The sequence below is a fragment of the Callorhinus ursinus genome, unplaced genomic scaffold (genome assembly GCF_003265705.2).
Source record: "Callorhinus ursinus isolate GAN/ISIS: 27379988/994484 unplaced genomic scaffold, GSC_fseal_2.0 scaffold11, whole genome shotgun sequence".
Classification (NCBI taxonomy): domain Eukaryota; kingdom Metazoa; phylum Chordata; class Mammalia; order Carnivora; family Otariidae; genus Callorhinus; species Callorhinus ursinus.
This window is the reverse complement of record NW_027397073.1, coordinates 39,214,938-39,359,116: the sequence shown is the minus strand read 5'-3', so window position 1 is coordinate 39,359,116 and position 144,179 is coordinate 39,214,938. Positions and strand designations below refer to the sequence as shown.

General features: G+C 40.2%; 1 protein-coding gene and 1 long non-coding RNA gene across 2 annotated transcripts; one reads left to right on the top strand and one right to left on the bottom strand.

Annotated features, from left to right (window-relative positions):
• Positions 1–29,057: 29,057 nt before the first annotated feature.
• Positions 29,058–124,253, bottom strand: KLHL14 (kelch like family member 14). The gene is made up of 8 exons (XM_025886901.2): positions 123,010–124,253; positions 95,701–95,822; positions 50,855–50,944; positions 43,786–43,864; positions 36,604–36,794; positions 36,364–36,522; positions 33,516–33,673; positions 29,058–31,204 (listed from the first exon to the last, which is right to left on the bottom strand). Exons 1-8 carry the CDS (start codon positions 123,960–123,962, stop codon positions 31,064–31,066), a joined length of 1,893 nt encoding a protein of 630 aa, XP_025742686.1. The 5' UTR covers positions 123,963–124,253; the 3' UTR covers positions 29,058–31,063.
• A 941-nt stretch (positions 124,254–125,194) lies between these two features.
• On the top strand, positions 125,195–126,823 carry LOC141373743 (uncharacterized). Its single transcript, XR_012380049.1, has 2 exons — positions 125,195–125,636; positions 126,688–126,823. It is a non-coding gene; the product is annotated as an uncharacterized lncRNA (long non-coding RNA).
• Positions 126,824–144,179: the final 17,356 nt, after the last annotated feature.

The following is a 144,179-nucleotide window of genomic DNA, read 5'->3' as shown; positions in this document are numbered from 1 at the left end:
ATATAAATTCCCCCCATGCCCGCCCCCAAAAAGACACATCAAAACTCAAAACAAGCTTTATGTAAATTTGCTTTCTCAACTTCATGCACCTGAGTTAAATGAGGCTCATAAGAATGGTTGCAATTTGGTTAATGTTTTCCTCCTGACACAGAATTTTAATTTGGAATTGTATTTCTGAAAAGGTGGTACAATTTCGGAGGCTGACAATTTAGGAGGCCATTTAAAATGATGCCTTCTCTATTAAGGAGAGTAGGAGGGCTTCTTCTGGGGTATTAATGAGGGCAAAAGTTCACCAAGGTCAGGGAGCAACAAATGTCCTTGATACTGAAAAGGTCTGTTTGGAAATCTGAGAAGTATTTAGAGCCCTAGTTGTTGTTTTTAATGCTGTTAATGGGTGACAGAATGCTAATTAGTCAGATTAACTAAGTGGCTGAGTCATACTGTAACCCTTCTCAAAAAAGAAGAGCCCATTTTGAGATGCTAAATGAGGCCATAAAGGCAGCCAACCATATCATTCTTGAAAGATAAGAGAGTACCAATGATGCTGTTAACATAGCAAGTGAATTAAGTTTCGTGAGTGTTGTGTGTGCATGTGTATCTCTATCAATGTACCTGTATACATTAATACACGTATATATACGGAAGGGCCAGTTTTCATATGTAACAAGCACTTCAATAAATCCTGCAATAAGCTTAGGTTTCAAAGATATTTAATCAGATCAATTTATTCTTTAAGGAAAGCATATTCACAATTTTTATTTGAAATAGAAATTCTAAAACTTAAGAATTGAGCACTTTTTCTGAAAATTGTGGGTTTGGGATTTTCAGCATAGGGGCCAGAATGGTGGAAGCAGGTTCTGAGGCAGGGTTGGGTCTTGGATATGAGAATTTTAGGGTTTGGCCACACTTTCTTGGGAAGGTTACCGTAGCAAGGATTTCTAAAGCAGAATCCAAACTACATTTAATTCTATTTTTATAGCTCTCCCTCCACCTTTTCTCAGGTGCTTCAGTAGTTACCCAAACAAAAGGTCTCTAGCTAGAATTCCTTCTGGAGGTGTTTGGGGGGCAACCCCGAGGTGGTGTTCGCTCTCCACGGTTGGGACTATGTTTCAGTTTCTCCTACTCCCGGCAATGTAGGAGGGTTAACAGGACCACCAATGCAGAGTTACTGATGCTTCCTTCCTGGAAAAAAAGAGATACCCAGGAGAACTTGTGAAAGTGGAGCTTGGAAAGGAAAACCAAGCGAGTGAGTGTTCTCAACGCTCCCTGTGTACTGACAAGCAACACTGAGAAACAAATGTTTTTGCTTAGGATGACCTCCATATCTCTACACCCTCTTGGGAAAGGAAATGCTTTCATTTTGTCAAAAGCAAGTAAGAGAAGCAAAAATCATGGAGCAGGGACATGCTCATTTTGATGAGTGCAAGACAGCAGTATGAGCTGTGGGAGGGCATCTTACGGAAGGTGAGGCAGGAGACAGAGTGTGGTTGGTGAGTGTCACTTCACTGGCCTGATATGACCTGGTGTGGCCTGGAGCATCCCCAAGTTTCCTCTGACGGGAACAAAATGAAGGCCTGGAGAGAAGATGCGCACACGCCCTCACGAATCCAACTGGGGGCTGAAAACAAAACAAAATAAAACAAAAACAAAACAGAACAAATTTGGCTGGTGTCTTACGTACTTCCTTGCGCCACGTTAAGTCATTTGGATTCTGCCGTAGAGTTCACTGGGGTTTGAAGCCAACATTATTTTGAATAGGGGAGTGATATACTCTGATTTTAGGAAGATCGTTATAGCACCAGCAGAGTAAAAAACCTGCAGCAGGGAGAACCGGGGGAGAGAGACCAGTGCGGAGGGAGTTAATGTCACATAGGTCAGGGGTCTCTGCCCCCCTCCTGCCCGCACTCAAAGGGTGAAGCCTGCCCCAGCAGCACAGACATTCCTGGGCCCTGCCCTATCTGTGGTATCTGCATCTCTGGGGATGGGGTCCAGAAAACTTCTCACACGCCCCCCAGGAGGTTCTTAGGCACATTCAAGTTTGTAGACGCTCCAGGGGAACTGCTGCATTCTTCTCTGGTCACCTGCACAAGTGCCCGTATCCATCCCTGCATTCCGGCTCCGGAGACCACGTACTCTTCAGGGTTAACTTTCCATCCTAATGCGGTGAGGGAAGGCTTTTCAGCGATCAGGGTTCCACTTGGAAAACCACAACTTCCAGGGAATAAATCAGGCCACCTGGGAATAGTTTAGTCTCTTGACTTGAGAGGAGTGTTTCATCAGCTCTGATTCATCAGAGGATCTGGCCTGCATAGTAATAATCATCATTTCGATGACAACCAGCATTTGTTTAAGGGGGGATGGATGATGGCAGGCTATGGAGGTCTGAAGTGTTGAGCAGCAATAACTCCTCTCTCTTTGTCTTTGTGGGCTAGGATAATACTAATCATTCTCTTCCTTCCCCTCGGGGCTCTGACTAGGCTGTAAAAAAGCAGACAGCAGCCCAGTGGGGGTGATTTCAAGGGTACTACCAAGACCTCCAGGAAGGCCTAAAATGCCTCCTGTCTGCTAGTGTTCCTCAGGTACTGGTCACCGGGAAATTCTAGTACTTCTTTTATTATTTAAACCCTAGTTACTTAAAATGTGAATTTCCTCTGAGGGGGTTGTAATTTTAGAGTGCCTTTAAGTGAATTTGAAGAAGACCCCAAAATATGTATGTCTTTACCTTAAAATATACGTATACTATATAGTACCAATGTTATATATGTTATGCTAATGCACAAATAACAATGAAACCATAAATGTGTATAAATGATACACTTTTAAATAAAATAGTCCAGCTTCATAGATTCCTGCTCTAAAACTGGGAAAATCCATGGATGGGCTCCAAAAATGGTCAGTCAGTCCCGTGAAGTTGTATGCAAAATTGATAAGCACTTTCTGGAGAGAGGTTTTCAACTCAAAGGGTATTACATAATCACAGGTAAGGGAAAGAAGGATCTACAAAGAGGATTTTGCATGGGGTAGGGGAGAAAGACACTAGTGAAAGAAATGAAGTTGTTTAATGAGCAGATAATGTAAATTAGACACTGTCTTTGAGACTGACTTATCTTCTCTCACTTGACTCCTGCGAGGCTCGCTGAGGTAGGCATTACTATCTCTATTTTATAAATAGGCAAACTGTGACTCAGGAAGTTAGATGATTTCCTAAGGTTTACTCCGCAGGGATGGGATATATCTGGGATTCGAAGAGAAAGGACAATGGGCACCTGGAGCTAAAGGGCTTTGAACAGAGGGAATTGGGACATCCCAGAGACACTTCCTGCTGGGTCTCCAAGAAGGAGGAAGCACTGCACTTATACAACACTAACCCCTCTGGTTTTGCCACTGATTCTTCCTCCTGCCTCTTCTGGGACCATCTCTATCAAGTATTCCCTCCCTCTTTTATGCCTTCGGTCTCTCCTCCTGCATAGTGTCCTCCATGCGGCTTAGTCTCAACATGGAGGGTCAGCGAGGAGCATGGGACTGTGTCATTAAAGCAAAGCCAAAACTTCTCTAGGTGACTCTACTGTCCCTGTTGCATTCTCCCCTCCCCAATGACACACTATTCTCAACCCCCTGCATGTATTCTCTACCCTCTTGCCTGTGAGCAACGTTAGCATTCCCTATTATAAACAACAACAACAACAACAACAGTAACGAAACATCGTCTTGAAACTTGACACGTTTCTCTTTCTCTCAGTCTCCCTTCCTTGGATTGGATTCCTAATACTTCTAAAGCCCAACCCTATCCCTCTGACTCTGGTGCAGAAACACCATTCAAGTACAAAGCATGTAATAAGACAATGTGTTGTCTACCTCTTTCTCCTTCAACAGACCGTGAAGAACTGGAGTAGTGTGCTGTCTTGTCTCCCTGGGCCTGACAGAGGGCCGAGAAGGAAGCCTGGTAACACAGGGATGGTGAAGGAATGGCTGGGTTCTGTTGTCTGTAATTGCAACTCGAACTCCATACTTTATAAGATAAACAGTTATCCTGGTGTGCCCAGAGCAAAGGGGTTTCTCAGGCTTCAGAACTGTTAGTGCTAAAACTGGGCTGTGCTGGTCACCCTATGCCTTAACCTGCTATTCCAGACGCAGTGTGATCTGGTCCCCAGAAGCTTTTCCAAGCTCCATTTGCATTACTTCCTCTCAGACATCCTTATGTTTCAGAAAAGAAAAGAAAACAAAACATGTCCTTGTAGTTCCCTGAAGATGGATCAGTTGCTAGACCTGTGATAAGAATGCAGGGCCTCCACCGAGTAGCTTGGGAAGATGGGGTGCTATTTTGAATGTGTTTGGCTCCGTTTGCAGATGGAGGTCATTTAAGCAGAGCTGATCCAGGTTGTACAGAGACAGGTATATTTGGATGAGGTGGAGGAGAGTGTGGGATGGTTAAAAAGCAAGAAAGGAGTCTGGTGTAGTGCTGGGGCTCACGAAGTGTGGTTCTTGAACCAACAACATCAGCATCACCCGGAAAGTTGTTAGAAATGCAAATTCTCAGGCCTGATCCCAGCCCTACTGAATTGTAGGTGTACCCATTCTGGGGGTACACCTAGCAATCTATGGGGTTTGTTTGTTTTTAGAGAGGGAGGGGGGTGGGGGCAGAGGGAGAGAGAGATTCTCAAACAGGCTCCATGCCCAACGTGGAGCTTAACGTGGGGCTTGAACTCACAACCCTGAGATTATGACTTGAGCCGAAATCAAGAGTCAGCCGCTTAATGGACTGAGCCACCCAGGTGCCCCAGGATCTGTGTTTTAATAAGCCATCCAGGGGATTGTGATGCGTGCATAAGCTTGAGGGCCACCCTCTGGTGACACGGACAGCTGACCAAGACTCAAACAACCTGGAATGTAGTGCGGGCTGTCATGGATTATCAGTGAGACCATGGGGCCTCTGCTTCTCTCTTAACTGAGGGGGTTGAAAGGGGTCATCTCTGAAGTGTCATCCTCTTTATGCAAACTTTTTTGTTGTGAGTACCCACTGATATATTAATGAAACATTCTTTACGAAATGAAGGCCTTCATGAAGGTGTGAAGACCAGAATATAATTCCATTGTGCCACATCTTGGCAGGGCTGGGATCCATTCTCATTATGGTCCCAAGAACCTCTTGGAGAAGAAAGTGGCTGTTCTGTCTCATGTTTGAGGGAATGGAAGTACCTTCTTCCAAAAATCTCTAGCTTGCTCTTATTCGCCTATGCAACTATAATCTTTTGTCTTACCTTGTGTCAAAACCCTAATTTAATCAACGATTTGACAGTCTACCCATGGCATGCCTATTGTTGTGCTGGGCACTATGCTGGAGGGGTGTTGTGAGCTGACTTAGGCCAATAGAATCATCCATAGTAAGCCTTTTGGGGGAAGATATTATAGCCTCTGATAGTAGAAAGTTGGGAGGGTTAAGATCTCTCAGATTGGGACAACCATGACATCAGGTTTTAATAATTGCAGGGCTCAGATCGAATTCTGCTGCATATACAAACGTTTTTTAGCCAGGAGATGCAAAAAGAGTCATATAACCTGTACTATGAGCTTGATAAAGTCCCAGCTCTAGGTTGCTTTGAGTGCGGCAGCAGCTCCCTGCATGGATGGTTCACTAGAGGCAAAGAGGCAGTAATTTAGCAGCAGGATTCAGCTAACATTCCAGCCAGATTCAGACAAGGAGAATCCTCTGAGTCAGCAGCTGGACCCAGGACAATTTCTGAATCAAGCAAGCCTCAGGCACTGCTCCTAATTGCACAGGCTACTGGGCTCGCTGCATTCTCAGGCCCTGTTCACGCATGAGTGGGAATGCCTGTACAATATTTCGGTCGATACACACATCTTGATCACCACTCATTTCACCAATGAGAAATCATTTCTCATATCCATTACTCTAACAAAGAAAGTCTTTGGAACTGATCAGCCTAGAGCCTCATGTGGAAGGTGAAGTTTCCATTATAGTCTTTCAAATTCTGACCACCCCCAGAATGAGTATTCTCAATTAGGGCTCTGGCCTCCCTCCTTGCAGCTAGATAGAGACTACCTAATAAACCCTGTTTATGGGAAAGTATTTTAAAGTAAAAGTAAATCACAGGTGGCATGCCTGGGAAATACAAAGAAAGATGAGAGTACAGATTTCATAATGTATGAAAATGATGTATTGTTAGGTCAGAAATTTCTGGTTGAAGGTTGGTAATCTCATATGATTTGTCCTTGATACATTGTGCTATCTCCTTGCTTTGTTTTTTCCTCCATTTTTGCTGAGATCCTTGAATGCCCCACCTGCATCTCCCCATAGACACTGACCTTTGTTCTCCGCCTGAGATGGTTCTGTCTCAATCCTTTCCTGGCTAACTGCTAGTCATCCTGCTAACCCTACCTGCGATATCATCCTATACAGGGAGATCTGGACTCCCCAGATGGCCTAGGTTTCCTCCTAGGGCTTCTTCACATCTTTGGCTAACTGCCTTCTGAATGCTGTATTTGTTAATCTTCCGTTAACGCCTCTATCCGGGCCCCTAGCTCGTGAGCTCCCCCAGAGCTGGGGCTGGACCTTCTTAAATGACAGGACAGAGCAGAAAGCAGCAGACAGCGCCGTGGGCTTGGCATCGTGTGACCTTGAGAAGTTTCCCTGGGAGGGCGATAAGGTTAACCTACGAGAGAATAATGTCCCCAGTGGACAACACAAGGCACGTTACAGTTAGATGCTCTGTGCTGAGACAGTCTGTAAGTGCCATGAGCAGTTAGGGATAGAAAAATGATGGAGGTGAGGCTGAAAGAAAGCCAATGAAAGACATTTTAGAGATGGGGATCCGAGCCCCTGTCCTAAGTCTCCTGCTCCTAAGAGATTGTGATTCACCCACTGGGCTCCTGGGGACCAGTCTCTGCGGGATGGTGGGGCTCCGACTGACCTCAGAGCTCTGGGCCTCAGCAGATCTGCGAAAGGGCGACAAACGGAGGGATGAGGGAGGAATGACAATAGCAGTTACGGCAATTAAAATAGAAATGATATCAGCTGGGATCACTCAACCAATTAGCATACAATTTAGTGTAATAAGAAATCAGAGAGAGGGAGAAAGAGAGAGAATGAGAGCAAGAACACATGTGTCTACCAAGAATAAGAGAGGAAGCAAAAGACCGAAACTGCTGGATTTCAACGTTGGCGAGCTCTCCCTCATTTGCCAGCAAGAATTGCACCCAAGAAGGAAGATAACTGCTTCTCTGCCATTTTGGAGCCCAGCATATTATCTTTTGGCGATTTTGACATCTTACTTAGGCCTGTGCCAGTCTGATTTTAGGAAGAGTGTACATTATTTACATGAAAACAAATATGAGCATTAGGAGGCATTTTTCCCCTGCGTGCAATTCCTACTAAAGAATTTACATTCTTCTAATTTGCTGCTTTACTGCACCACTTAGTACCCGCCTGAGATGAGCACAATGTCCTCAGTTAGGAAGGTGCTGAGGAAATTTACCCTTTTTGCACTGAATCGCTGGCTCTCCTCCTTGAAGCCACCAAACTCTTTCTCACTTGAAATTCCCCTTTCTAAGCATCTCTTTCGTTTTGTAGGTATCAGCTGATCCCCAAGTCGAGATGCGGGCTCGGGTGACTTTGATGTGGCATTCTCCGTGTGATGTTGCAGTATTTCTCCCTGATTGAAAATGGCCTTTGCAATAACAAATGCAGAAGCATGTGCTTTATTTATGTTGCAATTGATGAATTCTTCTTTAAAATGGGAGTTCTGGATGTATTTTAGCAACACACAAACATGAATACCATATGGTGAGCTGCTTCCTGTGGAGTTCGGATAAACATCATGAATAGCATTAATGTAAACCACATGGAGTAGCGGTACCCTCCCTCCCTGCTCAGTACACTTCCAGACTGAAACTGAACCGGGAAAGTGGCTTAGGAAACCAAGCAGTGAACTCTGGTGTCAGGAGGCTGTGGTGTTTTCCTCTAGGAGAAGGAAGACAAATTTAGAGTCTTGCTTTAAGCACATAGGAATACTCACATCCGTGCTTTTTGCTTGCTGCATTTAGAGTTTTAGGACTCTGAATTCTCCAAGAGGCAAACTTTGGAGGAAGCTTTTGGTGCGATTGTGGACTTCAGTCACTCACAGGTTCTGTTAAAATTGAGAGAAATACAGAAAACTGTTGAAGGTCTTTGAGGCACCACCACAGGCCCATGCACAGGCAGCCATGCCCATCACACTTACCCTGAAAGAGTAACTCACTGGCTCGGGAAGAGTTTTTGTGCTCACTGAGGACGAACTGTAGAGGTGACACTGATCTTCATCAGGATGGAGCAGAGGGGGAAGGAAAGCCATCTGGGTCTCCCGTTAATGGAGACTGATCTTTGTAGCTGAGCTTTCTTTTCAAAAGGCAGCAGGGAGCGAAATTCTCTACCGTGTTGTTTTTGCTCAACATTTTATGGATCTAATGTGGCTTGGCCAGATTGCTATAATCTATGGGCGCTGTACCCATTACTGAAACCTAGATTTTTCTGAAGTTCAAACTCTTTTCCATTGGGTTTATTCTTTCCCCGTGTCCGTTTCCTGCTGGGTAAACCCCCCCAGATATAAGGAGATGGGAATAGGACATCCCTTGCCCCCCCACTTGTCTATTCCTCTCTGCCTTCTTATTTATCGAGTCTCTGCGATGCACCAGATGTTGTGTTGCCTGCTTCCCATTTTCCCTGCATGAGCACCATTCTTGCTTTGAATTTCACCTCTTCTGTTGAGTTGCCATAGTTGCCCATGGGGAGGAAGACTTCCATCCTTTTTCTGTTTTTGCCACCTGCTCCCACTTTCCTTTCTCTACACCATGATCTCCCAATGTCTTGATGACATTAAAATCCGTGTCAACCAGACTGGCCATGAGTTAACTAATTGTTGATGCTAGGTTGAGGGTATTTGGGGGCTCATGTTACCACGTTTCTACTTTTACATAAGCTTGAGATTTTTCATAAGAAAAGTTAAAATAATCCATGTTGATGACCCTTAGCAAATTGCGGTCTTACAGTTCCTGAATATGATCTTTATCTCCACTTTAGCTACCATGGGCAAGGCCACGTGTTGGACTGACCATTTCTCCCTCAAGATCCCAGATCATGAAATTGCCTTATCTGAATTCACTTTCCACCTTCCCTTCTCCCGCTCCATTCACTGACTGAATTCATTACTGACCGACATCCAGATCCTATATCCCTTTCACACACTCAGTTCTCAAAATCCATTTGTTTTCATTATGGCTTTAGTTAAGTTCCTGCCTGGCCTAGGTCCCTTAGATTGGCCAATGAAATGATTCTCGTATCAGCATACTTAATTCCCTACCTACCTGTCTTTATATGGTACCTGTTCTTCCAATCTTCATCCCATGGAAGCCCCACTACACATTTTTTCCCGTTTACTTGTATAGCAAATAGACCCTAAGGCACATTACCTGAGTACAGTCTACACGCCAGAAAATTACAAACATTCCTTCAGGGAATATCTTATGAGCTGTCATCATTCCTTTATTTTAACTCACATCCTAGCCATCTAGAGCAGGACCGTCCACTAGACTTTCTATGGAGATTGAAATGTTCTATGAATCTCTACTGTTCAAATTGGTAGCCACAAGCCACATGCGCTGTGGAGCCCTTGAAAGGTGACTAGTGAGCCTGAGAAACTGAACTTTAATCTTATTACATTTTCACTGTCTTGAATTTAAATAGCCACTGTGGCTAGTGGCTACCAAGCTGGACAGCGCAGCTTTAGAGCTTTGGGGTATTGCCCTAATTTCATCGTCATTATTACTACCTGTAGACCCTTCCTGCCAAAGTGGTATGTTTCCTTCTCTCCATGAGGCCAGCCCTTCTGTATCGTGAATATTTTCTCTCTTTGTCATCCCTTTGTTGTTGTCTTTGTGGTAGACTGACTTGACACTGGGCACAAAGATGGAAGAGTCTGGGTTGTTTGCCCTCGCTTAACCCTCTCCTTCTGCCAGGCCATCTTTGATGCTTTATTTCAGCACCACATGCCTGGAATTCCATCATTTATTTCCTGAACTCCTGCAGTGGCCTCTGGCCAGTTTCCTTGCTGCCATTTTTGCTCCCCTACAGCCCATTCTTCACCCAGCCGGTAGAATGAATGCATTAAAATGAAATTCAGAATTCCTCTTCTCCTCTCTTGCCATTTCAGGGATATTACAAGTGCTTAAGCCCAGGAGGTTCCTCTTCTGCTTTTTGCAGAGCTAGCTTCTTATCCTTCAACTCTCAGCTTAAATGACACCTCTCTTAGAGAGGTTGTCTCTCAGGCTAAAGAACATCCTCATTTCCTGTCTGTCTCTGCTTTTTTTTTTTTTTTTTTTTGGTCTGCCCTGTTTGTTTTTTTTCCCTTTGTAGCATTTGTTACTATTTTATGTGTTTCTCCTCTCCTATAGAATGTCCAAGATGTCAGGTTTTTGCTCCCTCTTCATTAGATTTCTAGTATTTAGCATATAATAGACACTCATAAAGAATTGTCGGATATATTATTGAATCATTGACATTTTCTCTCTCAGAGAGCATGATGGGCTAGTCTCTTCCTTCACAAAGTCTGGTCGGTGGACCAGCAGCATGGCACCACCTGGAATTTTGTTAGGAAGGAAAAATTTTGTTGCAAATGCAGACCTACTATATCCGAGCAGCCCTGCTTTAGCAGACTGGCTGAGAGAAAGAGTGGGCACCTCTGTGAGCATCCTCTGTGTTCTACCCAGTAAGGGCTGTCTCTCTAAGCAAGGGGAATAAGAATTTCTCTCCAACAACAGAAATGTACAGTCTACTGACCATTCCCTGGAAGTGGGGCTACAGTTTTCATGTCTAAGTGTGTTTGCCAGTTACATGGGCTCATCTGAGCCGGGACTGCAGGAGCGCTGATGAGAGAATCATGGGTTTAAGTCCTGACTTCTCATTTACTGGCTGAAATTATTATTGGGCACACTACTACCTTTCTGTGTCTGTTTGACAGGGGCATTAAAAATACAGCCAGTTGGCACATCCAAGCTATGGAATATTACTCAGCACTAAAAAGAAACAAGCTAGCAATCCATGAAAAAGCATGGAGGAAACTTAAACGCACATTACTAAGTGAAAGAAGCCAATCTGGAAAGACTACATATCATATGATTCCAACTAAATGACATTCTGGAAAAGGCCAAACTATGGAGATAGTAAAAAGATCCATGGTAATTAAGGTTGGGGTGGAGGCAAGGAATGAATTGGTGGAGCAGAGAGGATTTTTAGGGCAATTAAAATTCTCTGTATGATGCCATGATGGGTACATGTCATTTGTCCAAATGCACACACTATACAACACTAGGAGGGAACCATAATGTAAGCTGTGGACTTTGAGTGATGATGATGTGTCAATGTGGGTTCATCAGGTGTAACAAATGTACCACTCTGGTGAGGGGTGTTGATAATGGGAGAGGCTCTGTGTGTTTGTTGGCAGGGCGGGGGTGGGGGGCAGTGTGAGGGCAGGGGATGTAGGGGAAATTTATGTGCCTTCCCCTGAATTTGCCTGCGAATCTAAAACTGCTGTAAAAAATAAAGTTTGAATAAAAAACAAACAAGCAGGGGCTCCTTGGTGGCTCAGTAGTTAAACGTCTGCCTTTGGCTCAGGTCATGATCCCAGGGTCCTGGGATCGAGTCCCACATCGGGCTCCCTGCTCCATGGGAAGCCTGCTTCACCCTCTCCCACTCCCCCTGCTTGTGTTCCCTCTCTTGCTGTGTCTCTCTCTGTCAAAAAATAAGTAAAATCTTTAAACAAACAAACAAACAAACAAGCAAACATAACCAGCATTTATGGAGTGCTTACAATGAACCAGGCACTACACTAAATGCTTTACTTGAATTCGTACTTCATACTCACAGAGCCCTGTTAGATCCCTTTTTGTGATCCTTATGTTGTAGACAGAGATTTGGGGTTTTACCGATGCTGAGAATTTTGCACAGGGTCAAGGGGTCGGTGGACCGCTGAGCCGGAATTCTAACCTAGGACTACCTGTCTGGTCCCCTGGTGCTCTGTAGCTCTTGGATGATAGCGCTTGGGGTTCTTGTGATAGCCCAGTGAAATAAAACAGTGCTGATAAATGATTAAGCTCTGTGTAAATGCTAGTGAACATAATTTGGAGCGGGACAAATAGCAAGTCCCCCAGCATATGACCATCTTGCACATATGGTCCCAGACAGGGAGCGGATCCCTTGTCTGCTGGTGTCCACAGACCTCAGCCCCTCCCAGAGAGGTTCAGTTGCAATGACTGTGGGGATGGTAGCCCTCTCCCCGCGCTAGGGAGAAGATCTAGGTGAGAAGCAATGGGAGAACTGCTGTCCTCTGGGTCCTGCGCACAAGCTCGAGATTGGACCCATGCAGGATTCTGGCTGCTCTCAATCTGCCCCTTATAAATGGGAGGAGAGAAACCAGTACTCAGGCCCCTATAACCAAGGTCTCAAATGCTCACTGTGTGTGTATTCTATGCACTTCTGTCATCTCTGCAGGTAGCACAGGATCAAAAATGTATCCCCTTTTCATACCTCGGGAAACAGAAGTAGAAAGAGGTAAAATTGTTTGCCTAAGGTCATGGACTTCATCATTGCTAAGAGCAAGGACCAGGCATTCAAACCTTTCTTTACTCCAAATTCAGAATTTTATCTAGTAGATGATTCTGCAAAAGAAAAAAAAGCTGGTGTTTCAGTTCTTTTATGCTAAGCTCCATTTCGGCGTTTCTTCTGATGTATGGCCCAAATTCTGCTTCAGTGGGTCTTGTTCAAAACTCATTTCTTTGGTGAACCAGCCTCTAATCTCATATGACCACAGGCTCTCCTTAGACTGAAGCTCCCGGACATGGTCTTTGAAAAATGACATCATAATCCTAAAAAGAAATGAAGGAAATTGAAACCAATCTTTGCGACACACTATTTTTATTTGGTTGCTTGTGCTATTTAGATGAAGAGGGTACTGGATAGGGACTATATCTTTTCCATGTTTTATACCATGCTTAATAAGTTCTCAGAATATAATAAATGTTTCACAGGCCAATGAAAAATTCCAAAGCACATAACCTACTGGGAGGTTATAAAATTACTCATGGTGACACTGATGAGAAGATCAGAGTTTTTACCCTACAGGGAGAAGACACTGTGACACCCAGAGAAGCCAGGAGTTATTCTTGGGAAAACCAGATGTATAGAGTATTTCAGTGCAACCTGTTTTCAGAAGGAATGTTAATAAGCATATACAAATGTATGTAATAACAATGTACTAATTTATGCTATCCTATGATCAGACTATAGTGGGTGCTGGTTGTTTATCAATTGATGCACTGATTTTAATATGGATTTTAAAAGAGGATCTTTAAAATGCTATATTGCTGATTAAATGAGATTATATATGTAGAAGACAGCATATGTATATTAACTCTTCTATAAATCTAAATTATTATTCCTAATGATGGAATCATTTCAGTTGTCTGAATAAGTGAGTGAGTTTTTTTTTTTTAAAGATTTTATTTATTTATTCATGAGAGACAGAGAGAGAGAGAGAGAGGCAGAGGGAGAAGCAGGCTCCCAAGGAGCAGGGAGCCCGATGCGGGACTCCATCCCAGGACCCTGGGATCATGACCTGAGCCGAAGGCAGACGCTTAACCATCTGAGCCACCCAGGCGCCTGTGAGTGAGCCTTGTGAAATTATTGGGAAATAAATGTGCGAAGCTGTTGGACAAATACAATTTGAAATGGAACCATTCACGCTGTGTGAGAGTTACATGGGGTGTTGGAGATAAGGTTACCTGGAACAAGAGGTAGAAGAAAAGATGATCTGGAATAAGAAGGGGGAGAAAGCACTTTAGTAATGTACATGGATGTTGAGAGCCACCATTTTTGAACATTTTCTTCTTTAATTTATCTGTTGCAATGTCCTGGTATCAATATTCATTGCAAATGAAACTTTTTACGTGTGTGTGTGTGCGCGCGCGTGTGTGTGTGTGTGTGTGTGTTACTGGAAGGCTTGGTACTTATGTATACTGAAGCAGTTTAAGCACAACTATGGTAGAAAGTCAATATACAGAAAGTTTGAGGTCAGTGAAGGCGTGGGCCCCTGGAACCACTGGGAGGCAGGGGTGATGAGGCACTCAAGTCCAAGTCAGTGGTCAAGGCTGGTTGGAGCTGGGTGGCAGCAGAGTGACCTGCAGTAGGATGTGTCCTCAAACAAAAATGGGGCAGGAGGATGGGCTCTCAAAGTCTTGTGAAAGAGATTGCTAAATAAATGTAAAGTGCCAAGTGCTGTGATGATGATGATGATGTGTTTTGAGTATCTACCACGTGTCTATATATTTTACAATGCAAGTACATGTACCAAACATTTTATCTTTTTTTTTAAAGATTTATTTATTTATTTTAGAGAGAGAGAGAGAAAGCGAGCATGAGTGGGAGGGGCAGAGGGAGAGGGCAAGAGCATCTTCAGCAGGTTCCGTGTTGAGCAGGGAGGCCTACTCAGGGCTCAGTCTCACGACCTGAGATCATGACCCCAGCCAAAACCGAGTCAGATGCTTAACTGACTAAGCCACCCAGGCGACCTCTTATTTTTCTTTTTAAAGGGAATGTTTCCATTACGTGGCTAGACCTCACAGTCTGCATTATGTAAAATATGCGTTAATACAATTCACTGCAGGGGCGCCTGAGTAGCTCAGTCAGTTAAGCGGCTCCCTTTGGCTCAGGTCATGATTTCAGGGTCTTGGGATGGAGCCCTGTGTCGTGCTCTGTGCTCAGCGGCGAGCCTGCTTCTCCCTCTCCTTCTGTTCCTCCCCACTCATGTTCACTCTCTCTCAAATAAATAAATAAAATTTAAAAATAAATACGTGGGGCGCCTGGGTGGCTGAGTGGTTAAGTGTCTGCCTTCGGCTCAGGTCATGATCCCAGGGTCCTGGGATCGAGCCCCGCATTGGGCTCCCTGCTCCGCGGGAAACCGGCTTCTCCCTCTCCCTCTCCCCCTGCTTGTGTTCCTTCTCTCGCTGTCTCTCTCTCTCTCTCAAATAAATAAATAAAATTCACTACAGCTGGAAATTCAATGTTAGACCCTTTTGGATGGTAAAAGGTTGGACCAAAACTTGCAGATTTGCATCAGTTTATTGCTTAGAATCTACTGTCAGTTTACTTTCCCAAAGTAATTCACATGCTAAGGAAAAGCAGATTAATAAAAATTCAGGTTCAACTATATCATCAGTAGACTGGATGACTAAGATGAGAGGCTGACCCAAAACAAGAGCAAAAATTTCCAATGAGATTCTGTTTATTGTGTAATTTACAATGAGTTAGAGGAGCAGAGTCTTTCTGGGGTGTTTTTATTTGGAGATCCAGAGAAGGAGGATAAGAGAGTGTTACTATTTTTCCTGTAGAAGAGCTCCCGTCCCACCAAACACAGAAAAGATTGGTCATATAATAATAACTTCCTTTCTTTCTTTTTCTCTTTCTTTTTCTTTCTCTTTCTTTCTTTCTTTCTTTCTTTCTTTCTTTCTTCCTTTCTTTCTTTCTTTCTTTCTTTCTTTTCTTTCTTTCTTTCTTTCTTTCTTTCTTTCTTCTTTCTTTCTTTCTTCTTTCTTTTTCTTTCTTTCTTTCACATGTCTTATGAGTAAGCACAATGCTATGCTCTACGGGAAACAGTGGAAGTTAATGCTGAGATTACCAAAATGGTGAAGAAATTGGTTTTATCTTGTAGTCATGATGACTGAAAGAATGCTCTTTGCCTGATTCTGCTTACACTTTCTTCTTTCAGGTTCAGTCTCTTTTCTGCACTTAGTACTCCTTCTTGTTTCTCTCCTGCCCTTCCCCCCTTTCTTTTTCCCCTTGATGCAGCTCTGCCTGATGTCCACTTTCATGCTCTCTCAACCTCTTAGCTTCTTGGGGGAAGTAGGACGAGAGGTTTTAAACTCCTCTTGGCAGAAAGAAGCATGCTTTCTGAGCACCCTTTCCCACCCTTTGACTTAGCAGCTTACTGGGAGCTTGTTTTAATATTTTTCACAACCACTGTCATGCAGGTTACACCATCGCATTGCTTCACCAAGTTGGGCTCTGACCAAAGAGATATATTTTAAAAATGGGTGTGATAAGACCTACCCTGGCAAAACAATTTAGCAACAGACTAGTTTATGTAATGCATATTTTACTGCTATATACAACGGTCTAAATTACATGGTAAGATAATTAGAGATTAAAAATTGTGACTTCAAGATACTATGTGCAAAATAAAGTGAAGTAAAAGTGTGATTCACTTGAGAGCAGAATTACACCATTACCAGAAAAATTAAATTCTAAACCTTGAGATTCAGCTTTCCCTGGTGAGTTTCATCCTAAATGCACTTGTTTCTCTTTCAGTCGATCTCTCCTCTTTCCTGTTCGGTGTCCTCTGAGACATTACTATCTTCAGGTAGTTTGCTAGCAGGGCCATTGGCACTCTAAGCAGGAAGTCAAAGTCAAGCGTAGAAATTGGATTGTCAAAGATGGGGCTTGTGGGTGGTCTTCCAAATTGTCCTCCTATGTTCCTTCTAGTGCATCATGTGGTCTATAATGTATACTTTGTTTGGAATATAATCAAAAATTTTAGGTTTCTCCACAGGTGCAAGTATGTGCCACACATGGACAACAATCTTTTATATACAAACACACATAGTCCATTACTTCAGGGTACACACATGTTTACCTTTCTGATTTTTTCATACACACACACACACACACACACACACACACGTCTCTTACCAGGCTTCCCAGTATAGGAGCTTGATTGAATTAGGCAAGGAAGGACAGAAGGTCCCAGGTGATCATAAACACTACTTTCAAGACATGGGCAACCCACTTACTATTAAATAGGATTGACAGCAATTATTCAACTAGTGGGTTAACTCCCCACATGAAAATACCTTATATGTTTTCACCTTTGTAGATTAGTTATTTCATTAATGAATTCTTTCTATCAGCTTAATATGCACCAACATAACAGAGCCAACAATTCTCTCAGACTATAAAGGGGTACTAATTTTGTAACACCTGTAGTGCATATTTCCCGTTCTAGTTATACTTTATTTTTGCTGGTGTGAAAATTAGTTTATATTTCCTGAGCACAAATAATACTTAAAATTGGAGGAAGGTGGGACTCCTGGGGGGCTCAGTCATTAAGGGTCTGCCTTCGGCTCAGGTCACGATCCCAGGGTCCTGGGATTGAGCCCCGCATCGGGCTCCCTGCTCCACGGGAAGCCTGCTTCTCCCTCTCCCACTCCCCCTGTTTGTGTTCCCTCTCTTGCTTTCTCTCTCTCTCTGTCAAATAAATAGATAAAATCTTTAAAAAATAAAAAGAAAACTGGAGGAAGGTGGTCCAGAATTAATGGGAAAATTAAGTGGATACAAAATTTGCCTTGGACAGAAATTTCCGCTTTTTGTGATGGTGGGTGGGAAAGGTACTAAGGAGGACTATGGGGAACATTGATAACTTATTTTTTTTATTACAAAACATGAACCTATTTATCTGATATTTATCTAGGCAGTGTTATAGGAGCTTAACAAGTAGCTGACCCGATGTCTTGGTTTGCTTGCTATACTTGCAGTGGTAAAACTGTAAAGATCCCAGGGCAACTGGGACGGTTGGTCACCCTGTCACATCATGAACTCCAAACAGTCTGTAGAGTAATTTATAGCCATTAAATAATAAAACATTGGGACTTATGAAAATATTGTCCTCAAATAGTAAAAGTACTGAAAAAAGTTCATTAGCTGTCCTAAGTACCGCTGGGTCCCCAGGTCTTCAATAAATTCCTTTTAGGGCAGCAAGTTCTTTAAAGGTGCTATTTAAATGACAAAATCTGTGTTTTCTCAAACTGGACAATAGGCCAAGATTACAGAGCACTATATTTACTTCTTTACTTGGGAATAGTTGCTATTTGTTGAGGTTTCTCAGGCTATTACATACATTATCTCATTTAATTCTGACAACAAATTTTTGGAGTAGAAATTACTATTCTCACTTTTACTTCACTTCTAGGTGAAGAAATTGAGGCTCAAGAGAGTAAAATAATGTACTTCAAGTCACAAATAAGTGACAAGGCAATGAACTGTGCCCCTTTCTGAGGCTACATAAAGCTGTCTCTCAAATAGTAGAGAGATCTGGTGTGAGGAGAATGTGTCTAATACGTATACGCCAGGGACTCTCCAACCAGAGTCCTACCTTCAGGCTTCCCGGGTTAAGGGAAGGTGTTGATTACTCTGTGTTGTCCCTAACTCAGTGGTGGCATGCATTAGATTCTCCCCAGGATGCTCTTGCTTTCTGCTCTGGAAGCACTGTTTTATAGCAGGCATGGTAGCTTGGGGTAGGAGGTAGGGATCTCAGCTTCTACTCAATTAGATGGCTCCAATTTCCATGAATGTCTGAGGGGAGATGAAATGTCTCAGCACCCTCTTGCCTACAAATTCCCTTTGAAGATCTCCCTCTAATTAATTTACAGTCTTTGCTTTCAGAAGTGCTTGAAGGTTATAGTCACTGGATCAGGAAACCTTCTTCTGAGCAAGTCACATATAGATATGACAGTCACATATAGAAAACGTGGTGCAGTAGCCATGAAAATGAGCCACTCAGATCCTCTGCTGTAGGGAGGGTACTTGACGGACAGTCCCAGCTGCTGTGCTCTGAATCCGTCACTGCATTTAGGCCAGGGCCACACTTCCAATAGATCGCTTCCAGCCAATGACTGAGTGTGTCAGGGATGCTAAGACAGGCTTGTTCCTACCAAATGGAGAACTTTTCTGAAGAGTGATTTTTGCCTCCAGAACTTCCCATTGGTCTTCTTCAAACCTTAGACCATTGCTATAGGCTGAGAATCTCCCTGCCTAACCTTCCTTTCTTCCCTCTCTCCTTCACTGGGGTCAGACCCGAATTGCATTCTCAAGGTTCCTGTCTCCATTGGTGCCCTCCCCTTTTCCCTAATGGGCATTTTCCTCAATATGTCTCTCTCATGTCCACACCCGTCTTGATGTTTGCTTCTTAGAGAACCTAAACTAACACGTATTTGCACTTAATACCTACTGTCTTCAGTTTTGATGGCTTAGCCCAAATTTTCATTTGAAACAACAGGAAAAAAAAATATCCATGTAATATCATGCCACACATGCCATGGGCTCAAATTTTAGAATATTTGATTTACTGCCAGGTATCTGAAACTCAAACTTTTTTTGGAGGGGGGAGGGGTAGATTTGAATCAACAGAATATTTGAAGAAAATCATTTTAGTATAAATTCTTGGGATAATTTCTCAGGTTTCTAGCTCAGTTTACTTGTATAAATGGAAACCCAACCATAAAGGAAACAGAACAGAAAGAGAAGAGGTTTGATTTGGGACTCTGAGACCAGTTATGTGCCTCCTAAATTTCTCTCTCTTACTAATGATAGTCTTGAATACAACCCTTCATCTCTCTGTACTATGCTTCCTTCATCTGAAAATGTAAAATTAGTTCATTACACCCAAGAAAACGTATGATTATTCCCATTTTGCAGATGACAAAACTAAGGCTGAGAGAGATGAATTTAACTTGCCAAGTTAACCTAGCTAGGAAAAAACAGAATCAAGATTTGGATAGGAGGTTCAGTGGTTACAGCCTTTGTTCTTTTCATCTAGTTAAAACTGCGTCCAGTGATCTTTAAGGTGTTTCCAATTATTAACTTTTTTGGATTTATACACTTAAAATTAAAAGATAACACTTTGTCTAAATTCATATTTTAACTGTGCATGGGTTTTGTGTTAGCAAACAGCACTACCTTATTGGGCGATTTTGGTTTATTTTTCATTGGCTGCTTTACTGAGCCTCATCAAATGTATTTGCTTTGCAGAGCTGCAGTGGATTAATTCTGAATAAGTAATTTGGAAATGTTTTTATTCATTTCTGTGGAAACCATCTATTTGGATTTTCATATATCAAGATCATAGAGATTTGTCCCAGTCCAATTGCAATCTTAGTTACAGCAGTGCCGGCTTACATATTAAGGGCATAGTTTTGCTCTGATGGCCCTTCAGAAATCTGTAAGTGGTGTGGAACACTGACACTAACAGAATGTGTCTTATGAGGTCCTATGAGTTAGGCTTCTGCAGATTAATGGAATCTTTCTTGATAGAACAAGCCCTTTGGAATTTATTAATACTATCTGCCTCTCCCATTAACCATTCACTTCTCACACAATTCATTTGGTCTGCCCCTCCTGGTGTTTTGGAGTCAAACCTGAATTTGAGAATCTAACTGATATCCGAGGTAATATATACCAGACCTATTCCTTGACTTTTTACTCCCAAACAGAGCTTTTTTTCTTTTTTTGGTTTTGTTTCCATTTGGGGATGAATAATACTTCTTTATATATTTCCTTCCTACAGAACAAGATTCTTTTTATTTTCGGAATATGTCATCCCACCTTTATCATTATTTTATGCCCTCCGCCTCCACCCCCAGTTTTAGGATTTTTGGGGGGACGTCGTAACTTTTTTCTCCTAAACATTACTGAGATGGCTGTGTTTGTGTGTGGGCACATGTTGGGGGACACGCAGTGCAGACCTCCTGGAGCCTAGGAACCATGTTTAAAGAAACAATGCTGCGGGGATGGTCTAAAGATCTAAGAGTATGTTAGAAATTTAAGCCACAGATATAAATTCTGGGAGAGCTTATGATAAATATCCAATATCACCTTACTCGCTCTCTCTCCCTGTTTATCGATCATCTATCTTTTTTCTGTCTCTTTCCTTTTTTCTTTCATATTAAATATTTTTTTTGTACGAAACCATTTCTTAAAACACTGATTAGTTATGACTGATTTGTAATGTGTAAAACAGCATCTAATATGCCAAATACCACCAACCCAAAGGTGCTAAGCTTGCCCATTTTGGTGAACTGTAACAATTCTGCTTATGTTTATATTATACCTAGTGGTATTACAGCTACATCAGCTTTCTTTTGGCATATTCTTACATTTCAATTTTGTCTCCTGTAAGCATCATATAATGAGTTTTTAAAAACCAGTCTGACAATCTTATTCTTTTACTTAGAATATTTAGTCCATTTATCTTTAATGAAATTACTGATATATTTGGTTTTATATCTCCCATCTTATTTGCTTTTTATTTGGTCTGCTTTGTATCCTCTTTTCTCTCCTTTCTTGCTTTTTCTTGAATTATTTTCATTATAACATTTTTCTCCTATTCATTCACTAATTTTACATTTTTTATTATTCTTTTGATGGTTAACCCAGAGACCACAACACGTCTCCTTGACTTATTACAAATTATTATTTTACCTCCTCCCTAATATTGCTAGAAACTTAGAACATTTGAACTCTATTACCACTCCTTCTTGTCTTTTGAATTATTCTTGTTATAGAATTTAGTTATCTATATATTTTAAATTTCACAAGAATTTGCAATTATTTTGTATGGTCAATATTCATTTATAGTTTGCCACATATTTATCCATATATATATATAGATATATATACACTTTTCATATATATATATATATATATATATATATATATATATATATATATAGATCAACCTTCAACCTTGGCCTGGGCAGAGAATCTGTGCTGTGAGAAAGAAATATGTTACATATATATATATTTTTTTCCTATTCTTTTTTTCTCTCTGTGCTTCATTTGGATAATTTCTATTAATCTTTCTTTCAGTTTACCAATCTTGTGTTCTGCTGTATTTAATTTGCTGTTAACTTCATTCACTGAGTTAATTTACGATACTGTATTTTTTTTTCTTTTTAGTTTTAGAATATCTACTTGATTATTTTAAAATTCAGATTCTAATTCTTTGGAGAATTTTCCATCCTTTCATTTATTTTGTCTACTTTTCCTACATTTTACTTAATATATTGATCATAGGTATTTGTTAACTCAAAAGTCTAGTCAGTAGTGGGTTTATTTGTTTTCTCCTTTTCCTGTTGATTGTAGGTCATATGGTCTTGTATTTTTTCTCCTGTCTAGTAATTTTTGACTGTATGCATGGTTTTGTGTATAAAAGAACTATAGTGGATCAATATAATTTTATCTTCCATTAGGGAAAGTTTCCTCCTAACTCTGTTATTCAGATAGAGTGAGGAGCTGATTATCTCAATTCATTAAGGGATTGAGCTTGGCTGGGGCTCATTTCAGGATTTCTTAGTCTACCCTTGGTTTGTGCCTATTCCTAGGGCCATCTAACCCAAGCTCTTGGCTGAGAGTCTGGTCTTTGTATCTTGAGCCTGAAGTCTGAGGAAGATTCAGCTCTTCCCTCCAGTGGCTTTCAGTTTAATTTTTTATCTTCCTAACCTGTATAACTTTAAAATTCACAAATTTCTTAAGGGAATGAGGAGTCATATATTTGAAACAGTTCTCTTTACCTGGCAAATATTTAACTCCTAAGCACTGTGAGATTGTGGGAACTTTTTCCTGCCTTCTAGAAGTTTTCATCCTAGTTCCCCATTCTCCTGAACAACACCAGAATTCCAAATGTTTCTCTTCAGGGAAAACTGGTTGTGTGTTTAGGATTCCTCAAGTTTTCATTTTGTCACTCCAGTTCTGTATGACAGCTAAAAGTTTGCTGGTTTTTCTTTCCCACAGTACAGATTCTCTGCCTGGGCCAAGGCTGATCAACTTGTGGCCAAGACTTGAAAATGTCCCCAGAGAAAAAAATTACCGGCCATCATCAGCTCACTTCAGAACACTGTTCCCTTCTTTGGAACTTTAGTTCATTTAGTCACAATTGCTTTTAGTGTTCTCTGATGCCTTGCAAAATATTTTTTTAAAAATTAACTTATTCACTTTTTGTTAGTTGCCACAGTGAATGTCTTGGCTTGCTGTGGATTACTTCATTCTAACTAAACATGAAAAGTTCTTGTCTTCACACTTCTTCATTTTCTTCATCATTTATGCTACCATTCAGTACTCTACTCTGGAGATGATTATAGTATCTTTTATCTAGCAGCTTTCCATATGAAACTAACTTAGTTGTTATTTACTGTATTTTCAAGAATTACATTACAAACATTAATTGAAGAGAAAAAAATTCTATTTATTTTCTACCTGTTCTTTAAGACTGACTTTATATACTCCCTCTACCCTAGCCTTCCCCGATACCCCTGGTTGGACATAAACTCTTCCTTCCAGGAACTTCCACATCACCTTATTCATATGTCTTTATTGCATATATACTTTGCATTATAGTTACTTATATTTATATTCTTTATAGGGCACGTCATAGAGCTTTGTCCATAGTGAAAGGAATAAATGAGCAAAAAACCGACAGCATAATACTGGAGATACTCTCTGGGATACCAAAAGAGTTATTACCTATTCATCCTTATCATTTGTGAAGAGATCCCCTAAGAAGCAATATTTGTGAATGTTTTCAGAGCTAGAGGCCAGAATTATACCAGTACTATCTCATTTGTGTACTGGGGCAAAGACTTCCATGATAGTAAGGTTTTAATACAACTGAACAAGAGTTTTTGCATTAAAATTTGGCTTTCACAGTCATTAAATAGAGGAAACATGGTTAATATGACAAAGATAATTACCTTGCGCACACTTACAGACAGAGGCTATTGTAGAGTTTGTCATATTGATAGCAGTCAGAATTGTCTTTGAGAAAATCCATGTACAGCTTACAATTTCAAGATTTTGAGCATAAAATTTCTGAGTCAGAAATGACTTTGCTACTTCACAGATTCTAATACCTCAAAAATCAACCTCTTCCCATTTATTGAGCACAACTATGGGGAACGCACTATGGGAAAACACAACATTTCAGGCATTATCCATTCTACACCAAGAGGATTAGTTAAAACAAGGCATAAGTATGTCATATAATGCCATCAATGTAATAAAATATATGATTCATGCTATATGAACAGTATAGGTAGTAAATATTTTAAGGATTTAAAGGAGATGATGAGCACCCTAGGTATGGTCTAGTCAGAGATTTGAATTATATTTTCTCATCAGACATGTAGCCTCAAAGGCCTTTGGTTTTAAAGTTCTCTCTTTTCCTTTCTTTCTTTCTTTTTTCTTTCCTGTGAGTTTAATTAACATGGCCAATCATGCTGGAAAATAAATGAATACATTTAATATGGCATCCTATCCCAGCTGGTTTTAATAGTCTGAATTGCTTTTAAGAAAACTTGTAAGACAAGTAAAGAACTTCCTGCCAAACTATATGAATGCCATCTGGCCTGAAGTGGGATGTTGGTGGTCTAAGTCCATTCACAAGGAAAGTACAAGTTACCACAACTATTCTGGAAGAGCCTGGAGGTGGGGGGAGCTGCAGCATTTCTCATCAGAAATGTTAAGTGAGGAAAAGGACTGGAGATGAACCGAATAAGCAGTATCTCTGGAGAGCCAGAGCTTTAATGTATTTCAAAGTGTTTGTTATAGTGAAGCAATATTAGCAGTGGGTGGAACATGAACTGTAGAGCAAATTGGTGGGAGAGAATCAGAAAGGACACATAAGAACGCCATTTGAGGACTCGTGACACCAGTACATAAATCAAAATTTGCCAATGCTTGAATGTTCCTTCAGCACACTATGAAATTATTAAGAATTACTATAAAGACCACCTAGTCACATGGAAACATGCTTGTGAAACGCAAAAAATTTAAGACATCAAGATATAAATTCAATTGCATAGAATGCAAAATGTCAAATGAAAAAGACAAGTAAGATCAGACTCCAAAGATAAAAGTTATTGTGCTGGACAGTGGACTAAAGGTCATTTTCTTTTTTCCTCTCTATTTCCCCAAGTGTCCATAATTTGGTCATATTACATTGATAATTAAAAAAATAGTATCTTTAGTCAATAAATATTTTATGGCGGTTTTTTTTTTTTTTTTTTTTTTTTTGTCAAAGGCACACTGTGTATTCTCTCTACCCTCAAGGAACCCTGAATCTAGTAAAAGGGTAAGACATAAAATCTCACAAACTATGGAATAAAGAAAGCCATAGTAAGTCAGATGAAAAATATCACACAAGACTATTGTGATCATGAAGGCTTAATGAAAGCAGTGGAGTTTGAACGGGACCTTGAAGGACATGATTTTAATAGATAGTGTTGAGCATGAAATGGCATTCTCTGTTGAGAAAACGCACAAGCAAAAGGGCAAGGATGGAAAAGCATAGCCGTGTTTGTGGAAAAGCAAGGATTCACATTGTTCAGTGAACACGGTAGTAAAGAAAAATGTGACCTGGAAGTGAGGCTGAGGCCAGGTTTTAAGGTATCTTGCATGCCAAGGGAAAAGTTGGACTGTGTCATTGCATCCCAATAGCTGATCTGCATATTTCACTTTGGAACGTACCAGCTGCAAAGGGTTTTCACATTCGTTACATGTGATTTTCATGACAATGTTTTGAATAACAGATTATCACTCCATATACAGATGACAAAACTCAAGTTGGGGAAGCTCAATGACCTCCCAAGGTCACAGAGCAAGTTCCTCTTGCCCACTCTTGCACTTCCCTGTAGTTAATTTACACCAACAAGATATAGCATTTGCCACGATGCATCATCATTAATTGCTCACTCTCCCCTCTGGCACCTCCTCTTCATTTAGGGCAAATTCACTAAGAGTTCCTACGTGACTTCAAATGGTTGACTTAAGAAGTTTCTTTGTTGGAAGAAGATGCTGGTCAGAGGATGACTTCGTTTGAAAGCCTTGGTTTGACTCCTAGCTCCACTACTTATCAGCTGTCTAACCTTATCAAATAGTTTACCCTTTCTGAGCCTAAGTGTCCTGGCCTTTAATTTATAAATAATATCTACCTTATGGAACTGTTCAGAGGAGTAAATGAGAAAACATGTATAAAATGCTGGCATAATACCTCATTCATAACAAGCAGTAAATCAGTGGAAGTGTTATGTTGTTATAATATTGTTGACTTAATAACTGAATTAATAACTAAATCCTATTTCTCTTATTTCTTTTTTCCTAATTTAGTTTGGTTTTCAAATGTTCCTTTTTAAAGATTTTATTTATTTATTGGAGAGAGAGCATGCAAGGGACCATGAATGGGGGAGGAGAGGGGCAGAGGGAGAAAGAGAAGCAGCCTGCCCTACGTGGGGCTCCATCCCAGGGCCCATGAGATCATGACCTGAGTCGAAGGCAGACACTTAACCAACTGAGTCCCCAGGCGCCGCCCCTCAAATGTCCTGGATTTGAGTGACTTGATTGGAAGCAAGAAGCCTGCCATGTCTCTAAATGTAGGATGACTTCATCCCGCAGCCAAATGTTTACCTCCCCAGCCCACCTAACTCCATGTATCATTTTGTTGTACATAGGGGATTTCAAAGGCCACAGAGGAAGAGTCACCCTAATAAATAAAAAACAGAAGGGGAGGTTAGAATCAAGGACCACTTTACCTGAAGTTATATATTTCTTTTTAGCCTGAGGAGTAGATAGTTCTACATGTTAACTCACTCCAATCATCTTGTTTTTAGCATCATTAGTGAGCTAGAAGCACTAAGGTAATATTACTCCTGCTAATGTTAAGAAATGACATTTATTGAGTCCTTAATATATGTCAGACAATAACCTAGAATAGAATAAGCCACTCAAACTTCAATTTGTAGAAGACTCTTTTCTTATCCTTATACTGTTGTGTTGCATTCTTGAAGCGTATTTTTCATGCTCATTGTTGAAGTGAACTTTTTGTTATTGCACCAAGCCTGCAAACTCAACACATGTAGAATGTCTCCATTAAGAACCCCGTCCGATACTTGGCCTGTATTTATGATACTAACCAGAGCAGAGCTATACAAGTACAACCATGCAAAGAACATATACTACTTAGATATTTTCTTTTTATATTGACCTTTCTGCTGCTTCTCATTGCTGTTTTCTTTTTTTTTTTTTAAGATTTATTTATTTATTTAAAGATTTATTTATTTGACAGAGAGAGACACAGCGAGAGGGAACACAAGCAGCAGGAGTGGGAGAGGGAGAAGCAGGCTTCCCGCCGAGCAGGGAGCCCAATGTGGGGCTCAATCCCAGGACCCTGGGATCATGACCTGAGCCGAAGGCAGATGCTTAATGACTGAGCCACCCAGGCGCCCCTTTTTATTTATTTTAGAGAGAGAGCGTGCGAGTGCAAGTGGAGGGAAGGGCAGAGCAAGAGAATCTCAAGCAGATTCCACGCTGAGCATGGAGCCCTACACAGGGCTCAGTCTCACCACCCTGAGATCATGACCTGAGCCAAAATTAAGAGCCTGACGCTTAACTGACTGAGCCACCCAGGTGTCCTGCCATTTTATTTTCTATCACAGTTTCAACATCCTCTAGGTCAGGTGCTTCTAGGAAGTCAGGCTTGATGAGTCATCATCTTCCTACTACCTCATCTATAGGAACTCAGTCTATCAAGATGTCTGCCAGTGTGTTTTAATTGGCTTTGGGCTGCTTTACCAACCTTATTTTAGCTTATTTGCTATTTCATTTAAAAAATACTTTGACCTAGGGGCGCCTGGGTGGCTCAGTCATTAAGCGTCTGCCTTCGGCTCAGGTCATGGTCCCAGGGTCCTGGGATCGAGCCCCGCATCGGGCTTCCTGCTCTGCAGGAAGCCTGCTTCTCCCTCTCCCACTTCCCCTGCTTGTGTTCCCTCTCTCACTGCATCTCTTTCTGTCAAATAAATAAATAAAATCTTAAAAAAAAATACTTTGACCCAGAGAACCAAGCTTAATAAGAACTAAGGCATTTATAGTGATGCCTTTTGGGATATGTTGAATAAATACTTGATACTTATAATGTCGATAATGATGACAGTTTGTTAGGTGATATAAATGTCAAGCAGCTGGGAAAATATAAATTTGGCCCTAATAGGGGAGCACAAACACAGGTACTAAGCACAAACAGCTTAATTAACTAAAAAACTGGGTCCCTATGCTCACTCTCCCAGTTTTTGTCAGTCTAGTTACAGACTTAAAGTAGGCGGTTCCTTGGGACTAGGAAAAAGACAGTTTTTGCCTAACCTTCCATGGTATCTGGTCAGTACTAGAGCTTTTGGGGATTCGGGGCATTTGGAAAAAGCCCCACAACAGCTAGTCAAACGGCTCAGGGAAGATGGTAACAGAGGCTACTGCAGAGAGCAAGCATGAAAGGCTGGAGATCCAGTAGAAGAACACAGAAACCGCATTACTCTTGCTTTCATGGAATACTAGGAGGGATCAAATGATCCTTTAATTATGGGTTTAATCATCAACAAAGGTCCATTTAGCTGGGAAAAAACTAAAGTAAATTCTTTCCAGATTGCAGGCTTCAGGAAATAGCTTCCAACCCTTCATAGCTCTTTGCCTAGAAGGTTGCCCAACTTCTACCTTCAGCTACATGCCTCAGTTTCCCCTACTGTCTCCCACAGCCTCTTTCCTTCCGCTGCACTTCCTTTTCAGATTTTAAAAAAGAAAATACAATTAAATACTATGTTTTAAGATAATTGATCTAGTTAAGTGCATGATTCACTTATTCTTTAGAAAGTGTGCAAGTACTGTTTAATACATACGGTGCTTCTAATAATCTACATAAATGTTTAATTATTAGATCTTAGATAACTTATACCTCATCACAGCACTCTTGCGGTGGATAAATCAGATTCTACTCATGATTTTTTAAAAATTCATTTTCTTAAGTCAGCTCTACACCCACCGTGGGGCTTGAACTCACTACCTTAAAATCAATAGTCGCATGCTATACTGACTGAGCCAGCCAGGCACCCCTCTACTCATAATTTTTAACTCACACATTTCTTTCAGAAGCATTCCATAATTTTTTGCCTCATCCATACCATATACATTTATATATTGCCAGGAAGCTAAATAAACTTGCAAAGCGTAACAACAGAATAACAATATTTAGGCACTTACATATTGTAAACCTTTAAACAATTCACCATAGAGATTTATATGTATGCCTTATAGGTAGGAATATGAGACAGTTGAATTAATACATAAAGTTTTTATTTAAAGTTTTCCCCTTCCAAGCAAGCTTCATTTACACATTCTAATACTGTACAAAATTTACAATCTCTGTGACTTATGTACTCACTTTTCACTTCTAATAGTTTGTGCCTTTCTGAAATACAGAAAGCTTTATTTATAGTTCTCATAAGTGCTCTTATTTATTTTGGCTAGAAATAAAAAATAAATGAAGAACAAGTCTAAGGAAGGCGAATATCCTCGTATAAACTGTGACTTTCAGAAGAAATGGTAGCAGTTGACGATCAGAAGTTCTGAGGCCGACCTTGTTCTCTTCAGGATGCCAGCTAGGCTCTTCCTCACAAAGTACTGTAACTTTTCTTTCCTTCTCTATATCGTATGTTTTCAAGGAAAAAGAAGTGAAAGGCTTGAAAGTTGATTGCACTGGAGATATATATATATATGTATATATATATATTTATATATATATTTTTACAACGGATCCTTTGGATCTGAACATACAAATAAATACAAAAACAACAAAGATTGCACTTTACTGTAGAAACGGCATTAGATTCCAGTACACTCATCTATCTTGACATGCTCCACGGTGAAAGCTTATCACCAAGGCATCTTTTAATCTGTGGCTTCCCCACGTCATTGTTTCAAATGACACCTTTGTTGAGGGATTCAACGCACCTCTGGGTGATTGAAAAATATTTTAGGCTAGTATTTACTCCTAACTGTTGTTGTTCCAGCTCTGAAGGGCTTGAACATCAAATTCATGTTCCTTCCCATTTTGCTTTGTTGACTGGCCGCACCGAAAACTATCTCATGCTTTCCTGACCTTCTGCTCCTAAATTCCTCATGCTCCTAAAGACAACTAGCAATTGCTCACCTAACTGAGCTCAGGCATCTTTGGTGATAACAAACGAATATGATGAGTTGGAGAATAATCAGGGTGAGTCATGTGCTTTTCTAGAGCCAAATCTAGAGCCATTTCTAGAGCCAGAGGTGAGGAAGAGGGAGAAATATTTGTTAAGAGCTATTGATTCATTCCTGTGGCTCTTTTAAGTTGTGTGTCTTAGGTGCAGAGAGACAACTGGGATTGTACTTAAAAGAAATTATTCTTTCTTTTCATCCCTGAATTCCTAAAAGCAATCTCCCAGTTTCATTATGGGTTAAGTTTGGGTCAGATGTGTTATTCAACAGAATCTCTTCAATATTGTACGAGTGACTTTGTCAGTCCTACCTTTTGAAAGAAATGACAGGTGTGTTCACTACTTTTTTATATACTGTAGAAAATGAGAAAACATGAGCCTCTGTGGAATGAACAGTGACATAATATATTTTGTTTTAATCTTTCCTATGAAATTGAGGACACAGATTATGACTGGCTGGCCTAGAACCTACAGGGCAGAAAGCAATTGCTACAAGAACCAACATCTTTCTCTTCTCTGATCCCATGAGGTGCTGTGAGGGGCAGAATGTAAATGAAATGCAGATCTATAGAAACAAACATGTTCCTCTTTAATCTTATATGATTTTCTACAACTGTGTTGCCTATGGAGTCTGTGAAGTCGCCACAGGTTAGGAATATAGAGTCAAGTGGCAATTTCTGTGATGCAGTAAGTATTTTAGTGGGTCAAATTCTGAATCATTCATGAACACAATATCCCCAAAACTTCAACATAGATCACATGCAGGTAGACTACAATGCACAATACTGATCTTAGGTCTCTCTGGGGGCACTCTTCTGTATTTTATCTTTCTCCTTTTGAAAGTTAAAATCCACGTGAGGAGTTTTTGTAAAGCTGGGGCAAGTTAAAACCAGTCTGAAGTGGAAGAGTCTGTCACCACCGCGCGTTTGGTGTGATCCGAGTTACAGACACGGTATCTGTTCAAGAACAGGTCTTTTTCTTTTGTAGTTATTTGGAAATATCGTTAGAAACCAAGGGTGGGTTTCGGCAGTTGTACCATTAGAATGCACTGTTCCTAGCATAATAGTGATGTCACCTGTCACTGTCTCCAAGAATGTGATACTGTTCATTCCAGGGCTTGCTGGTGTTATTTGTTGTAAGGTACGCAGGCGGGCAGGATAACCGTTGCACAGGCTGGGCCTGCCAGAGGTTCTGCTACATCTCCTTCCAGTTCTGTCCAGGTGCCTTTTTCCGGACAATAGCATATTGTAGATGACTTGTAGGCCCCCTGTAATGGCAGAGCAGGGGGCATTTAGGGAAGAATGTTCAGAGAAGTGCAACGACCATCTTATTGATCACATTTACATTGGAAAGAAAACATCAATTCTCTGCTCTTGCTAAAAAGTTCCAAATGAAAGCAGTGGATTTTAAACTGGTTTATTCGAAAGGAAAATTTGAGATTCACAAGATTTCAAAATCTGTATGTGTGTAATTAATAACAAAAGTCAAGTGCCTACAACACCTAGATGATCAACAAATCCTTCAAAATAATTGACCAAAAATTGGAATTTGTCCAGTTGGTTTAAGTTAAAAAAAAAAAAACTCATCTTCAATTTTCAAATAATTTCAGTAAATTAGATTTGAGATTGTTGCCTCACTTTTCCATTCTTATTTTACTACCCTAGAGAATCAGAGCTGGCATCCAAAACTAGCTTAAAGTAAACTGGAAAAGTGGGCTTGCCAACTTCTTTGTACATTGATTGATTGATCGATCGACTGATTGATTTTCAAGTGGCCACATGAGAAATAAAAAAATGTCTTTAATCTTGTTTCCTTTGTTAACGTCTAGTGGTAGTGCTTCTGTAGCATTTCCCTTCTAGAACCAGAGCTGTTTGGTTTTTATATCAAAGGCAAAACCCAAAAATTCCAACCAACCTAGTCATCAGTTTTTGAAAGTGTACTGCTGGTGTCTGGTTCCAAATGCGTATGCTTTGCAGCTAGTCCTGTGTACCAGCGAACCAAGCACAGGTCTGAAGATCTAGTTATGTATATATCAATCTATATTTGCCTCCATATAACTAAGATCCATTGAAAACTCCCCCCAAACTATGTAACAACCTTGTCTGATGCAAAACAAATAACCCCCCAATTAGTCTTACAAAACCAACCCATAACTAAAAAAATATAAAGACAGTCATCATTTAAAAAATGAATACGTTGACCACACAGCATGTGTGGCTCTTAATGTGATGTAATTCCAACTACATGGCCACCTCCTCAGGTGTTCTTGACAAAAGAGAAAAAAAAGGGAACAAAAGAAATAATAAAGAGAAAAAAGCTGAGCTTAATTATTAAGTCCTTATGCCTAGCTTCCCGTTTTATAGGAAATACAGAGACAGAGACTGTTTTAAATGACATCGCAAGGTCGTCATTTGCCCGTTCCAAAATGCCAGCTATTCTCTATGATAACTGACCCTGGTTTTTGTTTGTTTGTTTGTTTGTTTGTTTCTACGAAGTTAATGGTATGGAGGAAGAAGTGGAGTGGGGATAATTTTCCAGACTTCAAGAGATGGATGAGATACAATAACCCAATACAAGTGAGACTGTTGGGTCCTGATTTGAACATATCAACTTGAAATATACATTTCAATAGGAAACATTTGAATATAGATTAGATATTAAGGAATTATTGTTAATTTTGTTGGGTGTGATGATGGTATGTTTACATACGCAAATAATTTTTTTAAAGATAAATACTGAAGCATTCAGGGTGAAATAATATGATGTCTAGAATTTGCTTCAGATTGCTTCAGCCAAAATTTTTAAAAGGAAGGACAGATAAAGTATGGCAAATCTTGATGGATGTTGAAGCTGCATGCTGGGTTAACGAGAGTCCACTGTACTCTCGCTTTTTGTGTGAGCTTGGAAATTTTCATGATAAAGATGGGGCAAAGTGAAAAGCAATGGCAAATTATATATCCGAAAGAGAATTTGTAGGTTATTTAACAATTTCTAGTTTTCATGCCTCCCTGGTCAGAAACTTTTCAGACAATTCACACAATTCAACAAACTATGCAAACAACTTCAACAGAACATTTTTAAAACCACTCAGTCTCATTTTTAGTTGGAAAGCCAGAATCACAAAGGCCTGGGAATAGAAGTGGAGACCAGCCACACTTTGGGATACAGTTGCTCAGAGAGCAAGCCAGCTTGACAGCAACCATGCTGATTCTTTTTTATTACTTAAAGTAACTTACTGCTTGCATACAAGCGTGATACTCTTAAACTTTTTTTTTAGATTTAATTAAATTAATTTTTTTGAGAGCGCGAGTGAGAGAGCACAAGCAGAGGGGGGAACAGCAGAGGGAGAGGGAGAAGCAGGCTCCCCGCCAAGCAGGAAGCCTGACGTGGGACTTGATCCCAGGACCCTGAGATCATGACCCAAGCTAAAGGCAGGCGCTTAACCGACTGAGCCACCCAGGCGCCCCCAAACATCACACTCTTAAAAGGTTTTTGTGTGGATGGTAACACACATGGAGGGAAACATAAAGTAAGAAGAAAGCAGAAACGAGGAGGGTGAGGTAAATGTGGACACATACCATGCTCCAGCTGTAGCCGCCCACAAGGTAGATGCTGTCATCGAGCACTGCACAGCCAGGACCACTTCGACCCTCCAAAATGGGAGTTTGGAGAATATTCCACTGGTCACCTTTTGGGTCATAGCATTCCACGAGCATCACATCAAGGTGGGAGAAACCTGAGTAGCAAAATGGAACCACGTAAGAATAAACTCTCAGGGTCCTGATTCAAGGCTAGGCCTTCTTTTTTTAAAAAAGCTTTAGATCCAAGAAATAGATAATTTTGTCTCTAAAGGGACAAAAGTATAAATTTACTGGTGAAATTGGGAAACATGTTACAGGGATAGTTATGCCATTATGTTCATTTTACAGATGAGAAAACCGAGGCGCAGAGAGAAGTAATGACTTGAATAAGGCACGCAGCCAGCAAGTAGACAGGCTGAGGTTTTTTTTTTATATTTTTTATTGTTATGTTAATCACCATACATTACATCATTAGTTTTTGATGTAGTGTTCCATGATTCATTGTTTGTGCATAACAAACACCCAGTGCTCCACAGACAGGCTGAGGTTTAAACTCAGGCAAACAGGCTTCAGAGCTCATATTCTTACAGACTAAACGGTATCATTTTCCTAAATGAATATTTAACTCTCTCAAAATGTTTTATTTAACTAAAAACATGGTGTTCAGCTCTTTTACCTTTTTAACAGTTTATGTTTATAAACAACTATGATGATGTGAGTGGTTTCCAATATCTACTAAGGATCAAGGTAGAGTAGGGGGCTAACTTCTGCTGAGGGCTTCTCCTCTCACCTCTGATGAAGTTTCTCAGTGGCTGGGGCAATAAGCAGGTTACAGAGAACAACTTAAGTTCTTGGACTCCACTGGGGCCCTGCTTTTAATTTAGGAAGTCAAAAAATCCGTAGGGGAGAGCTTCATGGTCACCGAGCAGACCAAATCCTTGGTAATATTTTTCTTCTATCTAAATGCATGCAATGGCTATTTGCTAGCTGACAATTCCAATGCATACACTAAATTAATCAACCTACTGGGCTCTCCAAAGTAATTGAGAAGATAGACCAAAAAGAATAATTTTCATTCTGGAAGAGGTGGACAAATTCTTTCAAGCCACTAACTTCATACGTAAAATAAATCACAGCTTTGGGAACAGGAGAACAAAGGACTTACTGGAATTCTGTGGCATATTCCTTTCCTTTACCATTAAGATTATTGATGATAATATATGTGGATGAGGGTTGGGGCAAATTCCCAGTTCTGGAATTCCAATGGCATCACAGGAGGGTATGTGTGCCTTCTCCGTGCCCAGTACATATATTACATATGTGGACTGTAAGCCTCACAAAAACTACCGAGGAAAGGACAATTATCCCACTTTTATAGATGTGAGGTTGAGTGTCTTGAGTGAGACCACACAACTAAAAGTGCATAACTGGGACCCAGATCCATACCTTTCCCTCTAAGCCATAATGCCTCCCTGAGCCAACCTAGTTTGATGTGTGTGTGTGTGTGTGTGTGTGTGTGTGTGTGTGTGTATGTGTTATTTATCATTTAGGTTGTCATTCCCCAAATCTTTCTGTTCTGGTACAACCTCAAGCATTAAGAGTTCCTAGAATGTTTAGTCATTATTATGCAAAAGAAATTAGCAGAAGTCACATTTTAATGTAGAAAGCTACAAAGTTAATACTGCATACAAATATTTTGATGTAAAGGAATGGTGTATGGATTGAAATGAAGGAGTACCAGTGAGAGAGAAAAAGAATAAAAAAGGAAGAATTACAGCCACAAAGATAATCTCCCACTGAGGAGAGCACAAAGACGAGCAGCGTGGACCAGGATATTGACGTTTAGGACTGAATGTGAACTTGGAAACATTTCCATAAACATTAAGCCTGTGTGGTCTTTATTACGAGAGGGGTACATATGTATTAGGAAATCCAGAAAGGAATGTCTACATTGAACCCAGTTTTTAGACGGGTGTACTATGGAAAAATAAATGCACAGATGAGCCTCAGCTACCACACTCGGATGGCCTGTTGCTCGTTTGGTTCAATTTCAAGGATCATGGCTGGCCAGAGCTGGAGGAGCTTTTAGAGATCAACTAGACCAGTTTCTTCATTTTCGGGTGACGAGAGACTGTGGCCTGAAGCAGTTCAGGACTCTTCTCAACACCAGAGTTCTCTCTGTTTCCCTGTTGCACCCAGGGTGCTGCGCATGAGCATAAAATCACACACGTGCACAAGCTACAGGAAGTTGTGGTCATAGACATATATGGAGAAGGAAAGGAGCCAAACAAAACTCTTAAAATACTCTGTTTTAAATATTTTTTATTATAAAGCAAACAGAAAGAATTTGAGAGTCATAGAAGGTTTGGTATTCAACTCTTCAAAGAAATAATTCTAAATTTAGACATGAAATTCTATGAAATGTTCTCGTTAAGAAAAATCATGTATTAGCTTCTTTGTGCCGCTATGACTGAAGTTCTTTATGATTACTACAAAAAACAATTTTCTGGAAAAAATTTATTACTATAATTTTGGGGATAAGGAATAATTTATTTTACTGAACTCATTGTAACAACAAATTGTTTGTGCTTTAATGCTCTCGTTTTTTTACTTTCTGTTAACATCATTATTCATTTCTTTAATCTGTGTGGTAACTTAAAAATAATCCTGTCTGCAGAAGAGCTAAAATAACTGCCTGCCCAAGGGTCCAGCTAATTTACACGGAGTCGATTTTATTTGGTCAACATGTTTTTTACTTGGTTAACTATGATTATCTAACGAGAAACCCCCTTAGCAAGAAACATGAGATGCAAATGATACTGTGATTTCAGAAAAAAAAAAAGACCTTTCAAATGATTTCCTCCAATTGCATACAAGCGATCATTCATGACTGCCAAAGTGTGGATGGCGCGTTTTGTGTTCATATCTTGTTTTCGAGCCCAGACATCCATCACAGGGTCATAGCAATATAGCCAGGGGACATATTCTCCATTGTGCACACCCCCTGTGAATGAAACATATACATACCAGTCAAGAAAGGGCCTTGGCACTGAACTTTGTAACAGAAAGTAGAGGAATGACTTGCCTGAAATGTATATTTTCCCATTGTGCACTGCTCCTGCGTGAGCCGCCAGAGGCTGAGGCAAAGAGGACACATAACGCCATTCGTTTGTTTCTAGGTTATAGCACTCCACACTGGACAAATAGCCGGTTTCGTTCCTTCCACCAATAACGTATAAATGTTTGTCCAACCGACATGCATAGAAACTGGCTCTTCTACAATGAAAACAGCAACCCACCGTAAATCACAAAAGGAGCTCAGTCAGGCCAAGGAGGTACATCCTGCTTTTAGAAAGGGTTGCAGGAACTTGGAAATCACACACACAGCTCCCTTCTAAATCTGAGACCTTTACAGTAATCATATGCATTGCCCACTCTGGTTAACATTTTTGGTATTAAAGTAACAATAGAGGAGAAATTCACCAACTCTGTTTCAGCTCCTTTTATCTTGCTTTTTTATACACCATTAAAATGTTCACTAATGTTTGGGATATTTGGTACCTTGTAAGGATATCACAGCTCAGTAAGACAAAGTGAAAAATGAGGTAGATAATGTAACAATAATAAATTATCTTGACATTCACTTTTTTCATGGTCCTTCAAGGGTCATTGTTCCCAATTTGTAAGAGAACTACATCATCAAAATTTTTCTTCAATTATCATTTTTTTTTCCTTCTCAGTACTACTGCAAATAGAGAAACTTTTGTGCACTGAATTTAGTGTTGAAATTTTGCTCTTACATAACCTATTGTAGGAATTTTAGTGATACGGTTTTTGGTGTTGCTGTTTACAAAGCTACAGGATATTTTTTAGTCTTTTCCAGAGACACAATTTATTAAATCTTCCCATTACGCCTTCAAGGGCCAAAGACACCAGCTGTATTGAAAGGACCAATTCTGAGGCAGACCATAAGATAGGAGTGAGATATTGAGGACCTGAATTAGAGTTTTATGGAAGACCCACAAGGGCTGATGCCAAAGGTATTTTAAAGGAAGATGTAAGACTTGGGAACTAGTAAGACATGAGAGCTGAGGGAGAACACATGTTCAAAGGGGACTCAGAAATTTGGAGGGTGACTAGGTTGATATGTTGAGCAAGTCCTTGACCCTTTGCTTCTTTTATCTTGTTGCTGCTACTGGAATAATATACTTTATGGGGATAACACATGGTCCAATACTGAGTAAGAACAGTGTTTAAGTGCCAAGCCCCTCAGAGAATATAATTTGTTTGATGACTGTATGGTCTTCATAAAAATTAGTGCCAAGACTCTTGGGCAATGTGAGTAGTAAGATCAAGAGTCCCTAGAGCTTTTTATCAGGAGATTTTCCAAGTTGTGTTTACAAAGTGCCAAAACCTCTGGGAAGCAGTATACAGCATCTTGATTAACAGTTTAGTCTCTGGAAGAGATTGCCTGGCTACATGATTTATTGGATGTGTGACCTTTGACATGTGCCTCAACCCCTCTCGGCCTTGGATTGCTCATCTGTAACAGGGGGAATGTTAATGGTACCTTCCTTACAGGGTTATCTGAAAATACATATGTAAAGTACTATCATAGTGTCCAGCATTTTGTTCATGCTTTGGAACCATCATTACCTAGATAAAAGAGTTTTTAGGGGCGCCTGGGTGGCTCAGTCGTTAAGTGTCTGCCTTCGGCTCAGGTCATGATCCCAGGGTTCTGGGATCGAGCCCCGCATCAGGCTCCCTGCTCAGCGGGAAGCCTGCTTCTCCCTCTCCCACTCCCCCTGCTTGTGTTCCCTCTCTCGCTGTGTCTCTCTCTGTCAAATAAATAAATAAAATCTTTAAAAAAAAAAGTTTTTAAAAACCAGCCATTACCCAGATAAAAAAGTTTTTAAAAATCCGCCATCAAGATGTCTGCAAGGAAACTTTTCCTAGTAATATTGTAAAAGACAGTTAAATTCTTTGTTTGTTTAGGTGATTTATTACTATTATCGGTAATGGTATATGTTATAGATGGTGATGTACTCAGTTTTGTTTTAATTTTTTCCAGCTTTATTGAGGGATAATTGACAAATAAGATTGTAACATATGTAAAGTTACACTGCAGTGATTTGATATATGCATACATTGTGGAAGGAGTCCCACAATCAAGTGAATTAACACATCCATCACCTCACATAGCTACTTTTTTTTTTTTTTTTTTTGGTGAGAACACTTAAGGTCTACTCTCTTAGCAAATTTCAAGTATACAGTACAATATGAACTACAATCATCATGTTATACATTAGATACTTGGGACTTTTTCATCTTATAACTGAAAGTATGTACCTTTTGACCAAGCTCTCATTTCCCTCATCCTCTAGCCCCTAGCAACCACCATTCATTCTGTTTCTGTAATTTTGACTTTTTTTTTTTTTTTTTTTTAGATTCCACATAGAAGTTTGGAGAAAGGTATTTGGAAGAAGCTTTTAGTTGGATTATCAGAGCAATCATTAATCTAAAAATTTTGAGATTTCCTGTTACAGAGAAGTAAAAACCCATTTAAATATAATACAGGTTAAATATAATGTTAGGTTATAACTGTTAGGTTAAAAACAGTTGCAAAATTAAGTGCCCACAGATGTCCATTGCTTCCTTCTGTTTCTCTAACCAGATTTCCATTGTTCTCTTATTGAATATGACAGGGTCACGGGTGTCTTACAAGTGCTTTGACCTTCTCAGTGAAAATGTTTCATTGGAAAGACTGACATGTCTACAAGAAGAGACCGAAGGAACACAGATATTTCTTTGCACTGTGGACACTAGAGTAAGTCAGTAACCCTCCTCCATATGAGGAGTCTATAACAAGTCTTAGAGCCTCTGAAATAATTTTACTAATGGGCCAGCTTTAAATAACTTGGATTATGTGGGCTGTAAGATGTTGCATTCTTGTACGTGCTATATACTGGTCTAGAAGAGAAAATGTCTGTTACTCATGACAAGTATGAAAACCCTCCATTAGATAAGTTTAGATAATGGAGAATAAGAGCCAGACCTCTTCATGGTAGTGTGAACTCCTTGCACCCTAGTCTAAATTTCAGGTCTCTCCCTTTGTCTGTCCTGGTTCCTTCCTTCCTCAGTGACACTGAGCGAGCCTGTCAGAACTTGCTCTCTTTTTAGCCAAGATTTTCTTAATTTGATGCTTCATGTGTACTCCTAGCTTTATCCACACAGTGTCACTGTTAGGATCTAAATGGAAAAAAAAAATCAGTAGGTTTCACTTCCTGACTAAAAGTGCATTTTTATGTAGAAATTCCAATAGGGAAGACTCTGAGCCTAGGACTTAGCCCCTTGCATGCCCAAAGTGAGAATTCATGAAATGCATTATAGGAGCACTGGATAGTTAATGGTCTGTCAGCAACTGTGAACCTTTGCTCCAGGCTAAAATTTTACCATACCAGGTCTCTCTTGGGAGTGCTCCCTGCCGCTCCACCCCCCCCCCGTCCCCCCTCCCCCCCATGAAGAACCACACAGGATTAGGCTCTCTGGGGCTTTTTTTGGAAAACTAAATTCCAGATTACTGAAGATTTTTAAATGGGATTACACTATTTGTATTTCCAATTGTTCATCTCTCTCTCTCCTCCAGCCCCTCCTTCCCCAACGCCAGAGGCAATATTCAAAGCATTGTGATAAGTTAAAAAAAGACTACCAGCAACTTCTACAAACATACTTTGAACCCTGCATATTGTACAGGTCTTTACTAGTTCTTTCTGACCCTTAGGGTGGTCAGTTTATATACTAAACCATGAGACTGAATTACTCAATTAGCTCAATTCTTGACTTTCACCATCAGGTTCAAATGGCAACAGATTTTTCAAATAGAATTTCACGTTGTTTCTTGTAAGCCTTCTAGAAACAAAATATTTAAATTTGGAAACAATTTTTTATGTATTTCCTTACTCTGTGAAATAAAAACTTACTCTGTGAAATATAAACTTTGTTGTTAGTGCTCTCCAAACTGCTTTTTCTTTCTCGTCTTTTTTTTTTTTTCCTACACTAGCTAGGAGGTAAGATCTCCATATAAATAATACCTAAAATGTCTATTTTTACTGGAAAATAATGTAAAGTCATCAAAGCATTTCTATTGATCCTGGTTTCAACTTTTAACCTCTTTTCACTGAAGAATCAAATCCTACATCTGAGACCAAAACAACTCAGTAGCATTACATTTAAATGTATATTTTCCTGCAATTATTTCATAGGTAGCGGGGATACAATTCGCGAGTTAGTTTTGAGTAAACCTAGAGGCAGTGTGCCCATTGCCCTGTTGGACTGGGTGGGAGGGGCATATTTGCACTTTTATTATAGCACTCCTTAGGAAGCTCTGATTGGGTAAGATATCCTAGGAGTCTGTCCAGCCAGCTCTAAGAGTGGGTTACCCTGGAGGTGGTTTTCAACATGTTTCTATTATTCTCAGTTTGGTAATTTCTCAGCATAACCATTCCTCCGCGGTTTGGTAGCAACTAATGGAAGGGGGGAGGTGGGGCAAATTCTGGTAAGCCTGATTCATGATCTATAAAATGCAGAATTAACTCATTGAAATGTTTCAAGAAACTTCTTTTTGGGTCTGAAGCGTGTCTCTCATATTTTCTTCTTCTTTTTCTTCTTTTCTTCTTCGTTTAATCACCAATTAAGCCACGCCGGTCACTGATCATACTTGCTACTTAGAATGGAAGCTTGGCAATGACAGAAAAATTTCATTTTAAGCTATGGATTGCTACCTGGATCAACCAACGCATAGGAGATCTGGAGCTAGAAGATTGACTGGGCATTTGTGAGATCTGCCTTTTCCCGCTCAGCTCTATAAGGAGCTCTTTATTTGGTCTACCGAGTTGATTGTTCTAAATCTAAAAAAAAACTTCTCTTACTAGGGACCTGACATGATATACCATAATGACTTAGAAAGAAACGTTAAACAGTCCATCCTGTCAACGGTGGCTGCCAGGCGCCAACAGACCATGGCAGGTCTTTTTATCAGGTCAATGAGCTGCTAAAAATTGTCTAAGTAGGACCCTGCCATGATAGGCCATAGTGCCTCAGAGGAAGTCATTATAGAATATCAAGTAAACAATACACATTTAAAAAAATTACTAATTAGGTTTTGCAGCAATACTTCTCATCCTTAGGGGCTCTACAGTGAGATAATTGACCGCGACGTGAGTTATGCCTCCCAAACCGAAGGCATGAAGGTTAATTATCATGGTGTGCAGCCCCCAGCAAAGGGGACTGTGGTGATGAGATGCTGCCATTTCAAACATATTACTGATATTTATTTTAAAAATATATATATATTTTTAAGTAAAACTTCTTGGGATGGTTTTGATAAAAGGGTAAAGTGATGCAGCCACAATAAGAGCAACCAAGAAATAACCCCAAAGGGAGAGAAACAAGGCTCACTGGAGAAAGTCATCAGGAGGCTACCATGCATATAGGTATGTGCAAGACGGGGGGTGGAGAAGTTTATCAGGGTATTAGCTGACTTAAGAATAATTTCTCGAGGGTGCCTGGGTGGCTCAGTTGGTTAAACGACTGCCTTCGGCTCAGGTCATGATCCTGGAGTCCCTGGATCGAGTCCCGCATCAGGCTCCCTGCTCGGCGGGGAGTCTGCTTCTCCTTCTGACCCTCCCTCCTCTCATGTGCTCTCTCTCTCTCAAATAAATAAATAAAATCTTTAAAAAAAAAAAAAAAGAAGAATTTCTTGAGGGCGCCTGGGTGGCTCAGTTGGTTAAGCGACTGCCTTCGGCTCAGGTCATGATCCTGGAGTCCCGGGATCGAGTCCCGCATAGGGCTCCCTGCTCGGTGGGGAGTCTGCTTCTCCCTCTGACCCTCTTCCCTCTCGTGCTCTCTATCTCCCATTCTCTCTCTCTCAAATAAATAAATAGAATCTTAAAAAAAAAAGAATAATTTCTCGAGGTACCTTTGAACTACACATTCCTAAAAGTGTCTGTGGTCCTTATATTGTGCCTCATCATTTCCAATTCATAGTTTTTAGTCTCCTGAAAGACGGTTTTAATATATTTATAGGGAAGAGAGTGTTAGATACAGAGTTTTCTCCTAGCATTGCTGCAGTAATGCACATTTTTGAATCAACGATATTATCTGAGAACTTCCTGTTCACTTGGAATTTATGATAAGGATCTAAGTTGATCTTAGCATAATCTAACTGAATGTTTATAAAAGAGATGTTAAGGTGAAGAGTCATGAGGGAAACAGGAAAGAAAATTATTTCTTCAATAATTCAGTTGAGAAGAAGAAATAAGTTGCAGCTTATTGTTATTATATCAGATACTTTGCTCAAGAGGATGCTGAAGTATTATTTGAAAAGAATCGAGGGCTCAAAATTTATTTTTTTAAAGATTTATTTATTTATTTGACAGACAGACAGAGCCAGAGAGCACAAGCAGGGGGGGAATGGCAGAGGGAGAAGCAGGCTTCCCGCGGAGCAGGGAGCCCGATGCGGGGCTCGATCCCAGGACCCTGGGATCATGACCTGAGCCGAAGGCAGACGCCCAATGACTGAGCCACCCAGGCGCCCTGAGTGCTCAAGATTTAGCATGGGAATTTGCATGTGCAGGTTAAGATGCGGCCTCCTGTAGGTAACAGCAGGAGAGGCAAAATCTGTATGAATGTAGTAGCCACTTACCCCTTGGCAGCCGGGAGACAGGCGTGAGATTTAAACCCAAGTACATAAAAAAAAAACCAAGATGACAGCTTGCAAAACTTTTTCTTTTTTTAAAGCTAACAAAGGACCTCTTTTTGAATGTATGATGGGAGGTTAATTGAGAGGGCAAACGTCAGGGATTTGAGTTAGTGAGACTGGAAAATTTAATACTTGCAATTTCTGCATCAAAATGGATACCACTGTAAGAATGGTGTTTTATATTTATATATAGGATTTAAGTATATTACCACTGAGAAAAGTGGGAGGGGCGGTGAGATTTTAGCTCCACTTGCCAAAAATCCAAAGCAATGTAGTAACGGAAGACAAGTCATACAATTTTTTTCTTCCTCTATTAGAACCAGTAATTGACTTTTTGATTATTTTTCTCCATTGCGTTAACAAAGTAGTAATTCTAAATTGGCCAGGCCAAATTTTGCATTCTCTCATTGGCTCCGTTTAGCATAATTTATCACAGAAAACCGTTCAGCATCCACGCTTCCTGTAAGGCAGCCACAAATGTTTCAGACATACGAAATAAACACTTACCTTTCTTGCATGGGTGGAAGTTGTATCCAGCTATTAAATCGAGGATCGTATCGGCTGACAAAATTTGTACTGTGTTTTCCTGTAAAAATATATTTGAGACATTTAAAACTTAGATTCCTTTGTTGTTTTGAACATTTAATAGTGTTTATAAGATGTCTCTGTTCTCAGGTCTAACACAGAGATGAATTAAATTGGAGGGACTATCTAACACAGTCTGAGAAGCAGGAAGTCAGTGGAAAAATAAATGTGCCACCTCAACTATTTTTCCTTTTTTCTTCTCTTCTCCTCCATGTTCCTTTATTTTCTCTTTCTTTCTTTCTTTCTTTCTTTCTTTTTCTTTCTTTCTTTCTTTCTTTCTTTCTTTCTTTCTTTCTTTCTTTCTTTCTTTCTTTCTTTTTCTTTCTTTCTCTCTCTCTCTCTCTCTCTCTCTCTCTCTTTCCTTTTTTTTTTTTGGAAGGAGTCAGAATAAAACTAAATCAACCATGAGAAGAAAAGCAAGTATGTTTATCAAACCAGTTTTACCACAAAGTTAGGGGACAAATTTCTGGGGTTTGGTAATTTTTGTGTTTTAAAAACATGAAGTTATTGTCTGTAAATAATCAGTTCCAGAGACCACCTTGTGTGATATCTCTGGTGAGAGCCCTTTTTTTAATGATCCAAAACCCTAGTCATGGTTGAGTCAGCTCTCTCCCCATGGAAATCCCAGCAATCACTAGAATAAGAGTTTGCCTTAGGAAATCAGGTTTAGCCTGTGCGTGTCACGTTAGTTGTGTGCATGTATTCGGGGGAAGCACAGTTACAGGCACATGTGCTAAGATGGGCAACAGGAGTCCTCAGAGCTGGTGAACCCGTATCCCCTCTGTTGAGCCTCGGAAGCACAGTGGTGCCTCCAAGGCATTGATATGAATCTTATTTTTCATACAAACTGACACCAAAGCAAGAAATGGAAGCAAAAGAGTGCCTTCCATTTTCTGTGTAGCGCCTGATGATGACAGTCATCTAAAGCACTTGAAGTTTTAACTCTGAAAGTCTGTTTTTGTTCATATACGTGTAACTAAACATTGAAATACAGGTACCAAACTCCACCACAGGAATAGACAGACAGGGGTGTGTGTGTGTGTGTGTGTGTGTGTGTGTCTGTGTGTGTGTGTACATGCTCACACAGGTACGTATATCCAACACAATTATTAATTGCATAAATATATTGAGTATTTATTGTATGTCTTATGTGTTCTAGGTTCTGAGAATATATTGGTAAGCAAGAAAGGAAAAGTTCCTGTTCTTGTGAATGAATAAAGAAATACATATTTTCAAGTAGAGAGGAATGCTATAAAGAAAAATGAAGCAGGGATTGATAGTGAGGAGGCTAATTTAAATAGAAGTGTTCCCTGCCTACAGATGTCTTCTGCCAGCCATGCAAATATCCGCCGAATGAACCTCTCACACAGTGGGTCAGGTGAGTAGAAAGTCCCTGGGGTTGGCCATGAGTTTAAAACCAGCAAAATTCTGGGGTGACTTGAACAGAAGTCAGAGGCATAATGAGGTCCAAATCTGGTGCGCCTTGTGTACTGGTATAGGATTGTGCCTTCTGTTATAAGAACAGTAGGAGGCCACTGGAAGGTTTTAAGCAAATGAGGAACATGGCCTAATTTCTCTCTTACAAAGGTCACTCTGGCTGTTGTGTGAAGAAGAGACGATAGAGGGGCCACTCTGGGAGCAGGGGAGCTGTCAGGAAGCCATTATAACAGTCAAGGCAAGAGCTGATGGTGGCTTGAATGAAGGTGGAGACATTCAGATACGGCCAAGTTTGGGATCTATTGTACGGGCATAGCCGATAACATTTTCAGATAGATTGAATGTTGGTATGAGAAAAAGCAAGTAATTAAGGATGGCTGCCAGATTTTTAGCCTGAGTAACTAGATGGAAGGTCATGAAATTTGCTGAAGTAGGGAAGACCAGGCAAGAGCAGTGTGGGGGTTGGTAAGAGAAACCACTAGTTCTGTTTTGGACTTAACCTTGAGAGGCCTACAGGATCTCAAAGTGGAAGTGTGTGGTAGGCCACTGGCTAACTGAGAGGCTGCAGAAGCAAACTTTAGAGTCACTGGTCTAGAGATATTATTTAAAATCATAGAACAAAATGAAACCCTTTAGGCAGAGGGTATGGACATGGAAGATAATGGGTCCTGGGATTGAGCCCTAGAATACAAAAAGAAAAACCAGCAAAGGAAAGGAATTGTCAGAGATAGGAGGAGAAGTACGATATTTTGGAAACAATGTCAAAGAGTGCTTCAGAAAGACAAGTGAACAACTGAAAACTGACCGTAGGATTTGCAACGTGGAGGCTGGTGGTGGCCTAGACCAAGATCTAAGAGAACAGATGCAAGGGGAAGGCAATGCTTCTTAGGACTTTTGTCACAAAAAGGAGAAGATGATAGCTGGAGGATGCAGCATTAAGAGAAGGTTTTGTTTGGTAGTTTGGTTGTGTTTTTAAGTCTAGAAGTACCAGAAAGTCCTTGAGCAGACAAGTGAGAATGAGAAATAGGCCTTAGATTGGAGCAGAAATAGAGAGGCTGGCTGGGAAAACAGTACTCTCATAAGATTGCCAGGTATTGACTAGAAGAGAATGGAGGTGACCATTCAGAAGAGAGTTTAAGGATTCTGGGGATTTTGTGGATGTGACATCATTGAGTCCCAAGGACCTTGTGAAAGGGTCTGGATGGTGTCATTGGGTGGTAAGTTAAATTTTATTTGGGAGTACACAGAAAGAGTTAAGAGTTCCAAGAGTGAGAATGACCCAAAAGACTTGGATTCCACAAAGGGAGGCTCCAACTCAAGGAAGGATTACATCTAGAGTTGGTTTATAAGGGAGTTTTTGAGAATTTGCAATCATTTCACTCTAGGAAAAAAAAAAAATCTTGATAGGTTCCAAGGTTAATTCCCCAAAGCACCTGAAGATGAATGTTGTTAATAGGAATGTAGAGATACTTGCCATATATAAGAACGTTTCCCTCTGAAGTTTGGTTTAGAATTTTCATTTGGAGGAAGACATCTGCCTCCTTTCAGGAATGGGGCAGAGTGCCTTCTGGTATAAATGAGCAATGTTTGCTTTGGTTGTATTGGTAGCGGCCTTCACTCAGAGAAAAGGCTAAGCAGGGACCGGTGTGATATGGATAGAAGATGAAGAAAGGCCTTCCAGGGCCAGGGTCAATGGTGTGAAAGAGGGGTGAGGACCGAGGACTGGGGAGAGAAAAAGAAGGAAGGCGTTCTGGAGTTGGCAAAGGATGTGTGGAGGGGATAATGAACCTCAGAAGAAATGAGTGTGGTGGCGAGAGGAATGTGAGCTAAAAAGGAGTTATTTGTTCCTTCCTTGTGGCTTCTTTTGGGACTCTACCAGCAGCTTGAGAGTGGTGGCCATATGCAATGGGATTTTGGATTACTCCACTCCTTTAGTTTCTTCTCATCTTTTCCATTTTTTCCTAAATCTGCCCCAATTTCTTCTCTTTGTGTGATGATGTCCTATCACCTGACACCATTGTTGACTATCCTTTAAATGATAGGTAAATGGAGCATGGGGTGGCAGTTTTCAGCCAGTGGTGAAAGGTTAGAATGGGAAGGGAAGGAAGTCTCCTCCAGGCAGTGTTTTTGGGAGTCAATCATCAGGAAGGGACAAATGTAAATCGGTTTTCTGTTAGCTGGGGCACTGACAGAATGTATGTATATGTATTAGAATATTATAATGCATTCCAATCACTAATGACATGAAGGGAGTTAATAGGATTTATTATCTATAGCTGACTAGAAAAGCAATGTATGTGTCCTGTTGAAATTTCCAGTAAGTAGTATGTTTTATGATTTCAAATTTTGGTCTTGTAATCAAGATAATAGATAAAAAAATTATATTTGTATTTTATGAGTACGTACATGTTTTATGAGCATGTATTAAAATTTACAATTTTGTATTTCATTCAAAGACATGCATCTCAGGCATCGTTTTCAGAACTGAAGTTTAACTTAAGATTTTGTCTTTGGAACTGACATATCCAAAACATCTGAATTCATGGATTTTTAATTTTTCCTCCCTGGTAGCAATGAAATTAAAGTTATATATTATCATAGGATTGCTATTCTTTATAAGTTTTGGTATTAACTGCTTACTTTTTAATTGCATAATTGTATTATAATATGAAAATCCCATATTTTTGAGATGATTGAGTCCCTGCATGGTTTTCTAAATGAGAAGTGATGAAGAGTTCCTTGGGAATGAGAGCCACTTTCCACTGTGATACAACACTGACTTAATTTCACAAGATCAAAGGCAAAAACATGACTTGTTATTTACTATCTAACAAAATACATATGTCTGCGTGAGGGGGAAATGTTATACAATGGTTCAACACCAAGGCAGACAGACCTAGGTTGGAATCAGCCCAGCTCTGTGCAAGTTGCGTGTCCTGGCAAGTTCTTTTACCTCTTCGGGCTTGGACTCCTCATAGCAAAATTAGAACAATCATGCAACAGGCCTCCCAGGATGGTTGTGAGGACTAAGTAAAATTATGCAGGTGAGTGCTTAGCGAATTCCTGGATAATAATTAGTACTCAATAAATACTACTGTTCATGGTTAAAAAAAAGGGGGGGGGTCAGGTATGGTTGACCAGATGGCTGGAATATGAAGCTACATGGAAAATGTCTAAAGGATTGTGTTAGAGGTGTGTTTGGTACCTAGCCCAGATACCTTTACCAGATTGGTGCTGTGCTCCCCAGGTTGCTCACTGTCATAGCTGCTCCCTCTCTGGGGAACTGCTCTCAGCTGTAGAGGCCATATCCCTGCCTACCCTCCCCCTGACCTGGGGGAAGACCTCAGCCAATGACTGAGTGATTGACCCAGGGGTACAGAAGACTGGCCTGCCCGCCTCCTGATGTGACCAATTCTCCTCTGTTTAGGAGAGCTGAGTCAGTGGCTCATCAGCATTTGCCGACATCTATACAAATGGCTTCACGTGCCAAACACATCAGGGACAGAATGACTCAGCTTTTCAGGTAGGACTCCCAGAGCTCTAAAAGGGGGTCTAACAGAAAAAGAGTTAGCTGCCACGGCCAAATTGAGAGTAAACGTAAAATTAAAGTTTTACTAAAATTCAATTCTGAGCCTCCTAGTGGCTCAAGCAAAAGAAGAGAGACACGTTAAATCACACAAATGTATTAGTAGCAATTATCCAAAGCACACAATGCCTCAGTGCTACAGTCTGGCAAGAATTTGTCACATAGCTCTTCACATGGGGCATGCTGAGTAGTGACAGTGACAGGTGTCTCTGCAGTAAATGCAACACTATTTTCTACAGTCTTTTGTTGCGGCATATTCATTGAGGGCTTTCAACTGAATTCCTGTTCCTCTGAGGGGTGGGGGAAAGCAAATCAGTGAGGTCCAATGGCACAGTTTTATGGGAGTCTGAATTAGTTCGTAGATAAAACCCTGACTCTCTAGACCAGACAAAGGAATACGCCCATTATGCTCTTCCCTAACCACCCTCCCCCACCCAATCTCTCAGCTATGCTTGATAAGACAATGGGAAACAGTAAGCAGATGTAGGTTATTTTGAGGAGGAGGGGCATAACCCTGGGAGCAGGTTTTCTGTGTTGCTGAAAAGGTCTGTCTCAGAGGAATGGGAAGTTCATGGTGTTTTGTGAACACCAAGTGGTCACACCAAGACTGGCATCTTAACAGAGGCCTGCTCCACCTGGGACGGGAGGCAGGCTAAGAGAGCATGGTCCCCAGAAACAGGACTTTGCAGCCTTCTCTTGTCACATGTGAGTTCTAATCTGGCCTTCAAAAAAGACTGCTCGGCAGATTTTTTGCTTAGATAAACCTGATGGCTGTGCACTGTTCACTTACAAAGGCTCTATTCAGTTCAGATCACTTTGGAGGGAGAACAGGTTAAGCAGTAAATGGGGAGCTTACAGTAGATTGTACATCTGCCAGCATTTTTTGGGGACACGTCAAGTCTGTCACTGCAAAGGTAAGTTAGAGGAGACATATTAACTATCCCTTTTGTTTCTGTTCTAAACCTGTTTCTCACAAAGCTCAGGAACTGTCCGCTTTGGAACGCTCAAGGATTGGAACCAACAAAGCTGCAGGTTTTGAGAAAGAATGTCCTGCTCTCCTCAAAGAAGTGTTCTTGGAGGGTGGCCTGGGTTGTTTTCCTGGAAGATTTTCTAGAGTGAACAGATGTAACAATTTTCTATAATTTGCCTTGGTGCAGATGCTGAAAGAGAGCATTCACAATAAAATACATGCAGTATATGTAATTTCGCTTGGATGTTCTGGGGTTTTAAAGTAAAAATGTGTACCTGCAAGCTGTTTTATGGTTTCTCGGTCATAATGATCTCTGTTACACAGAAGGCTACAACCGCAACTCCTCTTTCATGTGCAAGCGTTCCAAAAATATCTTGATAATTTTGCGTATTCTGCAAGGCACAGTGTTCTCCCTGTGTTGGCTTGGGAAGTGTGTTAAAATGTTCAATTTCTCTTTGTGATAAATTTCTGAAGTAATCACATCAACAGGGAAGGTGGTGGATAGTCTTCGAAAGGAGCCCTTGCAAAAGGTGCAGCCACCCGAGTGGGTCTCAAGTAACAAAAGCTGCAAAGGAACTTCAGCTGGGGTTATGCGTTGTGACCGCAGATAAAGCTTATTTATGGAAAACTGCTTTACTGTATTGATAAAATGGGAGAAAAGTGGTGGGGAAGGTGGTGAGGATTCTTAATAGCTGCAGCTTGCTACCTGCCTCTAGGGAGTCTGAGCTTATGCTCGTGGCATTCCTCAGGGGATGGATAAGGAGAGGGGCTGGGGCATCACTGCGAAGCCAAATCCCCAGACAGTCAATGAGCGAATGCTCTGCTGCGTGCGTCCTCTGCCGGCTCAATGGTTGACCCTCCCTCCAATTGTCAGCCCAATTTACCGACTGTTTCATTTGTCCCTGTGCACAGACATACATTTTCCACAGTAATTACGAAACGGGCTGCTACTGGCGGCGCCTTCCACAACACACATACTTGTTGAGTTCAATAGTTACCATTGGGGTTCCATTGGTCCTCTCCACCCAGCACAAACAAGAAGTTTTCTACCTCCACAACGCAGTGGTGGGCACTGTTGTACGGCATAACTGGAATTGAGGGGGGGAAGAAAAAGACGTATGAATTTCTTCATCTTAGGACTTGATACCTTGGCTCCCTGGTTATTTGCTTCCACCAAAGGGCATAAAATGTGAGAGTAAGTCGGAAGGAAGAAGAGAGCATAAGCAGCAGAGCGGGGCACCCACCCATCCACTGTGGCTCAGCCGTGTGTTCCCAGCAATCTCAAACCCAACCCCTTTTGACTAATTTTACATAATATTATTCCGCAAATTAGTCAAGGACAACCTGTCATGCTGCTTTCGATTCTTAAGTTCTCCTCACCTGCCTGATGATGGGGATCGAATTCTAAAGCAATGACGGATCCTCGCAGATGGACAGGGCTGGGGGTTACTGCTTGGAAGAAATAACCCTGCAAACACTTGGAGCCATGAAGATGCTCTGCCCAAACTTGGTTTGCTGGCAGTCTTTCCATAAACAGACTCGGGGTGCTTGGGAGCTTTCTATTCCACAGCAATGAGCAAGCTGAATTTCCATACAGTTTTAAGTTTTTAAATTAAGGTCCTGCTGATTTAATGCCTTCTCCAAATGTATACGCTTAATCTCCTGTACAATGTCATTAGCAGCACAATCACACATTTTCTATCTATCTGCTTAGGAGCTCTTCTGGAACAAAGATAAAAACTGTCAGGAACATCACAAACATCCATTCCCTTGGTCTCGCCCTTCTCCCCCCAACCCTCCCGGCCCCAGTGTGGTGGCTGCGAGGAGGGTGTGTTCTTCAGAAACCCACCAAAGCCAGGTGTCTCTGTATTTGTCTGTTCTCATTTACATTTTCTTTCGGGGACACGCACAGTGAGATTAGGACAGCCCTGTCACCTCATGTGCAGTGCAGTGCTGGTCTCTGCTATTATCATATCATATGGCAAATGTAAACTCACACAGAATTAGTTATCATATCACATGCGGTGGTTTGGACCCAGTGACACCAGTAGGAAAAATGATGTCCTTGTTCAGCTCATCATATGGGCACCTTAAATCTAGGTGAGGACAAATGGGGAGGTGATGTGCATGTTCAGGCAGGGAACGTATTGCTTGACACGGATCAACAGAGCACTTAAGAAACCAGTGCAGTGGGAAATCAATATGAGTCAGGGCCAGCTCTTTGTGCTCTTTTGCCAATGCCGAAAGAGAGAGAGCCTATCTTATGGCCAACTTATTTTGGATGATATATATCTCTCATTTCATTTTGTTTTTCCTATCTTTTATTTTTCTCAGAATGCACTTATGCTGGCTAAGATATGTAAATACAATGAATGAGGAACAGGCATAGCTTTGAAATCTGTAACACAGCTTCCGAAAGAGCAAATCAGATCATTTAAGCTTCTTACTAAACGATTTTAGGAGTTTGGGTTATTTTATTAGTTATTTATTTTTTGCTAGGAATATTCATTGTTTTTTGAACTTATATCTATAATGCCAGAAGGCCTCGGTACAGAAACCCCTGATTTCTGTGATAATGTGGAACTTGGATGTGGATTTGTGCGATCCGTGGATTTGTGTGTGGTCCATTAATTAGGTCACTGACTTAGGGAATCATCTTGGGGATGTCCTTTTGCCCCTTAACCCTCAGTTATCTCTTTGGAAAATGCTTTTAACCATACGGCTCCGCAAAGATACCATATAGCTTCTCAGAATCCAGTGGGGCAGAATATATGTTGAGTTCGCCGACCAACTAAGATGGAATAGTTTTGAACATTAAAAGAAAATTATCATTGTTTAGATTATGATGCTAGTTCCAAAATAGCAAACAGAAAACTATGCTACTCATACGTGATGTATATTGTGTATATTGTGAGCAGTCTGGTGCTACTCCAGTTCATCATCATGTCATCTGGGCAGTGTAAGCTCACCGTGTTGATTATCATCTGCATGCATCTATTCACATGGGACACGGGTATGGGAATAGGGGCTATAACCAACTTACGTTATGACTTCCACTCTTTCAATATTTAAATTTTTGGTCAGCTCAGTGCCCAAACCTTACAGGTAATGAAAACCTGTATTAGCATCTTTTTAACTAGAGATCCAGTTTGATCATAAAGCGCAATCTCTGAAAATATAACAACACTTGCGTTTTGTTCTTGCCATTTATTTGCTCCCATTCAGGCAAGCAGAAATTAAGTGAAGGAAATAATACATGATTTATTCTTAAGCCTCTTTTTCATTTGATTACTCCTATTGTTATGCTTTATGCAAACAAATGAAACTATTGCCCTAAACTATGGAAACCTTCAAAATAAGAGAGAAGCTCTTTGAAGTCCTAATATAAAGGCTACTTGAAGGCATTCCCATTTTTTACTCTTGTTTTTAAACCTTCTGTGCTATATTTCTTGGCTGAGTATTTTAGTATTCTCATTCCTGAATTATTGTCTTTTCTAAATTATTACTGTGAATCGAGAGGCTATAAATACACACAAATAACTCTTTGAAATTATTCTGAATGTGAAACGTTCCAAATTTATTAGAAAAAATCTATATTAAATCAATGTTCGAGTTTTGCAAAAGACCTAATTTGACTTCTGATTAAACCTGAAGCAAAGCAAAATAAATAGGGCAGTGAGCAAGAGCAAACATCTGTCTAAAATGGCACTGGGTACTGCACGTATTGATTACCTTTTAAATAACAAGGGATACATGCCTGACCCTTTCCAGATTTCTCGAGAAGTGGACACCAGCCTTGCCCTCACAGGCAGGTATTGGAGGAGACGTTTGTACTCATGTTCATATATAGCCCAGTGCGAGTTTTTAGCGTGTCAGTCAGTGAGTTAGAGGGAAAGGGTAAAGAGAAGCTAATCAGGATGAAATGAGATTAAAGGCTGTCTAATTTTACAGCAACTGTGATCCATCAGCCACTGTGAAAGTGACAGTGGAAATGAATGATGGAGACAGACAGGTGGGGCTGTACATTTCACTGATTTATCCTCAAATGCACTGGGCCTTATTTTATTGAGTGAACATGACCGCATTTATCATGACTGTCATCTAAACCCACTTCCCTCCATTTAAAAAGGTCACTTTACTCAGAGGGAGTAGGAAAGAGGCACTTTCAAATCAGATTTAAAATCTCATAACACGTGTTTATAAGGCCTTTTGTGAGAATTCTAAACTTTACTAAACAAACTAGAAGTGCCAGAAGGAAAGGCGGCGGGGGGGAAGCCAGAAAACTGAAAAAGAAGAAACCTTTGGTCACCTAAGGGAACACATTCATTTAGTCTCTGAATCAGAAGCAATTTGTACCATGTTTCCCTTTCCCGCCCCAAACACCTGATATTCTATTCTAGTCTAGGATGTTAAATAAAACATTTACATTTAGTATTTTTAATTAAGAAAGTGGGAAGCAAGTAACACTATAAAATAAACTTGGACAGGATATTAAGTCACAGTATTTGCTCTGCAGAATGACTAATCATCACACACAAAAGAGATGTTAACAATTGTTATAAGCAGCCACAATTTACTTATATACCTGTTAACTGTTTTCTCCTAAGTTTCAGGCCACACAAAAAAAATCTGAGTTACACAGTCTTTTACCCCCTCCCTGTACCAGCGCAGTAAAGCGTCCTAGAGTGTTACATACAAAATTGGTTTTCGTGGATATGACAAAGGAGAGTCAAACCCTCAGTGTTTTGTGTTCCTTTTCATACTACCAACCACCATTTACCAAACATTTACCATGTGCCAGACACTGTTCGAGTGCTATAGATATAGATAGAGAAATTAAATATGTAATTATATTCATGTATAGTTTTCTATATTGTATCTCCGAAAATATAACAACACTTGTGTTTTATTCTTGCCATTCATTTGCTTCCATTCAGGCAAGCAGAAATTAGTAAATGAAATCATATCTGATATTATAATACATGATAAAAGGCAATATGTGATAAAATGTACCAATGTTTTATTTACCCATATCTTTCATTTAATACAACAAACTTCAAGGGAGGCATTATACTCATTTGTTTTATCTCGGTAAGGAATACTGAGGCCTTGAGAGGTTAAGTCACTTGTTGAAGGTCATACTCAGCTAATGAATGGCAGAGAGAGAACCCGAACACAGGGAAAACTGGATCCCAACCCACGCTCTTGTCCATTTCACTCTACTGATTTTCAATAGGTATGCTCATCCAACCAGCAAGTAATTACTGAGTACCTGTGTGTTCAGTGATGGTGCTCCTGAAATTTCTGTGTATTTTTTTGTATTGAATCATATTTTAAAAGTTTATTATTTTCATATTGAAAGGAATCCTTAATTAGAGCAAGTGGACACTCCTATAATTTTTTTTTAATAAATCCAGGTATTCAAATAGTTGGTTTTCTTAAAGTAAGGTATGGTTGGTTGACGAAGCCAGTGTTCAGAAAAACACTGAATAATCAGCCAGTTAAGGATGGGTAGAGTCTATTGGCGGAGAGTTTTTATTTTTTTAAAAAAACACTGAGGTCTTATTTCCACCTTGTAAGCAGATTCAAAGCATCTTGGGTATAGAGGCGCTTTTCTGGCATACGAAACGTGTAGAGGGCTTGTTGTATTTATATAAGGTCTTATCCTGTCAGAAATCCACATTACCCTGTTTCCTCCCATATATGCCTAAGGAATATATATCTCTTCCAGCAGAAAGTATAGGTATCTTTCCTAACCACACATTTTCATCAACATCCAAAGAAGAGATTGAATAGGGCTATGCTAAGTTTATAGGATTGCTAAATAAATGGTTGTTGAATGCTTACATTTTGCCGTAATGCTTATGAGGGCCTTGATTTTCTATTGGCTTCAAACACATAAGCTTGCAAAACTGTCAAATATGAGATAATTCTTAATTTTTTTAAAAAATTAATGCCCATGGTAAAAATGAAATCTTATTAAAAGTAAGGATATGGAGGACCAGTAAGTTTTCCTTCTATCCCCGTGCCTCAGCTTTTTAGTTCCTATCGTAGAGGTTGTCACTGTTAGTATGTTCTTGGATTTCCCTTTCAGAGAGTTTATATATAGGAGTCATTTCCTTTAATACAAACGGCTGCAGCGTAACTATGGGCATACTGTTTAGTACCTTGCTTTTTTTTTGCGCTCAAGGATGCATTCATTTACTCTTTCTCCGCCAGTCAAATATTTGTTCAGCTGCTACTCTATGCCAGGCAGTGTTCTACCCGCTGGGGAGGTCATGGCAGAAAAGAGCATCAAGGAACGTTCCAGTCAGGGGAAGCACATAGTACACGTGTGCACAAGTAAGTAGGGACTTTTGTTTCAAATGACAGGTGCAATGAAGAAAAGTACAGGAGGGTCAGAAGAGAGAGAGTGATGGGGGTGGGGGGAATGTTGCTAGTGGTTAGGGAAGGCATTTGTGAGCAGACTTTTGAGTCCTCTCAAGCTGACTGAGGTGAGCCAGGGAACCATGCAGGGGAAAAAGTGCAGGAATGACAAGAACAAAGGCCTTGAGGCACAGGCGTGGAATGAATCGAGAATGGCAAGAAGACCAGAACAGAAAGATCTGAGATGAGGTCTAAGTGGTCCGACCAAGGGCAGGTCAGGTGCAAGGGTGCAGGCTTGGTCAGAAGACAACACTTGGATTGTCCACCACTGCATTTTTTTTTTTTTAAATGGCTGCACAGTGTTCTGTTTGATGGGTATCCTATAATGTATTCCATTCTTAATTCATTCAACAAGCATTTATTCAACACCCATTATGTGCAGACACTTTTCTGGTTGCTGATAATGTGGCAGGGAACTAAGCTCTCATAGAGCTTACATTACAGGGGAGAGAAGTGTGTAAACAACTACATAATGAACAGGAACACAGCCAAATGAAAATAGATGATGTAAGGAGAAAGAAAATGGGATGATGTGTTACAGAGTGAGCGCCTGGTTATTGCTCTAGCTGGGGTGGCCAGGGAATGGCATTTTAGAGAGAGCTTGAAGGGCTAGAGGGAGGCACTGTTATAAAACGAGGGCAAGGAGTCCACGCAAAGAGACTCTGAAGCACAAAAGAACCGGGTGTGCCGGAGAAGCCCAGAGAGAGAGGTCTCTGTGTCTGGAACTCTGAAGGTAAGTAAGGCCAAAGAGTCGTGGGATGAAGTCAGGAGGCAGGCTGAAACTGGGTAGATGGGTCTTCACAGGCCAAGGTTAGAGGAGTGGATTTCATGTTTGGCATGATGGAAAGGCATTGGAGGGGTTTTAAGCCGCCGAATGATGTAATCTGATCTCTGTTTTAAAAACATTACTCTGGCTCCTGTAGATGTGGAGAGGGAGGGAGGGGAAAAAGGGAGACTAGGTAGAGCACTCTTGTGGTCTGGATGGAGATCATGGACACCTGATCAGGAAGCAAAGCTAGGGATGGACAGAAGGGACATCTGTGGAAGGCTGTTGCTACCAACAGTGCTTTGTTGTGTCCTTGGAGGCACCCAGTGCACACACACGGGAGTTCATCTGTAGGACTGATTCCTCCAAGGGAAATTTCTGGGCCAAAGGATGGCTGCATTTTAGATTTTGTTGGATATTGTTACACTGCACCCCTTTTTACATTTCTGTCTTTGCCAATATGGTAGGTGAACAATTGGGATCAAGTTAAAATGTAAATGGGCATATATTGAATTATGCTAGAGGTTGAGCATCTTTTCATGAATTTCAAGTCTATCTATCTTTCTTTTTTTAAAAAGATTTTATTTTTAAGTAATCTCTACATCCAATGTGGGGCTTGAACTTACAACCCTGAGATCAAGAGTCTCATGCTGTAGTGACTGAGCCCCAAAATCTTTCATATATTTTTTCTGTTGGGTTTTCAGTTTCATGATATCAGAATTTATGTTACCTATAATTATGTGATTTCCATTTTTGAACTGTTCTTTTCTATGGAGTTATCTAGACTGGCAAAATAAAAATGATATTTTGGAAGCATGATGTTGCTAGAATGTATATTTGTGAAATATTTACTCATTGAAGCAAATTCAAATAGCATTTACATGTTGTTGAAAACAAACATAACCTGAAAGAAAGATGCCCCACTTTAATAATATTGGTGAGTATTTCTTGCCATAGGACCATAGAGGAATTTTTAAAAACAATTTCTTCAACTTTATAGTAAGTGTAATTGAGAAACATAAATAATTAAAAATTTACTATTTGGTTTAATACTATCCTCTAGTCTTTCTTCAAAGACTTAGCAACTTGGCCAATAATTCCCTGGAGGTAGAAACAGATGTATAATAAAACATTTTACATGAAGCAGGGGCTTGATAGATACTGAAAAGGCTCTATTACCTTTTTTTCCTGTCATATTTGGACGGTACTGTCTCTGCAAACTACCAATAGTAGTTTGTATATTTGGGGATGACTTGATCACTAAGGACAATTAGTCTGGAAAATTAAGCCCTGTGAGAAATTTACATGGTCTGAATCCAGTGATGAGTTGGCTGAAGTTCTGAATTAACCCAAAGGTTACCAACACTTTCTCCCTCATCCCCAACTTGTCCTGCACACATTGAGGCACGTTCCCATAGTCCCACTGAAGACAAAATTATTGAGGTGAATTCATGATACATAAATCTGAAAAAAGTGCATGTGTATTAGGTTTTGGACACTGTGCATGAACAAAGAGAGCTTGTTTCTCTCTTATGGTTCAAAATTGTATCTAAGGGAGAATTTTCCTGACAATGAGTGTTGCTTTGATACTTCCTCTTTTGTGCAACTATGGTACTAAATTCATGCCTTTATTGTACACTTGCCAAATCATGACAGTTTATTAAAATTGCCTGTCGTATGTTTGTTACCACTGAAAGATCTGTGAGCTCCTTTAGGCTGGACTGTGTCATCTTTATGGCTTTATGCCTAGCACGGTGCCCAATACGTAGCACTGGGACAGACTCTGGCATTAGCTTGAGCTTTTATTCCTAACACATTAATTAGAAATATTAGTGAATTGGGGCGCCTGGGTGGCTCAGTTGGTTAGGCATCTGCCTTCGGTTCAGGTCATGATCTCCAGGTCCTGGGATTGAGCCCCACGTTGGGCTCTCTGCTCTGCAGAGAGTCTGCTTCTCCCTCTCCCTCTGCCCCTCCCCCTGCTCACACACACTCTCTCTCAAATAAATAAATAAAATCTAAAAAAAAAGAAATATTAGTGAATCAATAAACATTAGTAGCATGAATGAGTGGATGATAGCTAAGAGAGACTGTGGAATTTACTTCTTTGGAAGGTGTGCAAAATAGGATGGGTCCCAGTAGATATGAGGGAGGGAGGGATTGAAGGAAGAAAGGGAAGAAGTTCAGGTTCTTTGACTTCTAGGAGAGATGTCACCCTGTAAGCAATACATATGTTTTAAACGAAGGAGGTTTGAAAGCTCCTGAAAAACTGTGACATATTTCTTCAGGAACTATTATGGACCTAAATGTGCCAAGGTCAAAGGCTTTCAATAAATCCTTGTTGATGTACAGTTTTAGCTCTGAGCACTTTACTTGGGGAAGCACTAACAATCAGCAAAGCCAAGGGGACTTCAAATAGGACTTCTGTTATCTATTTAAACAAAACTGACTTTCAAAGTCGTATTTTTATTTTAATTGGAATATTTTTACTAATATGTTCCTAAATTATGATTATGTTATTATAATATTAACTATTTAATTTTGGATACTTCCTGGCATGTTAGTTTGAAGTTAAATATAGTTTGATTTTCACTTTTGGAAAGTAAAACATCTTTGGGAATAAAAACTAAAGTCTCTTGCAATGATTAGTTCTGTTTTTTTGTTTGTTTGTTTTATGAAGTGTTGTGTTTTCAGGGACAGGTTGATGAAACATGCTGATGCTTTGATCTTTGCCCCTTCCTTCCTTGTTAGCTTCCTTATTTTATCTTTCTGGGGCAGTGAGAAATTGCACCTTTCATTCTACACCTAAAAAAAACCTCACTAAAAAAAAATAGTAAACTCTTTAAATGAATTAAAGTAGTAGAGCAGCACATATTATTTAAAGCTGTGCAAATAAGACCCTTGATAAAGGTCAAGGGAGCCAGGGCTATTTACACTGTGGATGGTCCAGCAACAAGGGAGCAGCAAATATGTTCGTTAAATAGTTTAAAGTCTCTTAGATGATGGCCCCCTACTTGTCCCAAATTATTGAGGGCAGGAAGAAGGAAATGGGTGTGGTCTATGTAATGAGGATTTACACAGAGTTTTTTGATATGGATCCCATAAACTCAATATTGGACAGTGAACACTAGTGGTTCACGTTAAAACCCATGAGATATCAAAAGGTACATTTAAGGATTACTTGTCTATTAACTCATTTGTTCATTTCATTCCAAAACATGTGTTGAGGAACTAGTAGTTATTGTGCTAAACTCTTGGGATGCCATTTTTTTTTAAGATTTTATTTATTTATTTGACAGAGAGAGACACACCGAGAGAGGGAACACAAGCAGAGGGAGCGGGAGAGGGAGAAGCAGCCTTCCCACTGAGCAGGGAGCCCGATGTGGGGCTCGATCCCAGGACCCTGGGATCATGACCTGAGCTGAAGACAGACACTTAATGACTGGCTACCCAGGCACCCCTCTGGGACACTATTTCTGTATTCCAGATCTCACAGTGAAAGAGAACATATAAACAATGAAATAGGATACATAGTGCTCGAGGAGAAGAGCAATAGAAGCACCAGGGAGGAAAGGACTAAAACTTCAGGGAGAAAGAGAGGCTTAAGCTAAATCATAAGGCTAAAAAAGCATTTTCCAGGTTGTCACAGCAGCAAAAGTCATTCATTATCAGCAAAAGGAACATGGATTCTACAAATATTTATTGAGCTCCTACTATGTGCTGGATCTTGGACTAAGCACTATTGATATTATTTTTGTTAGATTGCTTTATAAAAATTGTTAAAATTAATCTCCAAAATGTTCTTAATATTATGATAATAACACTACAATATCAATTGTTTTGTTGAGGCCAGAGGAAATGTGTTTGGGGAATGTGGAAACGAATAAAAGGGATGAACCATTATCTATACCATCTTTTTAGGCAGCTGTCCTATTGCCCAACTCAGGCTCCCTCTGGAGCACTCTCTCCTTAGACAATCCAGCAGTAATGGCCTCTGCTCTAATTAAATCTCTCCCAACATGTGGAGTCACCTGATATTTCTAGAAGCAGTTGGTAGGATTATCAGAACTGTGAGCAATACTTCTGTTCCTTTCAGGCCACCCCTCCCCGCATTTGCTCTTGTTGCTTCTGTGTGTTATTAGGCTATTGTACTTATTTGACTTCAAAGGATATTTCACTGCAAAGATTCAGAAAGATTTGCTGTACATTCCTCCCATGACCATTTCATGGTGTGTGCCTGGGCCCACTCACACAAACTCATGTGTGTGTCAAATCTGGGAAATACCAGGGCAGTTGAGCCTAGCAGTGACGATTATCCTAAGTCAATAGCTTATGACACACAAAAGAAATTAAAGTGCAGCCCACTATCTTTGGAGATGAGCCCATGTTGGGTGGTATTTGCCATGGGAAGGCACCTAGAGCCGTCTTGAGAAAGTTCTGAAATCCGTGTTGCTGGGAAAAAGTGGAGAATTGAGCTGTGCAGATCTAAAGAGAGAAACATGTAGGGAAATATGATGAATACTGAAGTTGCCTTTTCTTGTTTTTTGGCACCATTTTTTTACTGGCAAAACTAGATAGCCATGGAATGCTAAGTGATATTTACTTATAAATATATTTATGAATGTGCATGAATATTTGGCACTTCTCCTGTCTTAGAATTTAGGCTGAGACCCTAAAGCTGAAGCTAATTTAAAGATATATGCCAGGCCATCTATGCAGGACTAGCTAAAAGTGGCCCCTAAACTTGTTCTGTCTGGTAGTATGTGTATGCACACACACACATGCACACCCCTATTTAGCCTGTATATACAATGATGTGGAAGACTATTAGTGAGTGGGGAATTTTCCTTAAGAGAGTGTTGTGGGAATTTATTGGAGCCTTGGGCATTTTCCGTCTGCAGGAGAACAGAACACTCCTCCTACCTTCATCCCAAAGACAAAAACTGGTGGAGGATTCTTGGGCCAGATGTTTCTGTCTCTTGGGGTTTGGCAGGCACAAGGGGAAGTGTGAAGGCAAGAAGCTGGTTGGAGCCGGCTGTGATAGGAATGTGGAAGGAGAGAGCTGGGGCAGAAGTGGGCCACATTTCTGGATTTGGTGGGGCAAAGGTACCTGGTACCTTCCCGCATGCTGAGCTGATGCTTGGGAAGCTTGCTTGGCTAGAATGGCCACAAGAGGATCCTCCACCCAAGAATATGAATTGCCAGGTCAAGGTGACCCTAATAGAAGCTATGTGCTGGATAGCCCATGGTATGATGCAAAGTCTTTAAAAAGAGGTTCAGAATAGAACCTGTAAAGGCAGCTCATCAAAAACAAAGTCAGATTTATAGCATTTGTCTCTTGAAAGCCAAGTTCTAAAAACACTAGGTAAATAAGAGCTTTTCTCTCTGTGCCTTTCCCTCGGGATCTATCCTTGGTAGAGCCAGATGACCCAGGATGGCTGACTTTTCCTCCAGGGCGGGTCAGACTTTCTCACGCTCACAGAAACATCAGTGCAGCAAAGGGCTCACAGCAGGCCTGAGACTGTTATCCATTGAAAGGCCTGGGAATTTAGATTTCAGGATTGTTCCCACTACCTTAACTAAGAGTGGCTATTTGTGCCCAAATTGAAAAACAATGTGGTATGCTGAACACCTATCTTCTGGGAACATGGAATTTTGGATGTCTACCTGACCAGCCTCGAATAAAACCTTTGGGCACTGAGTCTCTAATGAGCTTCACTGGTTGACAACATTTCACAGGTGTTGCTGTAATTCGAGGCTGGAGGAAATAATTGTGTCCTGTGGGACTCCACTGGAGAGGACTCTTGGAAGCTTGCACCTGGTTTCCTCCAGACTTTGCCTCATGCACCTTTTCCCTTTGCTGATTTTGCTTTATATGTTTTCACTGTAATAAATCATAGCTGTGAGTACAACTATATGTTGATCCTGTTAGTTCTTCTAGTGAATCACTGAACCCAAGGGTGGTCTTGGAAATCTCTGATACAATAGGAGACAGAGAATCTGCTAGTGTATTGAGAGAATGAGGCTTTGGTTTAATATTCCAGTGTAACTGAGGCTGCTTTTAGAATGTGCTGAGGTACAGCCCCATGGAGAGATGCAACACCCAACAGAGAGGTTTTGAAAAATCAGTGGTTGGAAAAAAATCAAGTTGTTTTTAGTTGGCCCGATATGTGGGAAGCTGTTTCAAGAAACTGATTATAGATGTATGTGCTTATGACAAGATTGCTTCTGGACTCCTGAAGAACCCTTTTAGCTGGAGAGGCATGGGTTCCAGATTTCCTCTGGTTGGAATCAACGTGTAAATCTCTCCTGAGAATCCACTAGTGGTCAACTCTGTCCTGTCAGAGGTGCCAGAGGATTTGTCAAAGAAATTAATACTGTGGCTCTTTTTAATTTCCTCAGAAAATTTACAGTCTAGTTGAAACACTAAATAGACATATTTGAGACCACTTGGAAGGGATAATGCAGTGGTGTAGGAGCATTGTGCCAAAGAAATCTAAAGAAGGAAGGAGTCCCCAGGCCTTGGCTTAGGTAGCGGTGTGCTACCTTCCATCTCTCTCCAGCCATCACATCCTTCTGCATTCTCACAGGGTGCCCTGCCTTGTCTTTAAAACAAACTAGAAAATGCAAAATTCTTTCATCTTGCTGGCCCTTCCAGCTATCCTTAGAGCACCCCACTCCCTGGGCCACAAAGCTGGGCTCACAACCACAGCACTGGACATGGTGAATGATTGCTCTAGAAATGGTCCCATGACCCAGCCAGTCCCTTCAGAGGGGTTTTCGTACTGGGGCTGACAAGAAGAAATCTTTTCTTTCTGACCACAGATCCTGGAGCTGCTTATGGCAATGGAGAAGAAGGTCTGAACAAAGGAGCTTGTGTAGTGAGGAGAAAAGAGACTTACAGAGAAAGAATCCTGATAGGATTTCAAAATTTTGTTTCGAGTCACGTGTAAGGGCAGTGCAGCCCTGCCCTCCTGCTGACACGGCCCTATAAGTTCTATTTCTCCCCTGGACCTTCCCAATATCTCCCTGCCTCCCTGCTTTCACTGTTGTTCCTTTTTGGCTTAGTCTTCACAGAACACTCCCAATGATCCTTCTGCTCAGTCTTTTCCTTACTTCTTATCACCCTTAGAATAAACGTTCAAGTTTTCAGAATGGCCTACAAGGACCATATGGTCTGGCTGCTGGCCACCTTCCCAACCTTCTTTTCTACCACTTTACTCTCACCAGTGGTGCCCCAGCCATACTGGCTTCCCTGGGATCTCCCCAACACCACAAACATATTCCTGTTTGAGGGACTTTGCACTTTCTGTTCTCTCTGCCTCATATGTTCTTCCTTTGTGTATTCTCATGGCTCACTCCATCACTTCATTCAGATGTCTGCTAGAGAGACCTTCTCGGACAATCCCATTACAAAAGGCCTCCCCTGTCATTCACCATTTGTTTACCCTGCTTTAATGTTCCTGACAGCACTTGATAATGCCTATCATTATATAGGGTTTTTGTTTGTTTATAAACGATTTCTATACTAACAAGTAGGCAGTATACTAATATACTAGCTGTGTAGTGCATGGCTTTCAAGCTCATCACCAAATCTCTAGTGCCTAGAACAATGTCTTGCACAGAGTAGGCACCTAATAAATATTTGTTAATAACCCAGTAGTTTAAGTTATACTGAATTGGATTTCTATAACTCATAACCAATACTTCTACATTTTGGATGGGGAAAGTAAAGCAATTTGGTTCAGGTGAAATAGTAATTCAATAAGCATGAGACTTCAGCTTATTAAATTAAGTCAATAAGTCAATGCCATCTGTGTGCACAGATGCACAGTGGCTGGGGAACTGTTAGGCATTTTTGTGGGGCTGAAGTGTAAAGTTTGAGGAGCAGTGGGATGTACAGTTGGAAAAGTAGAGACAAGGTCACGGAGGTTCCTGAATACCAAAGACTCTACAACTCTTAGTAGAGAGGCATGGAAGGTTTAGGGAGGGGGGTAAAGCACGAAGTGTGTGAACAGGGAATAGATCCTGTCCTTAGATCTTGCTGACATTCTTTCCTCACCTGGGTATGTTTCTGCTAAAATAAAGAGAGCCGTCATCTTAAAGCTCATAAATCCAACGAAAGAGAGAAAGTTCTAGAGGGAAAAACACGAAGAGTATGAATACTTTCAAGTGACCATCCAGAAAAAGTAAAACATAACCACATGTGAAGGCTTAAGAGGCAAGGAAAATGGGAGGGTGAGACATCAAAAGAAAAAAAGAAAGACCATCAGTGAAATTATATCAATAGGTATAAGCATTATTTGTGGAGAGAGAATAGGCAAGAAAATTTAGGGGGTTGTCCTAATAATTAAGAACTAAATATAATTGTAAGCAAACTGTCATTTAAACATGACTTCCAAATTGGATTCGGATTCTCTTTCCCCTCATAGTAATAAATGGGGAGTACTATTACATCTACCCCACAAAATGATGACTACTGTATGCACTGTGAGCCAACAAAGTTTGAATCATTATTAGCTAATTAGCTAAGAAGTAGCTAATGAATTGTCCTCTTTCCTCAGGAAGAGAATCTGAGCATCAAAGGCTAATAGAAAGTCCTCACCCATTAAAAGCCTGCCTTCAGAGCCCTACCCCTCATGTCTTCATTTTCCCCTTGACTCAGCTTAGCTTTCATTGCTCATCTTCATAGTAATTTTTCTGGCATACATACTCAAACTCTCTTGTTCCTTTCTCTGTTTCTCATACTTGCCGTGCAAAACCAAATCGTGGTTATATCCAACCCTATGTCAGGACCCATACAATTGAATGTGGCTGGAGACATTCATACCACCATTTGACTAGGCCTCATCTTATTTTATTTTTTTAATTAATTAATTTTTGTTCGTTTGCTTAATTTACCTTTTGTCTTAGAAACTTAAAAAGATATACAGGAAGGGTATGTACAAGGAAAAGCCTCTCTCACCTTTCCCCCCACCCCATCCCACCCCACCCCTCCCTAGAGGCGGGTGTCCTGATCAGCCCCTCTACCATCCAGTTTCAAACTTATATGTAAAAGGCCAGGTTTGGGTTTGTTTCTTTTAGTAACCAGAATCATGCAATAGGTATTGTTCTTTGACGTACTTGTTGAAGATGTTCCCAACCCAGCACACTCCTTTCATCCATTACAAATTCCACAGAATTAGTGTCACCATTTGGATTGCTTCATTCTGCCGTTATAATTATGTCCACTTTTGTGCACAAATTTGAGTACAGGGGGTGGAATTTGAGGGGGAGAGTCTCAGTTTGAGTCCCTGTTGATCTGGGGTGAAGGTGTGTGGACTTGGTGTTGAGCAGGTGGCAGGCAGTGCACACCTACTGGGCAGGAGGGTGGCTGGACTGTAGATTTGGGACACACAGGCCAATGGCGCCATGTGTGACAGGGGAGTGGCTGGTTTTGCTCCTGGTTTAGAACAGGCCTCATTTTAAATTCATAATATTGTTGCCTGAAATTCCTACCATGTTTCCCTAGACCATTCCTTATTCCATTCTTTTAGATCAAGGGTTAACAAACTGTGGCCCATGGGCCAAATCTGGCCCACCATCTGTTATTGTAAAAAAAGTTTTATTGAAACACAGCCACACCCATCAGTTTATATATTGTCTATGGCTGCTTTCATGTGACAGCAGCAGAGTCCCAATAGTTGTGACAGATCCCTAATGGCCTGCAAATGATAAAGTATTTACTATCTTGCCCTTTACGGAGAAAGTTTTCTGACCTCTGTCCTAAATGATAATTTCACACAAACAATGAATCATGGAACACTACATCAAAAACTAATGATGTATGGTGATTAACATAACAATAAAAAATTTAAAGGAAAAAAATGATAATTTCACATCTTCTCTCTCCAACTCTTTAACATCTGCTCCTTGACTTACTTTTAGCTGATAACCTTGTTTTCTGTTTCACTAAGAAAACAGAAACATTTGGAAAAGAACTCCCACAGGCTCCCAGCATCATACCTATAAAATTACCTGCACAGTATACCTATACTCTGCCTTTGTTTTTACTTCCTTTTCTTATTAAGGATGGATGGGCCGTCCCTGCTCCTTTCTAAAATCAAGCCCTCCATTCATATACTAGGTCTCATTCTCTCTCAACTACTCAAGGATATTTTCCCAGCAATTTTATCACATCTCGTCATCAGTTTTTTCCCTCTTTATCAGATCTCTCCTATCCGCAGAGAAAAATGCTGTTAAATTGCTACCTTAAAAAGGTTCCTTGGATCAAGGCGCCTGAGTGGCTCAGTCAGTTAAGTGTCCGACTCTTGATTTTGGCTCAGGTCATGATCTCAGGGTCCTGAGATCAAGCCCCAACCTACAGGCTCCACACTTAAGCAGGGAGTCTGCTTGAGATTCTCTCTCTCCCTCTGCCCCCCCCCCCCCCCCCTCCCCCCCCCTCTTTCTCAAATAAATAAATAAATCTTTTAAAAAATTTTCCTTGGATCAATATCCTCCACTTCCTATTTCAATTCTCTGCTTCTCTTTACATAAACAATCCTTGAAAGAGTTGTCCTTACTCAAAGTTTCCAGTTTTTTCCCTTTCAATTCCACTTAAACCTTTTCCAGTTAGGCTGGAAACAACAGCTGTTGTTCCATTACATCCACATTGCTGAATCTGATGTCACTTCTCAGTGTTTGTCTCACAGGATCTGTAGCATTTGACCTAGTAGATCACTCTCTCCTACACCTGTGTCCTTCTGGGTGACCATTCTCTCTGGATCCTCCTTCTACCCTTGGTCCCACTCCTTACTGCTTCCTTCTCCTCTCCTGTCTGCAAACGTTGGCATGCCCCAAGAGCATGCCCTTTAAATCTCTTCTCACCTCTATCCATACTCACTACCTTGGTGATCTTCCAGCCACACGACTTCACAGCTACATTTGGGTATGAGATGGGCTCTCCAATGTAACATGCTCCAAATCAACCCTTGGCTTTCCCCTTCAAACACTCTCCTTTCCAACCAAGTCAATGTCAACCCCGTCCTTCCACTTGTTTAGGACAAAAAATTGAGGGGGCATCTTTGACTTCTTTCTCTCATATTATGTTTGATAAAATACAGTATTTATTCCTCTTGGGATTAAAGATATCCTTTTAGACTTTTTCTTTGCCTACTCACAAATAGACAAAAATGGATTATGATATATATGCTTTTCTAATCTGCTCTTTTCCACTGTGAATATATGGTAAAATATTTTCATTTCAAGGACTATAGATCTTCATTAATAGTTTTTAATAGTGATAAGCTGTTTTCTTTGTATGGATAAACTAAAATTTATTCAACAATCCCTAACTATCAAACACAGGTTTGAGTCCAGTTAATTGCTGTGATAAACAACACTGAAGTGAATGTCTTTGAACAAAGGATTATCTCTTTAGAACAAATTTCTGGAAGTAGGGCTGCTGAAATCAGGACCATTATATTTCTTTTTTTTAGAAGGGGGAGGGGCAGAGGGAGAGGGAAAGAGAGAAAATCTTCTTTTAAAAGAAGATTTTATTGGGACGTCTAGATGGCTCAGTCGGTTAAGCATCTCTTCGGCTCAGGTCATGATCCCAGTGTCCTGGGATCAAGTCCCGTATCGGGCTCCTTGCTCAGCAGGGAGCCTGCTTCTCCCTCTCCCACTCCCCCTATTCTCTCTCTCTCGCTCTCTCTCTCTGTGCCAAATAAATAAATAAAATCTTTAAAAAAAAGATTTATTTGAGAGAAGGAGAGAGAGAGAGAGCATGAGTGGGGGGGTGGGGAGGAGCAGAGGGGGAAGGAGAGGGACAAACAGACTTTGCACTGAGCATGGAGCCCAATGAGGGGCTCAATTCCAGGACCCTGAGATCACGACCTGAGCCAAAATCAAAAGTCACAGGTTTAACCGACTGAACTACCTAGGTGTCCCAGGACCATTATATTTCTTGGAAATCTATCTTTTTATGTAATAAATTACATAAATATAAATAAATATTTTTTCAAGATTCCTAGGTGAGAGTGATATACTAATATTTATTGATGAAAATGACATCACAAACTGTTGACAATTTAGGAATGCTCTTTTACTAATTACATTTGAATTGCAGTTTTGAACCCAATGTGTGCAAAAGACATCACAGATTCCGTTTACAGAGAATGAGCCTTGCGAGGGTGGATTCAAGGACCCTGTGAAATGACTCCGCGACTCCCCAGGAGTTCACACACTGCCAACCACAGCTTTGGTTGATGATGATTTAGACACACAGTTCACTTAGCGTATGATCACAAATGGAACCTATTTCCTCTTTCATCCCAGTTGCTCACTTCATGATATAACAAAGTGTTACAGTAGTAATATTAATTCCGGTACTAAGCAGGCAACTAAAAAGTTCTCATTAAAGCAGAATAATTATAGATACATATCGGAATAAAGTAGGATTTTAACTGTGGGCTATTTAAATTAAGTTCCTAGATTGAATCTTTTTATGTGCAGTGAGGGCTTCCCTCTGGAATTCATGGCAAGCACTTCAGTGTTCTTCAGGCAGGCAGAGAAATGCTGAAGGAAGAAGTGTCTGTTAATTGCCATGGCTGCAGACACCCATTATGGCATCCTGCTCAAACTCGCCTTCCCTGGACTGCTGCAATTTTGAACTGAGTCACTAGATGGCGTACACTGTTCTTTGCTTGTTCCCCCAGAAAAAGCCTCAAGAACTATGCTCAAGAGATGGGGCTCTAGTAAGCCAGCAAAAACAAAGAGGAAAAGTACAACAGTAAGACGAAAATTAAGAGGATCTTTAAAAAACTCTAGTGTTCTTTTTTTTTTTTTTTTTTTGGATGCAGATCACTCCGAGCTGGAGAATAAGATCGATATTATTCTCTTCACTTCATTTTTCTCAAGTAATCCCAAATATTTGAGATGGACCAAAATCTTGCTTTGATTCTCTAGCTGTTCATAGTAACCTGTCTTTAAACTTCACACTTCAGTGCTGAAGGCAATATCATTTATTTTCTCTTTTAGAAACTCATATGGACAGATACTTAGCAGTGCTATCCTACGCTAATAGTATTAAAGACAGGTATTTAAAGTAGGCCAGATTTTCCAATAATTGAAAGATCTGCAGATAAGTCCTGTGGTGTTTATGTGGCACAGGTGTAATGAATTAGAATCTAGTGCTGCCCTTCTGTCTACAAGCAACTTTGATCCATGTATCAATATAAACTTGTATTTCTCTATATAGTATATATATGGTTGGGAAAATGATTTGATTTCCTTCGCTTTTTAGGGAATAATTCACACAACATTTTTAAATGGTAAATAAATTGCTTTAAGAAGCAAACGTTTTAGAGAAGTTTTAGAGAAGTTGAAAGAATAAAGACCTTCTCCTTAAAGTTCTCTCTTGGGGTTTTACAAATGCAAAGGCACTGAGCTGTGGATGACTTTTTTTTTTTTTTAAAGTAGCCTCAACATATCTTTTACTCTTTATTGAATTAATTTTTAAAAAAATAGTAACCTGCTTTCAGTTAAGAAGCAAACATTTTAGTGAAGAAAGCAAACTGAGGGGTGCTGAAAGGGAGGTGGGTGGGGGATTTGCAAGATGGGGGATGGGCATTAAGGAGGCCACTTGTGATGAGCACTGGGTGTTGTATGTAAGTGACAAATCACTAAATTCTACTCCTGAAACTACTATTACACTATATGTTAACTAACTGGAGTTTAAATAAAAACTTGAAACATTAAAAAAAAGAGAATAAAAAATAGTCTTCCCCTTTACCTTAAAGTACTTTCTCCAACTTTTACAAATAACACATGCATTTAAACTATGGGTGATCCTTTTCTGATTAAGTAGTTTCAACATATCTCCTACTCTTTCTTGTCATATTAACCTAGGTCCTATATGAATTTAGCTCCTCATCTCAAGTAGCAGTTAACTTTCTGAATCTTTAATATTCAAAGATGACTCTAGCAAATTGATAGGATCATCCTCTGTGGGGAAAATAGTCTTCAAACCATCAGGGCCTCAGAGCTGACAAGGACTGCTCAAAGTCCATTTCCTCTACACAATAATGAGATGAAAAAAACACCTCTAGGTGGATCTTCAATCGGAAAATCTAAAAAAATCAGTGAAATTGCTAAAAGGCCTTAATGGTGCTTCTGAAAACATACACTAATTTTATGTTCTCATTTTTTGAATTACATTCATCTGACATTTAGAAGTAATTTTAAGGACCCTTTTATGAGCTGAGAGATGAGATTTCTTGGACTATAATGATAAATGATGACTATATTTTAGGAATATAGTCAACTCATGATTATTCAGTGACCAGTAGTCTGGTTCATATATTATTCCAGTATTATTATTTTTTCTGTTACCTCCTTTCAGCCTGTCCTTTGGTTATTTAATCCTTCAGAGAGTGGGTAAAGCCAAAGGGCAGTGGTAAATGTGAATAAATTGATCATGTATCTGCCATGAAAAACTTTGCTTTTTGGGCAGGGGTGTGTGGTGAAAGAATGATGATAAGGTTATTTAAATGCTATAAATGGTGAAGTTTTTAGTTTGCTTGACTTTTAACAATCAATTTTAGTCTTTCACTTTGTATAATTAATACTTAGAAATTGTTTTTTATATCATTTTAGATCTAGTTTGGATTTTAATTTTTTTCAAATATTACTTTCATAGATATGAGCCTTTTATATTATAACTCCTGAAGGCTTTAGGTTTACTTTATTTTTTACATGTTATTTGTCCTGCTGTCCTCTGCCTGTCTAGGCTGGGCCCATAAGAGCAAAATCAACTCAGGTTGAGACTGAAATGTCCTCTCTTTCCAATTGGCTTTCACAGTGGTGGTCTAGGTATTGGACCAATAACTGTAAAATCTCTTCTGCATCGTGTTGCATAAAAGGGTCATAGTAACTGAAGTGAATGGACTGAATATTTTGGTTCTATTTGGCCCACTTTGCATGGAAAAGTGTTACAAAAAGTTCCTGTTGCTGTTGTATAATTGTTGTATAATGGAAAGAACAATCTGTTATAACTGCAGTTTGATGATAGATTTAAGTAACTGAAAGAAAACACGTGGAAGTGAGAAAGTCTATATGACATAATCCTATTTTCTTAGAGTTGAGCCATTAATTCTCTTTTGACTCCATCTCTTTGCCCTTTCAGATGTCAGTGATATTATTTGTTTAATGCTGACTTCACAATTTGTATTTCTAGCATTTTCTCCTCTGTCATATAGACCAATTCCAGTCCTCTCTGATACCTTCCCTTAAATATCTCCCAGTCTTTAATTCTTCCTTTCTTCATTCGAATGCTCACCAAATAGTCACCTGCAATGTACCAGGCACAAGTCTGGATGTGATGAATAGAGACACTGCAACACAGATATTTAAGACTAAATCTATTCTCCTCTAAACTTGCATCTTCTTCTTGGTTTCCTCTTCTGAGGAAAGGCATCAGTTCAATTTGGCCAAGCCAGACTGTCTCTTATCTCCTACTGCCCAGCATTACCACATGATGTTTAACTCTATTTATAAAAAGAGTTCTAATTTTGCCATTCTTTCATTGTTTTCATAGCCATTGCTGTAAATCAGGCCCTTATTATCTCCTGCCTGGGTTACGCAATAAAAGGTTAGCTTGTCTCCAATCTCTCCTTTTCCAATTCACCCCAAATTAGCTTTTAAAATACAGGTTTAATTATGTTATTTCCCTGCTCAAAGATTTTTTGGTGACTCCCCACTGACTGTAGCATAAGATCTAAATGGTTTTCACTTGACCTTTTATACCTGTTCTCAACCCACCTTTAGCAGTTCCCCACTCTTTGTGATTTCCTCAATTTAAAATGCAATGTCACATTCAGCTTTTGTTCATGTTGTTCTCTCTCTGGCCGGAATAAGAACTCATCACGTTTGTATGTCACTTGCCAGTGTACAAGGGACTTTCTCATGCACTTTCTGTGAGGTAGGCAGGGATTATTTTCTAGAGTTTAAAACAGAAAGAACCAAGGCTAGGAACAAGTAAATGGTTTACTGAGGGTCTTATGATTAGCAAGAGAGACCAGATACTAAATGTCAATATGTACTAGCACAAAAAACATTTTAGATTGGGGTATAGCATTTTTACCAAATAAAATGAACTTGGAATATAGGTTCCCATCAGTATTTGGTGTCATATATTTTATCCAAGAGTTCCTTTACACAGAAAGCCAATTCTTAAATTGGATTTTATTGCACTAATCAGAGTTTTTAAAAAATCAGTATTTTATAGTCACTGTAATAAGCTCCACTCTATTTTTTTTTTTTTTTTAGAGACATGGGGGGTGGGCAGAGGGAAAGGGAGAGAGATCATTTTAAGCAGACTCCACACCCAGCACAGAGCCCAATGCAGGGCTCGATCTCACCACCCTGAGATCATGACCTGAGCTGAAATCATGAGTTGGAGGCTTAACTGACTGAGCCACCCAGGCACCCTCTGCTCTGCTCTATTTTTAATCTTTGTGTATTTTTACAGTGATATAGATATACTCAACAACACTGCTACAGTTTAGCTTTCATGAACACTTTGTTAAAAACAGCACCTGCTAGTTTCATCAAAATGTATAATACACTGTGCTACAATTTGATAGAAACACACTATTTCAACAAATATTTAGCTAGTACCTGTTTTGTGCAGCTATGGTAGGCAATTAGTACACAGTACATAGGAAAGAATACATTTTCAAAGCTTGCCCACAATTTTTGAACTTGAACTCTAAATATGTCAATATCCCTTAAGTCCGCTATTCAAAGATCTGGATAAATTAGGTATTTCTGTCATCATTAACAACTATAAGCACTTTGGGCCTCACTCTATGACATTATATATATGTATATAACATTATGTACGTATGTATGCATGTATGAGTGTGTATATGTATGTGTATGTATATCTCAAACAATTTGATGTAACACTCATATCCACATTGATCAGTATATCAATAAAAAGTGAAGGTAAAGTGGCTTTGGTGCCTGTGAGTTTATTGACTGCCAGGGTTGCTTAAGCTGCTGTTGTGGTTCAGACACTACGCACCCATTTCTTCAGTAATTATTGCATGTGCTTGACACAGTGGCTATAAGATAAATAAGACACAAGATTCTTGCTTGCAGTCTAGGAAGGCAGACATTTAAACAACTACCACACAAAACAATAAGCTTTCTAAGGTAAGTATGGGCAGGGCTCTGTGACACTGCCAAGGAAGCAGCAGCTATTTGTTAGAGGTGGGGCAGGAGTGACCCCGGCGCCTGGTCGGAAGGAGGTGCACAGCTGAGTAGTTGCAACTCTCTGTGCTCCCTTAACATCCCATACCTACCTTTATCCTGGCCTATCATATTATTTCGAACGGATGCACTTGTATTTTATTTATTTATTTATTTATTTATTTAGTTAGTTAGTTAGTTAGTTATTTTAGAACCGATTCACTTGTGAAAGTTGTGGAGACCTTAATAATATAGACCATATCTTATCTGTATCCCAAATTCCTAGCACAAAGCTTGAAATAGAACAAGTGTTGCACAATTACGTGTGGAATTAGAACTGAAGAGCATCCCACACAGAAGAAAGGGCATTGAGCAGTGGCCTAGGTGTTAGAAGGTCTACCTTTCAGGGATCTGCATGTGGTCTGGAAAAGCTGGAGGAAAAAGTGTGGGATGGGAGAAATAACCTAAGTGAATCTGGGGAGGCAGGCTTTAGAAGCCATGCTGAGGAGGTGGATTTCATCTTGCATGTTATGAGGATTCATCGGAGATTTTATACTTAAGGGACTGACAGTGGGAGTGGAGTTGAAGAAATGGATTAAAACCGAAGACAATAATGACAGCACCTATTGGCAGAATGAAGAAGGGTTAGAGGAAAGGGCCAAGTCAGGGATGAAACTTAAGTTTTCAGGTTGGGGAGATGAAGATGTCATTGATTGCAATACAGATCAAGGCGACGGATTTGAAGGCAAGGTAACAATTTCTGAGGCCAAGTGGAGATGTTCAGAGGCAGTTGGAAATATGGTAGTCGGTATCAAGAGAGAGGCCTGGGAAGAAAACATAGATTAGTGGTCCATCACCAGCTATCATGGATGCCACAATGCAGGAAGAGTGTTCAGGATGAAAAGAGGGCTGGCATGATGTTTTGCCAAACACTAGTACCTGAAGAGTAACTTGAAAAGAAGCATCCAGGAAGGTACCTGATAAAGTATATTCTTCCCAAAGCTACATTTTCAGAGGAAGAAGATGACTTCACTGGATAGATAGGACATTCATTGAGATGAAGGTTATATTAGAAGTGCTAGGAGTGCAGAATGGACGCTCCCTGGACCGAACTCATTGCCCAACAAAACCCTCCTTATTCATGATTTCAATACCAGGCCCCCAAGGCTCCCTCACATATTAACAATTTAAAAATTGTCATTCCTCTCCTCTTCCTCAAGTTCTTCTTCTCCTTTGGAAACACGCGTATTTTAAGGTGATCTTCACATTGGTTTTATTAAACGGAAATGTGGGAGAATGGTGATGACGCAGTAGCAAGGTGAAAAGTAGAGTTGCAGAGAACAAAGTGTATTCTCTAAAGAGAAGGCTCTCTTCCCCACGTTGGCCAGCAGTGTGCTAGTGCTCTGAGGCTGGCGAATTTTAAGCCACTCTAACAGTTATACCCTCAATTCCATGCCTCTGGACACTTAGGTGACATTAGTAGACAGGGGACAACAAAAGTGGCAAAGTTCATATTTAAAATCCTGCCAACAGAAAACCTGGGCATTTCTTGGGAGGCTGCAGAGGGGCACACACCTCTGGGGTGGTCTCGGAGAGACGTGGGGGGGGCGGCAGGCGTCTGCCACCAGAGGTAAAGAATGGGCAGAGGTAAAAAGTAAGAGGTAAGCTCCTCCTAATGGGAACCATCTATTTAAGGGATAAAAGAAAGGAAAAGAATGACTTTCAAACTAGAGTTTTATTGAAGTTAATAATACTCATTAAGAATGATTCGTTATTGACATCTACATTCACTGAGCATTTGTTCAGGCTTGATTCCCATAAAATTTACATTTTTACCTGTTTTTTGTTCACTCGAGGGAAGTCTTCCTCTCCCCCAACCTTGACACATTTGTTTTAAATGGCTAATTAATCAAGCTCTTCTTTTTCACATGGCTGGCCTTCCTCAGTTACCAATCTAAAAATCTTTATGTGGTGAAGAATGTTAGAACACTTAATTCTCACACAAGTTTGGGGAAGCCTTCTCTAATAGTCTCTGTCGCAGAGCACAAGCACGGTGAACTCACTTGCCCGACTCACCCATTTCGATCCGCAGTTACCCATCTGACCTTGAAAAAGAGACAGGATGACTCTCCCATAGGACTCTCCTGGTAATGGCTTTTCCTTCTACATTAAGTGACAATCAGGAGGCTCCAAGTCAAACCTATGACATCCCTTGGATACATAGTGCCTTTGCTTTATCAGAAACAGAGTCTTAAGTCTAACATGATAGAAACAACAATGACAAAAATGCAAGAGGATGGGGCACCTGGGTGGCTCAGTCGTTAAGCCTCTGCCTTCCGCTCAGGTCGTGATCCCAGGGTCCTGGGATCGAGCCCCGCAACGCCCTGCTCGGCAGGAAGCCTGCTTCTCCCTCTCCCACTCCCCCTGCTTGTGTTCCCTCTCTCGCTGTCTGTCTGTCTCTCTCTCTCTCTCGCTGTCAATAAATAAATAAATAAATCTAAAAAAAAAGAAATGAGAGAGGAAATGTAACCAAGAAGAACATGGGAAAATAGAGAGGAGCAAATACAGGAGCAGAGCTGTGCTCTGTGAATAAGGAACTCACAGAGCCCAACAGGGAGCCATGCTACTGAAGACAGTGGTCTCAGTTCTTGCTACAAATACCAATAGTGTTTTCCAGTAAAGGTGAGTCAGACCACTAATTTTTACTTCATTTTCTTTTAAAGATTTTATTAATTTATTTGAGAGAGAGAGCATGAGGTATGGAGATGCAGAGGGAGAGGGAGAAACAGACTCCTTGCCGAACAGGGAGCCCGACGTGGGGCCCGATCCCAGGACCCTGAGATCATGACCTGAGCCAAAGGCTTAACTGACTGAGCCACCCAGGTGCCCCCTAATTTTTACTTCATTCCATTAAGGTATGCAGAGCACAGTGCTGTACCATGGAGAATGTCTTCCACTCATAAAAAGAATCATAGGGAAGAAGAAAAGTAATTCATCTTTTTAAAAGTCAAACAGGGGCTCCTGGGTGGCTCAGTTGGTTGAGCGACTGCCTTCGGCTCAGGTCATGATCCTGGAGTCCCGGGATCGAGTCCCGCATCGGGCTTCCTGCTCGGCGGGGAGTCTGCTTCTCCCTCTGACCCTCTTCCCTCTCATGCTTTCTATCTCTCATTCTCTCTCTCTCTCAAATAAATGAATAAAATCTTTAAAAAAAAATAAAAGTCAAACAAACATTCCTCATTATTCTTACTGTGAGGGATGGACCTGGGATAATACTGGCTACAGGCTTGAACTATTACTGGTGGACAGGCTTGGTGGTTTCATGTCACTGTCCCTTTGTTACCTGCCTCCACTCCCAATTTGAGCCAGTTAGACCCAGTAGAAAATACAAAACCGCTCAAGTGTTAAGGAGCTGGGGGAAGCTAAAGTAGATATTATAGTTACAAAGAACTGAAAATGTATCTGTATTTTGACATTTTCAATCACCATTTGGTCTGTAATAAAAGGCAGCTTAAGAATAGTGAATGGTGGGCCTCCTCTGATTACCCCTGCAGATCCCCTCACCACCCCCAGTGATCCTGCTTGGTTCTTCCAGGTACCAGTGGTACTAACCACATCTAGGGGTTCTCTTTCCTCTGGCCTCTGGCTGGATTCGGTTTCAGAAGACTGGGGGGAGGAGGCGAGGAGTGTCAGGGTATATCCTTTCCTGGCTTCCTTCTTCTGGGTCAGTGTGAGCTGCGTCTTCAGTTTGAATGAAGGTCCTGTTAGATAATCTCCCCCACATAGCCACTCTGTCCCTGGTTCTGCTAATTCCCCCCCTCTTTGCCTTTCAGACCTGGGTGGGAACAGTGCCCCACTGTATTGGCACCGGGGCACAGGAAAGCGGGGTGTAACACTCCATGAGGTGAGCAGCTCTTATGTCTGCTTCCTGTTGGAATCCTCTGTTATTCAGCATGTATGCTTCAGCTTTAATATGGCCCCTTGTGAGTTCTCACGTCTGCATAATTTGCAATAAGGAGTTAACTGTTTTCCATTCAAAATGGCTCCTATGAATTAAAAGCTTCTGATATATACTTTTCTAAATAATCCAGTTGGAAAAAAAATATCGTGTTAGAAAGAGATCAAATAATGTCAGTTACAGGTCAAAGAACTCTTAATAAGGTTTCATAGAACATGGCCTAATAGAAAGAACACTGAACTAAATTAGGTCAGAAGCCACAGGTTTGAGTCACAAATTCATCAATTATTGCATGACCTTGACAAGTCACTTAACCACTCTGAACTTCAGTTTCCTCATATATCAGACAGTGATAATAATGCCTGACCTGTTTATCTCACTGGGTTATTCTGGGCCACTCCGTGAATGATAGGCTTGGGTGTGCTTTCCGAATGTGAGGACTGGATAGGGATATTACCCAGCGTTGTTATGAGGATAAAATGTATCTAGTAAATACACTTGTAAAGTTCCATTATCCTGGAGAGCCCTCAGTACGTGCCTACTTTGATCCTTAAAATCCCACTGACAAAATAAAAGCAGTACAAGGTTGAGTTGAAGAAGTAGAAGACAACTGGTTAGTTTCATATTCTGGCTCCACCAAACTATCTTGGAAACACTCCTTGACCTTGGTTTCCTCATTAACAAATGGAGAAAATAATGATCTCAACCTCATATTGTCACTCTGAGTATCCCATGTAAGGCTCCCAGCACAATGTCTTACACGAAGAAGTTCTCCATCTATGTAGCCTCAAGCCATAAAGGTGAGAGAGAGCATCTCAGTGAAGACAGTGTCATACAGTGGTTAAACATCCGGGTTTGGGAGTAAAAAATTCATGCCTTGGAATTTTAACTGTAATTTTCTACAAGTTATTTAGTTTTTACATCCTTATCAGGGTAGTTACATCTGCCTTAAAATGGGATCTAAATAAGATGTATGCAATCTGTTCAACACAATGCTGGCCACGTAATAAATGCTCAATTAAAATGTTCATGATCGTTTTGGTGTTGCTAAAATTAAAACTCCCTTCCTTATCTTTTTATCCTTTACTGCTTTTGCATATATAGTCTGCAAAGAGGCTGGTTTACATAGCAGACACTTGCAAGTTCAAAGATAGAATTCAGACAAGCAGAAAAATGTCACTGCATACATTTACGGGCTGGACATAGCTTTGAAAGGCTGACATTGTCTCAGCACAAGCAGTAGATGACCCCCTGGAAGACCCCATGGCTGTTGAGCCAGTGTTCAGCTACTGCGGAGACTGGCTTGTGGCACTGACAAGAGTGAGAGGTAATCCCCCGATTCATCCTTTGCCCACTGTCTGTGGGCTGTGTCCTGTGAGCCAGGCAGGGGAGTGGGGTGAGTCAACAAGGTAGATAGAGTGTCTGCTCCTGGTGTTGGCAGGGGAAGTGTTTCATTTATGTTCAGAGCAAAGTCCATCTCCAAAGTTAAAGGTGAAGCTCACAAAATATTCCCTGGGAGTCAGTATGGTTTGTGATTTAATATCGCTGGAGCGAGACTACCTGAGTTTGAATCTTGGCTTTGCTGCTGCTGCTTCTTCTTCTTAGATTCATTGATTTATTTTAGAGACAGAGAGCAAGCAAGCAAGGGGAGGGGCAGAAGAAGAGGGAGAAACTTTAGCAGACTCCGCCCTAAGCATAGAGCCCAACTTGGGGCTTGATCTCAAGACCCTGAGATCATGACCTGAGCTGAAACCAGAGTCGGATATTTAACCGACTGCACCACTCAGGGGCCCCTTGGCTTTGCTTCTTACTCAGGGCACTGGACAATTATTTTACCTCTTTTTTTTTTTTTTTTTTTAAGATTGTATTTATTTATTTGACAGAGAGTATGAGCACACAAGTAGGGGGAATGGCAGGCAGAGGGAGAGGGAGAAGCAGGCTCCCCGCTGAGCAGGGACCCAGACTTGGGGCTTGATCCCAGGACCCCGAGATCATGACCTGAGCCGAAGGCAGCTGCCCAACTGAGCTACCCAGGCACCCCCATTTTATCTCTTAATGCCTTGGTTCCTCCTCTATAAAATGGAGTGATAGTGGATCTTGCGCCGTGGGATTGTTGTGAGGATTGAATGAGCTAATGCAGGTAAAGGACTTAGGGCTTAGTCAGTCTAAAAAATGTGAGTTATGAGACTCTAAGTATTGTTTTACTATGATTTATGAATAAAATAGTTATGTCCTTAGATTAGAGTGCAAAGGTTGGCAAATTACAGGTTGCAGGTCAAATCCAGCTCTCCACCTATTTTTATAAATAAAGCTTTCCTGGAACAGAGCCACACCTGTTCATTTCTGTGTCCATCTGTGGCTTCTTTCATGCTACCACGGCAGAGATGAGTAGTGGTGACAGAGGCCTTATGGCTGCAAAACCCCCAAGATCTACTATCTGGCCCTACACGGAAAAAGTTCATTGACCCCTGGATAGACAACTACTACTAACATATTTTTTTCTCAAAAGGAAAAGTTGTGGTAGAAATTATTTATTCTGGGACATGTGTTTATATTCACGTGTTTGCATTCTGTCAAGTGACATATTATACACTGCAAACAAGTGAAACTCAGACGACCTCAGAAGGTACTGCTTTGTGCCCTCCAAGCCCCCATCAGTTCTGCTTAAGGAAGCTACATGCACGAGGATGATGCTACTAACCTACTTTCACCAGAATCAATGTCCTGTTATTTTTCATCAGTGTTAATGGATTCGTGCCATTCCATCCTCTCTTTCAGTGGGCTTGCCTTACCAAGAGTCACAGATGCCTATATGAGGCAAGGGCACAGCCCCTGCCTTGGAAAAAGAATTCCCTCCATGTGGAACCCGTGGAGCTGGAGAGGGAATTAAAATCTTTTCTTTGGCTTTCCTCAGATCATGGTACAATCAGGCATTGGCCATCGTATTTGTAAGTGACTAAACTTGGAAAAAAGAACATAAGTTGCTTCTTAAAAAGATAATGTATTTCATGTTTCTGTTTTCTTTTTGAAAAGACGGTATGGGAAACTTAATAATTTTCCAAAGGTCAGGAAAGTTTGTTCTGTCTAGTGAGAGTGCTTGGTAGTGCCCCCTTCTGGCTTCATCCTGGACTCACATGTACTAAGCTTTCCAGTTCAGGGCGGAGACCAGATGGTGATGAAACCCCTATGCAGAGATTAGCAAACTGGACAATAGAGATACACACACACGAAATAGAACCGTCCTGGGTTATTTTCTGAACTAGATCTAGAAACCCATTTACATGTATTTGTGACAAACACAATGTAAGATATCAGACCTTGCAAATTTAATAATAAGATTGAAAGCACATAACCATTACAATTCTCCTTAATTCATCTGCACATAGATCTTTTGATTATCACTCAGGTGGGAAAAAGGACTTGGGTTTTTGACAAGAATAAAGACAAAAAAGGAAGCTCTATCATTTTTTTTTTTCAAAAATGAAAGCTCTAAAGTGGAAGAAGTAATTTAATCCTAGGAAATGTTTATGCACACACAAGAGCTGCTACTGGTATTTGGTAAATTTAGTGATTACAGTAATGAAACACTTCAAACAAATTTATGACCAGACAGGAAACGAAGATCTGAGATTTACCAACACGCTTCAGACAAAGGAGGCCGTCCACGTCATTAGTACAAGATGAAACAGACAAGCAAGAAAACGGACATGCACAGCTTTTCTTTCCCTCTTTAGCAAACACAGATCCTACAATTATGATTTCTGCCAGTGGAGAGGTACACACAGAGAGGAGTGGCAGGAGTTGCGAGTCCCCTAGAAGGGAAGGTCACCTCATTCTAGAATGATTTTCCCCAGGAATAACTCAATAAAATATTCTTCCTTTGATCTTTAATTAATAACAAAGGGGATAGCGGAAAGTTCAACAAATATGCATATTTATGATATTAATATATTCAATTTGTGTAGAGAATATTCCATTTTATTCTGCATACAGTGCTGAAGTGGCCTGTCCAGTCTTGCTTCACCTTTAACTCTTTTTACAATCCACACTCTGTGATTACTCCAGTAATGAGAAACACAAGAGTGCAGGCTCTGGAGCTTTATCTGGGTACACATTTTGGCTCTGCCATTTACCATCTGTGTGACCTTGAGCAAATGACTTGATATTTCTGTGCTTCCATTTCTTCATCTCAAGTAGAAATAATCATAGTGCCTAATACCCTAGTGGTGGTGTAAGAATTAAATGAGTAAACGCCAGTGAAGTGACTAGACTGTGTGCCTTCCACATAATAAGTGTCTGTTTTGTTGTGTTTTTCCTTATCTGTGTCATTTGCTAGGGGTAGTGTGGTCAACTGTGTTATCCAAAAACATAGGTTTAAGTCCTAACCCCCAGGATCTGTGAACATAAAGTTCTTTGGAAGTAGGGTCTTTGCAAATGTAATCAAGTTAAGAGGAGGTCAGTCTGGATTAGCCAATGACAGATGTTTTTACGAAAGAAAGGAGAAAAGATTTGGAAACAGGAGAGGGTCACAGGGCAGGAGTCTGTGTGAAGATGAGGCAGAGAGGAACGAAGCTACAAACCAAGGACTCCTGAGCATTGCCAGGAACTGTCAGAAGCCAGGAAGAAGAGAGGAAGCATTCTTCCCTCCTGTCTTTGGAAGGGCCCGTAGCTCTGCTGACACTTTGACTTTAGACTTCTAGCCTCCAGCACTGAAAGATGATACATTTTGTTGTTTTAAGTCACCTAGTTTTTGGTATTTTGTTATGGCAGCTCCAGGAAATGAATACCCCAGTAATCTAGATGAGAAAGTGGGGCCTTGTGGAAGAAGAGAATGAGACATTAAAAGGTGAAACTCAGTACCTAGAAGAGGGCTCGCCTGTGGTTCCTTGGGTGTTCTTTGAATTTAGTTATTTCATAGGGTCACCCGACACAGAGGGGAACAGGTTTGGGCCGGCAAGCCTGGGTGGCAGACAGCTCTCCAGAGTAAATGCGAGCGTCACAAAGCTTTCTGTCATCTGGAGCTGTGCTGTTGATACAGAAGCCACTTGCCACAGGAGGTGACTGTAAGTGGAAATTTATTAAAATTAAATGAAATCTGAAACTCAGTTTCTTTGTCGTAGCCACATTTAAGGTGCTCAGTAGCAACATGTGGTGAGTGGCTACTGTATTGGACTTTGAAGTTTGAAAGAACATTTCCATCATCGCATAAAATTCTATTGGACCATGCTGGACGATATTATTATTGCTAATAAGATTTGTTTGGGAGGCAAGTAAAGCGAGTGGACAGGTTGTGTAGAAAAAAGGGAAGTTCCATATTCTTGTAATATGGGCAAATAACTCCATCATTTATTAAAGAAAAAGGAAAAAGTGACTATGGTGGAATTTATACTTGGACAGCTGCTCACAAGGCAAATCTCAGTTGCTGAATGGCCTACTGTTTTCTTCATAAAATCATTTACATCACTGCTTTTCTGTAATTTGGACAAAGGATACTGTATTAATTCTTTTAGACCGAAAATTAGCATAGCTGAAAACTCGCCTCTATCCAATGCCAGGCATCACCGTGGAAAAGTATGGCATGCTTTACTTTCATCTGGCCGAGGTACACCTCATATAAAATTGGTTAATATTTTGGTCCCTTAATATCGAGAGGGAAGTAAATGCTACAAGGCGACAAATGAGATAAAAAAATCTGTGAGCCACCATCTCTTTCCTCCTCTTCAGATCCAATCATACAGATGAATAAATTGCTATAAAAAATACCAAAAATAAAACTAAAAACAATGACTGAATCATTTTTTTTAATCTCATGTACTCTGTGTTCAGGTAGCAAGAAATTTAATTCCAGTCGGACCAGTCTCCTGTGATTTTTTTTTCCCTTTCATCTAAGATATTTTTAATGCTCAGAGGCATTATAATAGAAAAGCATGTATTTTTGCTTGGTTTATACCCATCATCCTTACCATTACAACAAGACAAAAGCATTAAAGTAAAATTAATCATGTCAAAAGATTTTAGCAAAAACAAGTGAGACCATGCATAAAGCATCGCTTTGTCTAGTGTGAAGTCATGCTCTGATTAAAAACATATAATGAAAGCGAAAGCGATACATCATTGCCTTAGCAGTAGGGTTTTCTGAAAGCACTTTGCGGTTCTCGACATAAAAATGTGGGAAGATTTTGGTCTTTGAAATTCACAATGATTATTGTTCTAGCTAAATAACTGGAGTTCAATCTTAATTTTTTTAAAAGAAATTAAGACTTAATGACCAAACAAGGCATGCCAGTAGGATTAATAATTAGCACACACTGTAAGGAGCAGTAGTTTGCCTTGGCATCCAGACACAGACATAAGAAAGTGTCTGCTCAGCACTCCCCTTTCAACAAAACCATTGTTAAGCAGATGAATATGGCCAGGCTTTTAGGGTACCTTCCATGAAATACAACTGTTTGGTCCATCAAAAACAGTGTAATTAATAAATACAAAGGTGTGATCAGAATGATCGTTCCCCATTTGGGAGGTCATCTTGTGTATGATACAGAAAACCCATTTCTAACTGACCAGATAGTCATGAAATACAGATTTACTTCTGAACTCCAGTGCAAAGTGATCTCAGGGATCTGAAAAGGAGCAGTTTGCTTATTTGCACTTTGCCTTAATTACGCCTTTATTTTGATGGAGATATTTGCATACAATAATCACTCACCCCAATTATCTTTCCATTTTTTTGTTGTAATTTTGAAAGTCATTTCAATTCTTTTTTTAGAGTTCTCTTTAAATGATAAAAACCATTTTGTTCTATGGGAATTATGTGTGTCTATGCAATTTTTATCTATACACATGTTTGCATATCTATATTATAGATGTGTAGTAGTTTACATATATATAATAAGCCATAGAAATAGTAAAAATCACAGAAAGAGATAATTAAACTATTTGAGGGGAGGCAAAATTTTAAAAATTCTATCCCCAATGCATTATAATATTTGGAATGTGTTTTTAAATATTTCCTTTAATATAGAGGCATCCAATCTTCTGTGAATAAATATCGGTCCTGAAGATGAAGTCATGCCGAGACAGGAACAGATAGAGAGATGCATGGAGCAGCGAGCTATCTCTTCTAACTCATAACTGTTCATGGGAGGAGTGAGGATATTTTGCATGTGATAAGAACAGTGCATCAAATTATTCGTTGAACCTAAGGGTGCATGGTTTGTAATCATTACGGCTATTAAAGAAAAATTTTGGTAATCCTTATGAGAGTTTGGGAGGATTGCACTTTTCCACCCACTTTGAAGTTAGGTGTGACTAGGTGATTTATTTTGCCAATAAAATGTGCTAAATTCAGAGCAGAAGCTTGAAGAGTCAGAGTGAAATTGTCCTCTCCCTTGCCACGGCAAGAGTGACAAGTCATATTGTGGAGTTGTCATGAACCTGAGGATTGGTATAAGAAGAAGTAGAACAGAGATTCCAGCAAACCTACCATAGACCGGTGACATGAAAAGAAACAAGGCAGTAAGATTTGGGATTTTTGGGATGCCTGAGTGGCTCAGTCAGTTAAGCATCTGCCTTCAGCTCAGGTCATGATCCCAGGGTTCTGGGATGGAGTCCAGCATCAGGCTCCCTGCTCTGCGGGGAGTCTGCTTCTCCCTCTGCCTGCTGCTCCCCTTTGCTTGTCCTCTCTCTCTCTTTCAATCTTTCTGACAAATAAATATATAAAATCTTAAAAAAAAGATTTAGGGATAGTTGTTAAATGACCCTTAGCCTAGCCTCCCCTAATCTGACTGATACAGGCTTTGGTATCATGAAGGCCCACAGTGGCTGATGGCAAGGAAGCTAAGATTGGAGGGTGGAAAGATGGAAATGCATGTTATGGCATGGAACACCACTTGGTAAAAATGCTATTTGCTCTTACTTAGTGGATTGCTTATTTAATAATCTTCCACTCCAAGGTTGGAAGACAGAATGTTGACAATGTGCATTGGTTGCTGTTGGTAGCACTTGGCAAGATCTCCAGAAAAGAGATGATCTCACAAACAAAGTTGGCCCATTTATAAGCAGGAGTGAAAGGAAATGGAGTCCAGAAATCTAGGAGTGTGCAACATTGGAATAACTAATTTTTTTCAGTCTCATCTGGTAAAAGATTTTGGCTTGGTGCATCATACACAAAATGAGGCACATTTTGAGCAAAATAGGTAAATTACAACTCAGCTGACAAAGACAAAATTAAAGATATGGCTTTCACAGTAATTTGACCACATTAGAGTATCTTAAAAGAAAGTTTCAATAAAGGGTGAGATACCAGTAAATTCTTCTAACTCAGGGAAAAGAGTAAAAAGGGAGCTTTTCCATTAAAGATTGGTAAGTATATAGAGTATTAGAGTGTGTGTATGTGCTTGTGTGTGTGTGTGTGTGTGTGTGTGTGTGTGTGAAAAAGAGAGAAAAGGGGAAATAAAAAAAAAAAAGAAGGAAAAAGCAATCTAAGAAGTATATCGGAAAAGAACTGTGGATGTGGTCAGTGGCCATGGAGTGGACATAAACCTAAGAAGATAGCTATGCTTTCTAGGGACTTAATTGCCAAAAGACCTGCCAGCCTTGATTAAAAGAGGCTGTGAAAATTAGAGGCTTAAATATCTACAGACATGAAAGGTACTTAAAAACTCTTCTACTCCCAGGAAGAGCATAGTCTCAGGTTTACTTCAGATATGTACAAAGAAGATAATAGAAAAAGAAAAATCTCCCATAAGGTGGAGCCAGGGGCCACAGAGAACAAAGGACAATGAGCAGAACTAGGGAGGGCCCTAATCAAGGAACACAACGTTGGATAGGCGCCCTTCAAAATGTCTGTTTGGTGGGATTCCTAAATTGCTATGCTCTTTCCAAATGAAAATGTTTATTGTGCTGATCTGGTCCCTAATCCATCACTGTGCATGATGCGGGAGGAAACTAGGTAATTTGATTGTTTAGTTTGTTTCCAGATCAAGATCAAGAACAAATGAGCCTGATACTGGGATGATTGTCCATCACTCAGAGATCATCACTGAGCTTGTTGATTTGTGGTGATCTCCCTCGTGTGGAGGAGCAAGTATACTTTGAGCATGGCAAGGAGAGTACATGGAATATTTAATGTCCAGGAGGACAGATTATAGCAGGCACATTGCTCTGTTCACCAGATACTTCGATTCTCTTCTTCCTGAACCCGGGGAAGATTACAGTTCCCTGTCCCCTTAAAATGGGGTGTGGTCTTGTGATTGAGCATAAATGCTAAATGTCACTTTTAATTGCCAGTGCAAGACACTGCAGCACATTCTTACCCCATTGCGCTGATGATAGAGATCCATGTTAAGATGCAGCCCCATATATCTGGATCCCTAAATGACTCTGATGAACAGGTACTCTCTGCCAACCTGTGTTGGACATGTAGCAGGAGTGAGAAATAAATTTTTTTTGGCTTAAGCCCCCGAGATTTTGGAATTGTTTCTTACCACAGCATAATCTAGCCCATCCTGACTGATACACATGGCTTCATGCTAGAAATAGATAGAAATTTCATTCTGAATCAAAGGTGTGTCTTCTTTCTCAAACTCCTGATGGTAAGAGCAGAAGGCAAGATTCAATCTTTTGCTTTCCTCTGTTTGGCTATATGCAAAATAGACTAAAAGAGAATAAAAAGTTTTTGAGGAACAACTATCTTCCCAATACTGAGCCTACAGCCTTATTTGTATTATTTGATTTAATTCTCTCAATAACTCTTAAGAGGCGGGTAGAATTATATTCACTTTGCAGATGAGAAGGATCAGAGTGAAAGCAGCATACTAAGGGCTCAGTCAGCAAGTGCCCGGAGGTGTATTTCAATTTAGATCTATCTGTCCCGAACGATGTGGCTGTGTGTGTGTGTGTGTATGTGTGCGTGTGTGTGGGGGGGGTGTTTTGTTGTTTCATTTTTGACACTGCTTCAAAGACAGAGTTAAAAATGTCAAGAAATTTGCATTGAATTATGACCTGTCAATAATATTAAATGCAAATTTTATCACTTACATATCATAACTTGTAGTTCAGTCCATAAACCAAGATAATATTCTTAATCTCTAGAAGTAGGATATTCATTCAATTAACCTATACTAGTTTTATTCTCTGAATGTGGTACTGTGACAAGTACTTTGGATCCATTTAGATTTTCATGAGTGAAATGGGTCAGCACAGATTAAATCCCATTCATCTGCTTGGATTCTTGACTAATGGCACTTGTTGGTGAGACAGATTGGTGTGGTACATGAGGCAGCACTGCTTGATGGAAATACAGAGACCAGTGTTCTATTCCTTATCCTGCCACTAAATCATCGGGTGACTCTGGGTATGACACCTTCTCTCTTTCAGTCACTCAAAGTAAAAGCCAAATTTGTGAACCTGCCATAGAAGAGCCTACAATGGTCCGGTTGCTGTGAATGTCTTTAGCCACGTGTCCTATCTTTCTTCCCCCGACTCTTTGATTTCAGCCATGCATCTTCTTTCCACAGGGTCTTCGTACTGATTATTAACTAACCTGGAGCAATCTTCTTTTCACATCTTTACTTGGCTAACTCTGTCTCTTCCTTCAGTTCTCAGCTCAAATGCCTCTTCTTTGGTGACAATTCTCCAGGAAGTCTAAACTAGATCAGGTCTCTCCATTACGAGATCTTACATACCTTTTACACCTTTATGCTCTTCCTTCAGATCACTATCACATTTTGTTATTATATATCACTATCTGAGATTATTTATTAATGATGGTACCCCCCCAGCTCTAAGATTGGTGAAGGCATGATAATATTTGCTTTGACTCAGGCTTGTTTTCTCTGTATTGAGAACAATGGCTGTTACATAGAAGACATCAATTACATTTATTGAATGAATGAAATTAATGTGTAAAATAGAGGGCTGGGCAAGGAGATCATCTAATCTCTTAGTATTCACATTCATTGGCTTGCCAGGCTTAGTCTGCAATTTGCCTAGGAATGACACAGAGCACATTTAAGCAGCAAATATGACTCATACCCCCTTTATACTAGACTCAGTATGAAGTATCACAGCTTGTATGTAAAGAAAGCATCAGAATTATTCGTATACATGCTGTTCTCTGGAGAAAAAGCAATTGCTATATTCAAGGGAGGTATAAACCAGAAATAAAGTCAACTAGTTTTTCCAGGCACCCAACTTCCTCGAAATACAGTATTTTGTAAGTGACCACCACACATATTTTTTTTTTTAAATCTATGAAAAATCCACTAATGCACTGGTGCATGAATACACAGTAGCAAATAATTCAAGATATATAGCAATGTGCAGCCATGTATCTCAAATTAGAATTGAGCTCATTGAAGGTAAAATTAGATGCTAACATATTTAAAAAGTCCAAACACAATTCTCTTTCCTTCCTCTTTGTCCAAAGTCATGGAAACAATCACTCCATGAACTGAAATAAAAAGTTCCAAGCTAATAAAGGACAACTGTCATGCTACTATATAAAGTCTTTAGATCATTATGTTTTCACTAACACCACTCAGTTCTTATTTTTTTTTTTTGGAGGGGGGAGGGGCAGAGGGAGAGGGCGAAAGAAAACCTTAAGCAGGCTCCACACCCAGCAGAGCCCAATGTGGGGCTTGATGTGGGGCTTGATCTCACAATCTGGAGATCATGATCCTGAGATCATGACCTGATCCAACATCAAGAGTCAGACACTTAACCGACTGAGCCACCCAGGCGCCCCACTCAGTTCTTACTTCTTAAACCAATCTTAACAATTCCATGAAACAGTCCCATATAATACGGTTCTTGCTTAATCCTCCAGCCCCACCACCTACTTTCCCAGCCTCAGACTCTCCTATAGAGGCACAAATTCATTTCAGTTTTTAGAAGGCACCAACTCTGTCTTGCCTTTTGGCATTCCCAGTACTAGACCCTCTTACTAGAATATTTTTTCATTCGTTTCTTTGCCTTGATAATTCCTACCCATCTTGTCAACTTTACAGAAGGTCACTTTGAGGAAATCTTCCCTAACCTTTCATATTTAGATTAGGGACCTTTTTTCTCTGCTCCCCCCATAGCACCCTGAGCCTCCCCTCTCTATTCCTTAACACTCCCTACTGTATTTGCCTCTTTAGGTTCTTGAGAGGAGAGATGGTCTTATCCACATTCTACCCTCCCACCCAGCACAGAGTGGGTATTCAATTTGCTTGTTATATGAAGGAATGAAGTCTATAAATAAGTCTAAATTCTTCCCAGGCAGTTTCAGAGTCATTCTGGAAGCACCTAATTGTTTTCTGAGGTTTTCCTGCAATGAGAAATGCACTGTCTATGGATTCTGCATCCCTGTCTAGAAATGAAATGAAATTAACTAAAATTAAATAATTTGTGGGGTTTAGGTCTAAAGATAATATAAATAAAAGAAACCCACAGGTATAAAACCCTCAATTGAATTTACTTTTTATTTCTTTCTAAATAAATAATCATAAGAAATGATTATTAGCTTTTGACTAACTTGACTTTCCGTCCAACATATCCTCAAAGAAATAAACTGAAGTCAAGAAACACAGGGGCCAAGGAAAGAAGTCCAGGTGAAAGTATCAGTGTGCAGGCTTATTATTTCCTGAATAATCAGGAATTATTAGGTATCGGATATGATCAAACCTGTATGTATCTTTTGGAACTGAAGTTCACTGTCTTCTATAAGATTTGCTTCCTTGGTACTGCTAGTCCTTCAACATTTATGGAAAGTATATATTATTTTATTTTTTTAAAGATTTTATTTATTTATTTGTCAAAGAGAAAGAGAGAGAGAGAGAGCACAAGCAGGAGGAGCGGCAGACAGAGAGAGAAGCAGACTCCCCACTGAGCAGGGACCTCGATGCAGGACTCGATCCCAGGACCCTGGGGTCAAGACCTGAGCCAAAGGCAGATGTCTAAACAGACTGAGCCACCCAGGCATCCCTGGACAGTATATTTTAAAAAAAGAATGAAGGGGCACCTGGTTTGAGCAACCGATTCTTAATCTCGTCTCAGGTCATGATCTCAGGGACGTGAGATCGAGCCCCATGGTTGGGCTCTGCACTGGGCATGGAGCCTACTTGGGATTCTCTCTCTCCCTCGCCCTCAGCCCCTCCCCACTCTAAAAAAAAAAAAAAAAAAGAATGGAGAGTCCACCAGCCTCTGGTATTTGTGACTCTCCTAAAAGAAATCACTGACACCCAGACCTAGAACCCCTCCCATGTGGATGGGATCAAATTCAATGTCCTCCACGGATTAGAGGAGACAGCCCAGGAAATCTCCACACAGTGGTTTCCTTTATGTCCTGCCACTGAAAAATACAAGGCCCCCAACCCCTGCACTACCAGGGAGAGAATAGAGCCACAAATCAATTGAAAGGAAGAGGGGGAAAAAAGCATTTCCCCCTACCTCTGGCAAAGAGAACCGAGGTGGCCAGAAGAAGGAAGATGCCTTTCTAAGTTAGTTCTTCTAATTTTCATCCTAATGTTATTAACGGGAAGTCGTCATGGGCACATGGAAGGACAGATCTTTGTTTTGAAGTCCTTTTCCCCCTCATTGCTCAAAGAAAGCAGTAACAAGCACCTAACAAGTAGAATGTCTCATCTGAAATGCAGGAAGAAGGGAGTCAGTCCCCAGGAAACACCTTTCTCCACCAGTAAAGGACTCGGCCAATGGGGAGCACGAAGAAAATAGATGGCCCCTCAGTGCTGTCCCTTGCGGGGGTGGGTGGGGACTTCTACATGTGGACTTCATAAGAACTTTGCTGTGTTGTAAAAATAAAGTAGCCATGGGAATTGTTTCGTTTGATCTTTGCACCAAGGATTTAGGGCCTGCAAAGTGCAAGAGGCATGTTTTTTGCACTGGCCATTTTAGTATTCATGTCTCCTGTACTGCTTTTCTAATAAGTTAAGAATGAAACGGGAGACTGCGTGCAGGAGTGAGAAATGCAGGGAAAGCAGTACTGTAAAATAAAAATGAACGAAAGTGCATCTCAACTTCCCTTCTATTACTAACAGTCAAGAGAAAAACAATGCCAATTTTACTGTTATTACTTAACATTTTACACTGACAAAAGAACTTTACAGTCATTTTTACATGTTATTTCCCAGTACTTTTTCTACGAGAGACCACGGAGCTCTGTCACTATTCTCAACATTAATTATTTAATGTTATATTAAATGATTTTTCCAAAGAGGCAGATAAAAATGCAATCTGTGTCAGCATGTTACCATAACAGTCTTTTCTGTGAGAGTAATTGTTCCCTTTGCTGTTTGGGTAGACCAGACCGCTGACTGGCTGACGGCTGGATTTCTTTTCTTTATGTGATGTAGATCCACTTTCTCTCTTCTACTCACCCTCCTCCATTCAATTTATTATTACTTCTGTACCCCTTAAACTGTGATTCTAAAACATAACAGGGTAAGATCTAAAGAGATCCTTTGCATTCTTCTTTGTTATAAAATTCGTGTAAGCCATGTGGCTCCCCTAACTGGGTATCTGTGCTCCTGCCTGGGGAATGCCATCTTTCTCAAAGGAGCATGTTTATGAGACAAGCTGAGAAATGTCTGCTCAAGCCACGAGGGCAAAGGATTCTAAGATTCAGAGGCTCTAGCTAACCTCGGGTTTTAGGTTTTTGCTAGCTAGCTTATTTGTTAGTTTGTATGGAGACAGCCATGTGATAAATAAGCAGACCCAAGCCGGGCCCTGTCTGCTAGCATTAACTGTCATCCTCATCTCCCTGCCAATAAGTTTAGCTGTCCTTCAGGGTCAAAAGAATGGCAGTGGGAAGCTCTGTGATCCCAGATGCTTCGTTGGATTTAGGGAGAATTTGGATTTTTTTTTTTTTTCTATTCCAGTGAGAAACATTTCTTCCTTTATTGTTAGATGGCCCAAATAGTATGGAAATCTGTCAGTGACCTGACTTATTTATTAGTCAAATAAGATGCCTTAATTAAAAAATACACACCAACAGCAGAAATCATACAGATAAACTGTCTATATCTCTCCAACAAACCTGAAAAATATGCCTTCACTTGGGGCCATGTAGTCACAGCCCAGCAGGTAATAAACTCTATTTTTGAAAATACAAGTCCCAGTGAAATGAAGAGTATAAGTGGAGTAGACATTTATTTCAAAGCTGTAAGCATGCCTGACTATAGGAAAGAGGTTCAAGATCTTTGAGTATGCTCCCATTATAAGAACTTTTGTATACATTCATGTCTGTATTCCCTTCCATTTCAAACCTGGTGAATGGAGTCAACTGACAGTCATTTATCTCTACTTCTGAGTCTGTAGATCACCACATGCGACATGGGAAAACTATGGAAAATAGGTTCCTGGCTCCGGGACTGTGGGTCAAAGTACTGTATCTGTTGCAGTGTAATTTGTCTCCCCTCTGCATAGAGAGCTTGAGTTGACTCACGCCTCTAGGGTATAAAGGTCCACACAGTCCTTGTGCTCAGACTGGTGGTGGTGTTCTAATAATGGCCACAACACCTGGAATTGGTTGAGCTCACGCTATGTGCGAGATGACTTATAAACACAATTTTATTTAAAAATTGTGATGATGCTGACAAAATGAAGAAGCCATGACTTTGGGACATTGACATGCCTGGCTCAAGGTCATAGACATGGGTTTGAATGCAGGTCTGACTGATTCAAGTTCATGTCTTCTTACCACATCCTTCTAAGTAAAGAGTTAAATCAGGCAATGTGAAAAATTTGAGTAGGGTGACCCTATGTTCCAGTCTATACCTATTGTCTCAGCATAATCAATAGGTCCCCATGTCATGCTCTGAAGTGTCCCCGTTTGGAGACCAAACTGGATGATCACTCTGTCTCCGAACAAGCTTTAAAATGAACCTAAGACTTTTCTTAGGTATTATTCATGAGGTTTTAATTAATCTTTTTGCCTTCAGTGAAGGGCTTCAAACCAGTAGCAAATTGGGTTTTGCCTGGTGTGTTTGGCAAAGCAGATGGATTTGTGAATGAGTATCACTTCTTTTGCCTCTACGTCTCTCTCATCTCTCTTTGAGAATCTTTGTCTTTCCTTTTTCTTCTCTCCTCCTCCTAGCATCCATGTCTTACTCTGTGTAGGCTTTCTCTGTTGATCAGTGTCAGATAACTGATTCTTTGGTTTTACTTTAAAAATACAGCTTGGTCACTCATTCAGATGTTCAAATCACTATTAACAGTCCTTTTGTCAAAAAAGAGAATGAAAACCATTTTAAGGATCTCTAACTGATTTTTCTTCCTTCCTTCTCCTTAAGCTTCCTGCTATGATCCCCCCACTTCTTTCCTACAACCGTAGCGTATGGGTGTCCAGGGAGCTTCCTCGTTGCAGATCCTGGACAATGCTACTGGCTGTCTCGCTGGGGTAAGCCAGCTCCGAAATGTATTATTTCAAGCACCACCTCACATGTCTTTGTGCCTCTTCTGCTCTTATGGGCAAACTGTTGTCCTGTTTCTATTATTTGAAAGGGCTTTTAGTAAGAGTAAAGGAAATGATTTTTAAAAAATCTGATAAAATATATAACTGCTTAAAAGACACATGCTCTAAGAAAATCTAACTTTCTCTTTTGTCGGTTTTTAATGTATGGCTTTGATTTATGGATCAAAATTACTCATTTATTATTTTATCTATACAGCTCTGGGCAATTTTGACAGTTAAAATTTAGTTTTATTGACCAGAGCAGCCACTGTGCCCACGAGGGGCCTGGTACACGAGCCTGCTGCGCTCAAGAAATGATGATTTTTGATTCCATGACTGAGTCAGATTGGGAATCATAACCGACGTAACAGTAAGTTCCAAATCTCAGTGCCCAAGGCAAGAGGTTTGCTGTAAAACACAATCACCCTTTAAGGAGGGGAGGAAGGGAATCTTGGGTGGAAGTTTGCAAGCACAATTGAATGCAGCTGGGATAGGCCACGGATATCTGTCCATCCAAACTGTGGGGCTATTACTATTGCTCTGTTGAGGGGAGTGTTTCTCTAAGACTCGTTTTACAGACCAAAGACGAATGAGCAGAAAATGTCTAAAAGGCAAAATGAATGTTAGTTACAAAGACAATGAGCGAAACACCCCTTATGATGTGAGAAAATTTACTGGGGCTATTAACCAACCTTTCGCTTTTCGATAAGCAAAAAAAAGAACGGAGGCATTTCTTTCGGCACGTCTCTGTGACCACCCCCTCTCTGTCACAGAGACACAAACTCACACAGTGCTTTTAGGCCAGTTTAATTTAGGCCTATTCGACTACCAAATTGGCCACCTCTGCAATGTTAATTTAGTCTTTTACTCTAAATCCCCGGTTATACATAAACAGACCTACAAAGGGTAACAAATCAATAAAATGTCTAATTTGATTAGCCATGTTTTCGAATTCATCGAGATAGCTCTAACCTGAAACAAATAGGTGGGCAAATAAATAAAGAAGGGCACTCACTTGTGAGTATTTTCCATGTCTTCTTTTCATCATCGTAGTACTGAACCAAGTTGCTGGGGAGCCGGTCCGGCCCAGGAGGCAAGCCTCCGACCAATAACAGCATTTTCTTGTTAGAGCGAATTCTTCACCCAAAACAAAAGAGGAGATGAATAACCACATTATTGTAGAGCCTTTTTAGTGGCGACGCAAAATCATAACCATCAAAAGAATGTTCCTTGCTTGCAGATTTCTATTTCATTTTTTCCTGTTTCTTCTCCCATTCATGTCTCAACAGTTTTTTTGAACCAAGCAGAAAAATGATCAGAAGAGCAGCATATCCCCATACTCATGGAATAATAAGCTCCCTTTATGCAATTTGTTAGAGGTTCATTCTAGAACGACCTTTTTCTTATATTATCCCTTTAAATCATCACTCTTTACAGCTGAGTACACATGAAATGCTCTGGAGTTGTACTAAGGTTAAGCATTAAAGTTGCATGTCAAAAATCGTATTAGTCAAAATCATTATTATAAGCCATTCTCCACTCAAAGAACCTTGAAAAAATTAAGGTTATGCAGAGAGTTTGTGAGCCAACTCTTTAATCACCCAGGGAACTTCGAATACCAGTTTGGTACAATTAGTAGCACAGGGCTAACTGGGGAAGGTTAACCAGCATCAAGAAGACTTTTTGTTTGTTTAATTTAGCTGAGACTTCCGCCTTCATCTCCTTCCCAGCGCCCCCTCCCTTCCCTGCCCCAGCCCCCCACCCCCCAACCCCCATCCTTGGGTACCACTGGTGACACAGCAGCACCAATTGGTAAAAATGAGACTGTGAGGCTGTTTTGAGCCTCCCCAGAGTGGAGCCCTGCCAATGCTTGCCACTGATCCAGCCGCATGAACCTGCTCAACTGTGCAAAGTCACTCTAATTCCCTCCCTCTGTTTTTCTACCTTCTCCCCCAGGGGGCAACCACTGAAAGGAGTGACTACCCACCCATCAAGAGCTGGCAATTCGCTGCTATTAACCGTGACTGTGATTCCCAGTCTGCCTGGCAGTTCCTGAGAACAGGCCTGCAATGTCTCATATGCAGTAAAAGCTGTAAGATGCACCCTGGCCAGCACACTCGACCTGATGGATGTGCGATCCTCAGGAAGGCTAATGGATTGAGCACACTTGCGATTGGAGCAGGGAGGGGAGCCCCAGACCCCCACGAGGGGCCTGCTGATTTAACGGTCGCTTTACATATAATTGAACTTTTCATTTACCTGAAAGGCTGAAGGTGGTGGTGGAAGAAACAGAACAAGCATGACTGAAGGAAAAAAGTCAATAAATACAAAAGGGTTCCTCTTAAATATGATCGCAACCCACGGTGGTGGCTCTCAATCTGTTATTACATAGTCAGCCCATCGTTCTGATTCAAGGACGCTTGGCAAAGTATGCCCTTGTGGAGAAGCACTGTTTGTTGGTTAAGAACCTAACATTCGGAGAGTTAACTTAATAGAGTTAATGACATTTCCATGTGAAGGAAGGGAACAGGAGAATTCCTTTAATGAAACTCTGGTGCCATTGAATGCATTGTATATGCCTCAGTACAAAAAATACCTTCTGGAGAAACTCCTATCAGGCAATCATGGATAGAAGGGCTGTACTTCCGGAAGGATGCCTAGTGTAATATCAGCTTACAGTATTAATTTTGTCACCAACAAAAAGCCCCCTCGTTTCTTTGAATCTAAAGTACTTTGGAACTGTACCCATATGCCTTATAGACCAGTAGTTGTGAAACAAAACCAGAATCCAATAGCAAAGAGCTCCATCCTTTGAGGATTTCAGTGACTGGGGTGGTCTGCTAAGAGGGGTGATGGAAACTCAGTACAGTAAGTAGCTTTCTGTTATTTTGAAATGAGAACATATGTAATTGATGTGCTATGTAATCTCCTAAATGCATGGTTGCAGAACTAATAGAAGACTATTCTATTATTGTCATTTTGGTCCAAATAATCAACCACTCTATGAGTCTAAGACAAGTCAAGATGAGAGCAAGTACTCTTTTTTTAGGTTGCTGCTATTGGGTACCCTGTGGCGACGTTTCCTGGTCAACTGGAAGGCGCCCTTCTGTGGCTGTCATGACAGACACATCTACCAGCTGCCAGATAGCTATGGTCAGGCGGAAGAGGAAAGGACTCAGGGAAGCTGTAGTGGGACCGAAGAAATCTAATTCAATCTCTGTTTTCATATTTAAATAAAGGTACTGCTTTTAAAATGTGTTTCATGAATGACAAATGGAGAGAAATGAATGACTTAGCGATGTTTGTAGGGTTGTTTCATTAATTGATAAGGCCAGTTTCCCTGGACACATCCACATGGGTGATTTTCAACAGCAGTTTAGATGGACCATCTCCGCAGATGAGGAGAGGATCTAGAGTCTTTGTTCTCTCTGCCCAAAGAGCCACGCACTGCCATCTGTCCTCTAAGAACTGGCCGGAGACTACCAATACCTAAGCCACTGAACAGCTGGCAAATGGTAACAACCTTCACCCCTGCCAACAATGACGTGACTCAAAGGGCTAGCTAGCATAGCAGCCATGAAAGCCTCCACATAAACTAAGATAAATCTCTAAACCATCCAGCCTCCTCAGGGAATGTGATGAAGAATTACATGGAAGGAAAGGAAATTCTACCTACCCTCACTGGTTGTGTGTTTTCTGTGAAGGAGCTGTGTTTTAAGGTCATCACATATGGCCTTGTAGTGAGTGAAAACACATTTTAAATCTTGCATTACTAATTCATATTATCATTCATTCAACTTTGTTATGGCATTTCCCTTGGATTATTTTGTTTCTAAAGCTTGTGTCACTCAGTTTTCTAATCAGTATCGATATTATTTAAGTCTAAATAAAGGTTAAAACTCTACCTTCTGAAGGTGATTCACATAGAAACCAAAAATAGGATAAAGCATGTGAGAAGTAGCAGAGGGCAGAAGAAAGAACACATAGACTCACAGAACACATGTGAATGTTTTTCTCCCCGTTTTCTCCATTGACTGTCAAAACAGCCTTAAAGGCACAGAAATAACTCCCTCTTACAGGGATGTTAGAAGACTCCCATAGTAAAATAAAATGGCCTAAAGAGTGTTGAGGCCTAGGCCTCTTAATGCTACCAGGCCTATGATATTTCTAAAATTCAAATTTATTTTTTTAATTTTTATTTTACCATAACTTCTGATTAAGACCCAGATGACCGGGATTCTAGGGCTAATTTTCTTTTCCTTTTTTTTAATTAAGATTTTATTTATTTATTTGAGAGAGAGAGAGAATCAGCAGGAGGAGGGGCAGAGGGAGAGGGAGAAGCAGACTCCCCACTGAACGGAACCCAACATGGGGCTCAATCCCAGGACCCCCAAGATCATGACCTGAGCCAAAGTCAGACACTCAGCTGACTGAGCCAACCAGGAGCTCCTCTAAGGCTAATTTTCTATTTAGCAGAGTAATATTGTATAAATTACTTGGCTTTTTGGAGCCTCTGTTTTCTCATCTTTAAATAGATTAATAGTATCTGACTTGCTTGTCTCTAATCCACATTGTCATGAGGATTACATAAAATGACGAAGTGAAAGTTCTACATAAACTCTAAGGTAAATTATTATTAATCTGTAGATATTGGCAATACAACGTGGGCTTCATTTCAACATACCAAACCTGCTTAAATAGTTAAAAAAGAAAAGTAGTATTTTTTACTGAGATTCTTGTTGAGTTCATGTATATAAATATAAGCTAATTAAGAGGACTTCACTACGCAGTTGTTACCTTATATGTTCTTGGAAAATTATCACTTTAGTCATATTGGATATCTTTTGAGCCTTGTTATAAGAAAATATACATTTGGAAATTACATAAAACTGAACCTTTCTGGATCCAAATAAAGGGGACTAATAGAGATCACTTTACATTTCTTGTTTCTTAAGAATAAAACAAATGAGAAAAACCATCACATATTTTACTTTGATATAAATGCAATGTCAACTATTCAATTACTCCTAGAAAGTAATACATGTGAATAATTCCTGTGGAAAAGCTTCCATTCTTTTTACAATGTGCAATTATAATAGTGACACTGACAATAATGACAGATAATAATGAGTGTGTATTGGATATTGAAACCTCTGATTATCGTGCTATTTATTTGATGTGTGTGAGTTTCAATTTGAAAACACCATGATAAAAAAGATACCTTGTGAACCAGAAAAGTAAAATTAGGAGAATCTGAATTAACTTGCTGAAGGGAGTTTCAATTATTCTTTTCTAAATGATTCCAGCAGAGCCTTACAGGTTTAATTTTAGATTAGGAAAAATCTACAGGTGTAGCCCTTTTGCAATAATTAGAGTTCCTTCAAATGGCTACCTGGTATAGCTCTTTACATAGGGAACCAATTTAGCCAAAGTGAATATGATCTCTTCAAATTTGTTAATATTTTCAAAATACTCCCGTTTACTCCTCAACTTAGCACCACCTAGACCAAAGTAATGTGTTTAAAAGACGAGGAATTAGAGACAAAGAGCTTAGTATGTCATGATTAATAACATGATTTAGATGCCTTTGATTTGGCTTCTCAGATTCTTGCCTAGAAAAATATAAGGTTAAAAAGGCGATGGAATTTGAAGGTCTCCTTTGTTCCAACTCAGTAAGTGCCCAACATTTACCATGTGTCACATTTGTGTGTTGGGGGGGGGGGAGCGTGCACGCGCATGCGCGTGTGTATATGCATGTGTGCTCATGCGCATATGTACTTTGGTTCCGGGGATGAATGATTGAAGGATGACCTAAAACCTCCCGGTGTAAACAAATTTTTCATCATACCGGTGTTCTAAGTACGGTAAAGTCTCATTTATTTATATTTCAGTGATTTGGAACTTTAATAATTGGGAAACAGGCCAGATAAAGTTTACCTTTCCATGATACATGGAAAAAGTTTTCATTAACTAGATTGCAAGGAGAGTTTTAACCTGTTGAAGAAATCGGGTGGTCTGCTGGTACTTTAGTGCGACCTATGTACACTTAGACTAAATTCATTTTACAGATTATAAGTCTTTTCTCATTTATTTATTAAAGAAAACATTCTGCAATCTTCTAAGAATCATTAAATCAGAGAGTTAGAAGAGAACTTTGAAGTAACCTAGATCGGTGATCCCCAAGCCTGGCGAGTCACCAGGATCATCTGAGGGGATTACAAAATTTGGATTCTTGATACAGATTCTCAGGTCCCCACTCCCAGAGATTATGATTCAGTTGGAATGACGCCTTAAAAATCAATAATGTTTCACAGTCTTTCAGTTGATTCTAACTAGCATATAGCCAGGCTTGAGGTCACTGACTTGGTCCCCCTCTCTCCCTAACGTAGAAATCTTTTTAATAGTTTTTTTATAGGTAATTATTTTTATCAATTTGACAATTTATAACAAAATGGACCTTGGTTTTTCAAATGCACCTTATTGTTAAAAGATGTTGGACAGTTGTGTTAAATATATTTTTCTCCTTATGCTGACCTGAAAATCTACCTAAGTGTTCTAGGAAAAAAAAGAGCAAGTTCCTGTATCTGTGTCATGGCAGCACTTCAAATATTGCGAGATAGTTGCCATATGTCTTCTCTACTTAGTGTCGAAAATCCTTATTTCTTTCTGAGAAAGTTTCCATTTTCCCTACTGTCATACTCACCTCCTTTGAGTATTTCTAGACTATTACTGTCCCCTTTTTAAGATGTGATCAGAATTGTGCACAAAGTAACAAATATGATATGTGATATGATACATATTATATAAGTATATATATCAATTAAGGCTTTATAAAATTACAGTATAAAATTACAGTAGTCTTTTAGCGGTCACAGTGCAGTGTTGGGTTCCTGTTCAGCTTCCAGAGGATTATGAATACAGATTTTTTTTTAAACCAAATGTTTTCAGCCAGGTTTTTCCTATCTTATATTTCTTCTGGTTAAATATCTTAAACATCAACGTGTGACTATTTTTAAAGGTTTTTATATCCTCTACTGATTTAGATATCTTGTTTCAATTCACTTATTATTTAGCAGTTATTAATTGAGTTCCTACTATGTTCCAGGTACTGTTCTAAACACTAGAGTTGTTGGTGGGAACACGAAGTATAAATTCCTTGTCCCTCATGGCACTTACTTCCATCCTAGAGGGGACTCTATTGAAAACATCATGATTCTCGAAACAGGGAGCCTGGTTGTTAAGTTGTTAAGGATATAAGTCCTACAACTTGGGCAAGACCCCAGGCCTCTTTTTTTTTTTTTTTAAGAGAGAGAGCGAGCAGGGGGAGGGGCTGAGGGAGAGGGAGAGAGAATCCCAAGCAGGCTCTCAGTTTAGCGCAGAGCCCAACGTGGGGCTCAATCCCACAACCCTGAGGTCACGACCTGAGCTGAAACCAAAAGGTAAACGCTCAACAGACTGAGCCACTCAGGTGCCCCTGGCTTTAGCTCTTTTGAGATGAATGACCTTGGGCTAGCCTCTTTTCCTTTTTTAACCCTATTTATAAAATAGGGATAACAACAGACTTAAAAGGCATAGGGTTTTTTTTTTCATTAAATTAGATAATATCTGCCAAGCATGTATAGTAGCGCTAGGTAAGTGCTATCATTACCATTCTCCTCCTCCTCATCATCATCAGTGTTAGCTATTTCTTTGTGTAATTTGCAGGTTTGATAAGCTAGTGGCCTATGTTCCCATCCCAGTTTTATTACTTAAAAATAACAGTGCTGTATTTCCATTGTTTAGATATTTTAATTATCTTAACTTGTTCTCTCTGTAACAGTGCTAACTCATTGGGGTTTTTACTCTAGAGTTCCTCATCTACGGTCTTTAGGAGTACATAGCCTTTTTTTTTTTTTGAAACATAGAGATTTGATGGAAAAACTATGCAGTTTTGAAGTGGCAAAGTAAACTGGAGTAGATAATCATTTTCCCATCCTCTAAAGGCCACGTTAATTTTAATGTAAGAGTCAGCCAGACCTGAATTTAAATTCTCTTTCTGCCACTTCATAGGTTTATATTCTTGGGCTCTTTAAGCCTTAGTTGCTTCATCTGTAAAGTGGGAATGTCATGAGGGTTAAGTGTAATGGGAAAATAAATGGTTGCTACTAGCGAATGAAACCACCTTCCAGAGCCAGTCCCTTTAACAAATGAAGAGTACTTTGTGCTGCTGATGCCTTGGAAATGAGTGTCTCTGCCTAGTGAAGGGAGAGAACAACTGGTACCTCTGACATAATCCAGCAGAGAGGCTGGAGAAGATTGGAAGAAGTTATGACTCATTCCCATTCCTTTCCAATTTCAATGGACTTCACTAAGCCTGTGATGGCTTGGCATTTTACACAAGCAGTGAGTGAATGGGCAATTTCACGTCTGGTCTGGGAGGCGGAAAAGCCAGGGAGATGCAAGTCCCCAGGGATTTGCAGACCTGAGAATGGGTTTTGGATTTCCCTAGGCCATGACATTGGTGGGGTTTGGAACAGTTTTACCAGATCCGGGAAGACACCAGCTGACATTTGGGTTGCATATGGAAAATTCTTATGTAGTTCCCATGGTTATCAATAGATAAATGATAACTATTATTCTGCATAATTATTAACCTTATCAGTCACTCATGTGAAAATCAATCATTGCGATTTGGCTTTTTCTTATATTGCTTAGAAGTCTTTCAGAAGCCATAGGTTGTGCCGTTTATAAATAGCCAGAATCTTCACTGCACAAGTAAGTTTCACAAAAATACAAAACCATTGGGTTTTCTACAGTGGTGTGGATCCAGATCTCATTAATAAATTCAAACTGCTCATTCTCTGGTCTGCTATCTCTCTCTCTCTCTCTCTCTCTCTCTGTTAAGGATGTCACTACACCTTATCCAAGTCACCAAGTTTTATGATAATCTTGATACTTCTTCCTTTTTCTTCCTATCTTTGATGTTTTGCTAAGTCCTATTCTAGACCCATAATGTTTCTTCAGCCTATCTCTATATTCAGCCAAAGTGTATTAGCCTGAATCAGCTGGGTTGGCTCTCTCCTGAGCTGATGGAGGAATGGTGTTCCTGTTTTCTGTGCTCCTGCTCCCATTGGATCTACCCTCCATAACTTTGTCAAATGAAATTCAGCAAAGCCTGACGTTAATGATCAACTACTTCAGTCCTCTTTTTAAAAACTATCAAAGAAATCCCCCTATTACCTATCATCTATAAGGTGCACATTGTCCCCACATTATAACTTCCCTTTCCTCTCTCTTTCTCTCTCACAGGTAAATGCCTTGCTTGCGATTCTTTTCAGGGATAAAAGAGTCTCTGAGTTAAGGTCTGAAAAAACTTGAAAGAGGAATTTCAGATGGAAACTGCTTAGACCCTGGGGAAAAGTAAGCAGAGGAAGATCCTGAGTGATTGGCCAGGAGGAGACTTGGAAAATCAGCTAGCCTTCCCTAAACTTCCAGCTAGAATGGTACCCAAAAGTCCCCAGAGGAGAGCTGCTACCCTTTTCTTAAATTTTTCCAGAGAAGTAAACTCCCTTGAGAATCTGTTCCAGCTGATTTGCTGTTGTATTTAGGTTTCTGTATCATAGCTGTTCTTGGTAATTACACAGCAGCCTTCATCGGAAGAGCCTTTAAATAGACCTGATAATGCCTTTCTGAGGTAGGTAAACACAAAGTATCATTATCCCCATTTAACAGATGAAAGAATAGAGGAAAAAGGGCTTGGGAATCTTTTCTAGTGCCTCAGGATGAGTTTTATTTCCTCTGTCTCACAGAGGAAATGTCTCTAGGGTTTTCTCACACTTGGTGATTCTCAGGGTCAGGAATAATTGGAAATGCCTTAGCTTCCCAGCTTCTGACATTGGAGCTGCCGCTCTTCCTACCACCACGAGCCTGGCTGCATGGTGACTGGAGAATGGCCAGTCATATACAGGGTTCAGTTTTTCTAAGATGGAAGTAACTTTAAGATTTGTTTGATCATATCATAAAGACAACTCATGCTCGCTGAGAAAAATTCTGACTTACACTTACAAGCAAAAAGGACTTAGAATATATTAGGTGGTCAGTAAATGCTTCTTGTATGAATGAAGAAATGATAAACAAAACGACGAGTGGGTGAGAAGAGTCACTGGTAATCCCACCTTCAAGAAAACACATCGTTACTGATTCTTGGTCACCCCCCCTTTTTTTTCCTCTCATCTGTTTTAAGGTCCAGTCAGTGAGTATGGTTGGTGAGGACACGGAAGGCAAAAGGGGAAGAGGAAAAGCCATGTTTCTGAACTATAAGGTGGAAGAGTCAGAGGGTAATACTTTGGGCAACAGTCTTATTGACAAACACCCAGATCTAAACTGCACCTTTCCTCGGCACCAACCTAAACCCTTTGGTCCTTAATGCCCACTTGAGCATGTCCAAATGATCAGCCTTGCTGTTGTCATACCACTATATTCATGATTTTTATTGGATATCCCTGTTTTTCTCTTTGTTCTTTAGGATTATTATTGTCTCATAGAATGGGAGCTACCCATGATAGAGAGAAAGTTTACCACATTTCAGTTATTAGCACAAGGTAAAAACTTTGTGATATTTGCCATATCCACACACTATGATATTATTTAATATTTTATTTAAAAATAAATATTTAATATTTTATTTAAAACTGCTCATTTAAAAAATATTTAATGGGGCGCCTGGGTGGCTCAGTTGGTTAAGCGACTGCCTTCGGCTCAGGTCATGATCCTGGAGTCCCGGGATCAAGTCCCGCATCGGGCTCCCTGCTCAGCGGGGAGTCTGCTTCTCCCTCTGACCCTCTTCCCTCTCGTGCTCTCTATCTCTCATTCTCTCTCTCTCTCAAATAAATAAATAAAATCTTTAAAAAAAATAAATAAAATAAAATAAAAAAATATTTAATCCCATTCTATCTTAGTGGTTCCTAGTGCTGCTCACTCTGTAGAATCACTTGGGAAAGCTTTTACAAACTCTCTAGGATGGGGTCAAGTTCTCAGAGATTCTGGTTTAATGACTGAAGGTGGGACCCAGCATTGGTTTTTTGCCCTTTTGTTTTGTTTGTTTCATTGTAAGCTTTCCATGTGATTCTAATGTGCAGGCAATATTGAGAATTATTGCTCTAAGCAATCATATTTATGACTTACGGACTTCACGGGTTAATTGTTTATTTCTAATACAGGCTCAAATGTAGTAATGTCTAACCTAATTATTACAATACATTTAAAAATGGTTTTTAGTGTGCCGTCTGAAATTGTCTCACATCCTACCAGAGGAAGGCAAACATAGTTTGAGGACGCACTATAATAAGTGGAAGAAGCAGCGACTTTAAGATCTGAACCTCTGGAAACCATGTTACATTACAACTCTGCCATTGCTTATGTTTGGCTGTGAGAAGATCCACCTCTTTATGGACCATAGCTTTGCACATTGCAGTTGTAAATAAGCGTCTTCCTGCCCCCTCACTCCTCGCCCGAGCCCCTGTAGCGTGCCAGGGTCTTCCACAATTCCTCCCTGGCACGTGCGAATTCCAGGTGGATTAGGAAATGTGACCATGTCTTCCTGTATGTGGATGGGGTAGTTTGCTTCTGCTTTTGCCACTTTCCTCTGGGACCAAACCGGTAGACTGGCTAATGATGGGAGAGGTAGATGTGACAAGAAAGCCTTCATCTGAGTCCACGAAATGTAGGCCTCCTACCTTAGATCATAAATCATAAGCCTTCAGGGCCAGAACAGGTCCATGTTTATACTGTACATAGCACTTCACACTCCATCCTTGGTCTTTTGCTTCATGAGGGACCATGGCTCCCGGCCAAGTTTAGACTCACTGCATTTCCCCCCTCCTTCCACAACTCCCAGATTAAAGCTTCCTTTAGTAACTAGAAGCAGTTGAATATCTTCTTTGCTTGATTACCTATATAATCCCTAATTCTAATACCTAGTACTTAGTGCCTTTCTTCTGAAGAGCATAAATTGCAATGGAAATAGCATCTCATTAATCCTCCCTGCATCCCTGTGAGGAAGTTGAGTGGCAAGTATTACCTCCTAGACTAATCCTCATGCCTGCAAGTGGGACACAGGATCTCACTGCTCACTAGCACAGATGCTTGCTACCGAACAGGCTGGCAGGGACAACCAACGTTTGTGTAATGGGAGAAAGCTCTTCTCCTTCTTCAAGGGAGAAGTGGTTCAATGCAGCCTGTCACAAAGGAGCCATTCAAGCTCTGGGTGGCTTGGTGACAGGAGGAGATAAAGTGTCACTCTCATGCTAGTGATGGACTCATAAGTAATGCCTGCATTTAAACTCCTAATAAAGCTCAATTATTAGGCTATGCTGCCCCCTGAGAACTAATCTCATTATGGAGACTCTTCTCTCTCTCCCTTTCTCTCTCCTGCCCATCTGGCCGGCTTTTCGAAGAAATAAGAGTGACTTCCTGACCTGGGGAAATGGGTACCTGCTGCATAAGAAAAAGTGCAGAAAGACACAAGATCGCGGAATAATGTTGAAAATTCAAGTTCAGTCTATCAAATACCCGGCTACAGTTACTTGTCTCTGAGGGTCTAGGTCCTAACAGTCAAAATGAATATATTAACAGAAGCAGCATTCCAAAGAAAGTCCAGCCATTCTGGATGATGCTGCGGGGGAGCGTGGCCAGATCCTACCTCATGATCTGGAGCCTGATTTTACCCATTACTCTTAACTCCAGGGAGAGATTTCTCGTGGGGAAACTAGGAAGCTCGTTCTGAGGAGCTGGAGCCAGCCTCCTGCCAAGCCGGCTGTTTCCAGTTGGAGAGTCACTGCAGGAGTGGCCATGCAGGAAGACAGTGAGAAAAGTTAGTTAGTAACCGAATATATTACTCCAGGCTTCTCTTGGAATATTCATGGCAATTAATAAGTGTCCATCTTTAATTCAAGCAAAGGGAGTTTCAGCTGATACCTTCTAAATGGGCTCAGAATTTGATGTGAGGGGAAGAATAATCCTATGAAATCATCCTGGGGTTAAGATAAATAAAGAAGGTTACCCTTACTTTTGGGTAGATAAGCAGCAAGGGACTGAGCAAGGCCCGGGGTGTGTGTGCTGTGGAGACAATGAGGTGTGGCTTGTGGGATCCAGCTTAGGGACACCCTGCTGCTGTGGGTGAAATAGGAATCTCTTACCCTCCTCCTCTTTTTCTTCTCCTTCCCTGTGGGGAGCCAGTTCTTTCTGTTTTTTGCTGCTTCACCAACCCTGGAGGGGCTCATGCTGAAGTAAACCCTAACTCCAGGGCTTTGCGACGCTAAGAGGCTCCCCAGTGTTCCCCCTGGAAAGGGCATCTGTTTGCGTGGAAGCCTCCCCGACCCTCCCAATCAACCAACCCATGACAATGTCCGTTTCAATCATCAGATCTTTGCCAGGCAGGAACAAATTATCCTGGGGAAATTGACCACATTCTCTGAGGCTGAACTGTGGACACTCTAACTATGTGGCTTGCATTATTCTGAAAATTCTCTAGTGAGGTAGGTACCCCAGTCCCATCATCAGGAAATAAATCCCTTAGAGTCTGGTAATTCCAATAACTTTCCCTGTGACTCATTTCCCCCATTCTCATGTCAGTTTATCAGATTTCTTTTAATTTTGCAACGCATTTCCCTCAAACTTAGCTTTCAGTAAATCACTGTTAGCATGTTTTCCCATCTTCTACAACAGATATGTTGCAAATTGGAAAGCAGAAGCAATTCTTTGTTTTAGTCTCATGATTTTCAAAGTGTGGTCCAAAACCACCAGTAGCAAAATATGCAGGTTCTTGGGTCTACATTCCAGGTCAATTTATTTAGAATCTCAATTTATTTATTTATTTATTATTATTTTTTTAAAGATTTATTTATTTATTTGAGAGAGAGAGAATGAGAGAGAGAGAGAGTACATGAGAGGGGGGAGGGTCAGAGGGAGAAGCAGGCTCCCTTACTGAGCAGGGAGCCCGATGTGGGACTCGATCCCGGGACTCCGGGATCATGACCTGAGCCGAAGGCAGTCGCTTAACCAACTGAGCCACGCAGGCGCCCTAGAATCTCAATTTATTTAGAATCTTATTTAGAATCTCTAAAAATTTATTTAGAGGTAGGGCTAGGGAAGATATATTTCATTAAAAATCTCTGTTGTTGCTTCTTAAGAGAACTACTGATTGAAGCAAGACCTTATGAGGCCGAGGAAAGAGGATATTTTTCTCTTCCAGCTTTGTATTCCTGGACTAGCGATTAATGTATGGCTGACTTGGATCATTGCTCAGTCGCCTATATAACTTTGCCCTATAGACCTAGTTGAGAAGTAACAATTCAGTTAGCTTCCCTAACCTGTTTTCTAGTTCCTGGATCCTATTATTGGCTCTTGTTACAAACTGAATCGTATATCCCCAAATTCATATGTTGAAGCCTTAACCCCCAATGTGACTGTACTTGAAGATAGGTCTTTAGGAGATAATTAAGGTTAAATGAGGTCATTGGGGTGGGGTACTAATCTGATAGGACTGGTGTCCTCATCAGAAGAGGAAGAGATGCCAGGAATCTCTGCCTCTGCCCACCAAGGAAGGGCCATGTGAGGACACAGAGAAGGATGCTCTCTGTAAGCCAGGAAGAGAGACATCACCAGAAACCAACCTTGCTGGCAACTTGACCTTGGACTTCCAGCCTCACAGAACTGTGAGGAAACAAATTCCTGTTACTTAAGCCATCCAGCCTGTGTTATTCTACTATGGCAGCTCAAGCAGACTAATACAGCTTTCCTCAGAACCGTCCAGTCAACAGGAATGCAGGGCAGAAAGAGACCAATGAATCTCACACTCACTTTGGGGAACAGACACTTGAGAAGGAGCCTTCTATGGTGAAATGTACATAACTACCTTGAGAAAGAGCTTTCCTAATTTTAGCACAAAATAACTACTTTATAGCAGCCTGCCATCTATACTCTCTAGGGAGAATTTGGAATGTGGGGAGGTAGGGTCCTTGTGTACTCCTCTGTTTGGTGCTCAAGTCCTGTACATATGTAGTAAATGTAATGGGTAACAATGTTCCAGTGGAGGAAGGGCAACAAGGAGGGATAATAACAGATACAAGCTAATGGAGAGAAGTGACTCACATCCGCTTTTGTGGCAGACTCTAATTCTTGTCTGTAAAGCCACAGACATGAATTTCTTTGTGCTTTCACAAATTTTAAGTGTTTCTTATGCTCTGAGACTCTACAGTTTCCTTGCCATAAAAAAAAGTGAAGCATTTCCAGACACAGCTTTCTGAGTTGAGAATTATTCTTTCTAGGTCAAAAAGACTATCGTTTTCTGGAACTTGGGCTCTCAGTTTGACTAGGCTGCTGGAAGGCTTGAGGGGCTCCTTTCTGTACAGGGGGTGCCCCTTCCTTGGAATAGAGTTTTTTACTTAGACTACTTGCTGCCGGTTTAGTTTGCTGCTTTCTGCGTCGGGAGAAATCCCATACCTTGAATTTCTTTGAGCGCTTTAGAGTGATGTTTACATATTTCAGTTTTGCTTCAGCTGCTTTCTCTTTTTCCAAATTTTCAATATAAGAATGTCTGAGGGACAGTTGAAAGTTTGTTAGCTTCCAGAAATACTCAAGTGACAGCTAGAATTAGTACCTTCTCTGTGTGAGTAAGACGCCTGCCTTTTAAACATACACAAATGACTAATTTAGAGAGGTTACCTGCTTTCTTGGGATCTGTTGGCAGTGCATACTAGAAACTATAAAATTATCATATACCTTTGATAACACTTTGTATCTAGATAAAGAAATCCACATCAGAATTCCTACCACTTTGCCCCCAGATCTGGAGTCTTCTTCGTTATGTAATGGAGATTGTAAACCTTAACAGAAAGCAAACATTTGATGTTCAAAGAGATTCATAATCAAAATAGAAATTGTCTATCCAGAAGCATAAACATTAAGTTTAGGAAGTGTTTTGCTGAACATTCTTCCATATCCATACACTCAAAGCAACAGTTAGTGAAGTAATAATACCTAATCTACCAAGAGTTGTAAATGCAATTTCTTGTCAAGAGTAGTAGGTATTTTTTTATCCCTGAGGAAAACTGCAAGGAGACTGTAGCAAAGGAAGATGAAAGTGGGCAAGTTATTCTCATGTCAAATTTAGCTTTTCCATGGCAGAAACCGCCTTGGCGATACGTGTCGTGAAGACTTTAGTTGAAACCCAGCCATGACTGAAAATCCTGGGCTGTGCTGTTTCCTGCTGAGCCCCATAAGGAACACTTTTGCAGCCCCTTCCAATTGAGAGCATCTGTTTTGCAGTTTTGTTTTCTTTTTACACATTTCTTCTTCTGCGGTGGCTATCGTGAGTTATCATTGTCTTGGCAACCAAAAAATATCACCTCATTCCATTGTCTTGGCAACCAAAGAATTTCACCTCATTTCCCTAAAATAGTTATTGTATAAACACAGTTTGAATAGAAATGTCTTATGTACCTCTAAGAAAATTTAAATAAATTAATCTAATGGATATTTTTTGAATGAAAGCTTTGCTAAACCGAGTCCAAATTATCAGTTGAGAAATAGAATGCCTAAGTCAACATAAAGCCAGAATAATCATACAGAGAAGAAAATAAACAACAAAATCGATCATAGATACTGTCTCTGTCATACTCAACACCAAGAGTTTTAGTAATAGACATATGTATCATATAAAAGTATCTTGAGAGTTTTCACTGTACAATCTGTATGCATTTTCTTTTCATTTTTGTCAGCTACAGCAGCCAATTCCTGCAGAAGATGGGCCCTGGCTATGATCTAGGAGCTATACTAAAAATCCTTAAAAGGCTCAGAACTCAATAAGAAAAAGACAAATAACCCAACTAAGAAATGGCCAAAGGATTTGACTAGATATTTTTCCAAACAAAACAAACAAACAAAATGAGTGGCCAATAAGCACGTGAAAAGTTGCTCGACATCGTTAGCTATTAAGGAAATGCAAACCACAGTGAGCTGGCACTTCACAGCCATGATGTGGTCAAAAAGACACAACAAGCGTTGGCGGGGATGTGGGGAAAGTGGAACCTTTATACACTGCTGGTGAGAATGCAAAGCGGGGCAGCTGCTTTGGAAAACAATCTGACAGTTCCTCAAAAGGTGAAACATTTATTCATTGTTCACTGAATACCGTATGACCCAGCGATTCCACTCCCAGGTATATCCCCCAAAGAACTAGAAACCTAAGTCCATACCCGAACTTGTACATAAATTGCTCAGAGCAGCATTATTTGCTAATAGCAAAAGTGGAAACAACCCAAATGTCCATCAATTGATGGATAAATAAAATGTGGCATATCCATACAATGGAAAACTATTTAGCTATAAAAAGGAATGAAGCACTATTACATGTTTCAACATGGATGAACGTTGAAATCCTTATGCTACATGAAAGAAGCCAGAAAAAAGACCACATATTGTGTGATTCCATTTATCTGAAGTGCCCAGAACAAACAATACTATGGGTCTCTAGAGACAGAAAGTGATTAGTGGTTGCCTAGGGCTGGGGTGGGGGGTGGTGCTGTGGCAGGAAGGAGATGGGGTCTGATTGCTAAATGTTCTAAAATTAATTGTGCTGATGGCTGCACAACTCTGAATATACTAAAACTACTGGATTTTACACTTTAAAAGGAATTGTGTATTATGTAAATTAGAGCTTAATAAAGTCATTCAATGTGAATCCACCATGATTTTTCTAACATTGTCAATTGCTGACATGGATAGATCATGAGGATGGAACAGACTCCAAGACTGGCCTAGGCTCTGTCGTTCATTCAAAGGTGTATAAAATGGAAACTTTCAGCAGAAACATTATCTCTATCAGCGCTGCACTTGGGATAATCCAGCTCTAGAAAGAACACATTGTATGGAATTCGGAGTCCTAACAAGTGAACAGAAAAGCAAATTAGATATAAATAGAACTATTCTCATAAAAATAAAAGCTACCGATTATAAAGTATTCATAGCCAGGAACTATGTGAAGTGTTGTACATACATTCTTCCAACGTTCAGAACTGCCCAAATGAAGTGGGTATTATTATGTACAGCTTATAGATAAGCAATGTGAAAAGGTAAGTCAATCACCCAAAGAAAGCCAGTTTGTAAGTGGTCAAGGTGGGATTTGACCCACATCTGTGTGACGTTCGGGTCTTAACTACTATGCTAAAGAACTGTTTAAGATACTTGCATTATAACATAACCCCTCATGTGTATTTCCTAGCTCTACTCTGTAGTCCCTATCTACAAATGTCATTTTGGAGGGAACACTTGTGAAAACCTTAAAACAGGGAGATTACAGGGATTGCCACTGACAGTAGTGGTACAGTTGTCATGGTAACCAATCCACCCACTTGGTCTCTGCTACAAGGCACACACTTCTGCCTCTATAGAATACACCAATATTGTCTGGGATCCGGAACAGTATCAATGAACCCCTGTTAATGCATATGGGGTAGAAAGTGCTGAGGTCCTGGTCTGCGTATTAAAGCATTAAAGTTTTTCCTTCAAAGTTTCTGTCTCAGACTCACAGATTTTACATTCTCTCTTCTAATCCTTCCCATTTGCCCAGGATGTTCTGGTGTGGTTGGTTTTGAGGGGTGCTAAAAATCAGGGCCAGAGAGTGGTCTGCGGCTTTGTTCTAAGCGGGATTTACAAATGTGATTACTTTCTTTCTGATGAAAAACTGACCCTCCCAACCAAGTAATTCCTTACTCGGTGCCAGACTGTGAATTGTTGACAGTCCCACTCCCATAGCCGTGTACAAAACAGACCTTCGGCTGTTAAAAACACATCTCAGAAATCACTGCACAGAAAACTTAAAGCCAGCACCCGGCAATATGCACTTTTTCCGTGGGTACACACAAAGACATGTACACACATCCACCTATCCGCGTTTTTCTACATTGCCCCTACATTTGCAAGGACTCTTTCTTCTCTAATATTGGTGCTGTCTCTCTTCCTCCTCTCCATTTCACTGGCCTCGCCTGTCTTCAGAGGGACCTGAAGGCACATAAGGCAGGGAAGTGAAACTGACTGTAATTCTTCAGTTCACTTCTCTGCAGCCTCCAGTGAGCCAGTCTCCATACGGTGGCCCAGCTGAGCTCTGAGGAAGTTCAGAGTCCCTGCGCAGGTGCAATTTACCAGCCCGCTCACAGGCGCCCTGGGAGCCCAGGACCTCACATAGGTACGTGAGGGACTCGGGACAGCAAGAAACGGGCGAAGCCTCTAAGCTTGAGTTTATGAGATTAAAAAGAGGGACTCTCCTCTATGAATGGAAGAGACGGAAGGCTTTTACATCTAAAAAGACCATCATTTTCCCTTTGAAGAATTATATATAGATTACTGAGAGCAATCAGAAAGTCTAATTTTCCCCCTTCCTTCTGATGTCCTCGTGTTCACCTTCAGGTTCCTTCAACTTCATTCATCTGGTCTGAAAAGTCTGACTAATTCTGTGCTCCAGTGAAATCACAGATATATTTGAGAGTTTTCTTGATAGGCAAAAATGTATTCAGGTAAATTTTGCTTATTGTATCTTTGAAAATTAATAAGTCGATTTTAAATAGCATTTTCTGTGTATATGGTTTTTTCATTGTCTCAGGCTAGTGCCAGGCTATCCTGGCAAGTAGAACTATAATTATTAACCCATTTTACTGATGGGGGGGCTCAGCTAAAGTGGACCTAGGACACCTATTTAGGTTTATGATTTCAGAGACAGTGTTTCTACCATACTATGGCTTATTTTCTCAGTTCAAATTAAAATAAAAAAAACCCTGATTTTCCCACTATGGAATTTGGCCATGTAGTGGATAATCCTTAGTGGGCCTACCAGTTCCTGTTTAATTTCGACAACGCTTCCTGCATCCGCATAACCCCTAGCCGCTCACACCTTCTTTCAGTTCCTGGAAGGTACCAAACGTTTCTCTGCCTGGTGCTCATGCGCATGGCTCCTCTCCCAGCTTGTGCTTTCCCTGGGTGCTCGCCTTGCCTTCCTCCAGACTCATCACTCTGGATAGCTCATCTTCAACTTCTTTGTAGAGAAAGTCTTCTTTGGTCTCCCCAGTGAGGTTATAGGACTCTGTTACATGTTATCCCATGGAAGTTTGCTAACCTGCAGCATATATTACCAGTCTGATTAATTTGTGTAATTCTTTATTCTTTTTCCTTACACTGTAAACTGCACAAAGTCAGCAATGTGTCTGTCTTGTTTAACTCTGCATCTCAGGACATAGCTCAGGGCTTAGTGGATGATATATTTATGTTCAGTACAAACGTGGGGGATATTTCACAGCAGAACTTCCTATTAGTGGTATATTGCAATGCATCGTCCCAAGTTCCCACTGTGGGGGTCGTGAGGTCATAGGCATGGATTTAGAAAAGCCGCCCAAGGTTGTGAAGGCCCCTATGCTTCTCAGGTCTGCTGCCAGTTCCAATTATACTGAAAATTAAGATGATTTTACAAGGAATGCAGCTATATTTTCATCTCCTCCTACTGGAATAGCAGACTGTCCCCTTTGAACTCTGACACTTCTGGAACTACTGCATTATCTAGCACAAGGACACAGAGTTTTTAATAAAACATCTTAATTAACTCAAATTACAAATATGTAATTGCTGAACTGAATTGAATTATAGGAGTGAAGATACCATGATTGACCTTTTTCTTTTTTTTTTTTTTTAAAGATTTTATTTATTTATTTGAGAGAGAGAGAATGAGAGAGAGCACGAGAAGGAGAAGGGTCAGAGGGAGAAGCAGACTCCCCGCTGAGCAGGGAGCCCGATGTGGGACTCGATCCCAGGACTCCAGGATCATGACCTGAGCCGAAGGCAGTCGCTTAACCGACTGAGCCACCCAGGCGCCCGACCTTTTTCTTTTCCTTGGGGAAACAGTCTTTTTTGTAAAGGACTGACTTTTTGCTCTTTTCAATGGAACACCATCAATAACCTTGTAAACTATATTAGTTGGGTATGTAGAGACTTAAATGCTTCTGAATTTGTACTTCTTTGTCCAACAAATACTGAACACCTACTCTCCAGGCTCTAGAATTTCCTTGCTCATCTTCCTGCACTGCTAGTCCTCTTTTTCTTTCTTTTTCAGATGGTTTATCTTTTAATAATTTCCTTGGTTCCCCATATTTCCTTGTATTTCCCTTACTGCTGTTTTTTCTTCTTCTTTCACTTCCCTATGATTTATTTTCTCTTTGCATCATAGACATTCACTGTTTTTATTTCCTCACGATTATAGGCTTTCTCTAGTATCTTTCTGCTTTAATTCTAATGTTGCAAACAGTTCTAACCCTATTTTCATAAATATTATTTGTGACTAGATAGGCTGTTTTAATATTCACAAGGAAATAGATATATTCACGGTTTCATCTATGTTACAACTGAGAGTCCTTCCTCTGGTTAACTCATTCTCCTGCCCATATCATAATAGTGTTTGTGTGTGTGTGTGTGTGTGTGTGTGTGTTTTAAAGAAATCATCACTAGTAATTCATGCATCATGAATTATCTTGGAAGTTAATGGAAAGGACATAACAATGAATATATTTTCTGAAATTCTAAGTGAATGACAGAAGGTATAAACATTTATGGCATAACAATTGTCAAAATGATTTTCTTGAAACAAAATATAAACAGAATAAATTTCCAATTAGAGTAATCTTATTTTATGTTATTAGAGTATACAGGCATTTTTATAATTCTGGCTTCTACCTGTTGTATTTATCACCTGTAAGTATCACCAACACGAATAGCTTTCTATTGTCCTCACAGAAACAAAGCTGATACCACTCTAGTATTCTACCAATGCACAGAAATCTAGGGGGAAAAAAAACCTCTTGGTTTAAATTCAAGCTCCTAGGCTTTGTTTTGTTTTATTTTTTATTTTCACAATTATTTTTCATAGTTAAATTGAAAGTTCTTATTTTTATTGATTTACTTAAATATATTGGCTCATTGTATTTTTAGTAAGTTAATTTCATAGTGAAAAATCTCAGCAACCCCATTATAGAGCTCCTTAATCTCAGAACTAATAATTAAGTATGTTAGACCAATGGGAAAGAATTTTGGCTTTCCAAAATATTCCTCTCACTCCTTTTGTTTGGGTGGGTTTGAAGAAGCATTAGAAAGTTGTAACTTTTAATCTCTTCTGTGATGTGGTAAAACAAAGATACGGAAGTTGTAGATTAGAGTTTGCTTTCTGTATAAGCCATATCTATAAAATATACTCGCAACAAGGGAGTATTCTTCAGACGATGATGACTGACTCCCACCTCAATCTTATCTAGATAATTAGACAAATTATTTATCTTCTCTGAGCCTCAATTTTCTAATATTTAAAAAGATGAGAAGAATGTTACAAGGACTAGAATATGTAAGTAAGTAATATGTCAAGCTCATGGTAGGTACTCAACAGTGACAGTTACTATTGTGGTTGGTAAACAACATTGCGTGTGTGTCAGTCATCTTTAAAATAACCTCCATTTTTATTTCAACATTGGCTTTTTCAATTCACACTTAATTGAATTCTAAGTGTCCACCTCAATTATACTTAAGACCGATATCAATTCAAATTGAACTCACATTTCTAGATCAAGGTCAGGCACTTGATCTACTGAGGGAGACAGACACATAAACCAAACCTACAACAGCAGGAGGGCTCCTCCAGTGGTTACTCATTTTGGAAAAGGCAGGGAGGTACTATAGATTTACTCAATCCAGCTAACTCACTTGGAAGTCAGGAGTCCTGACAACACATACCCTTTGACCAAAGCAGCTGGAGATATAGGATGGCATTTAGAAAAATAATTGTTTATATGTTCATTTATGTGCTTTGATTAGTCTGCTGGACATGTGCACGTCAATCTTAGCAATGTGTTAAATGTGCCTGACTACTTTCCTATTGGAAATCATTAAAATATCATACAAATGATATTTAAACCTCTTCCGAATAATGACCAATCTATGTTAGTTGGTTCTCTATATAGTAAGCTTGAAAAAAATGAGCAGCTCGTTCACTTTTTAAATTAATTACTCTTTACTTTCCTGAGATTGCTACTTAAATTCTTAAGCTTTATTATGGAAACTTGAAATTCTAATTTGGCATTGGTAGGATTATTGAGACTTGTATTCTTTCCAAGCAGAGGGAGAAAGATCAATGGGATTCTTTCCACTAGAATGAGGACAAACCCCCTGAGATCTGGCCGGTCTAGAGTGAGGACACGGGAATAAGGACAAAATTTTGTGTCCATTTTGTTCATTGATACATTCCAAGTGCCTAGGACAGGGGTTGGCAAACTATGACTCAGACAACAAATCTGGCCTGCCTCCTGTCTTTGTATATGCCCTCCTCCCTGAATGGTTTTTACATTTTTAAATGGTGGAGGAAAAAAAATCAAAAGAAGAAGAATATTTCATAACATGTGAAAATTATACAAAATTTCAGTGCCCACAAGTGACGTTCTATTATAACACAGCCACCCCATTCATTTACGTATTGTCCTGTTTTTGTGCTACAAGGGAAGACTGGAGTAATTTTAACAAGGATTGTGTGACTCCCAAAGCCAAAAATAATTACTATTTGGTATTTTACAGGAAAAAAAATTCTGACCCCAGGCCTAGAACAATACCTTTCCTTAACTTCTTTTAAAGTCAGACACGTTAATATTTAACCCTCACAAGTTTCTTTCCAAAAGGAAAGTCTTTTAAGTCTATATATAACTCTAAGGACGATCACTAGATCATATCCTAGCATGGAGAGGCTCATAGCAAGAAGAGGAACACTGTGGGTGAGAACACAGACTCCAGAGCCACACTTCCCCAGGCTCAGACTTTGGTTCTACCACTTAGCAGCTGTGCAACCAGGGACAACATGCTTAACTTCTCTGTGTACCAGTTTTTCCATCTATTGAATGAGGCTAATGCTGGTACTCATCCCTTAGGGCTGTTTTGAGCATTAAATAAGTTAATGTTTATAAAACGCTTAGATCCTCTGGTATAAAGTAGCTGTTGTAAATAAAGTGTTATATTTTTTTACTGCATTTTTAAGTTAAGAAAATAGAGATACTTGGAAATTGGCTAAGGTAATGAGTGAACCTCAACATGTTCATAAATACGGAAAAAATACAAGATATGAATTAAAATTTGAACATGTCCCCTTTTGTCAGTAAATCCTCTAAGCCAATACAACACATTAATATCTACTCTAATTGCCTTTTGATTGTAGGATATAACTATCTGGCTCCCATACCTGTGATATAATTTTGTAATCAATGGTCCTGTTTCACATAATAAATAAATTGTATTCTGAATGGTTGGGTAACTTCTGATACAAAAATCTAACTACCTAACCACTTCTAATCTGAGGGTATCAAATTGATAGAAAGGGAAGTAACAATTTAGAGAATACATGGATACAAGATTAGTTTGCTTTGCTAAGGTTGTTACTCAGGCCTCAGGAAGAGAACCAATAGAAAATATAGTCCTACATTTAAAGAAACACTTTCTAAGCACCAAAGCCAGGAATCAAAGCTGTGTATTAGGAAATCTAATGGCTTTTTAAACATTACAAGTCATTTTAGCCAATAGATAATTGTGCTCCTGATGTTTAAGTAGATTTTTAAATTAATTTATATGAAATCCTTAAATAGACTTTTTTAGAGAGTGAAATCTTTATAAGGTAGCCTTCTGTCTTCTATAAAATATATTCTCTGGAAAACTACACTTCAGTATAAGGCTGTACATTGGACTGTTATAGCTGGTGGTTAAATGTTTTAAAAAATATGATTATTTTCAACAATGCTTTTCTATTACGGGTGTTTTCCTGTAGAAGGTTCAATGGACTTTTTTTATGTGCCATAGTAATAATGTAGATTGAGGAACATATTGGTGAAGTGCAACACTGAGCTTTCTTATTTTATAATCTTAATTCTTTCAACTTTCAGTAAGCATTTATTTAACTGCTACATAGTGTGAGATGCAATGAAGATGTAAAAAAGAAGTTAATGAATCCAGTCCAAATTGACTTATTTGAATAGCTACTAAATTATGCACTAAAATTTTAAAAATACAAATAAAAAAGAAACTTTTGGGGTTGCTTAAGCTAAACTTAGACTGTATGTCTTCTGATATTTACTTATTAATGTATTAAACACTGCATGTTATGTCACTTATTAAATTTTCATGCTTTAGAAGTCTTTAAAAATGACTTCTCCAGAAACTTTTTCAAGAACTTATTTCTTAAGTTTTATATTTCTTTCAATAAAACCAAAAGAAAACAAGAAGTAAGATTTCGAATGTCTTAATTTTTGTCTCCTGAAGTCCTTTCCTCTTAAATTAGTTATGCATATGTTTGAATATAAGACAATAAGTCTTTTATTTTTAATTTATTATTCTTATGCTTAATTTGCTAAAATAAAACATGAATCTGAGCATAATGGCATACTCAGAAAGACTAAAGCAACTAGAGCAAAAATTAAATATTAATTTGGGTATTTATAAAGTCTTCAGGCTTGGGTTGCTTTATTTTTCTAGATGTAATAAAAATTCAAAATTACTTAATAATCTTTAAAAATATTTAAAATACTGTCATTACATTAATAGCCCTCCTTTCAATAGATAACATGTATTCTTAAAAAAATAAATTCTTTTTGAAGTGATTCTCTTTCCTTATATTTTGTACTTTTTCCAACAGATTAGTCAATTTTAATTTTTAAACTCCCTGCCTAAATTTGAGGAATTATTTCATGTTTAGACTTTAAAAACTATAGGTGGATAAAAAGTAATATATACAATGCATCTCCATTCAATTGTCTTCAATAAAAGTGATGTATTTGCAGAAGCAATTGTGTAGCACATTTATCCTTCTGTTAAACTACATATAAGTCTGAGAGAACATTTTTATATTCTGCTGATGCTATAATAAATGGACCAATATAACACTATTGGTTACAACTTACAGCATTTTTGTCTACATTAAAGTTAAGATCTTGATGGTTAGTCGTTCTTTCTTTCTGCAAATTAAAATTGGAATAATGTAACTAGTCCCCCCAAATTAAAATGCTACAGTTATCAATAATGGAACAAAAGCTAAATTATATTATTTTGAGATCCACAACAGGTTCACGTGAACTGTTTTCTTCTATCTTCCGCTTTTAAAGAAAAATACAGTTTTCTTCCTACCGCAGAAGTATCAGATTCTTGCAGCATCCATGACACTTGTAAGCATTTAGTGGTCAGACACCACTACATATCCTTCAAATGATATGGCCCAGTGAAGCTGGAAGGTGTCGTCACGGAGCCAGGCAGCCTGGTATCTGAGCCATCCACCAGGACAGAACCAGCAGGCCCCGCTGGTATGCTGAATCCAGACGAAGGTGGAAAATGGATTTTGCATTTTGAAAGTCAACTGTTCTAACACTGAGCCCTAGAACATACTTATCAGGTAAAAGTGCATTGAGGGCTTCGGAAATTCTTTAAAAGATCAAATTTGTAATGCTCATATCCCAAAGTCACTCTTAAAACAAGGTAAGCCTTAATCTTATTATCCCTCTGGGTTTCTGAGTTTCTACTAGATTTTACATGTTTTTAAAAATACCAGTAAATGTATGTTCAGGACTATAACTGTGTTGTCTGAATTCCTGAATATGTATAATATATGCTAAGTTAAGTATACCTGTAGGTCATTTAAAAGTGATAAAAGTTAAGATAATGGTGTGGTGTGGTGACATTTGCCCATTGCACTAAGTTTTGATCTTTAGACAAATGAAAAATTCTTACAAAAATAAAAGTACATTCCATGTTCTTATTCACACTTGGACTCCTGTGCTCACTATTCAAGCACACAAGGGTTTGAGTTCTTTCTTGTGCTATTGTCCTACTGTCATTTATTGACACAATTCATTAACTCATCTCTCACAAATAGTAGAAAATCAACTTAGAAGGTTTCTAAATCCAAGATTTCCCATTCCCCTGTGGGCCTCACCTGAACATCATTGCTGTAGAGAGTATCTTCCTTTTCTTAAAACATTTCTACCTGCGTCTAGTAGAAGCATCATGACTAAAAAATAAATGTTTAATTCCATAAAGCTGCGCAAAATCAACCCCCCTCCCCCCACATTAGACATCCTTCTGAATGGGAAAATGGCATGATGGATTTTTAAACCATGTAACACTCTGGTGGATTAGGCTGGGATAGCCTGGCATCTGAAATCATGATGTTTTATCATGAGAAACTGAGAAGATACTGTTTCTCTTTTTTAAAAAGAGAAAGAAACGCTCTGCTAGGGCTCATTAAAAGGGCTTTTAAAATTGGAGCCAATAAAATATGACTGTCAATTCCTACAGTTAAAACTCAGCAACGTTTTAAAAAGGCATCATTTCTCTCTCCCCTTTGACATGAAACCCTATTTGCAGCACACACAGACACATTCCAAAGAGCAACAAAAAGTCCCCAACTTCTTTGTGACTTCAGAGCAAGCGCAAGGACCTAACTGGAGCCAGATGACTCTCCTCCTACCAGTTTTCAGCTGTGCTCCCCTTAGAGATGGGAGCTGCTAGGCATGATTCACTCTGACATCCTGAAACCTCTTGCTCTGCTCTCCTTTAAAAGTGAAAAAGAAAGGCTTTCCACAAGACAGAAAAGTTTGCCTGGGTCTGTGATGCCAGAATTTCCAATAGTGACCCTAATAGACCAAACATTTGGGAGCTCTAACTTCCAAAGGGAGCAGACCTCAGTCACTAAACAACAACAGCAACAACAAACCAACAACAGCAACAACAAACCTTGAGTATCTGACAGAAAGAATGAAAGCTCTCCTCAGGGAGCGACGCCAGGGCGCTCCTGCTCACCCAAGGCAGGAAAGAGGTGGAGTGGGGTGGGACTTGTCATTGCAGAATCCTTTTCCTTAAGCCAGCTCATTTTGAGATTTGGAGGGAGGACTGGTTAGAGAGGGTTCCAGAGCCGCACTTGTAACTGCCCGGGCCTTTGGCCCCACCTGCCTGTCAATTTCACAAGTCCCACATTTCTTGCTCTGGGGATGTTGAGAACGTGGGCTTTCTAGCGCTCAGGGATGCTGTTAGGCCACTTCCCCGTTGACCTTTCGGGGACCCCGAAATCAACTTTCCCCACACAGTCTGAATTGTTTGTTTGCGTTTGTTTTCAGCTTGCCAGAGCCTCCCGCGCAGCCCACCCCTCTCCCCGCTCCTCTCTGCCCCCTCCCCTCCCTCCGGCCTTTCCTGCTTCCAACCCCCCCCCAAACCCCCCGCCCTCCTCTTTGTTGTCTCCTACCTGCTGGCCAGGCTCTGCCTGCAGTGCTGCCTGAAGGGCATCAGGTGGTAGTTCATCGCGTCCAGCAGCAGCTTCTGGCAGACCGGGTCGGTGCGCATGAAATCCACAGACTGGACCCGCTCTACCAGCTCCGGGGCCGGGATGAGCGCAAAGCGGAGGCGCTTCATGAGGTCGGGCGCGTACTGCATGCGGGTCTCGCGGTCGTGCTCCAGCCACAGCACGGACATCTGGAAGAGTGCCAGCTCCGACTCCACGGGGGGCGGCAGCGAGTCCAGCAGGGCGCGCATCTCCTCGAAGTTGAGCAGCAGCACATCCTCCACCAGGTACTTGTTGGCCAGCTTCTTGGTCTCCTCCAGGCCGTGCAGCGCGGCGATCTTGCACACCTGCTTGTAGTTCTGTACCGAGATCTGGTCGTTGAGGAACTGCACGCAGAGCTTGGTGACCTGGGGGATGTGCAAGATCTTGCTGACCGACAGCACCTCCTCCACCGTGTCCAGGGAGAGGGTCACGTTGGCCGTGTAGAGGTACTCGAGCACCAGGCGCAGCCCGATGGACGAGCAGCCCTGCAGCACCAGGTTGTTGATGGCCCGGGGACTGGTCAGCAGCTTGTCGTCGGGGGAGGAGGAAGGAGTCCCGGGCTCCTCCTGCGGCGGCGGCGGCTGCTGCTGCTGCGGCGGCTGCTGCGGCGGCGGCTGCTGCTGCTGTTCCTTGGGGGCCCCCAGGCCGTCCTGGCCGCCGACCCCTCCCCCGAGAGGGGGGTGGCTGGAGAAGAGCGATCGGAAGTACTGCGAGCAGGAGGCCAGCACGGCCTTGTGGCAGTGGAACTGCTGGCCCTGGGCCGTCAGGGTCACGTCGCAAAACAGCTGCTTCCTCCACAGCAGGTTGAGGCCGTGCAGCAGGTTGTCGCTGTGGCTGGGGTCGAAGGTGGAGGTCCTGTCCCCGGATCTGGACATGGCGAGCTGACTCGGCGCACCTGGCTTTAAATCCTCCTCCAACCTGGCAGACAGGGGTGGGGGATGGGAGGGAGGGGAGAAGGGTAGTGGAGGGGGTGGGTGTGGTCGGGGTGGGGAAGGGTGTGGAGGGGAGGGGAGGGCGAAGAACAACAATCAGTGCTCAGCTTGGCTCCTGCCCGGCGCGCCCCAGGACCCCGACCCTAGGAGTAAGGTCTGAAGGCACTGAATCCGTGAGCGCCACCACAAGGGCCCTGTCTGGGGTCGGGGCGCCGGTTCAGCTCCCTGCTACTCCTCTCGCCACCGCCCACACACTTCGTCCCTCACTTTCCTAAAACCACCCTGGCTCGGCTCTTGGCAGCGACAGAGGTGGCAGCAGCGACGGCAAAGTGGCGGCGGAGGCCGAGACACCTCGTGGGCTCGTGTCCATGCCGGGCCTGAGGAAAGGAAAGGCCAGGGAGTGGGGAGCCGGGGGTTCCCGGAGAGCGCAGAGGCGACCGTCGGCGGAGGTTCCAGGTCAACTCGTGCCTGCAGCTTTGCTTTTCGCAGTTGGTCCAGTTTGGGGGGTAGGAAAGGGGACCTGACAAGCGTGCGGGTGGGCGATTCTTAGCCCTCCAAAAGCTGGGAACCCCTTCGATTATCCGTGCTGCCCCGAGAAACTCCTAGCCTAATAGTCTGAGGTAGCAGATAAAGCCCTTTCTTCTCCCGGGAAAGTGCAGTGGAGCGCGGTGAGGACCAGCTCAGTGGACTCGGCAGAGGCGGGAGCTGTCCTTATCAATTCTAGCTCATTTCCCTCACCCCGGCCCTGCCTGCTTGCCTGCTTCGCAAACTGTTGGCTTGCCCGTCACCACTCAGTTTTGCTAATTTCCCAGAGACGCCTTTAAACCTGGCAGGAGAATCTTTCAGCTCCCCCACCCCCGGCCCCCTCTCTCCCGCCCCCCGCATTTCAAAGCGCGGAAGTTCAGACGTGTATCTCCCCTTCTCTCGCGGGGCGGCACCGGGGAAGACGGGGAGGGAGGAAGTGGGGCCACTGGGGTGGATTTAGAGCAGGAGCCGGGAGGCCCAGAGGGATTCACGTGAAAGGTTCTGTCTCCAAGGCACCAGGAACAGTGGCTTTAACTCCAGTAACTGTGAGAAGTTCAAGTTAACTGGCAGGTGTTGGGGGAGGGGGTGGGGCCTGTCCAATGTGGGGGGCAGGTTCCGTGGGTGGGGGGTGTCTCTGCATCCCACCCAGCATCTCCGCGCGAAGCCTCAGCTTCCCTACGAGACCCTCGGTACAACCCCCAGCGGCCCCCGACTCGGGCACCCCCACTCTCCTGGCCCTGGAACTACTTCTGTAAAAAAAAAGTCTGAACCGCCCGCATCTAGGCGGAGGACGGCAGGATGGGGGAGGCGAGGCAAAATCGATACGCCAGGTCCTTAACCTGTAATTACACCTTCCAGGGCCGAGCAGAAAGGGACCCTCTGCCCACATCCCGCCCGCGCGCCCGCCCGCCCGCCCGGGAGAGCCGCCGCCGCCGCCGCCGCCGCCGCCGCCGCCCGGCTCCGAGGGATCCCGCCGGACCTGCCCCTTCCACTGCGGCTCACTCTGCCCTGCCTGGCGCCAGTCCTGGATCGCCGGCTTCCTATTTATACCACACTGGGCTCCTCTCGACTCACTTTACCATCCCGTTCCAGGTGGACCCTTACCTCCCTCGAGCTCCCTCCCCGGGCAGGACCCCCTCCCCCACCGGCCCCCAAAGCTCTGGCTTTCCTGAAACATCTACCAGAGTCTCTCCCTTTAAGTGGACCCGGTCATACCTCTCTCTCGCTCTCCCCGCTTCGTTGTCTCGCTCCCCCCACCCCATCTTTTCCTGTTCCCCTTCCTTCTTGTTCTCCTCCTTTGCCTTCCCCCCCCCATCTGCTTATTTCTTGCAGTAGGAGTTTTATTCTTTATGAGCGTTTGCCACACAACTAACCCCCCCACCCCGAAAAGACTCCCTCCCCGTCCCTTCCCCCCCAACAACCCAAAAGACAGAACAAAATACACACAAGGCAGACACAAGGCCAGAAACTTACCTGCTTTCAACCAGCTGCAAAGTCAAGGCTCACTTAAGCTCCCCCCCAAAAATCAATTGTCCTTCCTTTTTAAAGGTTTGCTCTCTCCTTGGGAGGGGGAAACACCTTCTGGTTCCCAACTCCAGGCAGTCACTCTTTACAATTTATTTTGTCGTACATCATTTGATCACCATGAATTAGCAACAGCAAGAAAATGTAGGAGAGGGAGAAAAGAGAGAAAGAGAGAGGGAGAGAGAGGGAGAGAGAGGGAGAGAGAGAGAGGGAGCAGAGCTTTCTGCAAGAGAAGAAGAAGAAAAAATGTACGTGTGACAAATTATGCTACCAAGAAACAACACATCATTATCCTTGGGCCTGGGGCTCAGTGAGTCGTAACGAGAGTAATAGGAAATCCACGGTTGGGGAGAGAAACGGTCGTGCTTGGCCGGTAGAGAGAGACCATACAGGGGGATGGATGCTGGAGAGACTCGCAAAATTATGGCTCAAGGCTATTGTAAAAATTGTCGAGCGTAAATGACTGCGATTTCAAACATCTTTGGAAGAAAGAAGGGGAAAAAGCGAGCCCCCCCTCCCTCCCTCTCCCTCTCTCTCCCTCTCTCTTCTCTCTCTCTATAAAGAACCGTCAAGTTTTAGTGCGCATTGCTAATTAGTCAATTTCTCTCTGCCTTCACAGGCTGGCGACTTCGCTGCTGAGCTGAAACTGCTAATTTCTGTGACCAGCTTTTTTCTTAGCTGTGATCTGGATGAATGAGTAGCTGTCTCACAGAGATGACAAAAATAAACTCTAATCCCCCCCAAAATTTCCACTACATCTTTCTCATGCATAGATTTATGATCTTCAAGCGCTCTGTGCAATATGCAAACTTTTTTTTGTGTCTGTATATATGCTGTTGTTTCCAGATTTCACTACATTGGTATGCTGCTCTCCCCCCCCCCCACCCGCCATGAAATGCAGAAAACGTCTGATCTCAAAGTATGCCAAGATGCCACTTTCTAGTGTCTTGGTATTTGGGGGTTGAGTCTAATTTGGAAGACCCAAGCCCTTGCCTAAAAGGTGAGTGGCTGGAGTGTACAAACTGGGGGTGGGGGAATTAGAGCTGGTAGATGGAATAGAGGACAGCTCTTCGCTTTACATTTGTTTCCCTGCACTATTCAAGCTTTATGATCTTGTTGGAAAACATATTTTTCTCTATCATTTTGTCTGGTTAAACAAACATCTCTGAACTTCTGTGTCAGCTCTTCAACAGATAAGGGTTCAGAAGTCATATTTTTTTTAATCGAAAGATTATCATATTGTCAGATTTGTCTTTCAATTAAGAGTCTTTGATTTGCAGGAGCTAGAATCAAGTGCTAGGAAGCCCAGCTGCAATTTCACAAATGTAACCTTTAAACTTTGGACCTTATCTGATATAGAAGGATGACCACCTACAGCTCACATTTTTGACCCTGCTTAGCATGCAAAATGAACCCCCAAATGATTCTGGAATTTTCACTGTACCAGAGATTCATGTGCATTTTGGTAGAGGACATGTTCTCTAGACTTATCTCATGATGTATTGCGCCCTTACATTTATAGCCCTGCATTTCAGTTGTCAATGGGGGTTGGAGGTGTCCAAGAAAGAAAGAAAAAAAAAAAGCAAAAAAAAAAAAAAGAAGGTATGCCCTTGAATAAAATGAACATGAAAGAAAGCTGGACATGAGTTAAACTGAGTTTTCCTTGCTATTAAAGATACGAATATGATTCATTCTAATTTGTATGTGCTCTGATTAGTAAAGTTATTAAAATACACATCAGGGCACCACTGAAAGGCTGTCTTCCCACCTTCCCTTTTGATTTGTGAGATATGGAAAGACATCTCCTTAAGAGAGGGAGAGAAAACTGAAAATTCTTTGGTTTAGAGATAAGGAGTTCCCCATTTAGAATAATAAACATTTAACATGCATGTGGGATATTTGCTCTTAAATAAATGAAGAAGGATCGAACTGAAGCATTTACTCCTCACAAAGGCCCTTCTCTATCAAGGTCCTAGGTTATCTGAGAGTAAGATACTTTATTCAGATCTTGTTGAGATACTGTATTTCACATTTCATATTTATAATAAAAAGCTGAAATACATGGTAAAATAATAGAAAAGGATTTTTTTTTGTTTGGAGCAGGGAAAAGAAAAGGAACAGATTATCCAAATCTTCTGGCCCTACTATTTGTTTTGAATTTTTCCTTTTTTGAATTTCCCTTATTTAGGTCTTGAACAGGAAGATTATGTAATTGTGATATAGTGTCTTTTGCGGGGTTCTGTGCATTAGCAATTAAATCTATCAAGTATGTGCAGTATCACCAAAGTCTCATACATTGAAAGTATAATTTGTATAGTATGCTTTTGATGTTTACCTCTTACGAGCTTCCAGTGAAGTATTTGGAACTAAATCCAAAGCAGAATAAGAGTATTGATCACTTAAACTATTGTCATTTCTCCATGTTCTCATAAAGGAAGTAAGATGTGTTTTGAGATCTCAAAATATCTTGATTTTGAATTTCTATTTTCTTTTTACTAATAGGATATATTGATCACTAATTATGATTACAAGGATCTCTGTTGCTCCCAAACAATATGAAAGGCACATTTCAAAAATTTTAACTATCTATAGTTTTGATGCTTTTTTAACAATGAGAGTGGAAGAGCAAGAGAAGGGTTGGGTCTTGCAATTCTAAAACGCTGTTGAAAGGAAGTGGCTAGGCTGTTTTCTTCTGGGTTTTAAAGTTACGCTATTTGAGAATGTTTAAGATTTCAGAGAAAAAATTACAATTGCGGCTGTTTTGTAAGCAATTAAAAATAATATTGATAATTAAAAATCACTTCATAATCTGGGTGTTAACTGGCATATATATCATGTAAGTCTCACACCTCCAATATCTTGCACTGGCTTTGACTGAAATTATTGCAGAACTCACAAATGATATGACACTATTTACAATAAATCCCGTTATGAAAGATTCAATTTGCAGCAATCAGATGCTAGCTACTAAACGATTGTAAGTATCTGAATTTTATCCTACTTCACTGTTCAACGTACAGAAATTGCATCTGTGTGTTTGATCTGTCCTGCTGAGCACTATCAGCAGCTTGCATCTCTGCCACTATTGTTTTTAAAATGGCAGGAAGGACGTGACTAGTGAAGAGCACTCAGCAGGATGGATTTCACATGGCATAAGAGAAGCCAGAATTGTCTTATAAAAAAACTAAATATGATCATGTAGTTCATCTAATTCAAGCAGTCTTCATACTTCGACAGAATTATCAAAATTATTCATCAGTGAATCTGCATTTAAACTACGTACAGTGGAGAGATTCTGGAACTGCTTCCACTGAGCAATCTACTAGAGCTCCAGCTCTAAGCTGTCTGGTCAGCCTTCCGGGTGGCAGGGACCCAGGCAGATCAGTGGCTCTGGTTGCTCAGGACCATCTCACTGGACTGGATGAACTTACGATTATCTCCAGAACAGTTCCAGAGGGGTTTTTGCTGCTTCACATGAAGGGGCAGCCACATTGAAACTTTATTTTCTTGACTTTTCTGCTTAAGATTTATGAGTGATCACCAAACTGTATAAAGACCAAAGCCTGGTCTCTCCTGTGCTGCTTTTGATTAGTAAATACTACTTCCTGTGGCCTGACCTTCATGATGGCCACCAATTGTAAAATGGATGAAGGGAGGGATTATTCCATTTTATAATAAAATTGAACAAAGAAGGACCTCCTAGATCCCCAAAGCCACGGAGTGGCAAAACCCAGAGAAAAACGGTAGGTTTCTATTTGAAATCTTGGGTAGACATGGCCAGAAATATCACAAAACCAGCAGCATCAGGAAGCTTCTGGAAGAACAAAACATCTGAAATAACAGTAAAAATAAGAAACGGTACAATTGGCTAGTATATAGTCAAAACCAACGGTTTACTCTTGCCCCAGGATCAAGTCCAAGTCCTTGGCCAGTCCTCCAGGTTCCTAGGCTCTTGTAGCTCTTCTGGGGAGTCTGTTGTTGGCTGCTTTCTGAAACACATCCAACTTTCACAGCACATCTTTAGGTTGCATCCATTTGAGAGGCCTTGGTTCTCCATATAGAGAAATCCCACTTATTTCTCAGATTAAACTCAGATTTCTTTCCATTTTGAAACTCTTCCTGGCAACTTCAAACAGAATAATCATAGCTCATTCTTATCGAATTCATTACTTATTAGGTGTACACTAGCCTAAATCCTTTAGATTTTTTTTTGCTTAATCCTTTCATTGATCCTTTGAGAGAATATGGTAGGTTGTAAAAATGGCGCCAACTCTCTATCCTTCCTGGTATAAATGCCCCATTATGAAGTGGCTTTGCTGTTCTTCCTCTAAGAGTGGAGTCTACTTCCCCACCCTTTGAAAGTGAGCTGGCTTTGTCCCTTGTTTGGTCAATAGAACGTAGCAGAAGTGACTTTGTGCCAATTCCAAGTCTGAGCCTCAAAAGGCCTTGTATGCTTCAGCTTCCCCTCTTTGAGTCCTGCCAGTGGCCATGTGAAAAAGTCCAGGTTAGTCTGGCGGCAGAGGAGATACCACATGGTCCCAGCTGACCTGGGATGTACGAATGAGCCCGGCTGCGACAGAACCAACGTAGCTCAGATTTACTAATGCACAGAACTCTGAGCAAAATAAATGGTTGCTGTTTTGAGCCATTAATTTTTGGGGTGACTTGTTCCTTAGTAAAATTAGCCAATAAAGAAAGGTACCATTATTCTAATCTTACCAATGAGCAAAATGAAGTGCAGGGAAATCAGGTAAATTTTCAGGGCCACACAGCTTTTCAAAGGTAGAGCTAAGATCCAAATCAATACAACCTGACTCCAGAAATTAACCATTCTGCTACACTAGCCACAAAAGAAGTGCCTACTTTCTGTGACCCTCATTCATTTATTCATCAAGCATGTGGTAAGTATTTATCATATCCCAGACAACAGGCTAAACATGGAAGATATGATGATGAGTGAAACTGCAGCCTTGCCCTCAAGGGGCTAACGTTCTAATGGAGAAGACAGGCAGGTAAATTAGACACAGCATGTGAACAATTACAATGTAATAATTGCTCTAATAAGGGTATGTGTAATGAACTACTGGAGCAGAAAGAACAGTCTCCTAACTTCCTTCTAGTACTTATTACCTGTAATACTCTTTTGACATTTATTATTTACCGCTTTGTATTGTTAGTTGCTTATTTAGGTAAATATATTTTGTGACCTCAGGTAGATTATCAGCTTCGAGAGGAGAAAAAGCCCTGTATCTGATAAAATCTCCCATGGTCCACAGCTCTGTACCTTGCCCATAATAGTTATTCAATAAATATATTGATGGACGACAAAAGATGAATTTTCAAATATTTCAGGGTAACATCAGAATGAACAGGGGTATTTCATAATCAGGGACTGTGTTGGGCATTTAACCAACGTGGTGCTACTCAATCTCTTGATTTTACTGATCTACTGGCTAAAAATTAAAATCTTTTTAACATGGTGAAATAAACATTTATTGTTCATACCACATTGATAAAAGTCTGATAGGACCTTGTGAGTGTTTCCCTCAATCCTTCACCTATGGCAGCCATCACTCAGCAAAGTGCTCTAAAAATTTGAACAGAGTAGGTACTTTTATGGAAAAATTGATTAAACTACGAAACCAAGGTAGCACAAAGTTGTGTTTCTAAGCCTGCATTCTGGAAGCAGACCACTTACATTTGAATCTTAGCTTTGCCACTTTCCATCTTTGCAACTTTGGGTAAATAACATTTCTCTGCCCAGTTTCGCATCCAAGAATGGGGATAATTATAGTACCTGCCTCCTAGGGTTTTATAATGCTTAAATTTTATAAATATTTAAAATACACATATGTAGCTAAAGACTTTTTAGTTTTCCTTTTATTCTTTCTTTTCTGCGCATTATGCCCAGAACTCAACAAATATGGGATAGAAGGAATAAAGACATCTGCTTTTCTCAGGTTTGTAATAATTTATAATACTATTCAAAAAACAACTGGTTACTTTAACAAAAGAACCACTATTTTTGACTTTGTTCTTTAGATGTTTTACGTTTCAGTTTGTTTTCCTATAGTTTTAAAAACCACCATTCTTTTACCTTTGGGAACATCTGGTGTTTTATGTACATGTCTTGGGTAATTGAGATTCTAAAAATGTAAAGACATTTATTATTAATAATAGTTTAATGATAGGTTGTTGAATATATGCCTGACTCTGAAAAGTGGCTTTTTGGCAATAGGCCTTCACGTCAATGACTGAGATGAGAGAGGAGGTTGTCGGGCTTCAGCTTCTGTCTTTGACATTACCTGTGACCCTGGACAAATCACTTTTATTCTCCAGGTCTCAGTTTTCCCATATTTGGAGAGAGTATTTTCTTCATTTAACTAGTATGGGGTTGCATTGAGATAAAACTAAAGTGAATGCTCCCCAAAGAACAGTTGGGAACTTTCCTCATGACTTGTGGAATAAGATGAAGTTTTAAGCAATACCATAAGAAGAAAACAATCCTCCCCCTGAAAACTGCCCAGAGGCTTGAGGCCAGAGTATTTACTGAGCCATCTTTGTGCAAATAGTCAGATACAAACAAACAATTGGAAGTATTTTGAGCATATTAACAGAAATTATGTGCACTCACAAATAAATTATTTTATATGCATCAAAGTTTTTGAAGAGTTGAGGTTATGGGAAAGTATTTGTTTTACTCTAGAAATGCCATATTCTGAATGTTGAGTAAAGGAAGGAAGTAAAGGAAATGTTTCCCTATGAGCAAGACAATGCAACTTTATCACAAAGAATTGTTACCTGAATTTGCAAATTATCCTAATCACCTTCCCCTCCTCAAACTTTTTTTCCTTTTCTTTTTAAAAACAATTTATTTATTTTTTAGAGAGAGAGAAAGAGAGATCAGGGGAGAGGCAGAGGGAGAAGAAGAAGGAGAATCTCAAGCAGACTCCCTGCTGAGTGCAGAGTCCACAGGGATGGATCCCAGGCCCTGAGATCATGACCTGAATGGAAATCAAGAGTTGGATCCTTATCAGACTAAGCCACCCAGGTGCCCCTCAAGTTTTCCTTTGGTTTGTGGCAATTTTTTTCTTTCTCTTACTAATTCTTAAAAATGAAGATGTGTATTGCTGTGTTGGAATATTCACCAGCCCATTGCAATTTTTCATAATCAAGAGAGAATGATGTAAGTTTTTTAGGCAAATACCTATATGCTTAATCAATAAATATTATTGTATCATTACAAGGACATACCATCTTGAGTAAGGTCCAGTTTCCTATACAGATGGGCTGTTTATACCTTTAAATATCTATTTATTTCTGCTCTCAGCTTCTTTGATATTAGTGCAAATTTGTCCAGTTGTCCATTTTCAGAATAATCTTTCATTGTTGCTCTTATCTTTTTCAGCATACCCTTGCCACTCCTCCATCCCACCCCAGTACACCCAATCCTATTTCTACTTCTATTATGTTTGTTTAAAATATAATATTTCACAATATTTCAGAAAAGTTTAAATTGCTCAAATTCTATGACTTGATATCGTTATATTGTTGAAGTTTTGTTTGACAGTTTGGATACATTTTGGGAGTTGGTTGGCTGAGGTGACATACAATTAAAGAATTCTGTTGGGTATTTCATTTTATTTTATTTTTTAAAAGACAGCCAACTAACTAAAGGATATATTTTCTCAAAATCTGGTGGGAACATACAGCCACTGCTAAGACAACTTGATAAATCTGGATTGGAAACTTTTCATTTTGTCTTTACATATTATTGAGCTCAAAATTAAAGTAACACGGGTCAAGATAAGGATTGATTTAAGTTCCCTGTGGGGACTTGAATCTTCTCTGCAAGAACATTTTGTCCAGTTTTATCTTGTTTTATGTGTATATTAATTTCCTTGGCTTTCTAACAATAGTCAAAAGAAACAAAATGCTTCAAAAGAAAATGTCAAGAACACTCCTTTGTGAGTGTAAGATGAAGCTCTTGGCAGCTCTCATCTTCAAGAAAGGCTTTCAATTGTAACTGCTTTCATAACCCTAAAAATGTATATACTCTTGACACAAAATTCTATAGCATCTCTGAAGGGGTAAAAGTTGTCATCTGAATCTCATATGTAAATGCTTATTTGCCCATTTAATGAATATGTGCTTGGGAAAAACTCAAGTATAATGATTTTAGGTAATATGTACAGTATTTAATTTTGAAGGTAAAATTTTAAATGTGTGTGTGTATTTCCTATTGTTCTCCAAAGTTAGTATTCCTCAGCATGGGTAGCTGTCAGTACTTGCCAAACGTATTTTCTTTTCAAACTATTATTAATATAATATTTTATTTAGATTTTTTTTCCAAAGCTACAGAGGTACTTTTAAAATAATTTTTTTATTTTAGAATAGATTTAGATTTACAGAAAAATTGAGAAGATAGTAGAGTTCCATATACTTAGCACCCAGTGTCCCCTGTTATTAACATCTTATGTTAGTATGGTACATTTGTTACAACTAATAAACAATATCGATGCATTACTATTATTAACTAATGTCCATAGTTTATTAAAATTTACTTGGTTTTTACTTAATTTCTTTTTCCAGGATCTCATTCAGGATTTCACATTACATTGGTTGTCGTATTTCCTTAGGCTCCTTTTGGCTGTCCAGTTTCTTACACTTTCCTTGTTTTTGATGACCTTGAGTTTTTAGGGATACTGATTTGATAATTTGTAAAATGTCTCCCCGTTGGGAGTTGTCTGATGTTTTTCTCATGATGAGACTGGGTTTATGGATTTTTAGGAGGAAGACCACAAAGGTAAACAGAGTGCCATTTTAATCTCATAATATCAAAGGGTATATGTGATCAACATGACTTATCATTGTTGATGTTAAACTTGATCACCCGGCTGAAGTAATATTTACCAGGTTTCTGCACATTGAGGGTAGCCCTCCCCACACTTTTCCCCTTAAATTGTACTCCTTGGAAAGAAGTTATTGTTCACAGCTCACACTTAAAGAGTGGAAGAGTTATGCTCCAACTCCTTGAGGCTGAAGTATGTATGTAAGTATTTGGAACTTGTCTGCAAAGGAGATTTGATCTATTCTTTCTCATTTATTTATTTATTTAATCATTTCTTTATATCAGTATGGACCCATGGATATTTATTTTTGTTCTTCGGGTTATAATCCAGTACTACCCTTTATTCGGTTGCTTGAACTGTTTCATCTTCAGCCATTGGGAGGTCTTTCAATTGGCTCCTGCATCCCTTGATATACTCCTATCATTACAGTCCTTTTTTTCCTTCCTCCCTCCCCTCTTGACCCCCTCCCCTCCTTTCCTCCCTCCCTTCCTCCCTCCCTCCCATCCTTCCCTCCTTCCTTCCTTCCTTCCTTCCTGGCATGGCAAGATATAGCATACTTACCTTGTGTATTTCATGCCTTAGTCCTAAAATCAACCATTTCTCCAAGGAATCTTGCTTCCTTTTATGGGAGATGCTATTAGAAATGAAGATGTGAACATTAAGTGTGCTAGTTGCTCTTGGGATACTTCCTTTAGACCTGACAGTGGACAGGACAAGAAGAAATATGTATGTATAGTAATCCTGTATGCAAGCATATCTATATATGTTTCTATACGGAACCATCTGTATCTATATTAAGCTAACCATGAGTTCATATTGATGTCTCCAACTTTAATCCACTACCGACCAACTTGATTTTAACTTAAATGGTTTACATGGGAAAAACACGAAAGAAGGAAGAACAGGCAAAACAGTGTCCCTACTTTGGGGCTGATGAGACCACAGAGTATACTGAGCTCTCACAGGATGTAAACAAGTGCTCTTATGGAGGAATAAACCATTGAGTAATAGTCTTCAGATTTATTATTTAATAGGGTTATACTTCAAATGTGTAACATGCAGAAAATGAATACTTTGCAACTGAAGTCCAAAAATTTTTTAATTGAACTTTTCAAAATCCAATATTTTTTCAGTATCTTTTCAGTAGATGTCAGAATTCTATAACTGCAGAGGAAGAACTCAAACACAGGCCTATTGAGAAGAGGCTATAAGAAAAAGCATCTCAGACCTAGCCTGATCTTGCTTCTATTGATCCTGATGATCACTGGAAATTCCATAATAGGATGGTTGTAGCTACAGTTGATCTAATAGTTCAAAAGCCCAGGGGGAATAGGAGAAAAGAACACAGAAATTAGAATTGGAAGAAATGGATTTGAAGATCACCTCTATAATTTATTGGTAACATAAATATCCTAATGCCTCCAACCTTCAATTTTCTCATTTGTGAAAGGGGACAACAATAATTTGTATAACATTTATTTTTAAGGGCAATATAACAGCCAAGAAAGCAAAAAAATGTGAAAATAATTTTTAAACTGATAAAAGCAATGCAAAAAATATTATGGGAGGAGTTCATATCCATGTAGGTAGTTGAAAGTGATATGCGTGGTGATCAAGAATGTTGACTTTGGAAAAAGGGATTGTTTGGGTTAAAATCTCAACTACACAATTTACCAATTGTGTAAAATTAGGCAAGAAACCTAATTTCTCAAAGAATCCATTTTTTTATAGGTAGAATGGGATTCATTTGGATTTCAGTTTAATCCTCTATAGAGTAGAGAGGGGCATTGTGTGGTTGCTAATATCCTTTTTAGTTCTAAATCTCAAGGTCTGAATCTCTATTTCCTTGAAATGTTGACTGAGGCATTGGATATGGGCTCCCAGCTCATAATGCAGAGCCTGGGTAAATTCTCTTGAATTTGGGAAGCAGGAGGATTGGGCCTCCCAAGCAAACTATGAGGGGTCTCACATAAATTATGCCTGAATTCAGTGATCAGAGGAGGCTGTACTCTGGGAAGCTCTTTCACTTGCAAGGACCCCTTCCAAGGCTCTGGGAGGGGCTCTAGCATTGTGTAAAAGTTTCAGAGATAAGACATTTTAATTGCAACCAACTAAAATTTCTATTTCCACTTGGACTTTTCCTCATGTTAGATGGTGTTGGAGAAGGAGCCATAAACATTTTTGAGACATCGGTGAAAGGGAAGTTGAACAGAGAGTGTAGAGTGAATGGAGTAGGCTGTATTAGGATGTAATTTATGTGTTCACAATTACTTTCACATAGAGTTAGGTTATTATTAGCTGCCCCAGTGAAAGAATGACTAGTAGGAATATCCTGGCTTTCCACTGTGCTGACTCACACACCAACAAGAAAAAAAAAGTGTAGGATTGGAAGTTCTATTGTGATATGAATATGTACTCTTGAAACAGTCCTTGAAGGATACGGGGTATTTAAGATGATTCCCTGCACAAGAAAATTGAAATCATATAGTTGGTATATGAAAGAGATTTATCATACACATTGGGAAGCTGAAGAAATTTTCTAAACTATCAATAATTAAAAAAACAAATTTTGATCAATCATGGTAGAAGAAAGACTAGAAATGCTGATCTTTTGTCCTCTAGGAAATTGTATTACAAATTTTTTTTTTGCCATCATGTAGTCAAAGACTATGAAATCAAAATTTCATGGAAAAGAGCATTAAGAGGTATATGTTAGACAGTTAATTCGTTAAAATTATGTTATTTTGTGGACTTTGCAAAATTTGTGCTATTGCCAGCTTTTTAAAATTTGTAATTTTAGGCACCAGAGAATGTGTATCTACCCCATGTTTGCTTCTTTAAGAATTCTGCTAAGTCTGTAACAAGTAGCTATGAAGATAGATGGATTTCCGTGATGCCCAAAGATACAGGGCTGAATATAGGTTTCCTTTTAGATCCTTTGTATTTCAGGAATTCCTGTGAAATGAAGAGCTGAGGCTCTTAGAGCTTCCTTCTGTTTAGATGGCCTCCTTCCCTGCTGGCTTGGGAGAATCCTGGGGCTCCCAAGGGCCCAACTTGCTACCTGGAGCCACTTAGGCAGTTAACTGGTCACCACTGGGGATAGAAGGGTTGGACTTGTTTGTTTCACTTGTGCTGGTATGCAGATGGGTCTCACTATGTATGTATGTATGCATGGATTCATTCATTCAACCAAATACTTAATGCTATGTGTGTGATGACTTTTGTCCTCACATGTTGTTTCTTAGAACAAATGTCTTGAGGTTTGTGCAACAGAAGAATTGGGGCTGTAAGATCATGTAAGCACCCTGTCACTTATCGCTATGGTTCTGAAATCTATAGAAACCTAAAAACTCTTCTGGTATCAAAACTCCTAATCTGGCTTTTCTTGAACTCATACAGATAACATGATGGCAGTTCAGCAAACTTTACCCCAAATTGCTTTATTCTAATGGCCATGTGTCAGAATCTGAGGGCATATTTGTGCTAAATAAATTTCTTTATAAAAATATAATTGATTAAAGTGATTTAAAAACCACCAAATTACTTGGGAAAATAATGTATTGTTGATCAAAACATCTGAATAACAATTTAAGTAGTCAAGTTCTCTCTCCCAGGGTAGATATGATGATTTTGCATGTGTGTTTAAATGCATTCATGTATATATACACATGTGCACACATGAATTATATTTCTCTATACATACACATCTACACACACATACATAGATAGACACAGTGTATATAATTACTGTATATGTGCCCTTTGTAAAGCTGAAGAATTGCTTTACCCATCCTTAGAGGGTATGATCTATTAAGATACTGTTTTAGGACCAATGTAATAGCTTTAGTGTAGTAAAAAATATTACCTGTCTCCTATGACCCACATGGAATCTGCTATTTAAGAACATGTACATGTTTGCTCAGTGGCTTTGTATATTTCCCAAGAGTGGGGCACCAGGTGGCAGATGCCAACATTAAACAACTAAAAAAAATTTCACTATACCCTCTAAATATTTCAAGGAGTACAACATCAGTACCCAGAATCTAAATTTTTCTATAGCTCTGCCCTGCAGCATGGAGTGAATGGAAGGAATATGCTTTAGGTGAAGAGCTTTCTGAGCCCATTTCCGGCATCCAGGCAGCAAATGGTGGCAAATGAGTCTGAGCTATAGATCATTTAGAGCGTAGTTGGTCATTTTACCCTCAACCATCCACAGGAAACACCAACCTGTTATCACAATATCCTTGTCAGAAATTAACTGGAGGTTGTCTGTCTTCCAGGACCCGCTTCGCACTGGAGACACTCTCCTGTTTGCTCCCCTCCATACCAATGGAGAAGATATGCAGTTCCACTATGAGGGCCCAGGGGTAGCTTAAATAATTTCTGAAGTTATAGCTTACTGTAAGCTTTCATTCACTTACTCTGCTGAAGAAAATGAATTTACTACATGGACTCACACTTCTCTTAAAATATCTCTGGGTCTCCACAACCTACAGATATATAACAAGCAAAGGAGTGCTTATAAACACTGATCTATTAAACCATTTTCCTAAAATACCTACAGTCTTTTCATATGAAACATTAAACAAAAAAAATCATTAAACCTATGGTTTGCCAGACAATTACTTTGTCAAATCTCAAGAAATTGCATAATAAATTGTATACATGCATCAAACACGAACAGCAGAGGAGTATAACAAGCTATGTATTTCCAGTCCACTTGTTCTCGCATCCAAACAGTAGCTTTTGTTTTCAAGAACAATTCTATATCTTTTCTGAAGGCTTTTTACAAAATATGGCTATACATTTATCTATCAAACTAAGTATAAATAATTGAGACACTTAATATGCACAGTAATGTGGAAATGCATGAATAACTTCATTATTAATGTCTATTGATTATTTATGTTTTCAAATAGGCAAATGTGCTGCTAGTATTTTTATCATGTAAATCTATATATATATTTTGGTTTTACCTGTTTATTGGCAAATTTACAATCCACATTATGAGCATTTTTATTGCTTTACACACTTATTTGATATGCACATAACCAAGGTCAGTTTACAAACTGACTAGTGTTCACTAAATTTGATTACTCTGTTACATTTCTGAGCTTATTTTCCCTTTGGAAAATTAACTGTACAAGGAAGCCCAGTAAATCTTTACTTAAAAATTCCAAACTTTAGATTGATTTCAGCAGTGAGTTTGTATTGATCTCAAAAGCTTTGCGTTCCTAACTAAAAACTAATCTTTATTTCACCCTTTCATGACTGCAGTCATAAATATGCTCACTCCTACCAGTGTAGAGTGGATTAATGGTTATTGGAGTTTGGGGCTTCCAACTGAGTCTGGGAAACCTTAACCTTTGGAGGACAACATGAAGGCATTTACCCCTTGTCAGCTATAATCCCTAGGTCCACTTTTGACATTTACCTGAGTGTTAAAGAGGAAGCAGAGCAGGGACTGGGGAATAAAGCTCCAGAGATTCTGCTTGGCTATTAATCACTCACGGTTAGATTGACTGCCATGCTTGATCTGGCTGCTTCCGGCCATCAGAGTCACCGAAAGGCCTGGCCCTGCCTCTCCAATCTGGGACCCGGGTTAACTCCTCCTGGGAAGACTTTTACTGCCTTCCTGTAAGGAGGGGCTTCTTGCAATGCCCAAACCCATCTGTCATTACCCTTCCAACTTTGCTGTGTTGATGGAACTAATATTCTGGGGAGTATGTCCAACCCATTTATATGATCTAATTATAGAGAATAAAAGAGTTAAAAAGGAACAAAATAGAGTTTGTTATCAAGGGATGACCAAGAACGTTCCACGCAGCCGGGTGAAAGGCTGACAAATGGTAATGAAGCTGCAAAGCAGTGTTTCTCAAAGCGTGGCCCTGGGTACCTCCTGGATCACAATCACTGAATGAGAATGTCAATTTAGTATCTCCTGGGCACCAGCATTCTGAAATTCAGCAAGCACTCCAAGGAGCTCTTATGTCGCCCAAAGTGTGGGATGAGCAGTCATAATGATGGTGTGTTTCCCCCTTTACCACTTGCTATGGTGGAAAGTAAGAATTTTGTTTTTCTTGGACCTGGTGGCAGAATTACTATTTTGTTATTCAGTATCCGTATTTTTCTTTCTTTTTAATAATGCAATCTTAATATTCACCTGAGCTCCTTGTTGTCCAGTTATTATTTTCCAACCTTCCTGACAGATATGAGAGGGGCTTTCGTGTGGGATTTATAAAATGTCTCCCTTAAAGGGTTGGGGCATGCCCTTTTTCTTCCTTTTCTTTAGTATGCTTGGTTTATATCAACTGGAACCTCAGCAGCTTATCCTGGACTGTGAGGACACGGCTGACACCAGGGAGAACTTGAAGGGGCTTGGGTCCCTGATGATTTCATGAAACCACCCCACTGGTCCTGGACTACCTATCACTAGATCGCTTTCCCATGACACAATAAAACCTGTGTGTTTAATTCTTTCCTGGGGGGAGGGATTCGCTATAGTTCAGAGCTGAATGAGATGAGTTATTGGTACAGATCCCTTCAGGATTGTGGGTTCACTTCAGGCAAAATGCTCCCACTTGGGATGACCCCAAAGTTTCCCAAGTATTATTATTGCCTATGACAGCGAGAGTGTATCTGAATATTAAAAGTCACTTTGTTACGTTTCTGTGGGCTCAGGAGTCAGGGAGGTACTCCTGGTCTTGCTTAGGATTTCAGAAAGGTCTGTGTACTTCTGGCTGTTGTCCACAGAAAGGGGATAGGTTTGCAGTGGCTAGTTGGCCATGGGGGTTCTAGGGAGGGCGGCAGCCCCAAGGACAGATGTGCATGCAGGAATCTAGATTGCCTGTTAAAGCAATTGATCACTTAGTGGTGCCCTCCATGCTCCATGAAGTTAACCTTTATCAGACTTAAGGCTAGGCCTGTTACATATGGATGAAATGCAGTGTCTTAAAGACATTCGAAGCTTACTTAAAGTGTTCCTTTTACCTTGAGGAAGAAAAGATTGTATTTCTTTTTGCCCATTAATATTTTTATTTCTTCTGTTCCCAAATCTGACGCTATCAAGTCATTATCTTTGTGTAGGGATAGCACTTCCAACCTTACTGTCATGACTTTTAAGATAATGTTGCAAACACAGCAAGCAAGGTAAGATTCTCTATTTCCTTCACTGATGTTGGCTCAGTTACTGAAGTCATTTATTAGAGGCTTTTTTCCTTTTCCTTTCTCTCTCATTCCACCACAAATGCAGTTGCAACCTTTAACATGATTGCCTTTATTGATACATTGATCAATGGAATGACTACAGATTCACTCACAGAAATAATTATTAAATATCACTTTCTGACGTCTAGTGTGAGTATGGCTCTGGTTATGTTGGAACAAAGTGTAATCCCTGGACCCGGCCCTAGATCCACTGAATCAGAAACTCTGGAGGTAGGGCCCGGCAATTTGTGTTTTTACAAGCCCTCTAGAGGATTCTGATGACTGTTTAAGTTTGAGAACCAGTGTTCCCGAGTGAGTCTAGTCATGTCTTCAAAAGAACCCACCAAGCATGTTTAAAGGTCTGTTCCTAAACGTTTCTACACAAGTGAAATCTTAGACTCCTATAAGTTGGTATCAAACATTTAATTATGTAACTTTTTATCTCATCTATCTTCTGTCTACAGATAACTGGACCAGGCCATGAGGTGATTGTTTGTGCTAAAATAGCACAAATAATAAAGCAGTTAAACAATGTATAGTACTTTTTCAGTCCTCAAGGTGCTGACACATTTAAAATTTCATTTGATTATGCAGTGGATTCAAATAATGCAATGCAATTTAATTGTAGGAAAAAATAATAAAAACAAACCATTGTGGGGTCATGTTTTATTCTTTTCTTTGTCCCTGTATTACTGGTTTTCTGGCATTAGAAACTGTCCTTGGTAAAATAAATATTATTTAATGAATGATCACCTAAATGAATAGTGTTTAATAGTACCATTTGAATAATATTTCCTAATGGATTGGGGGAAAATCTATGGAGTTTTAGGTCAGGTCCATTTGGAAAGAGAGAGAACTTTATGAAAAGCATTTCAATTTTGTAACCATATATTTGACACTAAGACATTTGACAAAGGTTAATACTCACTGACTTATAAATACACTGTAGAGATTAACTTATTACCTTCATTTCAGTGGAAAATACAAGCCCAAGATAGCTCTTGGGTCACACTCATGAAGCCAATATTCTTTCTGTTTTATTATTAAGTACTTTGAGATGGGAGAATATAATTTTTTAAGAACATAGGTATAATATTTAGGAAATGATTAAAATGGTTCTTAAATCCATTTTTTATTATACCTGTAATCTAAATTGGACTGTTGTGCTCCATTAGTTTACTAAATATGTTTAAAGAGTATTTTTAAAAATTATGTTAAAGATAAAAAATTAAGAATTGTCTTTGAAATGGGGTAAAATAAGTCAAAGAACTTCTTAAAAAAACAAAACAAAACCCAGCATCTAGCTAAGTGCTAAGTTTATTAAAGGCATTAACTAAGTACTTTTACTAATATTCCAGATTGTCATCCCAACCAAATATTTCAGGGTTTGATAATATTCTTTTTTAACTCTGAGATTCTTAAAAATAATATCAATACTAAGACTCCCACTTGGGATGACCCCAAAGTTTCCCTTTTTAGAAAAGTTTAATCTTTTCATATGCTTTCCAAAAACAGCAAATCCCAAGCCACAGTGTTTTGAAGCAAACTCCTGATAAAGAATTTGGAGTATTTTCAATAAGAATAACAAAATTAAATTTCCAGGAGTGTGCTTTAGAGGAAAAGATTCAAGGTTTGGCGTTAGAGAACTGGGCTCGATTTCCACTTCTGTAACTTACTAGATCTAAGTCCAAGTTAGTTATCCCCCTGAGCCTCAGTTTCCTCATCTATAAATTGGGACTGATAATAATACCTGCCTCATAGAATTTTTGTGAATATCAACCAGACCTGTGTGTGTTGATTTTCCAGCCAGAGATTGATAAACAGAAAGTCCTCGATGTACAATAGCTCTTGTTATGTGAAAAAACAGTGTGAATGTACATGAAATAATTCGTAAAACGTAAAAGGATGCATACATGTAGGTTTGATATATTAGTTTTTGCAGAAACAAAGTGAAACAATTAGAGTTGGGGAATCACTATTTCTAAGCCCACACTTGGAAAATTCAAGCCTGTTTGATTTCATGACTTTCTTCAGTTAGTGCACCAAAGACACA

Coding starts and splice junctions, on each gene's coding strand:
- KLHL14 (XM_025886901.2), bottom strand. CDS start 123,962: ATGTCCAGATCCGGGGACAGGACCTCCACCTTCGACCCCAGCCACAGC. Junction 50,945..95,700: donor GACATGGAAAATACTCACAA/GTGAGTGCCCTT, acceptor CCTCAATTCCAG/TTATGCCGTACAACAGTGCC. Junction 36,523..36,603: donor TGGGAAAATATACATTTCAG/GCAAGTCATTCC, acceptor TTTCATTCACAG/GGGGTGTGCACAATGGAGAA.